The following is a 132210-nucleotide window of genomic DNA, read 5'->3' on the forward strand; positions in this document are numbered from 1 at the left end:
AGAGTCGGCCGGCCCGAATTCCAGGCACGATTCATTGACCGAAAATGCTTGCAGGTCCCCTACCTTCTTGATAGAGGCAAGCAAGCAGGAGAACTGTTTCTTTAAAAACAGGATTTTTACCTCAGCTGCATGCAGTGACTCAAGGGGAGGACTCTGAGTGCAGTAGCACCAGAGATAGGTCCCAAGAAGGTATAGAGGGGGCGCAAGGATTCAGTCTCCTTGCTCCCCTCAGGAACCTGACGATCAATTCGTACTTCCTTATTAGATGTACTGCATCAAGATGTGCGTTAATATAAAGGCAACATACATTTTGATTGTGGAGGGAGACAGCCCATGCTCCAACCCATCTTGCAGGAAAGAAAGCACAGAAGTGATCGAACACTTTCGGGGGTCTTCCTGTGAGAAGAACACCAACAACGAACAGGTTCCACTTCAGGTCGTAAGCAAGCCTCATCTTTTTAGAGGGAGCTCTCGCAGAAGTGATGGTATCTACGTTCTTTTGAGGTAGATAACTGAACCTCCGCAACGAGACCTGGGTTTCACAGGGTCTGGTGCAGGTGCCAACGGTGTCCCTTCCCTGAGATGTCTCAGAGGAATGGGTCAGGAAGGGATGTCGAGAGGAACATAAGTTCGAGGTCCAGTTGGGCCATTAAGGGGCAACTAAGAAAACCTGCTCCTTCTCCTTCCTGACTTAGCACAGTGTTGTGCAAGAAGGCTCACTGGGTATTTTTTACGCATTTTGCGTAGGCCCCGGGGTCAGCTGTATGCCAATGTCTCCGTGTTTCAGGGAGTAAACAACTGGCAAGGGGACCAGTTCGGAGAGGCAACAGATGTAACTGTGCAGATGTAAGTCTCCACCTTCCTCGGCTACAGGCTGTTGTAAGGCCTTGTGGGCGGCACGATTGAGCAGGCCGGATTACTTAAAGTGGAAGAAGCGACCTCAGAAGCTTCTAACTCCAAAGGAAGAGGTGGTGGGCGAGTTGTGACATGCGAGGGAAGCGTATGAGTAACGGTCGCTGTACTGAGCAGTGCAGGGCTTGCTGAGCAGCGGCATCAAGCAAGGGAACTGCTAACAACTCGGGGCAATGGATGCCAATGCAGGTTCGCCCAGACCCCTGTTACTGCATGCCTGTTATACGTGGCCCCTCAGCTGGTGTTTAGCAGACACTTGTTCTAGGAGCATTTGGCCAGGAGAAACAAAAGGTCTGAACGCGGCTGAGAGTTTGGCGGCAGGCCAAATGTTGTTAACACACGGAGCGTGCCGCTCTGCCACGGCCACCTCGGGACTCGGCCATGAAGCCAGTGCTGAAGCAGTCTTCTTAGGGAGAAAGCCGGTTACATGCGGCTACGTCTGCCATATGCCCCAAGAGCCTCTGAAAGTTTCAGTGGGACCCTTTCTCACTTCTGTGTAGCACCGACCGGACACGTTGAGGAACGTGGAGGAACGTGTAGACAGAGTCCACCTCTAAACCATAAAAGAGATTCTTAGTCTGTGGACGAGTTTACTCTTCCCAGTTGACCTAAAGACCCAACTGGCTATGTAGTACTCGAAGGGAGGGACTTGTACTGAGACAACCCCTCAAATGCAAGAGCACAGGCATGGCCTGCGTTGCGGAAGGTTAGAGATCTGAAGTACGCGTCCTTCAGGTCGAACACTGACCAATCTTGGGGATGAAGCTTGAAAAAGTGCCCGAATCAAGAGACACAGATCCAAGATGGTCGTAACTCACCATTGCTTTAGTACAATGAAGTACGGGCAACTTTCAGAAGCCGGTCTTCATATCCGCTGGAGGGACAGCTCAATCGCATCCAGCAGTAGGAATGCGATGACCGCACGCACGACAGATGCACATTCGGAAACACTGAAGTGTAACAAATAGCGCTGAGCATGGGCAGGTGCCTGACGAACTGAATCGTCTAGCCGAGTCTGCTGGCACGGAGGAACCGGCTGGATCGGTCGGGAGCACCAACTAGAGCTTCAATGGACCAATGCAGGGGGGACCAAGGGTACCACAGTTGTACTCAGAGTGAGGCAGCGAGGTAGAGAACAGGGACCCAGCTCGGAAGGCCAGAAGGCGGCCAGAAGCGGGGTCTGAGTGTGTATTGCAACTCTTACCTGTCTCTACATGGAAGCAGAGAGTTCGTGAGAAGGCGTGACCGGGTCCTCTAATCGCACCCAACTGCTGGCTGGCGAAACAAGAGGTAGCTGAGGGGTGCTAAGCTTTACAGGGTCACACACCGCCACTCTGGCCCTCTTGAGACCCAGGAACAGAGGAAATTGCTCTTTCTTTGAAGTGTGGGTACCGCCGGCTCCGCTGTTTTGGGAGCCAGCGGCGGAACAGACACACACACACAAACAAAGACTCCATCTGGCCTTCATCGGGGGGAGGGAGTGGATCGGTGACCAACTCCAAGAGCATCCTCCTCCATCCCTGAGTGGCCCACTCTGGAACGCTTTCGCTGTCGCTTGCCACCTGGCTTGGCAGCGCCTGGAGCAGGCTGGGCGCCCCTACTGCGGCCAGCTCCACGTTAAGGCCTGGCTAGAAGCTGCTGCGGAGGCCCGGCGGGAGTGGGAACGGCTGTAGGGGGACGCCGTCGGCGACGAGCAGGCGGAGGAACTGCCACAGGCGAAGCTCACCTATGAGCGCACGGTCTGGGCTACCCTCGTGCACGGCCATGAGTGCCATGGCCTGACAGACCTGTAGCAGCGCCATGGCACGCAAGAGGAGGCAGCTTGCCCACAGGCTTTGTAAGCTCTGCCCGTCAGAATGGACGAGAACTCACAGGCCTTAGGGGGAGACGAGAATACCCCGTCCAAAAGGCAGCGGTCGCCGGACACAGGTGCACCTGTGTCACGACAGACCACTCCACTGGAGGGATAGCCTCAAAACCCTACACCATTCCTCCATCAAGGGTAGTGAGGGGGGAAAGCTATTCGGGCAGTTTCTGGCAGAGGAAGGTGCCGTCCACGACCTGGTAATCTCTCCATGCACTTCGGGAAAGAAAGGCACTGGGGCGGTGAGCTGAGAACCAGCAATCATCCAACCGAGAACAGCTATGCCGTTTCAGCATAGCTGATGTTTCTGGATCTGGCGGGCAACGTTACACTCCCAGAGAGAGATAACACAGCCGAGTCATCATTTCCAGAGGTCAGCTCATCCTCCGATGCTGCAATCGGCATCCTGTCCTCTGGAGGGTTAGGTTAGGTTAGGTTAGGTCAACTTTATTATCCCCAAGGGGCAATTTGTTTCACAGTCAGCAGTAATCCATACAATCAATAAGAAAAAAAATAATATATATATTTAAAAAAAAACACACAACAACAAACACACACACACACACACACACACACACACACAAAAATACTTCCTTAATGAATTACTCTAAATAATTAAAAAAACCAATGGCAGCTGGTACAAAAGAATTTTTAAATCTATTAGTCCTACAAAGTGGTAAAGAATATCTGAGAGTAGAAGGTAACAACTTAAAGGGATACTTCACCTCTGGGAAGATGAATGTGTATTTAAAATAGGTCATTTAAGTAGAAGAAATGTGAAGAAATTTTTGAATTTGGAGCTTTCTAGACTGAGAAAAGCCAGAAAATGTATTTTTGGCTTATGTGGATGAAAGACAACAACTCCCAGAATGCACTTGCTTCGCTGCCTTAGGAGGCCACGCCTACCGGTAAGAGAGCGCAGTTGAAAACAACAAGGCTAGCCTACGTGATGAGTTTGCCAGGGATTTACAGATCGCCCAAAATGTCCGGAATTCGGCTTTTGCGTTCTACAGTCGCCATTCATTCATCATGTTTACTGTGGCGAGCAGGACGAGGCTGACGGCCGCGGGAGAACGGCGCGAGGCCGGTGGCGTCATCACTGAGACGCGCCGGGTCTCGCATCGCTCACGGAGGAGCAGGAATTTTCTTAGCAATGGTAAAACGCACATCAACCGATCACTTGTTTAGCGTTCATGTAAACACTACATTCAGATTCACCAATCGGAATGAATTCAGTTAGATTGTAACAAAAGGTGTGCATGTAAACAATGAATGGCGACCGCAGAAAGCAAAAGCTGAATCTCGTACATTTTGAACGATCTCCCCCGCCGGACAAGTCCGGGAAAAGGAGGATGGTAATTGGTAACCCCTACTTACTCAGCTTTCTCCTACTATTCAGCTTTCTCCACAGAACAAGAGCCTGCTAGCTTAGCTTCCAAAGAAAGACGGCTGACACTGTGTACATTCTGTGAGTGAGATCCAACCCTCTATGGGCGGGCTGAAAACATGCGGAACTACGCCATCTACTGGCTGTAGTCTTTAGCCTCTGGCCAGAAAATCCTCCGATGACGCAAAATGACGTTTTTTGCGTCATCGGAGGATTTTTTCCAGACAAAAAATACATAAATCTCTTGTCTCAGGGGGATATGAGGGTGGAAAGCATGGTAATTCGAAAATACTACAGGTTTTCTACTAATACAAAGCTTAATGCTAAATCCTGAAGTATCCCTTTAAAAAGATTCTGCAAAGGATGGCTGGAATCTCTCATAATTAACTCGGCCTGGCTTTGTACAAACTATTCAAATCATTCAGGGTGGTGCCAACAATCTTATCACACACTTTAACAGTACCCTGTAATCTATTTCTGTTTTAAGATTTTAAGCTGAATCAACCATAAGGGGCCCCGAATGAAACGGCTGGTCGGTTCATTACAGAGGGACCAGCACGCTCAACGGGGGGCTCCACTGGCTGCGATGTGATAGAGGAGTGAGGGGCCCACAGGGATTGGTTACCGGGCGGGGAAGCCTCACTATGATCCTCTGATCACCCATCCCACACGGCGCTGTAGTGGGGCGTGGTAATGGGGACTCCACCTTCACACATGAAGGCAAGTCTCGTTTTTAACACCGTGAGATCTGTCATATTCTCGCAATGAGAACATGAACGATCCACAAAAGCTGCTTCAAAGTACACAAATATATACACCTATATATATGGCTATATATTTATTTATTTCATTTTTAAATATTTATAATACTTTTCCGCCCTCTAACCAGCCATCAACAAACACAGAAATTTGATGCTGTTAAAACAGCAGTTGAGAGCTCAAAGCTCACAATCACCGCTGCCCTCGCACTGGGAGAGTCTTCCTAGAAGAACACAGACACACTCGCTCGTTGTAAACAACAGCACTATTCAGAGACATCGACACCGATCGGCTCCGAAGTGAAAGACAAGTGGTGTGCATGCATCCACTTCTGTGTTTATGAGTATTAGACTGTAAAAAAAATATTAGACTGTAAAAAAAATATAGACGACGCCCCTTCGCTCTCTTCCATTGGTGAGAAGTGAAGCCACTAGTGGCGCTGACATCTTGGGGCTTGAGTCTGTGCAGTAGCGATTTCGAGACCAGACCTGCGCAGTAGTGAGCAGGAAGTAAAGCTGCGAAATCAAGGCCCCGCCCTCACTCTCAGTGTGAAATAATTAATTATAGAAATTTAGATATTAAATTTAAAGCTCCAATCTCCTCAGTCCTCCGAAGATCCCGAAAAAAAGTCTGTTGGTGCTTCAGTGACTACTTCGCTCAGAGAACCTATGAATCACAGCTGTCAATCATGACGTCACCCCACCGTTTTTATAGCATCAAATAACTAACTAAAAACAAACTTATTTTAAAAATAAACACTTGAATTTACATCAGCGTTATAAAAACTACAGTAAATAACAGAAACCACCTTTGGAAAAAAGATATTTGAAGTGTAATTAAATTGTTTAGTTGGTCCCAAGTCCCATTGAATAACACGGGGGGGGTTTATGACTTATACTAGGACCAGTCACCGGGGGGCGATCGAGACGTTTTGGCTTCACTTTTTAGGGCTTGTTTTATACCATAGACTATAAAAAAACATGGACGTAGTGTCCGTGACGTCACCCGTAGGTTTCTGAAGACCTTTTTTGAAGCCTAAAGTGGGCGTGGCCGACCGTCGCCATCTTGGTAGCGCGTCACTCCCGAATTTATTTATTTTTACAGTCAGACAATTTAGCTGAGGTAACGTGATGGCTAACAAACAGCAGACAAACGGCTAATGATGACTAATGACCACAGCAGCGGGAATCCACCTGTCACTCAAAAGTGGACACCCTTAATTATGCAGAACTTTAAGGCTTAATATAATGTAAACGGATGAGTTATAAAAAAATTCACCCCCCTCACAGTTGTCATGAAGGGAAAAATTAGCTGTATAGACCAAAGCCACTTTTTGCTCCAGGCTGTAAACGTGTTTTTTTTCTGCTGTAAAGTTGGGTATTTTAACATGAGATACAGATTTGACTCACTTCTGCACCCAGCCTCAAGCGGCCAGTCGATGAGTTGCCGTTCACTTCCGTGTTGGTTTCAAGAGAGAGACAGGGAGGTTGCCGCTTGGTTTATGCCCGTGCTGCGGGGTGGAGTGCAAGATGCAATTCACGCACGCCAATGTGCATTGGCTTGTTTTAACAATACTTGAAGATGACAGGCTCCCTAAGCGTGATCTCAATCAGTCGTAACGTAGGACTACGTCGAACATGAGCGACTGAAAGGGAACTGCTTTCTATGTGAATATATTACAAAATGTAATTTATTCCTGTGATCAAAGCTGAATTTTCAGCATCATTACTCCAGTCTTCAGAGTCACATGATCCTTCAGAAATCATTCTAATGATGATTTGCTGCTCAAGAAACATTTCTGATTATTAGCAATAATGAAAACAGTGCTTAATATACAGGTATATATATATATATATATATATATATATATATATATATATATATATATATATACAGTGCTATGCATAAGTTTAGACACCCATGCTAAAGTTGACTAAAAAGAGGAATAAAAAATAATCTTTTGGAAATTGAACTTAATGCCTTAATTTAAAAAATGAGGAAAAATCCAACCTTTAAGGACTGGCCTTTAAAAATAAAAATCTGCCTGCCTCTATGAGAATTTAACATGGGGTGTCCAAACTTATGCACCCTGTATTTTAAGGAAGAACATTTATTTATTTACGATACATTATTAATTCACAAAGAAAATTGGTGTCCTTAAAGGTTGGATTTTTCTTAATTTTTTAAATTAAGGCATTAAGTTCAATTTCCAAAAGATGATTTTTTATTCCTCTTTTTAGTCAACTTTAGCATGGGTGTCTAAACTTATGCATAGCACTGTATATATATATATATATATATATATATATATATATATATATATTTTTTTTTTTTTTTTTTTTTTTTTTTTTTTTTTTGTGGGACTGTAATTTTTCCCCATGATGTTTTGATGAATAGAAAGTTAAAGAGAACGACATTTATTTAAAATAGAAATCTTTTGTAACATTATACACTACCGTTTGGGGTCAGTAAGATTTTTTTTTTTTTTAAAGAAATGTATACTTTTATTCAGCAAGGATGCATTAAAATTATCAAAAGTGAAAGCAAAGGCATTTATAATGTTACATAAGATTATATTTCAAATAAATGCTGTTCACTTTCTATTCATTAAAGAATCCCGAAAAAAATGTACACAACTGTTTTCCTCATTGGTAATAATCAGAAATGTTTCTCGAGCATCAAATCATCATATAAGAATGATTTCTGAAGGATCATGTGACACTGAAAACTGGAGTAATGATGATGCTGAAAATTCAGCTTTGATCACAGGAATAAATTACTTTTTACAATATTCAAATATTTATATATACTCAAATACTCTGTTTTGTATTTTTAATCAAATAAATGCAGCCTTGGTAAGCATAAGAGACTTTGGCTTTTAACAACATTAAAAAAAACTTTTGAACGGCAGTGTATGACACTATAAAATTTTATTTTTAATAATTCTCTCTCTCTCTCTCTCTCTCTATATATATATATACACACACACACACACACACACACACACACATCACCCTTTACAAAAGGTCCAAACAGTTTTGGCCATACATTTAACATACTAACCTTACCACCACACATAGATAAAAAAAGACCATAGTTAGTACAGCTATTGTTACAGAAAAACGTATTTGGTATAAGCCACGGGTGTCCTCAAAAATAAGCTGTGGTGTTTACAATTATGAATGACCACATAAGGAAGTGTATTTATCCACTTATTTACTGAGGCTTATAAAACCATACAGTTATTCTGAAGTAAAACGCTAAAAATTAACTGTGGAAACTTACCGAGGTCGAACACTATTAATTTCGGTTTAGACATCTTTGATTCGCGACTGACACAGAGAAAGAACTCAAAGCACATGAACAGAACAGAACAGAACAGAACAGAACAGAACACTTTCGGTTACCGGTAATGCGGAAGTGGCGTTGTGACGTCATCGACGCGTAGGAGGTGAAGACAAACAGCCAATAAAGACAAAGTCAAATATGCTAAAATAATACATATTTGACAAAGAGAAACACATAGCTTCAGTTTTTGTGAAGCTCGGAAACATTTTGACAAACTCACATAGAAATATAGAAGGGCTTACATTTTTTCCACATTTACAATATGGATATGGTATTTACCCATCAATAAAACAAAATTTTCTACACCAGAGAAGGGTGAATTTAAATCACACTTAAAAAAAATTATAGGAGGAATTTTTACTGAAAACCTGATAACCTGAAGTGATAATACGTTTAAGTTCTCTGTATACAAGTTATAACACTTACTATTAGCCTACATATTACACATACTGGTCTACATTAAAGGATCAGAAAAATTGCTTTGAATTATTCTTAACAATCCAGTGGGTAGGGCATTGCATACCGTATCATATTATTTATTGTAATTCTAACTCTATATTTGTTATTAAAATCATTATGAGATAAATACCCATCTAATAGATCATGAATAAAAACAGATTTTAAACAGAGATTTCCTATTAATAACTTCAGCCCTATTATTCCAAAGAGTTGTGAGGGGGGAAGTTATGGGTAAATACTGTATAATTTTCCCAAAAAAAGCAGTACTTGTTTTTGAAGATTAGATAACTTTAATTTTACAGATATCAAGACCACATCTCAACACAAATTCAAGGCCGCCAATTTTTTTATTGGGAATATGGTACCATATCGAGTGTGATTTTATTAAAGACTCTTTCAACCATTTTATTCTGAATGTACCAACAAGAGATTCAAAATCAATGACTCTCAAGCCTCCATGTTAGGGGCGTAACAGACAGTGCAGCCGCACTGGGGCCCGTGCTCGCGGACCCTGCCCACATCGCAAGCGGGCCCCTGGCGACGAAGTGATTTCGCAGGATACTTGCGATACTCACATTTCAAAGGAAATGCGCTGATTTGAGATTCGAAATCGCACGTCATTCACGCTGCTAATAGACCAATTTCAAGCCGACGTCACAGTTACGTCACGGCGCTAGCTGGTGGCAAAACAAACGGAAAACTGGAGGCGGCCAATACAAACCAGCACAGATTCGGCTACATAATAAGGAGCTTAAATTATTATTATTGTTATTAAAGGGATAGTTCACCCAAAAATTCTGTCATCATTTACTCACCCTCAAGTTGTTCCAAACCTGTATGAGTTTCTTTGTTCTGCTGAACACAAAGGAAGATATTTGGAAGAATGTTTGTAATCAAACAGATCTCGTCCCCATTGACTTCCATAGTAGGAAAAAATATATACTATGGTAGTCAATGGGGACCGAGATCTGTTTGGTTACAAACATTCTTCCAAATATCTTCCTTTGTGTTCAGCAGAACAAAGAAACTCATACAGGTTTGGAACAACTTGAGGGTGAGTAAACGATGATAGAATTTTAATTTTTGGGTGAACTATCCCTTTAAATGTCATCTTGTTGTGTTGTTGGGTGCAAGAATCGACGGAGTACGAGTAATCCGAGGGCCGGGTCGGTTCGTTGACAATAATGGAACGCACCATTAGTCTCATTCAGCTAAAAGTGTTTCATCGAATTCATCTGACCAAAGCTAGACTTCATAAATTGTTCCCAGAAACAGACTTCTGTACCAGATGCTCCTTCTCTCCCGCTGATCACACCCATACATTCTTTAGCTGCCCAAAACTGGCCTCATATTGGGCTTCTTGTTTTGACTTCGTGTCTAGGGCTCTGCACGTTTCTTTATCTCCATGTCCTCTAGTTGCCATCTTTGGTGTGTCTCACTCGTCATCTATCACGAGACAGAAAGCAGAGGCTATCGCCTTCGCTTCTCTTATTGCTAGAAGGTGCATCTTGTGCATCTATATATATAATGAAAAATATATTTTTTCCAAAATAAGTGTTGTAGTATAACCAACTGGACAGCAGTGATGTGTGAACTGAATTTGGCAACAATACAGTGTATTAGAGTGAAGTTATTGAATATGTTTATATATCATGGGTGTGCAAGCCATGAGCATATATGCATATATATTAGTGCTGGGAAAAAATAAATCGCGATTAATCGCATCCAAAATAAAAGTTTGTGTTTGCATAATATATATGTGTGTACTGTGTATAATTATTTTGTATATATAAATACACACATATGCATGTATATATTTAAGATTTTTATTTATTTATATATAAATTATTTATATTTATATATAATATAAATTATCATATATATATATTAGGGCTGTCAAACGATTAATCGCGATTAATCGCATCCAAAATAAAGGTTTGTGTTTACATAATATATGTGTGTGTATGGAGTATAATTATTTTCTATATATAAATACACACACATGCATATATATTTAAGAAAAATGTGTTATTTATATATAAAATATTTATATATAATATAAATTATATATAATATAAATATATATACACAGTATATACATGCAAATATTTCTTAAATATATACATGCATGTGTGTGTATTTATATATAGAAAATAATTATACACCGTACACACACATATATTATGTAAAAACAAACTTTTATTTTGGATGCGATTAATCGCGATTAATCGTTTGACAGCCCTAATATATATATATATCATATATATATCATGGGTGTGTAAGCATGCTTTTTTTCTTCATGTTTACTGTGGCGAGCAGGACGAGGCTGACGGCCGCGGGAGAACGGCGCGAGGCCGGTGGCGTGATTACTGATGACGCGCCGGTCTCGTATCTCTCACGGAGGTGCGGGAATTTTCTTAGCAATGTTAAAACGCACATCAACCGATCACTTGTTTAGCGTTCATGTAAACACTACATTCAGATTCACCGATCGGAATGAATTCAGCTAGATTGAAACAAGAGTTGTGCATGTAAACAATGAATGGCGACCGCAGAAAGCAAACGCTGAATCCCGGACTTTTTGAACGATCTCGCCCGCCGGACAAGTCCAGGAAAAGGAGGATGGTAAACCCCTACTATTCAGCTTTCTTCACAGAACAAGAGCCTGCAAGCTTAGCTTCCAAAGAAATACGGCTGACTGTGTGTACATTCTGTGAGTGAGATCCCACCCTCTATGGGCGGGCTGAAAACATGCAGAACAGCTCCTACTACTGGCTGTAGTCTTTAGCCTCTGGCCAGAAAATCCTCCGATGACGCAAAATGACGATTTTTGCGTCATCAGAGGATTTTTTTCCAGACAAAAAATACATAAATCTCTCCTTTTAGGGGGATATGAGGGTGGAATGCACGGTAATTCGAAAATACTACAGGTTTTCTACTAATACAAAGCTTAATGCTAAATCCTGAAGTATCCCTTTAACCTCGTTTTTCACTGAAATGCCCTCTTCTAAATCACAATTATGGATAGCCATTAATTCACACTTTTGAAACTTCAGGGTTAGACCTGATGCCTTTGAAAAGATAGACATTTTATCAATAACTAATGGAAGCACATCTTTATTTTTAAGAAATATGAGAGTGTCGTCTGCAAATTGGCTTATAGTAAAGGTCCTTTGAATGTCTATCACTACATTGTCCTCAATTCTTTATGAATAGAGACATTAATTCGACTGCAAGATACCTAAGTTATGGGAAACACTTCTAAAAATCGCATTATAGAACATGGAAATTACTCTACAAAGCATTGGACCAAAGCCAAAAAAAATACTAAAGACTTAAACAGATAAGTTTGTTAGAACGAATCAAACGCCTCGAAAAAGTCTGGAAATAGAAATAAGCTTCTATGAGGAATTAAATAAGTATAATACTTCTCCCTTTGATAAAAGCTGATTGTGTTTCACCAATGCCTTTTTAAAGTCTATTTGCAAAAACACGAGAAAGTGATTTGAAATCATTATATAAAAGAGTTGTTATCTAAATATGATTTATCCTTGTTCTACTTTGGAACTAGAATAATTAAACCATGCTTCATTGATGGCGATAATTCAGCTTTATCTATACGCTCTTTTAGTGCTTCAAGATTCTAATTTCAGGCCAAATATTTTTTATGTAGTTCTACTGTGATGCCATCAATACCCGGAGACTTTCCATTAGGCATTTGTTTAAAAGCAATGTCTAATTCTGAAATCTCAATGTCAGCTTCCATCATATTTCTATAAGCCTATGAGTCTATAATAGGAACTTTATCTTTTAAGAAGGAAAAGAAAAAATCACAGTCTCTCTCTGTATATTTTGATTTATATAAATCATTATAGAAGGAATGAATGTCTATCTCTCTCTCTCTCTCTCTCTCTCTCTCTCTCTCTCTCTCTCTCTCTCTCTCTCTCTCTCTCTCTCTCAAAGGATGTCTTGATTACCAAAATAATTTTAATTGTTATCTGCCTTAATTTTCTAGCATTTACAATTCGTTTAGCTTCTTTAATTGCCAATCTTTTAATGCTAAATTTAACTCATTCCCATTTGCCAATTGAAGTTAATTCAGACAAACGTTAATTTTAACATTGTTAATCATTAACAACACATAATTACAAAAGGATTCACATTTTAACATATTATTGTTAAACTTCCCATGAGTTCTGGTAGAAGGTGAGCTGCCATTGCTCATAAGAGAGAGTGATATCACTGTGATCAGTCAAGTCAAGTCATCTTTATTTATATAGCGCTTTTTACAATACAGATTGTATCAAAGCAGCTTCACAGTGATAACATGAAAATAATACAAAAAATTTGTTTCTAGAAGAAAATTGCGTCATCGTCCACCCTAAGTAAGGCAGATCAATTATGTTGTTGAATATTAAATGTCCCCAACTAAGCAAGCCAAAAGCCAAGGCAACAGTGGCAAGGAACCAAAACTCCATCAGTGACAGAATGGAGAAAAAAAAACCTTGGGAGAACCCAGGCTCAGTCGGGGCCAGTTCTCCTCTGGCCAATGAGTGAACAGTGTATGATTATGATCCAGGCAGCATTACAGGTCAGAAGTCAGATTGGTCGTGTCGATGAGGCCTTCACAGGGCTGATGAGGCTGGGACTTCAGGGATGCATCATGGATGGGTCCAGGTGCAGGTCCACCATCTGATCTGGATACGGCCTGGATCCGGTGGACTGCGGTAAACCTCGGATAAACAGAGAGACTAATATTAGCGTAGACGCCATCCTTCTTATGTAACAAGTACATCAGGATTTATGGGGAGTGTTCCCGGTTCCAGCTGACCTAAACTATGCAGCCTAACATTGAATTATAAAAGTCTGTAATGTGCTATGTGTATGCTAGGTCAAAGAGATGTGTTTTTAGTCTAGATTTGAACTGGCTAGCAGACGGTCGGTTTAGCCAGTCTGGACACCACTTAGGCCACACTACTGTGTTTTCGTTTAAAAACGGAGACCTTTTGCTACGTTTGCACCTCCCATCCACACTAAAACGGCAAAAACGGAGACCCAACGCTGCCGACCCGTTTTTCATTTTGAATCTCCGGAGGGCGTTTTAGTGTGGACGGGTCAAAACGGAGGACTTTAGAAACGATGACGCAGAGGCTCACGCTCGGCTCTATGATTGGGTGTCATCAGTCATGGAGTATACAGGTAATATTCAGTACCAGTAAACTTCCCCCAGCTGGAACAGTTTCTTACAGTACTCAGGCGCGGTAAACGCGTGTGTGGCGAGCAGGACGAGGTCGAGGGCCGTGGGAGGACGGCGCGAGGCCGGTGGCGTGATTATGATGAGCCACACCTGTGAGACGCACCGGTCTCGCATCTCTCACGGAGGAGCGGAGGCATAAAGGAGGAGCGACGACAGTGAAGAGAGAGAGAGGACAGGCCTGATTTTTAGTTCATGTTTTGTTTCTGTTTGTGTCGCCCTCACGGACGACTGCTGGCTTTTACTTTCATTTTGTATTTGTTTTATTTTTATTATTAAAATCTTTGAATGTCCGCCGGTTCCCGCCTCCTTCTTCCCATAACATCTGAACCCCGTTACATGCTAGAAATAGAACCGGCGCCTATTTTTCATGCGACACGCAAGTGTGTTGGAAGCATTTCCAGGCAAAATAGAATAGGAAAAGATGTTTATATGTCATTTTGACACAAATACATATTAATAAATGACATTTTGATGTTTGAAAGCATTTTTTTACAGTCTATCTTTGAAAGTCTCTAGGTTTACACCGGCACGCGCATGCAGTGTTGGTGAATGGTCACGTGATCCGCGTTTTCAGTCGTTTTAATGTGGACGGAGATCAATTCTAATACGCAGCTAAAACGCTGGTGTGGACGGAGATCGTATTCGTTTTAATTCTCCGTTTCTAAACGAAAACGCAGTAGTGTGGACGGGGCCTTAGACAACCAGCCATTGAGTGAGGACAATCTACTAAGTATCTCATCACTCCTGCGAACAGAAAGGGGGCCAGAGCAAATTACAGTGCCTGACATTGTACTTGCGAGTTCACACACCTCTTTAACGTTAATTTTAGTGATCTCCGACTGGCGGAGTCGAACATCATTAGTGCCGACGTGAATAATAATCTTAGAGAATTTACGATTAGCATTAGCCAGCACTTTTAAATTTGGATGGCATGCTAACAGGCTAGCGAATTACTAGCGTGTTGAGCTGGCAATAACGATTTAGATTGAAGCTAGCGATGTCAGGTTAATGTCTGATGTTGAGTAAGCTATATTTAGCAGTAAAACAACAAGGAATGATAGTTAATAATGATTCAAAACAGAAAGATATACGAAGCTTACAGATGCAAACCAACGCAGCAGCAGGAGCAACGAGGCAGACAAGGGCAATCGACCACTACAGTGCACTCCTAGAAATCACAGATCAGTTCAAACTAAAGGAGAAATATTACAGTCAAATGAGGAAGAAAGAAGATTACTAGTTATCAACCAAAAATCCAATCTCGAATGTTGAATGCGCCCTGAAAAGGACCCCATGTAAAATGTTTTTTATGTGGGTTCTTTACACGCCAAATATCAATCAGATCAAGAAACTGGGATGTATTATTAATCAGGGGGTTATAGAGCTGGTAAGTCCCGCCCCTTCCGCTAACCCCACTGGACCTCTAGGTTGAAAAATCGTCAATGCAAGTGAATGGGAGAAAATAATTATTTTCTGGTCCCGTTTGAATTGTGCCATGAATGTGAACATATGTTGTCTGTGAATTTTTTTATATAACTTTTCGTGTAAAGAATGCTACAATTTAGCGTGTAGAAGTTTGATACGGTTAGACTTTGTGTGAGAGCACTTTGTGGACTACAACTCTTCGCTGCTTTCGACGCGTTTGAAACGTCACCACCACTCGCACACGGACACTTGCTCACGGATCCCGCTAAACATGGCTGTGTCTTTGGTGCACTTCACCTCCTCCTTTCAGGGAGAGGACAAAATCGTTGAGGTTGGCGAAAACCACGGGTAAGTCAACTTTCTGGGGTGACGTCACATAGGCGACATGTAGTCTTTCTCGTTATGTCTTTTCCACAACTGCTAGCCGAAGAATCATACCATATACTGTCAAACTCTTAACATGAAAAATTATATCAAAAATTCACAGACAACATATGTTCACATTCATGGCACAATTCAAACGGGACCAGAAAATAATTATTTTCTCCCATTCACTTGCATTGATGATTTTTCAACCTAGAGGTCCACTTGGGGTTTTACGGAAGGGCGGGACTTACCAGCTCTATAGGAAAAAGTGTTGAAAGGAATGGGGTATCTATCCTGCCATTCATCTGGAACATAGTTAAAATCCCCTCCCATAATAATTTTGTCTGTAAAATATGTGTTCTTCCAGTCTTCAATTTGGGTAGCCATATTCTGAAAAAACAACTTATTAGCGGCCTTGTTAGTGAAACCATAAACATAAATCAAGTTGTAATTACATTCATTTGATTCAAGAACCACCATAATCCAGTGACCCTCCTTATCAACTGATAGTTCAGGGTATTATGTTACGGTAAGTTAACCTTGCTTTCTGGAAACCCCCCAGGAAACTGCTGCCATTAAAACCAGATGTCTCCAACCAACAAATTTTCTCACCTTTCCTCTTCATTTGCCTATGTCGTGATTTTTTTAAACTATATACTGTATTTATAGTTTATATTTTATTTTAACACTGAGAGTTAGCAAACTACTTTTGAAAAACTTTGGTGAATAGCACTTATTTTCTAAAAAGTTTGGTATTTGTTCTTAGAAAAAGACATGTGTCATATCAAACACACACCACAAGCAGATTGAGGAATGATTTAAGGAATGATGAAATAAGGAATAGTGACAACACACAACATCTCCAATTGTAATATTTATATTGAAAATATTTTCTTAAAATTGATGTGCAAAGGTTTAAGGTTAATTTTTTTTTTTTTTTTTATTGAATGATTGTTCTTATTTTGCTCATGATTGTTCTTTTATCTGTGCTGTTTTTTATGGGGTTCCATTTGTGCCAAAAAATGAGTCGACTACTTTGTGCTTTGTACAGTACATTTGTCCTTGACAACAGTCATTGCCTAGTTGTTCAGAAAGATTAGTATATGTTGATATGCATGTTCTCCGTTAATGTCATCTTGCTCTGTCGTCTAGTTCCGTCATCTATCTAGATGTCGTCTTGTTCTGTCATCTTAACTGTCGTCTCTTTCTGTCATTTGGTTCTGTCGTCTTAACTGAACTGTCGTCTTGTTCTATCATTTGGTTCTGTCGTCTTAACTGAACTGTCGTATTGTTCTGTCATCTTAACTGTCGTCTTGTTCTCTCATCTCTTTCTGTCGTCTTTACTTAAACTTCGTCAGTTGAGTAAAGTTGGCAATAAATTCATAGATTCGAACAAATTCAGTTCACACATCACTGCTGTCCTGATGGTTAGGCTATACTAAAACGCTTATTTTGGAAAAAAAAATTATTTTATTTGTATATACAATTTTAAATGTATAATTTTGAAGATTTTTATTATGGAAAATATTCAATAACTTCACTGTAATTCACTGTACTGTTGCCAGATTCAGTTCACACATCACTGCTGTCCTGATGGTTATACTACAACACTTATTTTGGAAAAAATATATTTTTAATTCTATATACAATTTTAAATGTATAATATTGATGATATACAACAACACTTATTTTGAATAAATATCTTTTTGCATAATTTTTATGATTTTTATTTATGAAAAATATTCAATAACTTCACTGTAATACACTGTATTGTTGCCAAATTCAGTTCACACATCACTGCTGTCCTGATGGTTATACTACAACACTTATTGTGGAAAAAATATATTTTTAATTATATATACAATTTTACATTTATAATATTGATGATATACAACAACACTTATTTTGGATAAATATCTTTTTGCATAATTTTTATGATTTTTATTTATGAAAAATATTCAATAACTTCACTGCAATACACTGTATTGTTGCCAAATACAGTTCACATGTCACTGCTGTCCTGATGGTTATACTACAACACTTATTTTGGATAAATATCTTTTTGCCTAATTTTGATTATTTTTATTATGAAAGATATTACTCCGCGCATAGAGATCAATGCATTTTGTCCGCTGCGAAGGAAAGCTTGTTTCAAGGAAAATTAGGTTATAGCTGCTTGTCTACGTTACTATGATTAAAAAGAGGTGTTATTTGTGTAGTAACAACGTTTAGCTCACGAGTTATTAATCCGGGAAGTTTGAATCTGTGAATTAATTGCCAACTTTACTCAACTGACGAAGTTTAAGTAAAGACGACAGAAAGAGATGAGAGAAAAAGACGACAGTTAAGATGACAGAACAATACGACAGTTCAGTTAAGACGACAGAACCAAATGACAGAAAGAGACGACAGTTCAGTTAAGACGACAGAACCAAATGACAGAAAGAGACGACAGAACCAAATGACAGAAAGAGACGACAGAACCAAATGACAGAAAGAGACAACAGAACCAAACGACAGAAAGAGACGACAGAACCAAATGACAGAAAGAGACAACAGAACCAAACGACAGAACAAGACGACAGAACCAAATGACAGAAAGAGACAACAGAACCAAACGACAGAACAAGACGACAGAACCAAATGACAGAAAGAGACGACAGAACAAGACGACAGAACCAAATGACAGAAAGAGACGACAGAACCAAATGACAGAACAAGACGACAGAACCAAACGACAGAACAAGACGACAGAACCAAATGACAGAAAGAGACGACAGAACCAAATGACAGAAAGAGACGACAGAACCAGATGACAGAAAGAGACGACAGAACCAAATGACAGAAAGAGACGACAGAAAGAGATGACAGAAAAAAATGACAGAAAGAGACGACAGAAAGAGATGACAGAACCAAATGACAGAAAGAGACGACAGAACCAAATGACAGAAAGAGACGACAGAACCAAATGACAGAAAGAGACGACAGAAAGAGACGACAGAACCAAATGACAGAAAGAGACGACAGAAAGAGACGACAGAACCAAATGACAGAAAGAGACGACAGAAAGAGACGACAGAACCAAATGACAGAAAGAGACGACAGAAAGAGACGACAGAACCAAATGACAGAAAGAGACGACAGAAAGAGACGACAGAACCAAATGACAGAAAGAGACGACAGAAAGAGACGACAGAACCAAATGACAGAAAGAGACGACAAAATAAGACGACAGTTCAGTTAAGACGACAGAAAGAGACGACAGAACCAAATGACAGAAAGAGACGACAGAACCAAATGACAGAAAGAGACGACAGAACCAAATGACAGAAAGAGACGACAGAACCAGATGACAGAAAGAGACGACAGAACCAAATGACAGAAAGAGACGACAGAAAGAGATGACAGAAAAAAATGACAGAAAGAGACGACAGAAAGAGATGACAGAACCAAATGACAGAAAGAGACGACAGAACCAAATGACAGAAAGAGACGACAGAACCAAATGACAGAAAGAGACGACAGAAAGAGACGACAGAACCAAATGACAGAAAGAGACGACAGAAAGAGACGACAGTTAAGACGACAGAACCAAATGACAGAAAGAGACGACAGTTAAGACGACAGAACCAAATGACAGAAAGAGACGACAGAACAAGACGACAGAAAGAGACGACAAAACAAGACGACAGTTCAGTTAAGACGACAGAAAGAGACGACAGAAAGAGACGACAGAACCAAATGACAGAAAGAGACGACAGAAAGAGACGACAGAACCAAATGACAGAAAGAGATGACAGAACCAAATGACAGAAAGAGACGACAGAAAGAGACGACAGAACCAAATGACAGAAAGAGACGACAGAACAAGACGACAGAAAGAGACGACAGAACCAAATGACAGAAAGAGACGACAGAAAGAGACGACAGAACCAAATGACAGAAAGAGACGACAGTTAAGACGACAGAACCAAATGACAGAAAGAGACGACAGAAAGAGACGACAGAACAAGACGACAGAAAGAGACGACAAAACAAGACGACAGTTCAGTTAAGACGACAGAAAGAGACGACAGAACCAAATGACAGAAAGAGACGACAGAACCAAATGACAGAAAGAGACGACAGAACCAAATGACAGAAAGAGACGACAGAACCAGATGACAGAAAGAGACGACAGAACCAAATGACAGAAAGAGACGACAGAACCAGATGACAGAAAGAGACGACAGAACCAGATGACAGAAAGAGACGACAGAACCAAATGACAGAAAGAGACGACAGAACCAAATGACAGAAAGAGACGACAGAACCAAATGACAGAAAGAGACGACAGAACCAGATGACAGAAAGAGACGACAGAACCAGATGACAGAAAGAGACGACAGAACCAAATGACAGAAAGAGACGACAGAAAGAGATGACAGAAAAAAATGACAGAAAGAGACGACAGAAAGAGATGACAGAACCAAATGACAGAAAGAGACGACAGAACCAAATGACAGAAAGAGACGACAGAACCAGATGACAGAAAGAGACGACAGAACCAAATGACAGAAAGAGACGACAGAAAGAGATGACAGAAAAAAATGACAGAAAGAGACGACAGAAAGAGATGACAGAACCAAATGACAGAAAGAGACGACAGAACCAAATGACAGAAAGAGACGACAGAACCAAATGACAGAAAGAGACGACAGAAAGAGACGACAGAACCAAATGACAGAAAGAGACGACAGAACCAAATGACAGAAAGAGACGACAGAACCAGATGACAGAAAGAGACGACAGAACCAGATGACAGAAAGAGACGACAGAACCAAATGACAGAAAGAGACGACAGAAAGAGATGACAGAAAAAAATGACAGAAAGAGACGACAGAAAGAGATGACAGAACCAAATGACAGAAAGAGACGACAGAAAGAGATGACAGAACAAGACGACAGAAAGAGACGACAGAACCAAATGACAGAAAGAGACGACAGAACCAGATGACAGAAAGAGACGACAGAACCAAATGACAGAAAGAGACGACAGAAAGAGATGACAGAAAAAAATGACAGAAAGAGACGACAGAAAGAGATGACAGAACCAAATGACAGAAAGAGACGACAGAAAGAGATGACAGAACAAGACGACAGAAAGAGACGACAGAACCAAATGACAGAAAGAGACGACAGAACCAAATGACAGAAAGAGACGACAGAAAGAGACGACAGAACCAAATGACAGAAAGAGACGACAGAACCAGATGACAGAAAGAGACGACAGAACCAAATGACAGAAAGAGACGACAGAAAGAGACGACAGAACCAAATGACAAAAAGAGACGACAGAAAGAGACGACAGAACCAAATGACAGAAAGAGACGACAGAACCAAATGACAGAACAAGACGACAGTTCAGTTAAGACGACAGAAAGAGACGACAGAACCAAATGACAGAAAGAGACGACAAAACAAGACGACAGAACCAAACGACAGAAAGAGACGACAGAACCAAATGACAGAACAAGACGACAGTTCAGTTAAGACGACAGAACAAAACGACAGAACAAGACGACAGAACAAAACGACAGTAAAGACGACAGAACCAAATGACAGAACAAGACGACAGAACCAAATGACAGAGAGACAACAGAACCAAATGATAGACGACAGAACCAGATGACAGAACAAGACAACAGAACAAGACGACAGAACCAAACGACAGAACCAGATGACAGAAAGAGACGACAGAACCAAATGACAGAAAGAGACGACAGTTAAGACGACAGAACCAAATGACAGAAAGAGACGACAGTTAAGACGACAGAACCAAATGACAGAAAGAGACGACAGAACCAGATGACAGAAAGAGACGACAGAACCAAATGACAGAAAGAGACGACAGAAAGAGATGACAGAACAAGACGACAGAAAGAGACGACAGAACCAAATGACAGAAAGAGACGACAGAACCAAATGACAGAAAGAGACGACAGAAAGAGACGACAGAACCAAATGACAGAAAGAGACGACAGTTAAGACGACAGAACCAAATGACAGAAAGAGACGACAGAAAGAGACGACAAAACAAGACGACAGTTCAGTTAAGACGACAGAAAGAGACGACAGAACCAAATGACAGAAAGAGACGACAGAACCAAATGACAGAAAGAGACGACAGAAAGAGACGACAGAACCAAATGACAGAAAGAGACGACAGAACCAAATGACAGAAAGAGACGACAGAACCAAATGACAGAAAGAGACGACAGAACCAAATGACAGAAAGAGACGACAGAAAGAGACGACAGAACCAAATGACAGAAAGAGACGACAGAACCAAATGACAGAAAGAGACGACAGTTAAGACGACAGAACCAAATGACAGAAAGAGACGACAGAACAAGACGACAGAAAGAGACGACAAAACAAGACGACAGTTCAGTTAAGACGACAGAAAGAGACGACAGAACCAAATGACAGAAAGAGACGACAGAAAGAGACGACAGAACAAAATGACAGAAAGAGACGACAGAAAGAGACGACAGAACCAAATGACAGAAAGAGACGACAGAACCAAATGACAGAAAGAGACGACAGAAAGAGACGACAGAAAGAGACGACAGAACCAAATGACAGAAAGAGACGACAGAACCAAATGACAGAAAGAGACGACAGAAAGAGACGACAGAACCAAATGACAGAAAGAGACGACAGAACCAAATGACAGAAAGAGACGACAGAACCAAATGACAGAAAGAGACGACAGAACAAGACGACAGAACCAAACGACAGAAAGAGACGACAGAACCAAATGACAGAAAGAGACGACAGAACCAAATGACAGAAAGAGACAACAGAACCAAACGACAGAAAGAGACGACAGAACCAAATGACAGAAAGAGACAACAGAACCAAACGACAGAACAAGACGACAGAACCAAATGACAGAAAGAGACGACAGAACAAGACGACAGAACCAAATGACAGAAAGAGACGACAGAACCAAATGACAGAACAAGACGACAGAACCAAACGACAGAACAAGACGACAGAAACAAATGACAGAAAGAGACGACAGAACCAAATGACAGAAAGAGACGACAGAACCAGATGACAGAAAGAGACGACAGAACCAAATGACAGAAAGAGACGACAGAAAGAGATGACAGAAAAAAATGACAGAAAGAGACGACAGAAAGAGATGACAGAACCAAATGACAGAAAGAGACGACAGAACCAAATGACAGAAAGAGACGACAGAACCAAATGACAGAAAGAGACGACAGAAAGAGACGACAGAACCAAATGACAGAAAGAGACGACAGAAAGAGACGACAGAACCAAATGACAGAAAGAGACGACAAAATAAGACGACAGTTCAGTTAAGACGACAGAAAGAGACGACAGAACCAAATGACAGAAAGAGACGACAGAACCAAATGACAGAAAGAGACGACAGAACCAAATGACAGAAAGAGACGACAGAACCAGATGACAGAAAGAGACGACAGAACCAAATGACAGAAAGAGACGACAGAAAGAGATGACAGAAAAAAATGACAGAAAGAGACGACAGAAAGAGATGACAGAACCAAATGACAGAAAGAGACGACAGAACCAAATGACAGAAAGAGACGACAGAACCAAATGACAGAAAGAGACGACAGAAAGAGACGACAGAACCAAATGACAGAAAGAGACGACAGAAAGAGATGACAGAACCAAATGACAGAAAGAGACGACAGAACAAGACGACAGAAAGAGACGACAAAACAAGACGACAGTTCAGTTAAGACGACAGAAAGAGACGACAGAACCAAATGACAGAAAGAGACGACAGAAAGAGACGACAGAACCAAATGACAGAAAGAGACGACAGAAAGAGATGACAGAACCAAATGACAGAAAGAGATGACAGAACCAAATGACAGAAAGAGACGACAGAAAGAGACGACAGAACCAAATGACAGAAAGAGACGACAGAACAAGACGACAGAAAGAGACGACAGAACCAAATGACAGAAAGAGACGACAGAAAGAGACGACAGAACCAAATGACAGAAAGAGACGACAGTTAAGACGACAGAACCAAATGACAGAAAGAGACGACAGAAAGAGACGACAGAACAAGACGACAGAAAGAGACGACAAAACAAGACGACAGTTCAGTTAAGACGACAGAAAGAGACGACAGAACCAAATGACAGAAAGAGACGACAGAACCAAATGACAGAAAGAGACGACAGAACCAGATGACAGAAAGAGACGACAGAACCAGATGACAGAAAGAGACGACAGAACCAAATGACAGAAAGAGACGACAGAAAGAGATGACAGAAAAAAATGACAGAAAGAGACGACAGAAAGAGATGACAGAACCAAATGACAGAAAGAGACGACAGAACCAAATGACAGAAAGAGACGACAGAACCAGATGACAGAAAGAGACGACAGAACCAAATGACAGAAAGAGACGACAGAAAGAGATGACAGAAAAAATGACAGAAAGAGACGACAGAAAGAGATGACAGAACCAAATGACAGAAAGAGACGACAGAACCAAATGACAGAAAGAGACGACAGAACCAAATGACAGAAAGAGACGACAGAAAGAGACGACAGAACCAAATGACAGAAAGAGACGACAGAACCAGATGACAGAAAGAGACGACAGAACCAAATGACAGAAAGAGACGACAGAAAGAGACGACAGAACCAAATGACAAAAAGAGACGACAGAAAGAGACGACAGAACCAAATGACAGAAAGAGACGACAGAACCAAATGACAGAACAAGACGACAGTTCAGTTAAGACGACAGAAAGAGACGACAGAACCAAATGACAGAAAGATACGACAAAACAAGACGACAGAACCAAACGACAGAAAGAGACGACAGAACCAAATGACAGAACAAGACGACAGTTCAGTTAAGACGACAGAACAAAACGACAGAACAAGACGACAGAACAAAACGACAGTAAAGACGACAGAACCAAATGACAGAACAAGACGACAGAACCAAATGACAGAGAGACAACAGAACCAAATGATAGACGACAGAACCAGATGACAGAACAAGACAACAGAACAAGACGACAGAACCAAACGACAGAACCAGATGACAGAAAGAGACGACAGAACCAAATGACAGAAAGAGACGACAGTTAAGACGACAGAACCAAATGACAGAAAGAGACGACAGTTAAGACGACAGAACCAAATGACAGAAAGAGACGACAGAACCAGATGACAGAAAGAGACGACAGAACCAAATGACAGAAAGAGACGACAGAAAGAGACGACAGAACAAGACGACAGAAAGAGACGACAGAACCAAATGACAGAAAGAGACGACAGAACCAAATGACAGAAAGAGACGACAGAAAGAGACGACAGAACCAAATGACAGAAAGAGACGACAGTTAAGACGACAGAACCAAATGACAGAAAGAGACGACAGAACAAGACGACAGAAAGAGACGACAGAACCAAATGACAGAAAGAGACGACAGAACCAAATGACAGAAAGAGACGACAGAAAGTGACGACAGAACCAAATGACAGAAAGAGACGACAGTTAAGACGACAGAACCAAATGACAGAAAGAGACGACAGTTAAGACGACAGAACCAAATGACAGAAAGAGACGACAGAACCAGATGACAGAAAGAGACGACAGAACCAAATGACAGAAAGAGACGACAGAAAGAGACGACAGAACAAGACGACAGAAAGAGACGACAGAACCAAATGACAGAAAGAGACGACAGAACCAAATGACAGAAAGAGACGACAGAAAGAGACGACAGAACCAAATGACAGAAAGAGACGACAGTTAAGACGACAGAACCAAATGACAGAAAGAGACGACAGAACAAGACGACAGAAAGAGACGACAAAACAAGACGACAGTTCAGTTAAGACGACAGAAAGAGACGACAGAACCAAATGACAGAAAGAGACGACAGAACCAAATGACAGAAAGAGACGACAGAAAGAGACGACAGAACCAAATGACAGAAAGAGACGACAGAACCAAATGACAGAAAGAGACGACAGAACCAGATGACAGAAAGAGACGACAGAACCAAATGACAGAAAGAGACGACAGAAAGAGACGACAGAACAAGACGACAGAAAGAGACGACAGAACCAAATGACAGAAAGAGACGACAGAACCAAATGACAGAAAGAGACGACAGAAAGAGACGACAGAACCAAATGACAGAAAGAGACGACAGTTAAGACGACAGAACCAAATGACAGAAAGAGACGACAGAACAAGACGACAGAAAGAGACGACAAAACAAGACGACAGTTCAGTTAAGACGACAGAAAGAGACGACAGAACCAAATGACAGAAAGAGACGACAGAACCAAATGACAGAAAGAGACGACAGAAAGAGACGACAGAACCAAATGACAGAAAGAGACGACAGAACCAAATGACAGAAAGAGACGACAGAACCAAATGACAGAAAGAGACGACAGAACCAAATGACAGAAAGAGACGACAGAACCAAATGACAGAAAGAGACGACAGAACCAAATGACAGAAAGAGACGACAGAACCAAATGACAGAAAGAGACGACAGTTAAGACGACAGAACCAAATGACAGAAAGAGACGACAGAACAAGACGACAGAAAGAGACGACAGAACCAGATGACAGAAAGAGACGACAGAAAGAGACGACAGAACCAAATGACAGAAAGAGACGACAGAAAGAGACGACAGAACCAAATGACAGAAAGAGACGACAGAACCAAATGACAGAAAGAGACGACAGTTAAGACGACAGAACCAAATGACAGAAAGAGACGACAGAACAAGACGACAGAAAGAGACGACAAAACAAGACGACAGTTCAGTTAAGACGACAGAAAGAGACGACAGAACCAAATGACAGAAAGAGACGACAGAAAGAGACGACAGAACAAAATGACAGAAAGAGACGACAGAAAGAGACGACAGAACCAAATGACAGAAAGAGACGACAGAACCAAATGACAGAAAGAGACGACAGAAAGAGACGACAGAACCAAATGACAGAAAGAGACGACAGAACCAAATGACAGAAAGAGACGACAGAAAGAGACGACAGAACCAAATGACAGAAAGAGACGACAGAACCAAATGACAGAAAGAGACGACAGAACCAAATGACAGAAAGAGACGACAGAACAAGACGACAGAACCAAACGACAGAAAGAGACGACAGAACCAAATGACAGAACAAGACGACAGTTCAGTTAAGACGACAGAAAGAGACGACAGAACAAGACGACAGAACAAAACGACAGTAAAGACGACAGAACCAAATGACAGAACAAGACGACAGAACCAAATGACAGAGAGACAACAGAACCAAATGATAGACGACAGAACCAGATGACAGAACAAGACAACAGAACAAGACGACAGAACCAAACGACAGAACCAGATGACAGAAAGAGACGACAGAACCAAATGACAGAAAGAGACGACAGTTAAGACGACAGAACCAAATGACAGAAAGAGACGACAGAACCAGATGACAGAAAGAGACGACAGAACCAAATGACAGAAAGAGACGACAGAAAGAGACGACAGAACAAGACGACAGAAAGAGACGACAGAACCAAATGACAGAAAGAGACGACAGAACCAAATGACAGAAAGAGACGACAGAAAGAGACGACAGAACCAAATGACAGAAAGAGACGACAGTTAAGACGACAGAACCAAATGACAGAAAGAGACGACAGAAAGAGACGACAGAACCAAATGACAGAAAGAGACGACAGTTAAGACGACAGAACCAAATGACAGAAAGAGACGACAGAACCAGATGACAGAAAGAGACGACAGAACCAAATGACAGAAAGAGACGACAGAAAGAGACGACAGAACAAGACGACAGAAAGAGACGACAGAACCAAATGACAGAAAGAGACGACAGAACCAAATGACAGAAAGAGACGACAGAAAGAGACGACAGAACCAAATGACAGAAAGAGACGACAGTTAAGACGACAGAACCAAATGACAGAAAGAGACGACAGAACAAGACGACAGAAAGAGACGACAAAACAAGACGACAGTTCAGTTAAGACGACAGAAAGAGACGACAGAACCAAATGACAGAAAGAGACGACAGAACCAAATGACAGAAAGAGACGACAGAAAGAGACGACAGAACCAAATGACAGAAAGAGACGACAGAACCAAATGACAGAAAGAGACGACAGAACCAAATGACAGAACCAAATGACAGAAAGAGACGACAGAAAGAGACGACAGAACCAAATGACAAAAAGAGACGACAGAAAGAGACGACAGAACCAAATGACAGAAAGAGACGACAGAACCAAATGACAGAACAAGACGACAGTTCAGTTAAGACGACAGAAAGAGACGACAGAACCAAATGACAGAAAGATACGACAAAACAAGACGACAGAACCAAACGACAGAAAGAGACGACAGAACCAAATGACAGAACAAGACGACAGTTCAGTTAAGACGACAGAACAAAACGACAGAACAAGACGACAGAACAAAACGACAGTAAAGACGACAGAACCAAATGACAGAACAAGACGACAGAACCAAATGACAGAGAGACAACAGAACCAAATGATAGACGACAGAACCAGATGACAGAACAAGACAACAGAACAAGACGACAGAACCAAACGACAGAACCAGATGACAGAAAGAGACGACAGAACCAAATGACAGAAAGAGACGACAGTTAAGACGACAGAACCAAATGACAGAAAGAGACGACAGTTAAGACGACAGAACCAAATGACAGAAAGAGACGACAGAACCAGATGACAGAAAGAGACGACAGAACCAAATGACAGAAAGAGACGACAGAAAGAGACGACAGAACAAGACGACAGAAAGAGACGACAGAACCAAATGACAGAAAGAGACGACAGAACCAAATGACAGAAAGAGACGACAGAAAGAGACGACAGAACCAAATGACAGAAAGAGACGACAGTTAAGACGACAGAACCAAATGACAGAAAGAGACGACAGAACAAGACGACAGAAAGAGACGACAGAACCAAATGACAGAAAGAGACGACAGAACCAAATGACAGAAAGAGACGACAGAAAGTGACGACAGAACCAAATGACAGAAAGAGACGACAGTTAAGACGACAGAACCAAATGACAGAAAGAGACGACAGTTAAGACGACAGAACCAAATGACAGAAAGAGACGACAGAACCAGATGACAGAAAGAGACGACAGAACCAAATGACAGAAAGAGACGACAGAAAGAGACGACAGAACAAGACGACAGAAAGAGACGACAGAACCAAATGACAGAAAGAGACGACAGAACCAAATGACAGAAAGAGACGACAGAAAGAGACGACAGAACCAAATGACAGAAAGAGACGACAGTTAAGACGACAGAACCAAATGACAGAAAGAGACGACAGAACAAGACGACAGAAAGAGACGACAAAACAAGACGACAGTTCAGTTAAGACGACAGAAAGAGACGACAGAACCAAATGACAGAAAGAGACGACAGAACCAAATGACAGAAAGAGACGACAGAAAGAGACGACAGAACCAAATGACAGAAAGAGACGACAGAACCAAATGACAGAAAGAGACGACAGAACCAGATGACAGAAAGAGACGACAGAACCAAATGACAGAAAGAGACGACAGAAAGAGACGACAGAACAAGACGACAGAAAGAGACGACAGAACCAAATGACAGAAAGAGACGACAGAACCAAATGACAGAAAGAGACGACAGAAAGAGACGACAGAACCAAATGACAGAAAGAGACGACAGTTAAGACGACAGAACCAAATGACAGAAAGAGACGACAGAACAAGACGACAGAAAGAGACGACAAAACAAGACGACAGTTCAGTTAAGACGACAGAAAGAGACGACAGAACCAAATGACAGAAAGAGACGACAGAACCAAATGACAGAAAGAGACGACAGAAAGAGACGACAGAACCAAATGACAGAAAGAGACGACAGAACCAAATGACAGAAAGAGACGACAGAACCAAATGACAGAAAGAGACGACAGAACCAAATGACAGAAAGAGACGACAGAAAGAGACGACAGAACCAAATGACAGAAAGAGACGACAGAACCAAATGACAGAAAGAGACGACAGAACCAAATGACAGAAAGAGACGACAGTTAAGACGACAGAACCAAATGACAGAAAGAGACGACAGAACAAGACGACAGAAAGAGACGACAGAACCAGATGACAGAAAGAGACGACAGAAAGAGACGACAGAACCAAATGACAGAAAGAGACGACAGAAAGAGACGACAGAACCAAATGACAGAAAGAGACGACAGAACCAAATGACAGAAAGAGACGACAGTTAAGACGACAGAACCAAATGACAGAAAGAGACGACAGAACAAGACGACAGAAAGAGACGACAAAACAAGACGACAGTTCAGTTAAGACGACAGAAAGAGACGACAGAACCAAATGACAGAAAGAGACGACAGAAAGAGACGACAGAACAAGACGACAGAAAGAGACGACAGAACCAAATGACAGAAAGAGACGACAGAACCAAATGACAGAAAGAGACGACAGAAAGAGACGACAGAACCAAATGACAGAAAGAGACGACAGAACCAAATGACAGAAAGAGACGACAGAAAGAGACGACAGAACCAAATGACAGAAAGAGACGACAGAACCAAATGACAGAAAGAGACGACAGAACCAAATGACAGAAAGAGACGACAGAACAAGACGACAGAACCAAACGACAGAAAGAGACGACAGAACCAAATGACAGAACAAGACGACAGTTCAGTTAAGACGACAGAAAGAGACGACAGAACAAGACGACAGAACAAAACGACAGTAAAGACGACAGAACCAAATGACAGAACAAGACGACAGAACCAAATGACAGAGAGACAACAGAACCAAATGATAGACGACAGAACCAGATGACAGAACAAGACAACAGAACAAGACGACAGAACCAAACGACAGAACCAGATGACAGAAAGAGACGACAGAACCAAATGACAGAAAGAGACGACAGTTAAGACGACAGAACCAAATGACAGAAAGAGACGACAGAACCAGATGACAGAAAGAGACGACAGAACCAAATGACAGAAAGAGACGACAGAAAGAGACGACAGAACAAGACGACAGAAAGAGACGACAGAACCAAATGACAGAAAGAGACGACAGAACCAAATGACAGAAAGAGACGACAGAAAGAGACGACAGAACCAAATGACAGAAAGAGACGACAGTTAAGACGACAGAACCAAATGACAGAAAGAGACGACAGAAAGAGACGACAGAACCAAATGACAGAAAGAGACGACAGTTAAGACGACAGAACCAAATGACAGAAAGAGACGACAGAACCAGATGACAGAAAGAGACGACAGAACCAAATGACAGAAAGAGACGACAGAAAGAGACGACAGAACAAGACGACAGAAAGAGACGACAGAACCAAATGACAGAAAGAGACGACAGAACCAAATGACAGAAAGAGACGACAGAAAGAGACGACAGAACCAAATGACAGAAAGAGACGACAGTTAAGACGACAGAACCAAATGACAGAAAGAGACGACAGAACAAGACGACAGAAAGAGACGACAAAACAAGACGACAGTTCAGTTAAGACGACAGAAAGAGACGACAGAACCAAATGACAGAAAGAGACGACAGAACCAAATGACAGAAAGAGACGACAGAACCAAATGACAGAAAGAGACGACAGAACCAGATGACAGAAAGAGACGACAGAACCAAATGACAGAAAGAGACGACAGAACCAAATGACAGAAAGAGACGACAGAAAGAGACGACAGAACCAAATGACAGAAAGAGACGACAGAACCAAATGACAGAAAGAGACGACAGAAAGAGACGACAGAACCAAATGACAGAAAGAGACGACAGAACCAAATGACAGAAAGAGACGACAGTTAAGACGACAGAACCAAATGACAGAAAGAGACGACAGAACAAGACGACAGAAAGAGACGACAGAAAGAGACGACAGAACCAAATGACAGAAAGAGACGACAGAAAGAGACGACAGAACCAAATGACAGAAAGAGACGACAGAACCAAATGACAGAAAGAGACGACAGTTAAGACGACAGAACCAAATGACAGAAAGAGACGACAGAACAAGACGACAGAAAGAGACGACAAAACAAGACGACAGTTCAGTTAAGACGACAGAAAGAGACGACAGAACCAAATGACAGAAAGAGACGACAGAACAAAATGACAGAAAGAGACGACAGAAAGAGACGACAGAACCAAATGACAGAAAGAGACGACAGAACCAAATGACAGAAAGAGACGACAGAACCAAATGACAGAAAGAGACGACAGAACCAAATGACAGAAAGAGACGACAGAAAGAGATGACAGAACCAAATGACAGAAAGAGACGACAGAACCAAATGACAGAAAGAGACGACAGAACCAAATGACAGAAAGAGACGACAAAATAAGACGACAGTTCAGTTAAGACGACAGAAAGAGACGACAGAACCAAATGACAGAAAGAGACGACAGAAAGAGACGACAGAAAGAGACGACAGAACCAAATGACAGAAAGAGACGACAGAAAGAGACGACAGAACCAAATGACAGAAAGAGACGACAGAAAGAGACGACAGAACCAAATGACAGAAAGAGACGACAGAAAGAGACGACAGAACCAAATGACAGAAAGAGACGACAGAAAGAGACGACAGTTCAGTTAAGACGACAGAAAGAGACGACAGAACCAAATGACAGAAAGAGACGACAGAAAGAGACGACAGAACCAAATGACAGAAAGAGACGACAGAACCAAATGACAGAAAGAGACGACAGTTAAGATGACAGAACAATACGACATCTAGATAGATGACGAAACCAGATGACAGAGCAAGATGACATAAACAGAGAACATACATATCAACATATACTAATTTATCTGAACAACTAGGCAATGACTGTTGTCAAGGACAAATGTATTGTACAAAGCAGTCGACTCATTTTTGGCACAAATGGAACCCCCTTTTTTTTTTTTTTTTTAAAGTGCACAGATAAAAAATCGAGCAGAGATACAAATCTTTTTATTTTATTTTTTAAATCTAATCTATTTTTTTTTTAATTTGTGCACTTTAATCTGTGCTCTGGTTATAAAAAGTAAAGAGATACAAATAGAGCAGATATAAAAACCTGTGATCATTGTGGCAAGCAGAGCGGAGACGGTGGCGCAAGTGCGAATGAGCATCACATGCGCACCACACCGTCTCGCGTCTCACAAGGACCAGGCCTGTTAAAAAACTATTTACATTTTACATTTTTACATTATTACTGAAGTATTTTTAGGCCCCGAGCCCTGATGGTGTGAGGACCCTCTTGGAATTGCTCCGTTTATGTAAACTTGTTACTCTGCAGCACTTTTTTTCCAGCTGTTGTTTTTGTGCTCAAGTTCCTCATTGAGGATTTCCAGCTGCTTCAGGAAGTCTATGTCGGGCTTGATACATCTTACCTCGAGATGTTCAATGGCATCCTCCAATGTCATGTAATGGTAGATCATGAGGTATGCCAGAAAAAGAGTAGGGGCGTAGTTGACACCCTCAGTGCAGTGAATGAACACCTTATCTGTGGAAATAAAAAGAGAGAGACTAAGAAAAAGTCTCAAACAGTTTGTCACTGCAGAACACTTGATAAAGGATCTTACTTTTTGGGTTTTTCTTGGCCTTGTGGATGAATTTGGCAGCTGACACAAAGTATTTGCTGATTTTGCAACTGTGCGTTGTAGGCAAGCCACAATAAGTGATGTTCATGCCTCTGTAGTATCTCGTCCCTGTATTAACGGTTTCACTCGGGTCTTTCTCCCATGGGAACCTCAGCTTCTTCACAGCAGCAGCGTTGAGGATGTGAGTAATACCCAGCTCCTTCATTTTCATTCGGTCCCTTGCTATCTCTCTGCACAATAACACAACAGCCAAGATTAGTCTTTCACTGCATAGGATTTGCAATGTAGAAATATAATTGTGCTTGATTTCTGTTCCTACTCCTGCATGACATTTTTAATCACATGGTTTATATTAGTCTATATTAGGTTTATATTAATGTGTTGTTGACTTACTCATTTCCAATGAAGATGTTGTCCCAGACCGCAGTGACAGGTTTCCGATGCTGTATACAGCCCTTCACACGCTCCTCCAATGGGTAACAGGTTTCTTCTTGAACTAGCTCCTGCTCGGAAGTGCATGCATAAGGAACGCTTGGACCTGGAACACATGATTCATCTAAATCAACCAAATCCAATTCCGGTTCCAGCTCAGGAACTGTTGGACCTGGAACACATGATTCCTTGGGATCGACCAGATCCAATTCAGGTTCATCGATCCCACTGCTGCTCCCTGCCACTTCTGTTGGTGATACCAACACTGAGATGACACTTTTGACTTCATTCTCCAGCTGCTCATCTCTCTCTACACACGCTGAGGTTGAGTCGATCATATCCAAGTCAGCCTGCACAGCGTCCCCCTCTAACAAGCTGTAACTGACTGACATGTCCTCAGGTAAATCAACCTCCAGCTGGGCGCTGATCACTGCCGAGCTACCGAAATGGTCGTATATGGCATCGGTGACGGTAAACTCCAACTGCGCATCTTCCTCTTCTGGTACCCAGCAACTTTCACCGCTGTAGAACTCGCCGTTGACGTATACCTCCAGACACACCTCTCTTAAGTTGGTAGACATTGCGAGATTTGTGTCTAATGCTGTCAAATCAAAGATGAACAGTTGTTAAAAACCACAGATTAAAAATGAATAATTAGTCTGTTTGGAACTCATTTGTTCTGTACACACAGTTCAGTAATTTACGGGAGTGACAACTGCATTTACAAAAATTTGTGTACGGAACCGAACCGGACAACTAGTTGTTAATGACGTACGACGAGAGATATGAGAGATGACAGACGTGTATCTCATCTTTATGTGCGGTGCAAGAAATCATAGGGGAAAGTGGGATGAGCCTTGACTCAATCTTGTTGCCAGATCTTGCAAGAAAATTGGTGAACAAGCCCATAAAAAAGCGAAATAAATGAAATATTGCGACCTGCACCTGCTCAGTTTAATAACGCCATAAATTCAATCGCTGTATGAGCCAAGCTTGAACAAAAACGCTTATAATAAGTGGATCTGGCAACACTGCAAGAGTGAGTCGTGTTCAAAACACACATGGAATGATAATTTAGAGGACTCGCTCCTGCATTTAAATGTGGTTGTCACTCCTGAAACTTTACAGAGTGTACATTGTAATGTTGCATCTCAAATGCTCTGTTGACATTCACCTTTTGAGCTGATCTTCTCAGGAGTTTCAGGAGAAGCATCCATGCCACCCTGATCGATCCCACTGCTGCTCCCTGAAGGCCCTGCTGAGTCGCTCAGATCGTCACACACCAATGTAGGGCTCTTCAGATCTGAGATGGCATCCCGGACTTCAACTGCCTGACCTTCAGAGGACACTGGTTCTGGCTCAGAACGGGTTAGACCACCTGGGACACTGGACTCCTCTGGATCAACCAGATCCACTTGAGGATCCTGCTCAGAAACTGGGACACTTGATTGCTCGGTATCGACCAGATCCGTTTCAGATGTTGGCTGAGGAATGACTGGGACACACAGTGGCTCTGGAACACCAAAAAGCCATTGAAAGAATCCACTAAATTTCTTCATCATCCACACTTTGGTACTTTCTGAAAAACAAAAGAAAAACATAAGTTATTAGAAACATCTCAAACCATTAGACATGAAAAATTAGTCTGACTTGAAAGACATTTCTGTTTGCATCTCATGGTTAATGTTACATTTATACTCGACGCGCTCGCTGTTGTACTATTCTTTGAAACGACAGGGAGTAATTACTCAGAGTAATTTTTCTTGAAACCATCAGGAATCAGCACGAGAGAAATAAGGTGCACAGATGATGATGTTTAGAGCAACCACACTACAAATGAATAGTGTAAAACCCAGTAAACCTTAAGATTATTACTTGACATTAGAACACAATAAATGGATATGAGAATATATGCATACAACTAAATGAACGATCTCTTAAATATTTTCTAATTTCACTGAACATTTAGCTTCGTGAACATTTTTAATGAACTTGGACCTTTATGTTCATTAAAAAAGGCTTATTATTCTATTGTAGGCTCATATTGTAAATGTGACCAACTAATTTCGACATTCGCAAATTGGATGCTGGTGTGATGAGACACGCTCGGCCAGATTCGCCTCGAAGTCATGCATCTTCGGAAAACATTTTTTATAGCCCACTTAAAGTGTTTATTACAAATAAATTAATAAATGCTAAAAATGTTCCCCGTTGCGTTTACAATCCTGTGAAAAGCTCCCCTATAGTTCCCGCGCCCCTGCCCTGAATATATAGAAAATGGCATGGTTGGTGCATGTTGACCTGTTGTGCATGTTTAACATTCACCTGTTGGGCTGTTCTCAGGGGTTTCAGGAGAAGCATCGATCCCACTGCTGCTCCCTGCCACTTCTGTTGGTGATACCAACACTGAGATGACACTTTTAACTTCATTCTCCAGCTGCTCATCTCTCTCTACACACGCTGAGGTTGAGTCGATCATATCCAAGTCAGCCTGCACAGCGTCCCCCTCTAACAAGCTGTAACTGACTGACATGTCCTCAGGTAAATCAACCTCCAGCTGGGCGCTGATCACTGCCGAGCTACCGAAATGGTCGTATATGGCATCGGTGACGGTAAACTCCAACTGCGCATCTTCCTCTTCTGGTACCCAGCAACTTTCACCGCTGTAGAACTCGCCGTTGACGTATACCTCCAGACACACCTCTCTTAAGTTGGTAGACATTGCGAGATTTGTGTCTAATGCTGTCAAATCAAAGATGAACAGTTGTTAAAAACCACAGATTAAAAATGAATAATTAGTCTGTTTGGAACTCATTTGTTCTGTACACACAGTTCAGTAATTTACGGGAGTGACAACTGCATTTACAAAAATTCTACACAGTGCGTACGGAACCGAACCGGACAACTAGTTGTTAATGACGTACGACGAGAGATATGAGAGATGACAGACGTGTATCTCATCTTTATGTGCGGTGCAAGGAATCATAGGGGAAAGTGGGACGAGCCTTGACTCATTCTTGTTGCCAGATCTTGCAAGAAAATTGGTGAACAAGCCCATAAAAAAGCGAAATAAATGAAATATTGCGACCTGCACCTGCTCAGTTTAATAACGCCATAAATTCAATCGCTGTATGAGCCAAGCTTAAACAAAAACGCTTATAATAAGTGGATCTGGCAACACTGCAAGAGTGAGTCGTGTTCAAAACACACATGGAATGATAATTTAGAGGACTCGCTCCTGCATTTAAATGCGGTTGTCACTCCTGAAACTTTACAGAGTGTACATTGTAATGTTGCATCTCAAATGCTCTGTTGACATTCACCTTTTGAGCTGATCTTCTCAGGGGTTTCAGGAGAAGCATCCATGCCACCCTGATCGATCCCACTGCTGCTCCCTGAAGGCCCTGCTGAGTCGCTCAGATCGTCACACACCAATGTAGGGCTCTTCAGATCTGAGATGGCATCCCGGACTTCAACTGCCTGACCTTCAGAGGACACTGGTTCTGGCTCAGAACGGGTTAGACCACCTGGGACACTGGACTCCTCTGGATCAACCAGATCCACTTGAGGATCCTGCTCAGAAACTGGGACACTTGATTGCTCGGTATCGACCAGATCCGTTTCAGATGTTGGCTGAGGAATGACTGGGACACACAGTGGCTCTGGAACACCAAAAAGCCATTGAAAGAATCCACTAAATTTCTTCATCATCCACACTTTGGTACTTTCTGAAAAACAAAAGAAAAACATAAGTTATTAGAAACATCTCAAACCATTAGACATGAAAAATTAGTCTGACTTGAAAGACATTTCTGTTTGCATCTCATGGTTAATGTTACATTTATACTCGACGCGCTCGCTGTTGTACTATTCTTTGAAACGACAGGGAGTAATTACTCAGAGTAATTTTTCTTGAAACCATCAGGAATCAGCACGAGAGAAATAAGGTGCACAGATGATGATGTTTAGAGCAACCACACTACAAATGAATAGTGTAAAACCCAGTAAACCTTAAGATTATTACTTGACATTAGAACACAATAAATGGATATGAGAATATATGCATACAACTAAATGAACGATCTCTTAAATATTTTCTAATTTCACTGAACATTTAGCTTCGTGAACATTTTTAATGAACTTGGACCTTTATGTTCATTAAAAAAGGCTTATTATTCTATTGTAGGCTCATTTTGTAAATGTGACCAACTAATTTCGACATTCGCAAACTGGGTGCTGGTGTGATGAGACACGCTCGGCCAGATTCGCCTCGAAGTCGTGCATCTTCGGAAAACATTTTTTATAGCCCACTTAAAGTGTTTATTACAAATAAATTAATAAATGCTAAAAATGTTCCCCGTTGCATTTACAATCCTGTGAAAAGCCCCCCTATAGTTCCCGCGCCCCTGCCCTGAATATATAGAAAATGGCATGGTTGGTGCATGTTGACCTGTTGTGCATGTTTAACATTCACCTGTTGGGCTGTTCTCAGGGGTTTCAGGAGAAGCATCGATCCCACTGCTGCTCCCTCCCACTTCTGTTGGTGATACCAACACTGAGATGACACTTTTAACTTCATTCTCCAGCTGCTCATCTCTCTCTACACACGCTGAGGTTGAGTTGATCATATCCAAGTCAGCCTGCACAGCGTCCCCCTCTAACAAGCTGTAACTGACTGACATGTCCTCAGGTAAATCAACCTCCAGCTGGGCGCTGATCACTGCCGAGCTACCGAAATGGTCGTATATGGCATCGGTGATGGCAAACTCCAACTGCACATCTTCCTCTTCTGGTACCCAGCAACTTTCACCGCTGTAGAACTCACCGTTGACGTATACCTCCAGACACACCTCTCTTAAGTTGGTAGACATTGCGAGATTTGTGTCTAATGCTGTCAAATCAAAGATGAACAGTTGTTAAAAACCACAGATTAAAAATGAATAATTAGTCTGTTTGGAACTCATTTGTTCTGTACACACACAGTTCAGTAATTTACGGGAGTGACAACTGCATTTACAAAAATTCTACACAGTGCGTACGGAACCGAACCGGACAACTAGTTGTTAATGATGTACTGTATGACGAGAGATATGAGAGATGACAGACGTGTATCTCATCTTTATGTGCGGTGCAAGGAATCATAGGGGAAAGTGGGATGAGCCTTGACTCATTCTTGTTGCCAGATCTTGCAAGCAAATTGGTGAACAAGCCCATAAAAAAGCGAAATAAATGAAATATTGCGACCTGCACCTGCTCAGTTTAATAATGCCATAAATTCAATCGCTGAATGAGCCAAGCTTAAACAAAAACGCTTATAATAAGTGGATCTGGCAACAGTCGTGTTCAAAACACACATGGAATGATAATTTAGAGGACTCGCTCCTGCATTTAAATGTGGTTGTCACTCCTGAAACTTTACAGAGTGTACATTGTAATGTTGCATCTCAAATGCTCTGTTGACATTCACCTTTTGAGCTGATCTTCTCAGGGGTTTCAGGAGAAGCATCCATGCCACCCTGATCGATCCCACTGCTGCTCCCTGAAGGCCCTGCTGAGTCGCTCAGATCGTCACACACCAATGTAGGGCTCTTCAGATCTGAGATGGCATCCCGGACTTCAACTGCCTGACCTTCAGAGGACACTGGTTCTGGCTCAGAACGGGTTAGACCACCCGGGACACTGGACTCCTCTGGATCAACCAGATCCACTTGAGGATCCTGCTCAGAAACTCTTGGAACTGGGACACTTGATTGCTCGGTATCGACCAGATCTGTTTCAGATGTTGGCTGAGGAATGACTGGGACACACAGTGGCTCTGGAACACCAAAAAGCCATTGAAAGAATCCACTAAATTTCTTCATCATCCACACTTTGGTACTTTCTGAAAAACAAAAGAAAAACATAAGTTATTAGAAACATCTCAAACCATTAGACATGAAAAATTAGTCTGACTTGAAAGACATTTCTGTTTGCATCTCATGGTTAATGTTACATTTATACTCGACGCGCTCGCTGTTGTACTATTCTTTGAAACGACAGGGAGTAATTACTCAGAGTAATTTTTCTTGAAACCATCAGGAATCAGCACGAGAGAAATAAGGTGCACAGATGATGATGTTTAGAGCAACCACACTACAAATGAATAGTGTAAAACCCAGTAAACCTTAAGATTATTACTTGACATTAGAACACAATAAATGGATATGAGAATATATGCATACAACTAAATGAACGATCTCTTAAATATTTTCTAATTTCACTGAACATTTAGCTTCGTGAACATTTTTAATGAACTTGGACCTTTATGTTCATTAAAAAAGGCTTATTATTCTATTGTAGGCTCATTTTGTAAATGTGACCAACTAATTTCGACATTCGCAAACTGGGTGCTGGTGTGATGAGACACGCTCGGCCAGATTCGCCTCGAAGTCGTGCATCTTCGGAAAACATTTTTTATAGCCCACTTAAAGTGTTTATTACAAATAAATTAATAAATGCTAAAAATGTTCCCCGTTGCATTTACAATCCTGTGAAAAGCCCCCCTATAGTTCCCGCGCCCCTGCCCTGAATATATAGAAAATGGCATGGTTGGTGCATGTTGACCTGTTGTGCATGTTTAACATTCACCTGTTGGGCTGTTCTCAGGGGTTTCAGGAGAAGCATCGATCCCACTGCTGCTCCCTCCCACTTCTGTTGGTGATACCAACACTGAGATGACACTTTTAACTTCATTCTCCAGCTGCTCATCTCTCTCTACACACGCTGAGGTTGAGTTGATCATATCCAAGTCAGCCTGCACAGCGTCCCCCTCTAACAAGCTGTAACTGACTGACATGTCCTCAGGTAAATCAACCTCCAGCTGGGCGCTGATCACTGCCGAGCTACCGAAATGGTCGTATATGGCATCGGTGATGGCAAACTCCAACTGCGCATCTTCCTCTTCTGGTACCCAGCAACTTTCACCGCTGTAGAACTCGCCGTTGACGTATACCTCCAGACACACCTCTCTTAAGTTGGTAGACATTGCGAGATTTGTGTCTAATGCTGTCAAATCAAAGATGAACAGTTGTTAAAAACCACAGATTAAAAATGAATAATTAGTCTGTTTGGAACTCATTTGTTCTGTACACACACAGTTCAGTAATTTACGGGAGTGACAACTGCATTTACAAAAATTCTACACAGTGCGTACGGAACCGAACCGGACAACTAGTTGTTAATGATGTACGACGAGAGATATGAGAGATGACAGACGTGTATCTCATCTTTATGTGTGGTGCAAGAAATCATAGGGGAAAGTGGGATGAGCCTTGACTCATTCTTGTTGCCAGATCTTGCAAGCAAATTGGTGAACAAGCCCATAGAAAAGCGAAATAAATGAAATACTGCGACCTGCACCTGCTCAGTTTAATAACGCCATAAATTCAATCGCTGAATGAGCCAAGCTTAAACAAAAACGCTTATAATAAGTGGATCTGGCAACACTGCAAGAGTGAGTCATGTTCAAAACACTCGCTCCTGCAATTAAATGTGGTTGTCACTCCTGAAACTTTACAGAGTGTACATTGTAATGTTGCATCTCAAATGCTCTGTTGACATTCACCTTTTGAGCTGATCTTCTCAGGGGTTTCAGGAGAAGCATCCATGCCACCCTGATCGATCCCACTGCTGCTCCCTGAAGGCCCTGCTGAGTCGCTCAGATCGTCACACACCAATGTAGGGCTCTTCAGATCTGAGATGGCATCCCGGACTTCAACTGCCTGACCTTCAGAGGACACTGGTTCTGGCTCAGAACGGGTTAGACCACCTGGGACACTGGACTCCTCTGGATCAACCAGATCCACTTGAGGATCCTGCTCAGAAACTGGGACACTTGATTGCTCGGTATCGACCAGATCCGTTTCAGATGTTGGCTGAGGAATGACTGGGACACACAGTGGCTCTGGAACACCAAAAAGCCATTGAAAGAATCCACTAAATTTCTTCATCATCCACACTTTGGTACTTTCTGAAAAACAAAAGAAAAACATAAGTTATTAGAAACATCTCAAACCATTAGACATGAAAAATTAGTCTGACTTGAAAGACATTTCTGTTTGCATCTCATGGTTAATGTTACATTTATACTCGACGCGCTCGCTGTTGTACTATTCTTTGAAACGACAGGGAGTAATTACTCAGAGTAATTTTTCTTGAAACCATCAGGAATCAGCACGAGAGAAATAAGGTGCACAGATGATGATGTTTAGAGCAACCACACTACAAATGAATAGTGTAAAACCCAGTAAACCTTAAGATTATTACTTGACATTAGAACACAATAAATGGATATGAGAATATATGCATACAACTAAATGAACGATCTCTTAAATATTTTCTAATTTCACTGAACATTTAGCTTCGTGAACATTTTTAATGAACTTGGACCTTTATGTTCATTAAAAAAGGCTTATTATTCTATTGTAGGCTCATTTTGTAAATGTGACCAACTAATTTCGACATTCGCAAACTGGGTGCTGGTGTGATGAGACACGCTCGGCCAGATTCGCCTCGAAGTCGTGTTGACCTGTTGTGCTTGTTTAACATTCACCTGTTGGGCTGTTCTCAGGGGTTTCAGGAGAAGCATCGATCCCACTGCTGCTCCCTGTCATAGGTATATATTTCGCTAAAAATATAAATATATTTTTCACAATATATATTTTTGACTTCTGTTTGGAATATCGCTCTCAACTGCAGTGACTGCAAACCATAGACAGTAAGCTACAAACAAGTCTGGCTGTCTGTGACGTAACCAAACACTGTGACATAACCAAACACAATGACGCGCCTCGGTTGCCATAGAAACAGATAGTCTGGCAAAAGTATACAGCGGCTCAGTGGTTTATGTTTTCGCTTATTCTCGAATTATATATATATATATATATATATATATATATATATATATATATATATATATATATATATATATATATATAAATAAATTAAATAATTTAACACAAATTCCTGTAGATTACCTTTATTAAATCGATTTCAATCACCTCAGAGGTGGGCGAAGTGTTTCAGTGTTTGCGATGCAAATTCTCCAGTGCCACACAATAAACTTTTTTTTTTTTAAATAAATGAATCATATTTACCAGATTTTAAATGTAGTTTTGAAGGCTGTATTGAATGTGGTAATAAAAACACAATTCCTCCTCTCCTCGCGAGCTGAATGTCAAAAACAAGCAACGCTAGTGTAGTCCGATTCTTGAACAAATGACTCATTTGAGCAGCTTCTTTTCATGATTCATTTTAGTTTCACTCACGTTAAGTTAACTTACTGGTTTGTGGTTTGAACCAGTCAAACGAATACGACTCATTCACCGAATGAACTTAGTTTAACATACTTTAGTACTGAACCAGCACTTACTGAAACACAAGTTAGTTCTTTCACCTGTCTTTCAAACCCAGAACCGAGTGATGTGAGTGAATCAACTGTTACCTCATGATATATGGATTAATATTTGGATTAAGCATGCATTTGCGTCGAGTAGCAGTTGCTGAAAGGTTTTCGGTTAAGTTACAATAACGGGGCTTAGCGCGCTTTGGGGTATTTTTTAAAGGAACATATTTGAATGTCATAGTTTATTTACTGAATAAAAGTACATTATTTATCAAAATAATCAGAATATGGTTGCTGAATTGACTGTTCTGAAAAAGTAAGTATTAAACAAAACATGAAAATGCAGAAAACAGAAAATGTTCATAATGCTCAACTAGGATGATTAAACTTCACTGTTTAAATGGGAAAATATGACAATAATAAGACAGTTTTTTGTGTTAGAATAGAAATAGATAAAACAGTATTTATTTATTAAGCTATTTCATTGCAGTGTTCATGACTAACAAAATCAAAATGCATCACATTTTTGAAAGGTCTACCATTACATTGGAAATAATCACAAGGAATGACTATTATTTTTCAGTACTTCCATCAAAATGTGTATGTGATAAACACTCGAGCTGGTAAACACTGTGCGTGACAAAGTTATCACAACCACACTTTCCTGTTTTAATATTAAAAAGCAAGCACAAACTACTCAAAAGCGACGCAATCCATGCCTGAATTCGCACTACAGTATGCCTCTGCCATCTTTCATTTCCTGCTCGAATGAAATGACATGTAATATCATGGATGTTACAGATGATATCCCTCTCTTGCTCTTTCCCTCTCTTCAGGCGTGTTTGATTACACTCTCTTCTGAGCCTGAAGGCCACGGTGTGAGGACAATGCCCATCAGAAGCGTCCGCCACAGGAGGCTGAGAGGAACTGGGTTGCTAGGAGACATTCAAATTCCACACTCATCTTTGAAGAAGCTGCTATTGATGCATTCCTGGGAAAACTGAAGTAAACAGACATGAAAGTGAAGCACTAATGATTTACAACCACCCTGAAGTGTTGTGAGTAATTATTCACTCATTCTCAACCAATCATTCATAGATAATGTCACTGGTGAAAATATGTTAAGCTGTCAGATTTGTGAAAGTTGATGATTATAGTCACTCATTACTCAAGGCTTTAAGAGTCTTGATTAACCCTATAAAGTGTCATATTTGATACTCGCATTTTTAAGACCTCTAAATAATCAAAAAACCTGTTGCACACAATAACTTGCCTTCTGTCGTCTGATTGATATCTATAAATTTTTATCAAGTAAAAGGTCATTTAGTATAATTCTGTAACTTTTAGGTTAAGACTGAGTTTTATAAAGTAAATGTAAGAATAAATTTGATATAAGCAGGAGGTTGAATAACTTGCTGTCTGTTAGTAATGGAAAATTCAATTCTTTTCCACGAACTTGAACTGGTTAAAAAACAATTCTCCAGTTCATTTACATAATCACACAATGATGACACATATACGCAATTCTATTATTAAAGCACCCAATAATGATGTGAAACGCGGATGTTTTACATGTCTAAAGCATCTAGTGAATAAGGAAGGAATAATTGAAGGGAACTACTTTAGCCATGCGTTTTCCTGAAAATAATAGAGGATATGCGAGTGACGTCACCGTCGGCCGGAGTGACTGCGGTTACGCACGCTGAGTGGCAAAAAGACTGAGTGGCAGCATTGGTGAATGCCGCAAAAAACACACAAAACATCTAAAACGAGAAAGAGCTTTGAGATTGACTGTATAAACAGATTTGACAAGAAATCTGAAGTATAATATTTTTTTACAGACTTCCTAAAGCTACAGAAAAGAGGCTTAATGGACCGCTGCAATTCACAGAAACAACTGGACTCCAAGCAGCGAAAGGTGGATTTACATTTAGCATTTTGTCTCAATATGCTGAATTTTGGGGTAAAATCATACCCTATATATATTGTATTGTTATATATTGTATCGACAACTCATCAATTCAATATTTACCATCGTATATTTTGCCTAATTTGATGGTTTTTTAAATAAACACTGACTAAAACTATAGGCTACAAGTTTAATGACTGGACGATATTTATAGCCTATAAAGTGATCACCCGGATTTGACCTACCTATATTGTTTTTATATAAAGCGATCACAGGCTAATTTGTTTTATGCATTTCCCTAGTGTCGAAATCAGGCACAGAAATGTCAGGAAACACGTTTCTTGACTGCATGTCAATATCCATGGATCACTGGATCTGTGAAAGTCAATGAAAACAAACTAACTGAACATAAATGTGAGAGTCGTGTTATTGTATGTTGAAATTATAATGAAACAAGGCTTATTTATTGCCGGTAATTTACAGTAGTACTTCCCAGTCTGCTCCACAGCTTCCTGAATCTACATTACATTTTGTTTTCCCCCTTTGGCCTGCAGTGTGTTAAAAATGACAATAAACCTCCATTTGACATTAAGTAAGAGCTTAAGGGTAAGAATTTTGTAGAAACACCTTTGAAGAGATACCTTCAGGGATACCCTTCGGTCCAACTTCTTCAGGCATTTCATGATGAACATTAAGCTCAATGAAAAGACCAGTTTTAACCAGCCTAGGTGGTTTGCTGGTCTAACTAGTTTGAGTCTTCAGCCTATAAAGTGCCCAAAAATCCTCAAAAATATATTTTCATTTATTTTATTTTAATTTTTTTTACCACAGACAGGAAAAAACCCTGCCAACATAATTTCAAAAACACCTATGACGTTATACTTGACCTCCAGACCATCACAGATGCTGGCCATAATTACTGCCTTCATCTGATTGGTGCAGAGGGAGGGATGAGGCTGTAATTGAGGGTCATCAGAGCTGCGGCTGATGAACTGAATTTAATGACCAACTTGATAATGTTCAGTTGTGAGGATCAAATAGGCTACATTCATTCCTGCTGATAATGTTGTGATTTTAAAATTATTTTGGACAACCAACAGAAAACTTTCTTGAACTGCAATAAATACCCATTATGCTTCACACATCCTTAAACGCACCAGTGAGATTCAAAGAGAGTCATTTTTTAATTATTAAAACAGGTTTTAACATTTTTGGTGTGCGAAGGTCATATTGAAATGGTCTTGTGAACCATTTTATCCTATCTTCATTTATTTTTTATTTTGCTTTTTAAAAATGCATTTTATGTATATATTTTATTGTTTTTTGCCTTAGATTTTTATTTTCTATCATACAAATATGAATAATTGTATAGTAAAAAATATATACATTGTTGTTTAAATGTGAAATAATTATAAGCAACTTCAAAATGTATTGTTTGAATACATTCCCGAATACATGTTTTGGTGACACTACCACTATTCTAGAACAAACAATTTTGCCCCTAATAAAGTTTTTTCTTTTTTTCCCTCAGTGTACTTGATTATCAAGGAGACAACAGTGTCAGTAAGAGCCTGAGATGGAATATCACACAACAAAGAAAATGCAAGGTAAATCTCACAGCTTTTTTATTGTGTAATTTCCTAGCACTCAACCTGTACGTTTGTCGAACTATGCAAAAAGTTTTAAAATATGGTTTCATTGTAGGCCTACATTTAGAATACATAATGTGCTAGCCATTTCATTCCAAACAGTGTTTAAATGGTCATTTCAGTGATGTTATTGTAAATCACACTGCATCATTTCAGATGTGGTGGAAATGTTCGTTACTTTCAGGGGGGGGGGGGGGGGGAATTGTTTTAAGATATCATTTCTTTGAACGACAGGCTGCAAAATGGACATTACAATGTTCCTTTTGTCTTTTGAACATTCAGAACCGACGGCTCATTTCAGGACCCTTGAACAGATGCAGATTGAGCTGAGATTGAAGAACAGGATGTTCACCCACTGCTCGTCATAATGAAATTCTGGCACAATTGCAGGTTTAAACAAGTACACTTCATTCTCACTTCACGGATCTTTGCTAAGTGAATCTCTCTTTTCATTTCCATCTTTTTGTCATTCATTTCTCCTAAGTTCACTCTGCCTTTTTCCATTTGATCTGTCAGACAGAGTGTTGCTGCATTTCACTGTTTCTACATCACGTCCTCTTTCTCTGTGCTTTCACAGCAATTCCCAATTCTTACAGTCATTTTCCTCAGATGGATTCACCTGCTCCCGCTGAGATTTGATTGACATGCTCTTAAGTTCAGATGTTGCCGACTAAACAGCCCGTCCCTCTGCGAGCTTCCCTTTGAAGACATCCGAATCTGTAGAGTATAGAAAGTACACGGAAATATAAAAGAACTCATTGCAAAGTTTTCCGGCACGGCGCAGGTTTATGTAACCGATTTGGGTACAAATCTAATTCACTCCCCCAACAGCACACACGAAAAAACATTATCTGTTAATCTTCCTGCAGAGAAAAACTTTAAAAGTGATTCTGAGGGCAAGCGGGCATTTATTTGAGAATTACATTTTTATTTTTATAGCCTCAAACAATGCAGCTGTGCGTCAATCTAATCAACACTCGGATCTCATTCATAATTCCCCTCTTATAACGAGACATCTGTAACAATGGTTATTGTAATACTTACGGGACTAGTGTATCATCATCTCAAGCCTTTATGGTCCCCCAGCAGGAATTTGTTTTACCTAACCGTGTATATTCATATTCAAACAATAATCAACGAATCCCCACAGGGAAGAGTAATCACAAATGAGACCTTTTTAATACCGCTATCATCTCTTCAACACAGCAATTCCACAGTTCAGTCTTCAATTTTGCAATGAGAAAAAGATCCCAGGATTCTTACACGTCCGCTAGACTTTCAGAAAATGTCTCAAACTTTGTTTAGAGATGCCAATATAAGTCAGCAATAAAAAAAAAACTCAAACATTTCTCATCAAATTTGTCCAAGTATAAAAGTATAAAGTATAAAATATACATTTTATCAATGTTAATTAGCGCTGCATGATTCGGGATGAATTGAGAATCACAATTTGTTACAAACACAATTTGTTATAGTTATTTTTGTTACAGTAGAGTTCGCGATTCTTGAATATTCTGAAGAACAAAATGTTTCAGTGATTTACAAAACCTGCACTGAACATAGTTGTAGCTCTTTTAATAATACAATAAACAATGTGAATCAAAAATATAAATGAAAGTTTAAATAAACTGTTTAGCTGTTAAAATTAGCTGTCCAAAATGCTGCCGCTAGAGTTCTAACTAGATCAAGAAAATATGATCATATAACACCGATTTTATCATCACTACATTGGTTACCTATAAAGTCCCGTATTAATTACAAGGTATTGCTACTGACTTATAAAGCCCTAAACGGCTTAGCTCCAGTCTATTTAACCGATCTTCTATCGCCCTATAATCCATCGCGCTCTTTAAGGTCACTAAATTCGAGGCTTTTGGTCATACCTAGGATATCCAGATCCACCAAAGGAGGGAGAGCATTTTCACATTTAGCTCCAAAACTCTGGAATAGTCTTCCGGATACTCTTCGTTGCTCAGACTCGCTCTCCCAGTTTAAAACTAGATTAAAGACGCATCTCTTCAGCCAGGCATTCATATAATACTTTTAATCTTACAGTTAAATCCGGTCTCTAGTTCATAAACGCCAGAGGAGAACTGGCCCCCGACTGAGCCCGGGTTCTCCCAAGGTTTTTTTTTTTTCTCCATTAGGTCACCTGATGGAGTTTTTTCGGTTCCTTGCCACTGTTGCCTTTGGCTTGCTCAGTTGGGGATATTTGGATATTTAATTTAACTAATCAATCAACGATACTATTGATCAGCATTACCAAACATGGACGTTCCATTAGAAACAAACATTGATGTATTGTTTTATTACTGTGAAGCTGCTTTGATACAACCTATGTTGTGAAAAGCGCTATATAAATAAACTTGACTTGACTTGACTTGACTTAAACCATTTTAAACCAAACGCCAGACTCACTTTGAAGAGATGAGTAGACATTGAAAAGACTTTTAACGTTTTTACACAAATATTGATTCATTTTGAAGTAATTAATTCTCAAAAAAATCAGCTGTATGAATGTTTCAGTGACTCATTTACTAAAGCCCTATAGTCAATCATTTTATCCCATAAACTTATCTTTGATCACCAAAATGACATATTAAAAAAAATTTCCTTGAAAAAAAATTCTTCATGCCTTAAAATATCTTGAATGTAACTCGACACCCTTGCATCACTTAGTATACGCGGTCCTATGAATATGCAAATGAGCCCCGCCTCCACTCACTCACAGCAGCTCAGAGATCCACACATTGATCTGATTGGTTACAAGGTAGTTTGTGACGTCAGAAACACCAGCGATTTCAATGTGTCGTAGCGCTCTCGTGAACTCACTCAGAGGCCCACACAGAAGAAAATTAATAGTTGAATAGTCGTTATTTTTGTTGTTTTTTGCGCACAAAAAGTATTCTCGTTGCTTGATAAACTTAAGGTTGAGCCACTGTAGTCACTTGGACTATTTTAACGATGTCTTTACTAACTTTTCTGGGCCGGCAGAATGAAATTACATAGAAGCCTATGGAGGAGTGAGACAGCTCTCAGATTTCATCAAAAATATCTTAATTTGTGTTCTGAAGATGAACGAAAGTCTTACGGGGTTGGAACAACTTGAGGGTGAGTGATTACTGACAGAATTTTCATTTTTGGGTGAACTAACCCTTTAATGTCTTACTCATCTTTATTTTAAGGGTCAAATTGCTTTACTATATTTTCATCGCTATCATGTTTAGATCCAAACTATGACATTTTATCCCAGCACTTCTCTGTTTATTTGAATGTTTGTAACACAGAAAAGGTTCTGCGTTTGTGTGTTTGAAAAGTAGCCTACTCTCTCTTTGTGTCCTCTGCAGGTCGAAGGCAGATTTGAATGTTGAGGTGAGATCGGACGTGTCAGCGAGATCTCTTCTCTTGAGATGTCTTTCTCTGACGAGGGCGGGACAACCTGTCACTCACATGAGATTCACCAATAGCAAACCACAACCAATCCAACCATCCAATCAATTCCCATGGACAATAGGGAATATAGGGAATCACAATAGGGAAGAAAAGGCTATCGCAACTTCTGTTTCATACCGACTTATACAAAGTTTCTAGTATCTAAAAAGTTTACAAAATCATAAAGTGAAGTTCATCATTTTAGAGTAGCTGTACTCTTAGATTTGTGTTTCCCTGGGGAAATACACAACATTTGCTTAATTATTTCTAAAGATGCCAAAACAACAGACAGACTGTTAAATCGCCAATTACGCTGGTTGCTTCATTTATTTATTTAGTGTTTATCCATTTATCCTTTCAAAACAAGGAAACCGCTGTCTTCATGGTTGCGAAGTGAAAAAAACAAAACAAATAAGAATCTGGATAATTGCAATTGACCTCAAAAGTCACTCATCACAACTCTTAGTATTCAGATAATTGTTAATCTAGCACAGCTTTCCTCAGGGATGCTTCTTTCAGAAGATGTGCTTCTCCATCACTGATCTAAAATCCATCCATCTGAATGTTTAAATTATGACAAAAAGTTTAGGATAGGTGCTATGATTGAATATGACTAGAAGTTTTAACAACAGTCTAGTAAGATAAATGATCATCTGTTAATGATTTAAATAGTTATCTTGTGTCAGCTGGCAGCAAGGGTTCGGCAAGCCTGCAACTAATTTTCATGATGGATGGTGGAATTCAATTACCCTTAATCTGTAATTAAAGTGAGAAGAGGCAGCAAGGGCCTGTGATTTATCACATCAGAAATGTTCGAGACACAATCAGGATAGCAATCTATAATTGTATATGTGAGATGGGTCGCTCGCCTTATCCGAGTGTCTTTTTTGAGTACTGATCTACACTCTTAAAAATAAAGGTTCTTACTGGCCTTTAACATTGATGGAACCTTTCAAAGCTCAAAGATGCTTAGATTATTAAAGTTGCGATAGTCTTTTCTTCTCTGTTGTGACACATATCAGAGTGAAACTCCCCTTTGAACAAGAAAAATTGTAGGGCGGGACTTGATTTGTCCATGGGGAATTGATTGGAATGATTGTGGTTTGCTATTGGTGGATCTCATGTGAGTGACAGGTTGCCCCGCCCTCAACATCAGAGAAGAGATGTCGCTGAAAGAGGGAGAGGAAGTTATATTGATTGAAGATTACGAGGCACATGAATTAAAAATAATAATAATGATGTGCACGGATAAAACATTTATAAGAGATATTCCATAATTGTCAACGTAATTGGTTCTTTTAAGAACTTTTCACTGAAACTCAAAATGGATCTTCCCTTTTGGAAACGTAATTTTTAATAGTTGAGAAAACATCTAGTACCAGTGCTTTAAAGAACCCGTGAACTAATATACTGATCGGAAGAAGTCACATCAAGAACTTTTTTAGCTCTACAGAACGTCATGAACTCTATTCAGTGAAAAATTAGTCCTTATATAAGAGTGTGAAGAACGTTCCATGATGCCTTTGCAATTCTCTAACGAAATGTTCACCACATGGAAGTTGAAGAATAAAGAATGAGACGTTTTTTTCAGTATCGTGGCCAATTTTGGAACATTTCTAAGTGCATAAATACGATGTCTTGCCAGGTCTGGGATATCTAGCTCTGAGCAGGCACTGAAGATTTGCAGTGATGTCAAATGATGTCAAGCCACTGGCTTATTTCACCAAGGTGTTTCACCAAGTGCTGCTGGGATTTTTTTCTGCCTGCTGTCATCCGACTGTACAACGCCTCCTCATCTTCCGGTCCTCGCAGGAGTCTGGGCTGCCTCCCCAGTCACGATTAATGACGCTGTCTCTGCTCCTGGTGCTTGTGCAGTTGAGGACTTATGCTGCTGTTTATGCATCAAACATCCTTTTCAGTAACGTCCGATTCAGTCTAGTGAATCACTTTGTGTGGACATGCACTGATTCAGTGAGTCTTATGTTTTTTGTCTTCTTTTTGTACTATATTTCAGTGCTGTTGGATGGATGAAAGCATGGAACGACTGACCGACGTCCAAATGAACGAACAATCTCAACCAAAAAACCTCAGTTACGGTGACAGAATTAAACCTGCACATACACTACTGTTCAAAAGTCTGGGGTCTTTTTCATGCATTAAAATTGAGCAAACATGACAGGAAAGATGTGACAATATTACAAAAGATTTCTATTTCAAGTAAATGCTGTTCTTTCTGTTCATCAAATAATCTAGATTTTTTTACACAAAAATATGAAGCAGCACAACAGTTTTCAACATTGATAATAATAAGAAATATACCAAATCATCATATTAGAATGATTTCTGAAGGATCATGTGACACTGAAGACTGGAGTAATGATGCTGAAAATTCAGCTTTGATCACAGGAATAAATTACATTTGAAAATATATTCAAATAGAAAACATTTCTTTTATTATTTCACAATAATATTTTACTGTATTTTTGATGCAACCTTGGTGAAAATAAGAAAAAAATATGATTTTTTCCAAACTTTTGACTGGTATATAGAAAATGGAAATAATAATAATAATAAAATGATGCATCCCATTCTTTGAGAATGGTGTGTAATCATATGCTAACTAAATATATATTGAGAGATTTAATATTTGGAGCCATTTGAGATCATATCTGGTTCTCAAAGAATGGTGTGTGATCATATGCCAGCTGACTAAATATATATTTAGAGATTTAATATTTGGAGCCATTTGAGATCATATCTGGTTCTCAAAGGCCAGACATAATAGCAGGTAAATCCTTTTAATGGTCACATAACGCCGGGCAGGTATATGACATTATATCTGTTTCAGCTCAGTCCGTTTAATGTCATGGTTTATGAACACAGCAACATATCTCCTCATTTTATGTTTATTTGATGACTCATAATAGTTAAAGATCTTCCCAAACTCATTTGCGTTATAATGGCTACAGAACTTTGTCCCCTGCTGATCTCGGGGTAAAACGATAGTGTACACGCGCTGTGCCTGGCATGCACTTATTATAGCCATATTTTCAAATATCATCTTTTTCACTGTGATTAATTCTAGAACTGACAGTTTCCATGGTGATATTCAAATGACTTGACATCAATTTTCATAACTTTTCTTTGATGCTACGTCGTTAAAATCCCATAGTAACCTCCGATACCTTTGAGATCTTACTGCGTGTTAACTGTTGTTTCATAGCAAAATGATTTAACATCAGGTTAATGCGTAACCAAGTTTAGTTCTCATCCCCGTGGAACTAACGTGTGCGTGCCATCTAAACTCAGTCGAATCTTTAAAAAAAGGTTGTGACATTCTTGAAATTGATTCGAAAAACTCTCTTATTGCTTTAATAAAAGCACGATCAACTTGTGTTTTGATTCTTTTTCTCATTTTAATATGCCGTTTGATGCTGTAAATTACACTGTACGTGAGTTTAGCCAACATCACATGCTTTTAAAATAGAAAGGTGAATGGCAATTTTACAGGTTATTGTTCTTATTGCAAAAGCAGAGGTGGAAATGTCAAACACATGCTGCTTTAGGCTGAGATACGCTTCTTAAAGAAGATTAGGCGACTAGATTAGACACGGTCAATTAAATGCACTTTAAATGCTATTATTAATGCAAATGCACAAGCAAAATCCTTCTGGCAGACGTACAGTGGGAAGAATACATTATGTATGGATGTAAAAGAAAAACAATCAAAGGGTGTTATTCATTAGGATGCAAGAATATTCTGTTTTCAGTGTTTATAGCTTCATCAAAGAGAGCAAAAACAGAATGTGAGATTGCATAAGCCTTGACAAGTCATTTCAACTATGTATTGGAAAAAAAACAACAGCAACAACAAACAAATTGGGATACGAATACAAGGAAGGTGAATCACGTAAAATAAAACCCATAAATTCCAGCTATGCATCTTTAGAAATGACAGATGTGGTGCTTGCCAGTCATCAGCTCCGATGGGAGTTTAATGTTTTTCTGTGCAATCGGTTTTATCTCCTTCGCACTCGTTAGATTCTGAACATTACCTGTGCATTTTTCTTAACTCTGGAAAAGTACAACATCAAAGCATTGACACACTCAATTTATATATTAACAATGCTGGGTAGATTACTTACAAATTGTAGTCCCTTAATGATTACAAACTACATGATGAAAACTGTGGTTAGTAACATAATCTATTACATTACACATTTTAGGTAACATAATCAGACTACTTTCTGATTACTTTTAGACTACTTTTGACCTAGCGTGCTTATCACATAGATTTAAATCTATGTGAAAATCTTGTACCATTTTGATATAAAATACAAAAAATAATAAGAAAAAATGATGTTAAAAATGTGTTATCAACAATAGGAAGTGCATTAAACATTACATTGCATCAGGGTTTTGGTGAGGTAAATAAAAGTTGATAAAAAGGTAATAATTAAGTAAGAAAATAATTATTTATTAATAATAACTAAAGTAATTATTAAAAACATAAAAATGTGCAATTAAAATACATAAAAAAGTGTATTTAACTATTAAAAAGATTAAATATTTCTGCAATAGGCTGTTTTAAAATGGAAAGTATGAATAATTTACTACCATTTTGTGAGTATTAAGTAATCATGTAATCAATAAAAATGTAACTTTAGTCTGATTATGAGTATTTTTAAAACATCTAATTACATTTTGGAATCTGATTATGTAATCCAGATTACATGTAATCAGTTGCTACCCAGCACTGTATATGAACAACCTTAGAGACGTACAAGTGCAACACTAGAGCAAGCGATAGCAACGCCGAGGTTCGATTCCCAGCTGATAACAAAATCTGTGTAAATCACTTTGGATAAAAGCATCTGCCAAATGCATAAAAACAGAAATGTAAGACATGATGGAAAACTTCAATATGGATGGAGAAGCATAGTGGGATTCTCATACATGATGGAAAGACTTAGTCAGAGAAAGATCTTTTTCATGGTAAATTTATTCGTAAATGAAATCAATCCAGATGGGATGTGTAATTGAATTAAAGTCATTTGCACTCTTTATATGGTGGAAGTTGTTCATCATTAAAGCTCTACAAGTATAAAATGTAAGCGAAACACACTGATTGTTATGATAAAATCAAACTATTGTGACCAGTCTAACCATTAAAAAAAAAATCATAGTACATAAAATAAAGCTGTTTTACAAAATGAGATGTTAAATAAATTTACTAGCATCAAAAATACTTTGATTTATTATAAATACAGTAAAATGAGTCTATGAATATTGCATGAACCCCACTAAATATTTCATCGTTTTTCTAAAGTTATATATTTACATTTTAATTGCTGTCAAAACAAAGATTTTGTATGCTTCAGTGTGTATCCTAACGTAGAAATTACAACATTAAACAAGTTTAGCTATTACAAATTCGGGGTTTGAACCTTCGCCCTTTTAGTTAGCAGCCGAGTTCATTAACCACTACCTGAAGAACTTATTCAATTCGGCAGTAGGACTCTAGTGATAATCTATTGTATTGGTCTATGTATTCTTACAGGGTATCAATACAGTAATGAGCTTTCTTGTGATATCGGTCCAATATCTCCCTGTGACTGTAGCCCTGCGTGCGGCTCCTGAAGATAGAGGATCCAATTAGTGGAAGAGCGCGCCGTAAATCTCAAGATAGAAACGTTCTCAGAAGTTCATCATCTAATATTCCTTGGGGAGATCTTCTCTTAATATTCTTCAATCTTCTTTCTCACTCAGTGGAGGATCAAATCAATTAAAGTAGTTCAAGTGTGATGGATGCACAAACCCACATATCATAAGGGTAAAAAAAAACACGCTTGTTTTTGACACTAGAAAATTGCCTAATCTGTTACTGTGTGGAAGCGTATCATATTTTCATAAATTATTGATTCTCTCTAATAATTCATTAAACAATGTTGCTGAATAAACAGGCAGATGAGAGCATAATTCAGACGTCAGCATTTGCTATGGATTACCCTGTAGCATTGTCAGCTAAATTAAAAACCTCATGAAATGCTTTGATGAGCACAGAGTTTTTTTTTTCTTTTTTTTCTGGGTTCAATTATTTGAACTGGACGTTGAGGGCAAGACATATTGCACAAAAAAATGTATTTTAAAAATGTTTGTCAGCTTTTAGTAGTACACTAGTATGATCTATCAGCCTTGAAACTAACACCCAGCTAACAGGGAACGTTCTGGAACTTTGAACTCAGAACTCGGAACGCTCAGAATCCTGCCAGAGATTCAAAGTTCCAGAACGTTCCGGCAAGGTTCTCTCAAAGTTAAGAGCAAACATTCGCTCAGTAACGTTAATAGAATGTTCGTTCAAAGTTATCTGGTCTTTAATGACGTTTGCAAAACATTACCACGAAAACATCATTTATACATTGTTCATGGAACGTTTTTGTCTGAAACGTTTTGTTAAACTCATTTCAAAACGTTCAGAGAACATTCAAAAGTAACATTCCCATAATGTTTGCTCAATTATAAACTGGACTGTTTAACATTCACACAACCAAGAAAAAACATTAAAAAAAAGAAAATAAAAAAAGACGTTTTGAACGTTCATCAGAAATAATGTTTTCATATATTAATGGGAACATTAGCAAAACGTTCTGTTAGCTGGGCAGTAACGCAATATTAAAATACTCAAATAATTGTATTTCTGTGCAGGATAGTCTTGAGTATCCACCTTTTTCCTAACAAACCCACTGTGTTTTAGATTATGGGAAGCACTTCCGGTTTGGGGAAGTTCCACTCAAAAAGACTGAAACAAATCATTTCAAATCATAAGGTTGCGCTACAAATAATCCTTATCCGTCAGTTTGACTGAATGAGCTGTACAATTTCCTTCATGTTCTATTTTCAGACTTCATGTCTTCAGACTTTATTGTGACACACGGTATAACAAGAATATCTGTCAAGAACTCTTTTACAATCGCTGGATTTTTCCCTCCTGATTATTTTCTTTTTTCCTTTATATTCCGCTGTAACAGTATGAAAAAGTATAACATATACTGTGCATTTATGATCTGCTCTCCCAGTTTAATTTACGATATATCTCGGTATTATTAATAATTCACTGAAATGCACTGAGAATTTCTTCTCCTCAAATCCTCACGTCTCTTTCCAGGTTTGTTTTCACATGGATGCTTTCAAATGTAATTGTCTCCCCTTTTCCCCTTCTAATCTTATATTATTATTAACAATGTTTACTTGAATGTTTCTAGAGCAGGTCAATATAATTTTTATTGTCTGTCGCATTTGAATTATCACTCAATGTTCCAGTTAATGAACATTTTTGATTAAGGCAACGTATGTTAGATAATACAGACATATATTACTATAGTGATATTTATTCATGGTCTGTGGTAGTCATTTGTTAATGCTTTTACACTTTTAAATGTCCTTTTATTGTTCAATGGTTGTAGGGTGTGTAGAATAACGTCATCTCATTTGACCCAGTTTTTGAAAATGCTTATTACATTCATAGAGCGAATATTTCGCTGATTGTTTACAGTTTAACAGAATTTACTCCCAGAATTTGTGCAAAGCATCATGGGGAGTAGGAAAAAGGTGAATAAATGAATATCATTCTTTGGGATATCTGAGGCATTTTAGAGGTTATGTGATACTGAATGGCTTTACTTTTTCTCTGTCTACAGCTCGGTGAAGCGGTCGTCGTTTGAGAACGCTTGATTATAGACACCACCAAGGCTTGAAAGTGTGGTTCCGTTCTCTTTGACTATTCCGGCATCCTCTTCTGCAAAACCAGCAGCTTTGTCTTTGGCTCTGTGGTGGGTAAAGCATCATAAACAGATCAGATCAGAATACAGGGAAGGTAACATCAAGGTATGTTGGTATCTAAGGCCATGTTAACACCTGGTTAAGATGTTTTGGTCGATTGGATCACAAGTGGATGACGCTAAATACAGGTGTAAACGGGGTCTAAAACATTTTGAGCTTGTCCACTTTCAGCCACTTCCAGAGGTAGTCGAAACCGGATTGCTTTCGTAGTGTAAACCTTGTGTGGTCGAATGTGTTCAAACAGAGGGAGGCGCACTAGCCAGACGGGATTTAAAGTATTTTGGCTGGAGACCCAAGTTTGATTTGAAGACGAAAACGTACCAAGCACAATGTTCTCACACCATTCCTGATTTCTAACACACACTCACAGCGTCCGGCGTGAGAGAAGAAACTAAAGCTGATGCTCTCTGAATGTTTTTCCGTCGTCTCCGGTCGTGTTTCGTCCATCAGATTGAAAGATCTGAAAAAGCCCAAACATTTACCCGCCCATAGACCCTCCCCTCGAAGAAATCAGGACAGAAGTGATTGAAAGTGGACAAAAGAGACGGATTAAAACACCAGGTGTAAAAGGGTTTGTGTCTCCCTCGTCTACTTGTGATCCGATCGACCAAAACACACCTTAATACTGGGTGTAAACAGGGCCTTGAAGACATCCAACAGTTTTACACAAGGATCATCGACTTTACATATTCACACCCCTAAACATGACACATTAAAACATTTTACCAACCCCACATTTTTAATGGTAGAGTTGAAATAGAAATGAACAACTGCAACCAAATATTTTGGTATATTTCCTGCAAGGAAGTTTCTAGTAATCCTGAAGACCTTGATTAGCTGGATCAGGTGTGTTTGATTAGGGTTGGAGCAAAACTGTGCAGAGCTGTGGCCCTCCAGGAATTGAGTTTGAGATCACTGGTATAGACCTTATTCGTCAGAAACAATTCTTTAGAAATTTGTCTTTAAACTTGTTTTTGCGGTAGCTCTGTATATTTCTATGGCATTGCTGTCGAAGAGTAATTTGCTAGTGAAGTGGATTTACTTATTGTAGAGTTAATGAAATTTATCATGAGCATTGTAATGTTTGAAACGGATCATAACAAATGTCAGTCGACCGGGAAGATTTTAAAGCGAGCGCTTCATTCATAACTCCGTAAGATCTTACCTTCATGCTGTGAAAATACAAACCGGAAGACTGAACACAACGAGCGCGGCGCTGAAAAGGGGCGGATCTACGTAAGGTCTATACAGTGCATATGAGAAAGGACAGTTTAAAGGGGTCATGACATGAGAAACCAAATTTGCCGACTATTCTGGGCCCAACAACGACGCCGCAAACTGTAAATAATGTATTTCATCTTAAAACTACTTTTAGCCAATGGCGTTTGCCAATCAAAACAGTGGGAACTCTTAAAGGGGAAACACCTGTTTGAGTATTTGAGTATTTTGAGTATTTATTTTGTCCAAAAAACTATAGTAATACTATAATTGCACCTAAGGGAACATCATAAAACAAAAACAAAAACCATGTCATGACCACTTTAACATTTATTTTAGTTTGCTCTGCTGTAATGTGATCACACATATACGAAAGCTTAGACAAAATCTGATCACTTGTGGGCATAGGAGATTAAATGTGTGGTTGAATCTCAGTCTGTCTTGTGATCAGATCACCTGAGATGGATGTTAATAATTTAAATGAAATGGTCTGCCAAAAGAACATTACTGACCGTCTACTTTTGCTAACTGTAGACATCAGTAAAGCCATGATCCCCACAGCCACAGCACCTATGACCACACCAAACACGATGAGCCATGGCGGAGTGTCGTATACGATCGGGGTCGCCAGCGTCGGCGGGATTCCCACGAACTCCAGGGTCATGTCCGATAACAGGAACGCATTGTTTATGCGATGCTTACTCAACCTGGAATTATGAATCATGTGTTAGGGAATCTGGCAAGCTAAAGGATAATCATCACAGATCTATGACCTATCCACCTTACTTTGCAAGACGGAAGTGAATGTGCGAGACTACCGATTCATTAGCCGCTATACACTCTTAGGAAAAAAAGGATCAATGAGGTTCTAATTAAAACCCTAGGGTTCATGACTCAATTTTAAAGAACGCTTTATGCCAAAAAGGTTGAGAAAAGTCTTAAATTACTATTTTTTTCTGGTGATAAAGTATGTCACGAGCTGTTTAATTCATAAACAAACAAAAAAACAGCCATCATTTTTGCAATAGCATGTCACGTTGATGCCCATGTGCAGTCTACCAGTTAGTGAGCTATCTGCACATAAAGTCTAGACCTATAACCTGCAGCACAGCATTGACTCACTTCACTGCTTGCTCCACTTGTTCTCTGGGGATCAGTTGGGTTGGATCATCTGGCGACGTCACCACGAACACGAACGACACTCTTTGTGTATCATTGCACACCAGTATGTTTGCAGAACTGGAAAAGATTATTTAAATGAGAAAAATAGATGTAATCATTATTTTTGTGAGGCTAATGGTGTGGCTGGTGTTTGTTATGTGGTGATTTTGGTTGCAGTACAGGAAAAAAATATTTTTTTTTTTTTGTAATAGAGGGCATAGAAAATGCACTGGAAATGATAAAACAGCCTCACACAAACACATATACACGTACACAGCGAAAAACAACAACATTTTTGTCATTGATATGAGAAGCAAAATTGTGTGAGATAATAAGCCTTTTTTCTTTTTTTTAATAAATTTTGAATTTTGTGTTTATTAACTACGTTTCTTAACTAAATGTTTTTTCATGTTTTAAATCTAATTCGTCTAATTTAAATCATCCAGTGTAAAATTGTGTGAGATTATAAGGCTTTTTTTTTGGGAATATGTTTTTAAATCTTTTGTTTCGTAATTGTTTGTGTTTTTTAACTAATTGTTTTAATTGTTAACTAATGTTTTAAATCATGTTTTAAATCTAATTAGTGTACTCATCTAGTATACGTCTAAAAGTTGACAAAGTTAACTTTTAGCAGTCACAAACATTTAAAATGTACAGAAAAAATTGATGACTTTGATTTGATCAAATGCTCTTAATAATAAGATTTTCCTTCTACTAATATCACCTGTGTGACTGTGATGCTAAATCCTATTATATATATATATATATATATATATATATATATTTTATTTATTTTTTTTTTTTTTTTTTTAAAGAATGAGCCCTTTAACATATCCCAAATTTCCTACTTAAAAAGGAAATATGTCAATAAATACTTTAAAAATATTTATTTGCCATAATTGCCATAATTTACATAATTGACATAATATGATATGATGATAATCAGAAATGTTTTTTGAGCATCAAATCATCATATTAGAATGATTTCTGAAGGATCATGTGACACTGAAGACTGGAGTAATGATGCTGAAAATTCAGCTTTGCATCACAGGAATAAATTACATTTTAAAATATGTTTAAAAAAAAAACAGTTAATATATTACATTATTTTTGTTAAAAAAAAAGCTGCTCTTACCCCAAAATTTTGAACGTTAGTGTATATGTTCTCTGAAGTCTGAAGTCTTATTATTTGATGCAGTTTTGCTTCTCAAGTAAAAAAAAAAAAAAGTATCTTGTTTTAAGGATGCTTATAGTTATTAATAAAATAATTGCCAATAAATCAGTAAATCACATAATGTCAGTAAACTTAATTTCCCGGTTGTATACTGGATACAGCCAGTGAGAATCAAGCAGACGCAGACGTCTCATCAATGTAACATGATGCTGCAAAAGAACCACACGCTCCCTATCCAGCGTCCCGGCATCAATCAATACTGCAGTTCTCTCACAAATAAGCCTCAAGCATCTCTGCAAAACTTCAGCTGTGAGATTTCACAATCGTTAGGGGCCAATCTCTGGCTGGGAAAGGTTAACCGCAATCGATTTCCCCTGACCCATTAGCATCTCGGCCCGTAATTACACCCGTAAAATTAATCAGTCTTGCTTTCCCTACAACTGAGAGCGGCTCAATTGCATGAATATAATTAAGGGGAAAAACATTTAATCCACTAAAACAGGACAGTCCTAAAATTACATCATGCATTTTTCGGTTCACCTGTAGATGATCACTGTTATTATTAAAAGTGTAAAATTACTGCTAGATCATAGGGCTTTGGAAATAATCCGTCATTACACAAAATTATATATATACTCATTGCACATCATACCTCATTCTGAGAAAAAGCGTGTAGATTCAGCGGACAGCAACGTTACCTGATTTTGTCAGATTTCATTTTAAAGCACATGATTTATCTCATCTTAATATAATCTTAACGAATGTCATTTGAAATGTCATTTCACTTTTCTAACTTTAGTTCGTGTGTAATGTTGCTGTTTGAGCATAAACAACATCTGCAAAGTTACGAAGCTCAAAGTTCAAAGCAAAGGGAGATATTTGCTTTTAAAGAATCACTTTTTAAGGACTACAACAAACGGCTGGAAGGGACTACACGACATTCCTCACGGGTTAGTGACATCACCAACCCTAGAATTTACATAAACCCCGCCCCCTGAGCATGATTTATAGATTATCAAGACAGAATATGCCAATCAATGACTAGAAGATAACTCCATATCAGCTACATAAATTCATCAACTAACCATTTAGAAATGTTGTCTACATGTTGTCACTTCTTTTTGAGTCTCTCCATCTTTCTGACTCCGGTTTGAACATAAAAGGCTAAACGTTTTTGAAATTTCCAGTGCATTTCTGTGTGAGGTAAAAGGACACGAGTTGTTGTAGCTCCGCCCCCTGTGCTGAGAGCAGCAGCTCATTTGCATTTAAAGGAACAGACACAAAAACTGTGTGTTTTTGCTCACCCTCAAAAAGTGACAACTTTAACATGCCATATAAAAATATCTGTGGGGTATTTTGAGCTAAAACTTCACATACACACTCTGGGGACATCAAAGACTTATTTTACATCTTGTGAAAAGGGCATTATACCGTCCCTTTAAACCCGCTAAGCGAAAATCATAGGTCTGAGCACAAATCATTGACATATTATCCTAGGGCAAACAGAGTGGGATGAGAAACATGGCAAAGTTTGCAACTTTGGGTTAGGAGTTTGTACAAATTCCTAACTCTTAGAGAGAAAAAGAAAAGTAACTGGAAAAAAAAATGCTACAACAAAGGCAAGAAGATAAGGCAGGCTGCTGAAATGCTGGTCTGGCCTGGAAGCTGATATAGATTTGCGTGTCAGCAGCGTAGCAAAGGAATCTGAGACCGTGCCGTCAAATTATTTGCCAAAGGGGAGGCATATAAATTGGAAAGAGGAGAGGGCCGTGATTGGAGCCTTGGGGGACACACTGCGTTAGACTGGAACAGTACATGATCTATGTTCCTCAATAGATACAAATTACTGGCTTGTGCTAAGAAATGATGTTAGCCAGAGGAAAACTCTGCCAGTGATGCCAATGGCTGATAAGCTGTGAGTAGAATATAACGTCAGACAAGCTCCAAAAATGCCGGATATTAAGATTTCATGCTTGAAATGGAAAACACCTCTGTCATTTTTACACAAAAATACACGTTACACAATTTTTACATTTTACACAAAACAATGCAAAGCAATATAACATTATATAATCTTGGTTAATCTGAAATTGTTAACCCCTCTGTCATTGTGTAAATGCAATGTAAATGTAATGCAAAGCAAAGTTACAACATAAAACATTGCAAAGCAATGGAGCGCAACGAAAGCAAAGCAATGCAATGCAAAGCAAAGCAATATAAGGTAATATAAACTCGCTTTATCTGAAAGAATGTTCTCATTTGAATATTTATGAGATTAATAGCATTGATAGGACAAGTACAGCATGTATCAATCAGGCCAGTTTTAATAACTGCTTTTCCATCTAGAAATGTTGCCAAATAATTCACTTTAGTTGTCTCAAGTCCTCTGAAACATACTACCAGTTTCCCTCAGGTACTAAAAGTGCACACAGCATTTGAAGTGTCTGCAGCTGTGCAAAGCACATGCATATTTAATGAAGCAAGCATCGAGGAAGCTTATGATTGGCTGTCTGTGTCTAAACAACCCATGTTGCATTTTAGCACCTCAATGTTTCACACTGTTGCAACCGTTGACTGGTTTATAGCCTTGTCGGGACATTTGTTCCTGACAGTCATGACAAAATCTGACCCACTCCCCCACATGCATGCATGACTAACAAAGAGATATGACTTTACTAAACGCCTGTGGTCAAACCATTCCACTCACGTTTTCAATCACAATCAGAGTGGTTATTACACACACAGCCACGGATTGACCAGTTTTGGTGTTGATTATCTTTGGTTAAGTGTGTCATCATGTCGTGTGTGGGAGAGTGGCGGTCTACTCACTCGTAGTTTGTATCCTGATTAGATTGATTAGCGCGTCTCATCGCGAACGCCAGAGTAGATTTGAAGAGAAACATCTCACTCGTATTCCACTCGTACTGAGAGAGAGAGAGAAAGAGAATGAAAATTTTTTTAATTATTTAACATACTGCACAGGAGATCAATATGCCTGAATAAAATTATGAAACTAAATGAAAAGAGGTGAAACAAAAGCAAACCCTACTGCTTTATCTCCGAGGGCCGTCTTAATGCTGAGTCTGACTTTAAATCCATCTTTGCTCTCTACAGAGAGAGAGAGAGATAGAGAGTTTATTCACAAAGTATCTTGTGTTGTTGTTGTGAAGATCCGTGTACTTCCTGTTCTTTCTGGGCTGATAAGGTTTCTGCAGTGTGTGTCCTCCTAAAAGATCCTCGTTTGGGAATTCATTCGTCACTTTATTTCTCAGTGGTTTCTCACGATACTGTTGAGGACTCTGAGATAAGCTTAGATGCCAAACAAGAAACCGAGTCTGTATTTTTGGTCTGACAACAAAGTGGCATAATCAAGTTTAGGATGTTTAGACGCTTCAGAGAGGATTTTTTTATCCTTATTTAAACTCTCTTGAAGTTTCATTTCACTGCAATTTCACACTCCCTCTGAACTGTTTCACTTTCTTCTTTCCATAAAATGCATCCTGATTCGAGTTCCCTTTTTCCAGGCGAATATCTCAAAAACATCACAAAATAATAGTAAAAAAAAGTTTTGTATAAAGACAGTGAAGCCTATTTTAGGAGCATTATGATTTTTGAATTAAAGGCAGGATTATTATTGTTAACTTGATCTGAAACCATAAACAACATTTTTGTTGAAACATAATAAATGTTAAGTAAAACAAAATAAAATATAAAAAATATTTTATATTTATAAAATATAAAAAAAAAAAAAAAAAAAAAAAATATCAATAATGATATTAAACATTAAATATCTAATTTAATGTAACTTGAAGTACTAAAATAACTAATAAATACATTTAATTAATTAATATTATATAGACATTTTAAAAACCTAATAAAATAAAGTTAAACACAACAAAACTAAAAGCAAAGTGAAAACAGAAAATATAAAAAAATTTATTCTAATCAAAAAATGATTAAAAACTATAATAAAATAACATTGATTAAATGACATTTAAGCACATTTCCTGTAAAATTCTCATTATAATGCATACCGATATTTTACTTTTGATATTTTTTGTAAATACGTTTTTTAAAGTGTTTTATTACATAAAATTTAAATACATTACATTTAAAAAGGCAGTACAAAATACTTGCAATTTAAATCATATATAATTGTTATTTTTTGCATAACAGTAACTAAAATGAGATGCTTTCCCAAAAAGTATTATAATGAGATTTTTAAAATGAGAATTTTTAAAATTTTGCTTAATTAGGGCTGCACGATATTGAAGAAAAGTGCGATAACTCGTTAAAAAATGCAATATGCTTTACAATAATGTACAAAACAGAAATTGAATAATCAAATGTAAAAATAAAACTGCTTTGTCTTCCCTGTATGAATTAAATAAACACAGATTCTTATTAATGCTATAAAAGTTATTCAGTCAAAAGCAGCCGGAATCTGTTCTTGGCATGTTTTTTTTCTTTCTTTTTTTTTTTTGTGAGATCCTTCAGTTTATTAATTAAACTGAAAAAGAAAGACATTATTATCTATAAATTCTCAATTGTAACTGATTGAACACACTTTCGATTATATTCATCTTTACCGCTACTATTCCGCCTCTGAAACGGCTCAAAGAGCGCTCCAGGTTTTCTTTCCACTGTGAAAAAGACTGTGAGATTAAAAATGGCTGTTTAGTCTGAACTGAGAACAGACGACCAAAGATCGCACAAAGCACAAAGATCGCAGGACAACAGTTCAGTTTCTCACACAATTTTACCTTTACAAAGATCTTGGGCTACCATGGGCGGCAGGAGTATCAGAAGAAGAACTGCGGTTCGCATCTCTCTATCCGGATGAACTTTAACACATATGACACAGAATGCAGCGCTCAGAGATTATAAACCGTTCAGAACATGAGATACAAAGGGCTGGACGGAGCCACTTAATGGTTAAGCAATGACTAGACCTTCCTCCAGAGAGAGAGAGAGAGAGAGAGAGAGAGAGTGCCAGACAAACACCATGTATTCACATATAGTAAAAACTCAGCCGAGAACATAAATGTACATTTAAAAGGAGAGCTGTTTGTTCGGCTGGCTTGGATTGTTTCTGCTGTGAAATTATAATGGGAGTGTGTAAACAGCTCTACTGTTTGCTCTCAGGTCTGTGAGTGCATATGAACGTGAATGCGTATGATTTCTCCTCATCATAACAACAGATGTGTGTGCGCTGACCTGCGTTGTTTTCATCCCCTTGCTGTTTTTTTTCTTCTGTTATACCCGTCTTCTCGTCTCAGTATGTAAACACAGGCTATTTACAGCGGTACCACGTGTGATATCTGAATGTCATTTTGACTTATGACTTTCTTCTGTTGTTTAAAGTTGCGTTGTTTTGTTTTTATGATGCGTTTCCGAGTATGCCGTCGGTAACAGCACTTCAAAGTGACGGCGTACTCTCGAACGTGGGTCAGACTTGGGTTGTTTCTGACAAATACAAGGGAAATCAGTTCTTAGATGAAGGCTGTTCTTTCTGTGAACCCCTGATGATTGAAACAAACCGCTTCTCCTGCATCTTTCCTTTGCTTGTTGAGATGAAAGCTTTTCCTACAAGACCAGAAAAAGACACTTTAGACAAGAAAGAAGTTTGATGGTTAACCAATCTTCTGACACTGCAAGATGAGGGAACGTTCAGTGCAGTTAATTTGTCACCTAATAAAGAGACTGGGTTTACTCATTTATTGTCACACCTCAAGTGTCATATATATATATAAATGAAGAGTTCAGAGAAGCCTCTAAGTGCCATCTGAAATTTTCTTCTAGAATGATCATTTTTATCAAGCTTGTATATTTAAGTTCAGTAATTTCACTTTAATGGCAATGAGAATTACCTATTAATTGTCATTTAAGTGAAATTACTGAACTTAAATATACAAGCTTGATAAAAATGATCATTCTAGAAGAAAATTTCTGATGGCTCTTAGAGGCTTTTGCATCTGAACTCTTCATATATATATATATATTAGGGTCAGTATTTTAAAGAAAAAAGAGAAAGAAATTAATACTTTTATTCGGATGATCAAAAGTAACAGTAAGGACAATTACAGGCTTAAATTATACAAAGGATTTCTGTCAAATAAATGCTGTTCTTTTGAACTTTTTATTCACCAAAGAATGCTTTAAAAAAATATCATATTTTAAGCAGCTGTTTTCGATCGATAAATAGTATATTGCTTATTAGAATGATTTCTGAAGGATCATGTGACACTGAAGACTGGAGTAATGATGCTGAAAATTCAGCTTTGATCACAGGAATAAATTACATTTGATCTGTTTTCTATTCGAAAATATTTTATTTTGAATTGAAATACTTTTTTCTCCACAATATTATACTGTATTTAACTGTATTTTGGTCAAGTAAGTTCAGCCTTGGTGAGCAGAAGAGACTTGCTTAAAAGTCTCGTTCTAAAACTCTAACACTATTCAAACACCATTTAAAAGTCTGAGGTTGGTGTATATATATACTCTTTGAATATTAGATAAAAGCAAATATTGTAACTTGCTGTGAGAACACTGAAATAAATAATTCGCTTAATCTGTATTTTGTCATGGAAAAATAAACAACCTTACCACAAGATTAATGTATTTGATAAGCAAAATAGCATGTTTTCAGAGAATATATCTTGAATCTTTTTTTTTTCTTATAGCCCTTGGCAATTTTCTAAGCATAAACTCACTAAATGTTGTTACATTTCTGCTTAAAACAAGAAACAACACTGCCAACAGGGTAATACAACAACAACAAGACACAATATCTAACTCATGGAAATATATCTTATTTGCCAGAGGTTTAATTCGATTTTTTTTTTTAATGGCTTTGCAGGGATTCTGCTTTGTGCTATATAGGATTTTGGTGCCGTTTCAATTACTTTTTCCACATCAGCAAATTCCAAACAGGATATAAAGTCATAGGAGACTCTCTTTAGAAGAATGAAGATGTTAGATAAGTGTCTGTCACATGTAAATGTCATAAAATGTCACGCTTTGCTAACTGAGAGAACTGAACACATGAGAGTTTCAGTCAACACTCAAGAGCTAGGCCTCATCCTTTATAGTGGGACTGATCAATCTTCCGGAAAGTGCCTTTTTTTTTATAGTAACATGAAGTACTCAAAATGCATTAACTTGAGCTAAATCCAAGATGACCCGAGGTGGAGAGAAATAGGCCTATATGGCAGAATACGGTTCGATATTGAAGAAAAGTGCGATAACTCGTTAAAGAATGCAATATGCAATGTTACAATAATGTACAAAACAGAAATTTGAATAAAGAAATGTAAAAAAAAAACCCTGTATGAATTAAATAAAAACTGATTATTGATTCTTATTAAAGCTATAAAAGTTATTCAGTCAAAAGTAGCGAGTGATTTTCTCTTTGATTTTTTTCATAACCGACGCGAGTATTCATGTCGCGATATGCACATTTATGATATTTCGATATATTGTGCAGCCCTACATGAAATTTAAAAAATATATATATTTTCTGTAAAAATAAATGTATTTTATTTTGCATTGAAATACACAATATTATACTGTATAATATTATTTGTTAATAATAATATATAATATAATATGTCAGTTCTGTATTTGAGTCCTCTGTACGGTTTCAGACAGTATTGAGTATTCGTATCGAGGCGCTACTGTAAGTTGCTGTGTGAAACGAGACTCACACCTGTAAGTAAATGCGGTTGTCAATCCCAAAAACTGACAGTGTGAACTGTGAAGGTAGCCAGTTGTGAGTTACCAGAAATAAAATGTGGCTAATTTGCAAGTTATGACATTCATTATCATTTATCACCCCATAGTCTGAGTGCACTTACCGACACAAGATGGCAGTAAAGATCTAATGGAGTCTGTCATTAATACAGACCAACAAAGTTGATTCATCCAAAATATTCAAAATATCTGTGATGTTTGATTCATGTCAAATACATAGATTAATACAGTTTACCATTTGAAATTGCAGCTCTCTTTTAAGTTGAAATACATAAAAATGAAATAAATAAACAGTAGATAAGGACATAAACAAATGCCTCTAGCAATTTTAAAATGTATGTTTCATAATATTAAATATTTTAAAGTAAATGCAAATGTACATATACATATTTGATGTAAACTTAAAATGTTAAATAATGTCAATGTTAAGTCTTTAAACATTGAATATAAATTGTAAATATGAATATTTAATATAAATGTAACTTTTTTATCAATTAAATATTAAATAATGTGAAAATAAATATTACATCTAATAGTCTAAATAAATCTCAGTCTTCAAAAGAAATGTAAATATTAAATCTACATCATTTTAAATCTTAGTTTTGAAGCAATTGCATTGAAATGATTTTTTTTTCATCTAAATTGTGTTGACACAATTTAAACATTTACGTATATATATATATATATATATATATATATATATATATATATATATATATATATATATATATATATAGATGTACACAGTATGAAATCTATTGTAGTGTGCATCAATGTAATTACTCAATAAATTGTAGATATTACCAGTAAATATTTAACCTGGTGTGTAGTGAGGGCTTTGTGTGGTTGTGTGGCGCCTCCGTGCGGTCAGATGTGGAACTGAGAGAGATTTAGCTAATCTTCATCTGAGTTCACAGTGTGTGTGTGTGTGTGTGTTAATATGTGCCTGTGCTAGAGCACCGCAGAGCGGACGCGACGCGCCTCCCTCCGCCACAGGGCCACGGAGAGGCCGTTCGTCTGCGGCTCGCGCTCGGGCATGGATCCGGGATCTGCCGCTGGCACCGGAGGGACCTTCCTTTCCCTGAGCGACAGTGAGCAGAGATGTTACTCCGGGCTGTACGCGCTCTGTCAGCCCGACAGCCTCGGCAAACCGGCGGCGGGGAAAGTGGCCGATCTGTTCCGGGCGTCGCAGCTGCCGGCCGAGACGCTGCACCAGGTGAGGGGGTTCACGCGGATCTCAGCGACGCGACGCCCCTGAACGCGCGCTCGGATATCAGATATCTGCGGTGGTGTGTGTCTGGATGTACAGTACAGTACAGTATCAGTGTGTTCAGAAAAGAGTGAAGTTCAGGAACCAGCTTCTGCTTCGAGCTCTTGGTATCAGATGGTAATACTATTGTACTCTAATATAGGCTACTATGGATGAATGATTACCATATTCATTCATGACATAGTTATCCAAGATACTTAAGTTAATTTCATAGTATTGCCATGGTAGGCCATGTCCAAAAACATATGGTACTACCATGGTGCTTTTTGGCACTTGAAACTAGTATACTAGATGGTTTATACTGTACTGTAGTATACATAGGCTACTAGAGTATAAGATGCTATAGTGTTGATATTAAAGTATACTAGATCAAATGCAATATCTTCATAGTATACTACATAGTTTATTATACTCATTTGATATCTTGTTTGTTCTTTGACAGCATTCTTTGTACAGTTGATGGAATAATATGGTAACACAATGGTCTAGTGATATATTTTGACTATGATATTGAATGATTGCCATATTTAAATACTGTGTTGTTGCTTTGGTACCACGTTAAAACGTGTAGTGTTTATACTAGATGCTAGTAAGTATACACTTATTTAGTGGGTGCATTACTCTTATAGGTGCTTATATGCTTGATAGTGTTTGAGGAATACTATGATGTATCTTGTTGTAATTCAGTGTAATTGCAGTTACATGATTGTAAAAGGCTGAGTTTATGGTCATGTGCTGGTTTTGAAGGCGTTTCGCTGGTTTAATCAGTTTAGAAACTCTTCTATATGTCAGTTTTGAGGAGCATTTGAAGCATCGTTCTTTGCAAACATCAGTGTCAGTAGTGAAGATGTTCTGCTGATGTGTGTATTACTAGGCATTTTTGTAGAGTACTAGTAAACATTGCGACGTGTTGTGTGTCACTTGACACGTCATGTGAGTCAGGTGAAAGGTGTTTACCATGTTCAGCCAGTCTAAGTCTGTGTGTGTGTGTGTGTGTGTGTGTGTGTGTGTGTGTGTGTGTGTGTGTGTGTGTTCAAATACTGCTTCTCCGTCCAAATGTGTCTGTTGTCACTGAGGGTGCTGAATAGCTGTGTGTTTGTAAGTGTGTGAAATGTGTGTGAGATGACAGGAAGGGTGCTGTCTCGTTCACACACAGATAACACTGGGCTGGACTGCCCCACCATCCACAATAATTCCTAGTTCCACTTCAGTATCCTTGAAAAGTTTAGCATGTTTCTCTGGTTTACAGAATCGGTAAAAGGGTTTAACAACATTGTCCATATTTAGAAACTTATTTTACTGTAGTCTGTCAGAATGGGTCTGCTGTATGTTCACACTAAATGTTACCAAATGTGTGTGTGTGTGTGTGTGTGTGTGTGTGTGTGTGTGATGTAGATCTGTTTTTTGGATGGCAGTATGAACCTAAATTTTCAGATCCAATTTCTGCCACATTAATATTTGGAACAGTGTTATTTTATGATCATTGATTATAGTTTTTATTAATATTTTTTTTTTCAGTTTTAATTTTAAGTTAAGTTCATTTAGTTTTCTTGTCATCTTAGTTTATTTTTAAAATGTCTATAGTTTTTATCATTTTTTTATTTCAGTTTTAATTTTTTTTAGGTATTTTTTTTTAAAATTTCTGTTCATATTTAACCTTTTCTTTTAAATAACTTTTTTTTTTTTAATGGTTTTAGTTTTAGTTAACTATAAAAACCCTGATTTGGAAGTAAATAAATATGATACACATGTTTTGGTTTTTATTTGTATTTGCGCTATGTGACTTCAAGATCACTATTTCAAATAAATACTGTTCTTTTGAACTCTCTATTCATCAAAGAATCCTGAAAGAAATGCATCATGTGACTGTTTCCACAAAAATGAAGCAGCACAACTGTTTTCAACATTGATAATAATCAGAAATACTGTATTTCTTGAGCATCAAATCATCATATTAGAATGATTTCTGAAGGATCATGTGACACTGAAGACTGGAGTAATAATGCTGAAAATTCAGCTTTGATCACAGGAATAAATTACATTTTACAATATATTCACACAGAAAACAGTTATTTTAAATTTAAATAATATTTCACAATAAAACTGTATTTTTGATAAAATAAAATAAAAAGCAGCCTCGGAGAGCAGAAGAGACTTCTTTCATTCTTACAGACCCCAAACCTTTGTATGATCTCTTATCATGTAGAAGAATGATTTCTAAGATCTGTGTGTTCTGGCTCATGTTACAGGACCAGATTTCCTTCAGTTTCAGACACAAATAATTGAGTGTAAACAAAAACAAACACAGGCTGTAATATGAGCTGTGTGTCAGCAGGCTTTGGCATGGCGTACGGTTGCAGTGTGTCATCTCGCGGTGTTCCTGCACAGACAGGAAGTCCAGCTCGTCCTTCTGCTCTGTTTCCTGTCCGTTTGCCCCGGTGTGGCGACCCATACTGACTTCACCCCTCGACAGACATGCGAACAGCAACACACACACACATGCGCAAAGATTTGAAGGAAGTTTCACACACATAGACATGACACAGTCATCATCAGAGTGATTTTTAGATGTAATGTTTCTCTTGAACTGTTTGTTGTTGCTCTGCTGTTTTGTCAAATGCATATTTTCCCATAAAGACAGTCACAGAATGAAATCAGTTTGGACCCTTTCATCCTGAAGAAACTGGAGAGAAACAGGAGAGTCGAGGTGTGTGTTTGATTCTGCAGTGAGTTGGGCAGATGTGGTTTTATGTTTCAGATTTAGTACCTGGACATCCCTTTCAGACATCTTCCTCGTGCGTCGACACTTACTCCTGTTGGATTTGGTTTGTCCGACATTACCCTGGATTAGGGGTGTAACAATATATCGTGCCACAATATATCGCAATACAAAAATGCAACAATATCTATCGTGGATATGACAATATGTATTGTGTGTAGTTAAAAAAAATTCAAGTTTTCAGAGTTTTAGTTTACATTACACTGCTATATACACTCACCTAAAGGATTATTAGGAACACCTGTTCAATTTCTCATTAATGCAATTATCTAATCAACCAATCACATGGCAGTTGCTTCAATGCATTTAGGGGTGTGGTCCTGGTCAAGACAATCTCCTGAACTCCAAACTGAATGTCAGAATGGGAAAGAAAGGTGATTGTGATTTAAGCAATGTTGAGCATGGCATGGTTGTTGGTGCCAGACGGGCTGGTCTGAGTATTTCACAATCTGCTCAGTTACTGGGATTTTCACGCACAACCATTTCTAGGGTTTACAAAGAATGGTGTGAAAAGGGAAAAACATCCAGTATGCGGCAGTCCTGTGGGCGAAAATGCCTTGTTGATGCTAGAGGTCAGAGGAGAATGGGCCGACTGATTCAAGCTGATAGAAGAGCAACTTTGACTGAAATAACCACTCATTACAACTGAGGTATGCAGCAAAGCATTTGTGAAGCCACAACACGCACAACCTTGAGGCGGATGGGCTACAACAGCAGAAGACCCCACCGGGTACCACTCATCTCCACTACAAATAGGAAAAAGAGGCTACAATTTGCACGAGCTCACCAAAATTGGACAGTTGAAGACTGGAAAAATGTTGCGTGGTCTGATGAGTCTCGATTTCTGTTGAGACATTCAGATGGTAGAGTCAGAATTTGGCGTAAACAGAATGAGAACATGGATCCATCATGCCTTGTTACCACTGTGCAGGCTGGTGGTGGTGGTGTAATGGTGTGGGGGATGTTTTCTTGGCACACTTTAGGCCTCTTAGTGCCAATTGGGCATCGTTTAAATGCCACGGCCTACCTGAGCATTGTTTCTGACCATGTCCATCCCTTTATGACCACCATGTACCCATCCTCTGATGGCTACTTCCAGCAGGATAATGCACCATGTCACAAAGCTCGAATCATTTCAAATTGGTTTCTTGAACATGACAATGAGTTCACTGTACTAAAATGGCCCCCACAGTCACCAGATCTCAACCCAATAGAGCATCTTTGGGATGTGGTGGAACAGGAGCTTCGTGCCCTGGATGTGCATCCCACAAATCTCCATCAACTGCAAGATGCTATCCTATCAATATGGGCCAACATTTCTAAAGAATGCTTTCAGCACCTTGTTGAATCAATGCCACGTAGAATTAAGGCAGTTCTGAAGGCGAAAGGGGGTCAAACACAGAATTAGTATGGTGTTCCTAATAATCCTTTAGGTGAGTGTATAATGTTGAATATAATGTATAATAATGCAAGGGGGAATATTTGTGGGTCCTGATAATGCCAAATATCTTATGTTACCAGTAAAAAGTGGCCGTTACATTATTTTAAATATGTCTTGTCAGTGAAAGTGTGCAAGCATATTCAGCTTCAGAATCATGAATATTGTTATTCTAGTGTCACTATTGTCCTTTGCATTGGGTTACCAGCACCAAGTCCAAGTCTATTCATTTACACCCCCAATATAATACCAAAATTTACAATTTTTTGTTAATCTTTTACCATATGTTTTGGAGTATCGCAATAATATCATATTGTGAGTTCAGTATCGTGATATGTATCGAATCATGACACGAGGATATCGTTACACCCCTACGGTCTAGATACCAACATGGCTCTCGATACACCTCAAAGACTTACTGTCCTGGTCACAGATGAGCCAGTGAGACACACACCAACAATGTGTCCTCTTTTGAACTCTGATATGCCTCACGTTGTAGTGTGGATTGCTCTGCTAATTCAACCTTCACACTCTGCTCTCACTGAGGGAATGTAAAATCAGTGAAGATTGGCCACAAGGCGCGTGCGTTTATTAAGTAATGAAGTGATTAACTTTCTTTCTTTTTTTTTTTGTGATTTTAGTTGTTTTAGTTAGTTTAATAACCCTGGCCCTCGGTGACTTGATAATCTCCAGTGTCTCCTCAGACTCTCAAAGTCAGTCAAGTGAAGTGAGATGATGTGAGATAATTAAAGCGATACACAGCTGAGAGAGAAGCGTGTGTGTAACGGGGAATAGAGGAGTCATTGTGTGTCTGTCAGTAAGCTGTTATGAGTCTGCGGGATTCATATCAGCTCTCAGACGCTCAGATCCTGGTGTGAGTGCATGCTGATCTCAGCTCTGTGATGGATGAGTGTTTCTCTGCTGAATGAATATGAACAGGAAGTGGTTGATGTGTTGATTTCCATGAGTGACAAGCAAAACATTTTCACTGCTTTAATTACATGACACAGTTTCCCCACATTTGTTGTTGCAATCCACAACGCCCAGCTCAACCACAACTAGATATTTGTTTTCTGAAGAACGCAAGTTAGTTGCTTGTTCTGTGATTACGAGGGCATTGCTTTTTTGTTATTCTTTTGTGTTGCTGAAGTTATTTAGCATGATCTGTAGTGAAAGCCCACATGTTTTTTTCCTGCAACATGAGCAATAATAGCTGGTGCTGATATGATAGTTGAGCTGATTTTATGCAAATGATCAGCAACACAATACACAGACTATCATTGGTGGTTCTCACGTGATCTTCTGTGTGTCGGACCCCAGGAACAGATCCAATCAAATCAGCATCTTTAAGTTCGTCTTAGTCTTTCATAGAGAGCAGTAATGTGTGAGAGTTATTTTATGAGACTCAGTACTAATATAGTTTCTATTATTATTCTAGTTTTGTTTTTGTTGTGTGTTTTTTGTAATTCTTTTTGTCTATATAATGTTTATATTTTTTTATGTTAGTTATTTTAGCACATCAAGTTAAACATGAAAATGATAAATGTTGTCTTGCCAACTAGCTTTTTTTTCTTTTCATATTTTATTTTATTTCAAGGTTTTAAGTCAAGGTTTGTGTTTGTAAAACCGTTACTTTGCGATTTTAATCCCATCCGAATCGGCCATGTCTGTGTTTTTCTGACGCTTATCCTCATGTTTTTTACGCAGGCTTTCATTTAATTTCAAAATGGATGGTATCCGACGAAAAAATAAAATGATAAAATTAATAAAATTATAAAATTAATAAATAGATCCAAATTGCGGAAACCGCGAAGACTGACCATTTTAATGTCTGCGTCAGGTAAGAAACTAGTTCCGTCCAAACAGGGCTTTAGTTTCAAGTAACTATAATAGCCCTGGTTTTAAAAAACATCACATCAGTAAGGTCCATCTCTACATCTGTCCTTGAGGATAAATGTTAAAGCACTGACTGCACAGGTGTTGTGTAGATTTACTGTCTGTTGTGGGATTTACACTAGCTTTAAGTCTCCATCTGTCTCTTGGACAAAAGCGTTGGCATGTTAACTGCTTGACTAAGGATGTGTTCACACTTGTAGTTCGATTTTTTTTTTTTTTTTTTGGTTGGACCAAAAAGAAAATGATACATTTAGTACTGTTTTGCTTAGCGAAAAGAACATAAAGGACCTGTTTACATGAACTGATTTGTTTCATTTACACTTGTCTACATAAATGAGTCTCTGCGCAACTAATATAAATCCTTTCTTCAATTCCATGCTATATGCAAATTTAGCATATTCACTACCGATATGAGCTGCATTTTATTTATCATCAGCTAATTTCAAGATAAAAGATTCCAATAGGAGAGAGAATCTCCATCAGCACTGGTAAGATCATTTAGTCTCACTACTTTTAATGAAGATTATTGTGTGTCTGCGCCTCCATTTTGGGAGGAGTAAAATTAGGGATGCACGATGTAACGGCCACCATATTGGTTATCGGGCCAAAAAGAAAATTTAATGGATTATTTCCTTCAGATGCGCACTGTTCGCCATGATGGTTTTGAATTGCTTGAAATATGATTGGAATCACTTCAAAAAAGGAAAATACAGTAAAGTGCAACATGTGCAGCGCAAGTCTGTCATATAGGCTACATAAAATTATAATAAAAACATCATAATTGTGTGCTTGGGACATGGCTTTTAATGGCGAGACTAAAAATTTGGATTTAGATTTATCGGCCAATATATCAGTTATCGGCTTTCAATTATATATAATTATTGGAATCGGCCAAAATTTTCATATCATTGCATCCTTGCATGTGTGGCTTCAACAACCAGATACATTTACACCTGTCCAGTTTCGTGTGGTGCATCTGGTGCGTACATATGGTGGTATTTTTACCAGCGAACTCACAAAGAGCTTATAAAATGTGTAAAGCAATCAGGATTTTCTCCTTTATTGACGAATGAAATCTCCTGCTAGGGGATGGCGGCTCCAGTGCCTTTACCGAACTATAATGGGCAACGTAGCTCCTATGATGAGAAGAACCAGGTGTGCTTGAGCATTTTGTCCTTTTTTAAGATCGCATCTTGCGACATCACATCCTGTTTTTGGTCTGTATTGTGTTCGTGTTTCAGTCAAACCGCATCAGAGTTAGTTTGGAAGTGGAACTGAGACCCCCTGAAACAGTGAGTTTGTTTGGTGTGAATGGCTGCGTTCACACTTCAAATGAACCACAGCGAATTGATCCCGGGAAATTGCCGTAAAATTGCTAGAGTGCCTTCTGTGTGAACGCAAACACATCCCAGGATTGATGTCGGGATTGATGTCGGGATCGATGCCGGGATGGGGACCTAGTAACATTGCCGGGATCAGTCCCGGAACGCGCCCTGTGTGAACAAAAGCCAGGACCAATGCCGTAAGGGGTGTCGTAGTGACTCTGTTGCTCTTAGAAGGATGTTTGTGTTTGTCATCAACAAAGAAAGAACGAAAAAATGTCTGCAAACTGGAATGAACCGGAGACCAGGGAGCTCCTTACTATCCGCACTGAAGCAGAGATCGTTTGCCAGCTTTGTGGAACGGTACGCCATGCATTAGTGCACATGTTTTCGACATGTACGTTACACGTCACATCCTGACGTCACGTGTCTATACGGGATCTTTACGGGATGTGTGTGAACGCACTCACAGATTCTGGAAAATCACTGGCAGTGTGAATGAACCAAAATCAAATCCCAGGACAGATTATGCGTGTATTTTCCGGAATCTCTGTGTGAAAGGTGCTTAACAGAGTTCCTTTTAATCCAACCAAACCTGCCAAGTGTGAACACACCCTAAGAGACTTTATATAGCACCACTAAGGCTTATAGAATGCATTTGTCACTCACCAGGAAACTTTTTGGGACAGTGTAAGGTGTAAATGTTGCAATGGTTGGATATTTTTTAATGTCTGTAAACATTTGCAGTGTGCTTTCCTCCTGAGGTATACTTCATTTCACCACAGCTTCTGGAATTCCCAAAACACAAACACAGTTCCTTCCTTAAAAGCAGAGATCCGTCTCCGGACCAGACCAACCTGTTCGACAGCTGCTGTCAGGGCAGAAAACAAAGTCAGATTTCTTGTGAACGTCCTTGTCTGTAAGTTGCTTTGGACAAAAGAGTCTGCTGAATGAATGAATGAATGAATATCAACATATTTAAACAGATCATGTATTCAAATTTAATTGCAACTTTGAATTCAAATGTAGGGATTGAATGGGAATTCTGAATGGTTCATAACCCTGGCTTTTGTAAGCCCTGTTGCAGCAATTTCACACTGAGGCTTTGTTTAACAAGCTTACATAGTAAACATCATTTTCCAGCAGAAATAATAATTTAACGGGCGTGTCATGTGAAGTGATGTCTGTTGCCATGGGGTTGTCTGTTGCACAAACTGTTTTGGCATGCGCACGTTTGTTTTCTGAAGCTGTGAAATCTCTTCCCATCCCCAGATGAAGGAAACAGACGGTACATGATCTGAAGTTTGATCCGGTTGTACAGAAGTGGATTTAATGCAGTTTACTATCCGCACGGATTTATTTAATCAATGATTGGTCTATAGACGAGATCTGTAAAGTTCTGGTTATACTATAGAGGAATTTATTTGTTTATAAGTGCTTTCATAGACTAGATGATTGATTTTGATTTGTATATCACTCATACTACAGTTGTCTTTCGGATTCGATCAAGTCCTGTCAGATCAAAGGTGATTGGACTCTCGGGCGCGATCCCAATGTGTCGGGACGTCGATCGTAACGCCGAACGTGACGAAGTGAGAAATGCAGGATGAATGTTTTAAAAAAGCAGACATAATCTTTTGTGTCCCTGACCTGAGAGGAACCGCAGTCGACTGACCTCCTGTATCCACACATCCCATAAGCCGCCATAAGGAGGGATGGGTGGGGAGGTTTCTAACCTATTTTATTATCCTTCCCCCATTATGTACATGTATAGAGTAAGATTATATGTGCTCTGTGTGGATCATGAGAATGCAGGTCAGGCTTAAGTAATACTGATGGTCAGATGATTAAACTGAGTTTAAGTCACCACAGACACACACTGTCTCTTGATTTCAAGAAGAGGAGTTGGGTCACGCTCAGAGCGCGTGAGGCTCTCGTCAAAAGCCATTGTAATTTCCATCAGTCACAGTAACAGCTGACTTTAGTGGCTAGAAGCTCAGAGCTGCTTTTCATGAGCCAAAAGTATTAAACCGTTTGTTCTACAGACATGCTAACTTAAATTATGCAGATTATTGAATAAAATTAACTTGGGCGGATGATAAAACTTAAACCTAGATTGAAGGAGGGACCTGATCCATATATCAAGTATGCCAACTTTCTCCACCAGAATATGCCCTAAAATATGATTCATTGTGTTTTTCAAAATTAATCCATGTAATCCCTTAGTTCAGTAACTTCAGTATGAAAGCAGGCATGTAAGCATATCCCAGAATTCCTTGCATTTAGTCCACAAACAATATACAATAGGATAAGATTTAATGTTTGTTATGTGTGTGTTACCATCTGTTTGTTTTGACTGTAGGACCCAGGTTCAAATTTGTCTTTGTGTCAATGTCACCGGATGTGTTTTCTTGCACTATAGTACATTTAATGACTCTGTGTCTCATAATTATTCATGAAACTGGGTGTCCTTATCCTAGGAGAAGACTTACGCTGCATCCAAAATCGAATACTTCCCTACTATATACTGTAGGCTAGTATGCAAAAAACAGTATGCCAAAAGAGCAGTATATCCGAACACTTAGGCCGTGTGTCCACCAAAGCTTTCAGCTGGCTAAAAACGCTAGGCGCTCTTCTGAAAACGCCTAGTAATGGGCACTTGAGAGCGTTTTGGCAGCGCAGCATTTTTTTCGGTTGAGACACATTGCTTGTTATAATACAGAATATCCGCGAAAGTGTTACTAGTATCTCATTTCACACATATTTTGTTTCTCAGTTGATTCTATATTAAAATGTCGATACAATGTAACATATTTTCTCTGGCTCTTGTTTTAAATTATTTTGTTCCGTTATTATGCTTCTTGTTGTCATCTGTTGACGTTGTACAAGCAGAATGTGGCGGTTAGTCGGTGTGGTATTAGTCCCGCCCCTCCTCCACTGTGATTAGACGTTTGGGTAAAAAGTGACAGTGATGAGCGCTGCGTTTTACCCAAAGTTGAACATTCTTCAACTCTCGGCGACCGGTAAAAAACGCCGGGCGCTCATCGCTTCAGCGTGAAAAAAACGCTCCCATTGAAATCAATTGGAAAAATATGCCAACCGCGTGAAAAAAAAACGTTTTGGTGGACACACACAGCCTTAGGGTCAATTTTACTAACAGCTTGCTCCAGCACAAACCCTCTTTCAGCGTTAAAAAACTACTGTCAGGATTTACTAAAGACACACTAAAGACACAAAAGTCGTGGACATTGTTATTTTTGCAGTTGACTTTATTGTATATGCATTTAAAGTAGTTTTCCTCTATGGGAGGAGAGTATTTAAATGAATCATGTAAGGTGATTTACTAAGGTTTACACTAGTCAATTTATGGGTATTTGCACCATTATTTAACGGCCAATAAAAGCACGTCTGTGTTCTTAAATTTGAGCATCGTCAGTAGATCACGCGCTGAACTTTTATGGGATTGCGCTCTCACGCTAATTTGCCCTGTTTAGTAACTCTGGCCCATAGTATCTGAAAAACAGTAGATGAAAAGTCCCTGATGACCCACTACTTCCACTGAGATTCTGAAGTGTGCGTTCGATGGACACTTTACTATCCCATGAGGCCACGGGAGAGGATTTATGAATGGCAGTGAAGCGACGCAACTGACGCTGGTAGGTCACGTGTGTTTGTTTTTGCTTTGTACGAGTTTTTGTGTATCATAAGTTCTCTTCAATAGATCCTGAGTCTTCGACACAAGTGTGATTCATCCACACTGCGAGTTTCCGGTCTTTACGGCCCTAAAACGGATCCAGCGGCTTATAAAAATACCGCTAAATACACCTCAAAAGTTATTAAAGATGCAACAGCGACAGCAGAGTACAAATGGCTGAATGTAGATGTCAGTTCAAATTCATTCAAATTCAGATGTTATTTCGTAATTTGGTCAGTGTCCCGGCTTTCTTTAGGAATGAGTAAAAATGTGTTTTCGAGACAAATGTCCATCTAGTCACGGGACTCCTGCGATTGATTAGATAGGAGTATTGCAGAAAACATCTTGTTGTTTCAGTCATATTGGGCTAAAGTTCACAGCTTTGATTCATGAGGCATCAGCACTGCAGGGATGGAAGGAGAACACGATCAATAATCCTCATCACACCTGGTCGAACAGGAACGCTGAGTCAATGTTTGAGAAGTTCCTCAGATAATGTTTGGAAAGGTGGAGGAAGGCCATAGGTGAGATTATAGTTTAGAGAACAAGGACGACCTTACTTGCATTGACACATATTTTTTTTATTAGGTTCAGTTGTGCTATTTCTACAATCTGAAGAGAATCTATTATTTGAAGAGAAGTTTGGCTTGAGCACAGGCTGTTTTTCTCCACACGGGCGACGGTGGCTTTTGTTATATTTAACCGCACACTCAACACAATGTGCTGCTATTTAAAGCACAGATCTTTTCCTGTGAGTGTGAAGACGTTTACAATGAATCCCACAGTTCAACTCTATTGATTATTTTGTTACGGAAGGATGGATTTCAGCAGCGTGGAGTGATAAAACAATGACTCTAATGCTACTGTGTGCTCTTTTCTCAGGAGGAAACACTAGTTTATGTCTCATTGTACTGAAGGATAGTGATTCAGCGATGATTTGGACTTGGGTTGAGAGTTTGTATTTAGGCATTCAAAATCACAGGAATTAAAATGGAGCCTATTTACTTTCTTAATGCACGATTGTGGTGTTATTGTGAGTTAATTGTATGTCATTTTTATTTGTTTGTCTTTGTAATGGACTAACTTGTTCCTTTTCTGCTGGCATCATCAAGTCCTTTTACTTGCAACCCCTCCCATCCACAACCAGTATGAAACACCCAGTTTTCACCATCCAATCAGGATTCTGAATGCATAAACTCAAGTCCTGCCTTCAATTTTAATATTGTGTTATACACTGCAAAGGTTTGGGGTCGGAAAGATTTTTAAATGTTTTTGAAAGAAACACTTCTGCTCCCCAAGGCTGCATTTGATTGATAGAAAATACAGTAAAAACAGTAATATTGCGAAATATTTTTACAATTTAAAATAACAGTTGTCTATTATGATATATTTTAAAACACAATTTATTCCTGTGATCAAAGCTGAATTTTCAGCATCATTACTCCAGTCTTCAGTGTCACATGAGCCTTCAGAAATCATCCTAATATGATGATTTGCTGCTCAAGAAACATTTCTGGCTATTATAAATGTTGAATCAGTTGTTCTACTTTATATTTTTGTGAAAACATAAATTTTTTCAAGATTTTTTGATGAATAGAAAGTTCAAAAGAACATCATTTATTTTAAATATAAGATTTTTTTTTAACATTGTTAATGTCTTTACTGTCAGTTTTGATCAATTTAATGCATTCTTGAATAAAAGTATTTCTTAAAAAAAAATTAACTGTAATGTATCTTGGATTATGGAAATAAAATAGGTTGTAAATGGCATTTCATGTTGTTTTGCAGTGTTTAAGTTCTCATCTCCTCAATGATGTCATCAATCTTGAAAAGACATCTGAAACCAGCCTAGTAGTTCACTAGTCTTAACTGGTCTGAGCCTGTTTTAGCTTCTTGTTAAGTGGTTTTAAAGTGGTTTTGGCCATTTTGCAGCTAAGCCGGCTAAGACCAGCAGACCAGGTTTAAGCGAGTGTTTTCAGCAGGGATAGATGCTTTCAACATCTATGTCTGTCCAAAGTGAATTATGTTATTAATCTGTTAAGATCTGTATTTGTAGTTACACACTTCCTATCTCTTATCTCCGCTTGTGGCTGTCATTACAATGCGAGTTTTCAATTACAGAAGCACAGATGATAGTGAAGTTCAGCCTGTTCAAAGTGCAGTTTATCTTCAGCTGGCTATTCTTTCCACTGTAGAGCCGATAATGAGGATTTAGCTATTATCTTTTCATTTTCCCATGTTAGCAATTTCCCCCATTAAGATAGAAGCCATGAATTCCACTTCACATAATGAACACTTTTTAAAAATTGAAGCTTAATTCACTGAACTAAATGTTTTGTATACGGTAATGTGGTTTTAAAGTCTCCATATGGCCCTTTATTAATCTCTCTCTCTCTCTCTCTCTCTCTCTCTCTCTCTCTCTCTCTCTCTCTCTCTCTCTCTCTCTCTCTCTCTCTCTTCTCTCTCTCTCTCTCTCTCTCTCTCTCTCTTCTCTCTCTCTCTCTCTCTCTCTCTCTCTCTCTCTCTCTGTCTCACTCTCTCTCTCTCCAGGTAACAGAGGTGTGTGGTGCTAAGCGGCTGGGTTTCTTCGGCTGTGGGCAGTTGTACGTGGCTCTAAAGCTGATGGCCGCGGCACAGGCCGGTTTGCCAGTACGCCTGGAGAGCATCGCAGGCGGTAAGTCAAACTGAGGGAGAAGCAAACGCGATCAGGGATTTGGCCTTGCATGCTTGGATTTACACTAAAGAGGGATAACACACAGAGGTCGTGCTGCGCTGAGAGGGCGCCACACGCTGAGCCAAACTCACTGAGATAAGCCTGTGTGTGTAAACTGAACCACAGGACGGTTTCCTTAAACGCTTGAGACGCCCTCCTCTTATTGTCTAGACTTTTTAATCTGTGTATACAGTAAATATAAGTTCACTTTTTTTTGTGTGGCGTGACAGTTACTGCCGAATTATGAATTGATCCTGACAACCAAAGTACCATTTAAAAGCTTTAACACACAGGATTCTGAGATGTATAAGATTCTGAGATAATAATGTATGTTATTTTTATTCAATTATTCAATTAATTATTGTTATGGTAAAATATCTTATTTTTTACTATTTATTATAGTAATTATTTATAAAAATATTGTTGCATTTGTATAACCAAATTATTAGTTATTATTCTAAAATACATAATATGCATTATTTTATTATTATTAATTTATATAATTGTTATTGCTTTTTTTTTAATAAAATTGTTTGATTTTTTTTATAGTTTATAATGTATGTATATTTTTTACTATTTTTTATTTTTACTTTTATTTTTACTATTATTTTTTAAATGATTTGTTGCATATGCATAACGATAATCTATCTATAAATTACAAAAACGTCTGTCTGTCTGTCTGTCTGTCTGTCTGTGTGTGTGTCTGTGTGTGTGTGTGTGTGTGTGTGTGTGTGTGTGTTAACCACATATCTCTCGAACCGTTAGTCCGATGGATTTCAAACTCGACAGGTGTCTCGTTACGGGCACGAGTGCAGTGCCAAGTTTGACGTTGTTTGGATGAGAAATGCTAAAGATATCGTTAAATTTTTTTTTTTTTTAAATCGTCATTTTTAAAAGGTTGTGGTTTAAAAATAAACATTCTGACATTAGAGGGTTGTATCGGTCAAAGAAGCCCCAAGAAGGTTGTGGTTTAAAAATAAACATTCTGACATAAACACTCTGTCAGCTACACTGTTTACTTCTGAATATTATAGTTTGGTTCCAAAAGGTGATAAATCCATTTTGATTAATTTGAGTAAAAATGTGTTTACTTTACCAAGAAAGTGGCAAGATGAAAACCACTATTTTCTGTTTCAAACTTTCACATAGCATCTTTAGGTTATAATAACATAAAAAATTCAAATCCAGATTTTGATTTTCAAAGATTTATTATAAAAACGGATTATTTTTTCCCAAAAATGCAATAAATTCATGACACTTTTTTTTTTTCAAAATGCAATTAATCCATTGAATCAATATAAAAGTTATTTTTTTATCATATTGGAACTGTTGAAATCAGCCATCACTAAGAAATATCTCCTGAATTTTTTTGACTGCAATCAGCTCACAAAAACTGATTTTGCACGGGCACTTTGCACTGTTCCATGAATCGACGCGCTTATTCATTTGTGGATGTAAACTGAATCTATAAGTCAGCTATGCTGTTTACTTCTGAATATTATATTGCTTAATACCGTGTGCTTTCTACCATGCACAAATAAAAATGTCACTGAACTTTTGCTGTGCAATTGTAACAATGTGCACTCAAACACACCAAACCAACAATTACTAAAAACACACTTAAAAACTTATTTTGCACAGGCATTTGCACTAGTTAATTATAAATCCTATAAAATACAAAATTATTATACATTATTATTATTATTATTATTATTATTATACATGTATTAATATATTATTATTTATATTATTTATTAAATTATTTTTATGGTTAATAATGTATAGTTAATAATAAACATTATATATATATATATTTTTTTTTATTTGTAAAATCAATTATTTATTAAATTATTTATTGCTTTATAATCTACAGTGTTGGTTGGGAAAGCACCACAAGTTTCTAGTTTCAATAATATCCAAAATGCTGCTATGTAACTTTTGGGCTTGAGCTCATAAAGTAACTCAAATGGAAACACAGCACAGACAAAACAGTCATTTCCTAAATTTAAATAAACTTAAAGTACAGTAATATTGAGCACTAGGCTGATTCCGAGCTCAGCACAGCTCCAGGCCACCCTGCCAGGCTGAAGTGTGGCGAACGGAGCCTGGATTAGTGTTTAATCCTGGTACAGACTGTTCCTGAAGGACCCGAGGGCCTGCGAGACCCTCACATTGGAGAGAGGAGCTCAGATGACCTCACACAGCAGGTTCAGCACCTCTGATCAGTGAAGATCACGTCTGTTTACTCCACAAATCGCCTGGAAAGGGAAGGATAAAGACCCAGTTTGTGGACAGGAAAGACAGATTTATCAAGATGACCTCGGAGGGACCTTTTGAGAGATGACTGGCTTTACTTTGTAAAGAAGATCATCTTAGATCAGAGGTTTTCAGTTCTAGCTCAAATTTAACATTTAACACAGCTGCATGATCAAGTTCTGGAGGTTCACGAAGGCCTTGTTTGAAAAGGAACATAAGTCACATGGCCTCAACATGCTTCATGTTTCATTGAGCCAGTGTAATCCAGTTAGAAGTCAAAAATAAAGCTTGAAAGTTATTTTTCTGTTTTAATCCACTGTGCACAGAAAATAGTATGAGGAGCAGGGCACCAAAATGAACAGAAATGCACCAAAAATGAACAGAAATGCCCCACAAATTGCGCGATTAAAGTGAAATGTGAAAATGAATGAAAAGTGTCAATTTTGTGGCATTACATTTAGATCTGCTTATATCGCATTGGATTTCTTTTTACATGTTTTTTATTTTTTATTTTTACAGTGTTGAGCATTATACCCAATCAGAAATGTTTCTGTTGAGCTTATGAATGCAATGGCCAATCAGAGGCGTTTAGTCTCTGCTGAAAGAACCGGATTTTTGTCGGCTCACCGACTGAATTTTACACTCTTGCAAATTCCCTGATCATAAACAATAAAGTGCAGATACAATGTAAGTAGAGCTGCACAATTCTGAAAAAAATATGAATCGCTGCAAAAAAATTGGTTTCAACGAATAATTCACTGACTCACTCATACTCTCTAAATACTTCACTTGTTTCATTACTGGATGAATCAGCGTTTTTTAACAAGTCTCTTGAATAAATGATTCAATGACTCACTCATAAATACTTCACTTGTTGTTTCATTACTGGATGAATCAGCGTTTTTAAACAAATCTCTTGAATAAATGATTCAATGACTCACTCATAAATACTTCACTTGTTGTTTCATTACTGGATGAATCAGCGTTTTTTAACAAGTCTCTTGAATAAATGATTCAATGACTCACTCATAAATACTTCACTTGTTGTTTCATTACTGGATGAATCAGCGTTTTTTTAACAAGTCTCTTGAATAAATGATTCAATGACTCACTCATAAATACTTCACTTGTTTCATTACTGGATGAATCAGCGTTTTTAAACAAATCTCTTGAATAAATGATTCAATGACTCACTCATAAATAGTTCACTTGCTGTTTCATTACTGGATGAATCAGCGTTTTTAAACAAATCTCTTGAATAAATGATTCAATGACTCATAAATAGTTCACTTGCTGCTTCATTACTGGATGAATCAGCGTTTTTAAACAAATCTCTTGAATAAATGATTCAATGACTCACTCATAGATACTTCACTTGTTGTTTCATTACTGGATGAATCAGCGTTTTGGAACAAATCTCTTGAATGAATGATTTAATGACTCACTCATAAATAGTTCACTTGTTGTTTCATTACTGGATGAATCAGCGTTTTTTAACAAATCTCTTGAATAAATGATTCAATGACTCACTCATAAATAGTTCACTTGTTTCATTACTGGATGAATCAGCGTTTTTAAACAAATCTCTTGAATGAATGATTTAATGACTCACTCATAAATACTTCACTTGTTGTTTCATTACTGGATGAATCAGCGTTTTTTAACAAATCTCTTGAATAAATGATTCAATGACTCACTCATAAATAGTTCACTTGTTTCATTACTGGATGAATCAGCGTTTTTAAACAAATCTCTTGAATGAATGATTTAATGACTCACTCATAATTACTTCACTTGTTGTTTCATTACTAGATGAATCAACATTTTTCAAAGAATCTCTTGAACTAATTATTAATTAATTCACATATAAATACTTTTCACTTGTTTCATTACTAGTTGAATCAGCGTTTTTGAATAAATCTTTTGAATGAGTGATTCAATGACTCACTCATAAATACTTCACTTGTTTCATTACTGGATGAATCAGCGTTTTTAAACAAATCTCTTGAATGAATGATTTAATGACTCACTCATAATTACTTCACTTGTTGTTTCATTACTAGATGAATCAACATTTTTCAAAGAATCTCTTGAACGAATTATTCATTAATTGACATATAAATACTTTTCACTTGTTTCATTACTAGTTGAATCAGCGTTTTTGAATAAATCTTTTGAATGAGTGATTCAATGACAAATAAAACATTTTAACAGCCACTTGTCGCCACCTACAGGATCTGTTCAATTTTCATCGCTACCGTAGACATCAGTGTTTATCCGAACTATAAACGCTTATCCCAGTATTTCTGTGATAATTTGAATTATTTTAAGACAGAAATAATGATACTGTGTGGTTGTAAAAACTGCTCTCTCTGGCTCAGCTGCAGCGCGAACACAGATTTGAATGTTCCGGTATGATTTTGTCAAAGGGCAATAATCAAAAAATTGTCATAATATTACAGCCTTAATAATGCTTTTTTACATTTTTACATAATTTACATTCTGCAACTGTTGTGTAAATGCATGTATGCCACCTCTGAGCAGCATTAAACAGCTGAATCTTATTTTAATCCTCTGTGAAAATAGCACCAGAATGCCGTTCTGAACATAGTGTCATTTATCTTTCCCCACAGAACTTCCTCTTCCTGTGTTTGTTGGGATAACGAATGAGCTTGAGATGCGTTACGCCAATCACCCCTCAACCAATGAGAGCCAGCCACACATCCTGGGCTCAGTTGCAGGCTCCGCCCCTCGTCCCCCTGCAGACAGACCTGTACTGAGACACCCTGACACCAGCATGGACAAACAGGTCAGACATCAGACATACTTTAAAAGTACTTTTGAGGTTTAAAAGACACGTAATATTATAGATTTGACAGCACTGACACTATCATTTGAGAACAAAACTTGAACCTGAATTGATCTGGATGATGATGTGATTGTCTTCTGTAGAGCTGAATGAAAGCTGAATCGAATTTGTTTCATAATTGATGAATTTTGAATCTCTGACACTGTTATTGAACTGAATTGAATCAACATTAAACTGAATTATCAAACTCGGCTCGTAATTTAATGAACTTTACATTGTTATTATTATTGAACTGAACTGAAATGAGCTGAATAATGACACTATTGTCTTCTGAAGAGCTGCTTTATAGTTTGATTTGAGTGCACTTCTTAACTAATGAACATTGCAACATTAAGCACTTTTACACGCACACACATGCACTGATAATTACTAAAAATGTGTCTGTTGAAATAACCTGATTTACTGGTTTACATGCAAATCCATAACCTGGCAATGCAAGTAAATCAAGTTTACAAGACTGTATTAAAAAACCTGATTATTCACCTTACCAATATTGTGTATTGTGTATCTGACAGGAGGCGTGGTCTCCACCGCGGTCACCCGCCATCTCCCCGCCCCGCTCACCGTCAGCCTATCGCAACTATCCATACGCTGCACAGAGAAACGGAACAGACACGCTATTGGGTGAGAGTCACTGTCAGTCATTCCGCATCCAGACCGGCCCATGAACATAGACATGACAGGAAATTGATGCTTTTTATTTTAAAATGTTCACTGTTCAAGTATTTTTTTTAAAGACATTAATACTTTTTTTTTTTTTTTTTAGCAAGGATGCATTAAATTGATCAAAAGTAACAGTAATATATATATATATATATATATATATATATATATATATATATATATATATATATATATATATATCACGGTTTCCACAAAATATGAAGCTGCAGAACTTCTCAACATTGATGATAATAATAATAATAATAATAATAATAAATGTTTCTCGAGCATCAAATCATCATATTAGAATGATTTCTGAAGGATCATGTGACACTGAAGACTGGAGTAATGATGCTGAAAATTCAGCTTTGATCACAGGAATAAATTACTTGAAAAAAAATATTCAAATAGAAAACTATTATTTTAAATTGTAATCATTTTTCACAATATTACTGTTTTTATAAATATTTGATCAAATAAATGCAGCCTTGGTAAGCAGAAGAGACTTGCTGTATAGGTATTTATGTGCATATACATTTGCTCCTACATTTTAAAGCTATTTAACCAGAAAATGTAGTTGAAAACACTACATTAGAAAATGTAGAAAATTAATTTTTATCATTATTATTATTATTATTATTATTATTTTATTTATTTTTTTACCTGTAGAGAGTTTTTTTTTTTTAAATTAATCATTATTATTTTCTCTGAAAATTTGTACTTTATAGATTATTGACATTTTGCATCAGTAAATACTGAAATCATTAAAACAGGACGAATGCTCATCTTAAATGCTGTATCAGGGAATTTTTTCAGCAAGATCCTGATAATGTTCTTTTCACAACAATCCCAGTGGAAAAGTGAGAGCAGATATTTCCACACTCACACACACATACCGTGATGCTGTTATTAGATAACACAAGCACACATCACACAGCCGGCTTGTTTCACACACTGTGACCGTAGTTGTGGTTGTCAGACAGCTGTGTGTGTGTTTGTGAGCGTTCAGCCTTGAGCCCTCAGAAAGCAGTTGTCTAATTGTTGCTCTCCTGTGGCGTATTGATATCTCACTCGTTTAATCACACACCTGTTGAGTCAGTCCTTCAACCCGTCGACAGTCAGCACAACACACTCGCCAGTTCTGATGAAACAGACACGCACTCTCATGCTTTCCTGAGAAAATGCCTTGAGCCTGCATATATAACCACAGTGGTATGCTTAATTTAATAACATGTGCTCAGTGTGCTTCGTTTAGTGATAGGTGTCCCTCTTGGATATTTACACTCTAAATAATAATAAAAAAAAAAAATTAGTGAAGCAATTTTGCTCTGTAACTTTCTTATCCATTTGTTAGAAAGCAAAAAAAGAAAGAAAGAAAAAAAAACAGTTTAGCATGTTACCAAAAATAATGTGACGGTCTGTTATAATCGATTATAATTTAAGCCAAAATTGCAAATTATGCAATAGATGCAAAATTATTAATTTATATACAAAATTAGGACAGATTGCCATAATCACATATACAATAGCGCCCCCACCAGCACAGTAGAAGGTAGTGCATCCATCTATCTATCTATCTATCTATCTATCTATCTATCTATCTATCTATCTATCTATCTATCTATCTATCTATCTATCTATCTATCTATCTATCTATCTATCTATCTATCTATCTGTCTGTCTGTCTGTCTGTCTATCATTATATGTATCTATCTATCTATCTATCTAGCTATCTAGCTATCTATCTATGTCAATCATTCTATCTATCTATCTATCTATCTATCTATCTATCTATCTATCTATCTATCTATCTATCTATCTATCTATCTATCTATCTATCTATCTGTCTGTCTGTCTGTCTGTCTATCATTATATTTATCTATCTATCTATCTATCTATCTATCTATCTATCTATCTATCTATCTATCTATCTATCTATCTGTCTGTCTGTCTGTCTGTCTGTCATTATGTCTGTCTGTCTGTCTGTCTGTCTGTCTATCATTATATTTATCTGTCTGTTTGTCTGTCTGTCTGTCTGTCTGTCTGTCTATCTATCTATCTGTCAATCATTCTATCTATCTATCTATATATCTATCTATCTATCTATCTATCTATCTATCTATCTGTCAATCATTCTATCTATCTATCTATCTATCTATCTATCTGTCAATCATTCTATCTATCTATCTATCTGTCTATCTATCTGTCGTTCTGTCTGTCTACTCTCATTATAACATTCTATCTGTCTATCTTTCTATTATTATATCATTGTTTATCATCTGATTGTGTTTATTAAGCATGTAGTTTTTTGTGTTCAAATAAACAGATATTCAGTAATCTCAACAAAAGCAAATAATAGTGAATATTAACTGTAGATGCTCTCAGCGAGGGGTAAACGCAGTGAATGGACACCGCTGCGATAGGAAAGTGTTTCTATCTCATTGTTAACTCCGGCCATGAACAGAGAAACATCAGCGTTATTGAATGTGGATCAGCTTTCTTCATTATTCAGCAGAGGCCATTAATACTTTATTTAAAATCTACACATAAAAGACACGATGATCTGGAAGGGCTTCAGATGTAAAGAACATTCACCAGATCAAAGTGCAGTCAGGCCTCTACAGTCATATCAAAGATCATGGCAATCAATGACCTCGTTCTGAATAATTCATGCTTGTTCTGTATTTAATCACTTTTTTTCTTTCATTTGTTCCCATTCATTATTCCATTAAGTCTTCTTTAAAGGTCCCATGGCGTGGATTATTTTATTATTTTCTATTGTTTCCTGGGGTGCCCTTATAATGTTAGTATGTTTTTTAGATAAAATTGAGCCTGATTTTAGCCTCACTAAACACCCACTGCTGTGATTGGCTGACATGCTTGCATATGAAATAACTAGCATTACATGAGGAACTCTCTCGAAAACTTTTACTATTACAGCTATTATACGTTTTTACTATTACAGCTATCGAGGTTAACGAATCGTGAGAAGTTTTTAAAGTATTTAGATCTATTCCCATCACATAAAAGTTTGCAGTGATGAGCATTGAGCAGATGACAGCCTGTTGATCGCGTGAATGAAGATCTTATCACTGCAACGCAGTTTCTGCACTCTCACTAATGCTTTCACCAATGCAAAATAAGTACAGTAAGAGCTTCGTTGTGCAGTGTAACAGCGTCATTGATTTCATAACGAGTTTTGGCAAGTGTCGAGATAAACTCGCGCCGTGTGATTGACAGCTTGGGCGATTGGAAAGGGATTGTTCTTTGATCGCTTTCTGTATATATATTAATCACAGTTTAAATAAGATTATTTTCATCCTACTAAGAGAAACGACGTGAAGTTGATCGTTTAGTCACTGGCTTGATTTACTGATGTATAAACAGTATTGAACGACTTTGAGAGAAAGATTATCTGTCTGAACTTGAACAATTACACATCAGAAATCCACATAACCCACTGGTTCTCCAGAGGCTCGGATGAAGGAACTAAAAAAATACTTTTGTGTTCATTTGTACATCCAAACACTGAGCAACTGCCATGCTTCGCTTGTTTGCAAGCCATGATGTCTCTCGAGGAAAAACCATTATCGCGCTTGTTCAGCTCATTTTCTCATGGGCCGGCCAAATTCTCTTTACGGGCAAAGCAAGGAAAGGGGAGGTAACCTTTCCCCGTATGACGACATCTAGGGAATATTCCAGATTCGCCTGTCTGAGCTTTCATTTTCTCAAAGGCGGAGCAGGAGACCCAAGGCTTGGTTTACACCTATCACAATTTCTAGCCACTGGGGGACCATAGGCAGGCTTGGGGAACTCATATTAATGTTAAAAAAACTCATAAAGTGAAATTTTCATGCCATGGGACCTTTAAAACTTTCACTCTTGTTCGGTGTCAGTCGAGTCTGAAACGTCTTTATCTCACTAGCATCTGCTGATAGTGTTTAATGCCATTTCTCTCCGTCATCTGAATCAGTGCATCATTTACAGTGCTGTCAAATGTTTAGATGCCAAAAACATTGATCACAGGAACGGAAAAGCTATCAACTGTAAAGTCTTTTTGTCTGTCTTGACCTTGAAACATTCACTCTTTCATCTTTTGGTTTTCGTTCACAGCGTATGACGGGAAAGTGCCGTCTCGTCCCAGTGTTCCTCAGGAAAACTCCTCTCCCAGACATTATTCTCTCAAGCCTCAGCCGGAGCAGCCTGTCATTACACGCGTGAGCATTTCCTCACAACTCCTCATTCTCGCATCCGATTGGACAACCGTACAGAACTCTGGGTGTCAGTGTTCTATAAGGACACGTCTTTTTAAAATTTTATATTTTTTGCTTGAATATCAATAATAGCACGCCAGAGCACATGCATTACCCAACAGGTCATGCTTTGGATAGACATGCTTACAAACAATAGATAAATAATCATCACATCCCCAATGATTACATGCATAAGTGTAAGATGTTCAAAAATATATACAGTAAAGGTTAATATGTTAACACATAATGTTAATAAATGTTTTCAAGCTACAGTAGTGTGCTGTGGGCTTTTCTTCTTTTCTGTCATTAAACATGGATTTAAAAAGCATTTTTACTTTAAGTAACCAACTAATTTATCTAAATTTATCTACCCATCTATCTATCTATCCATCCATCAATCCATCATTCTGTCTGTATGTCACTCTATTTATCTGTCTATCTACCTATCTATCTATCTATCTATCTATCTATCTATCTATCTATCTATCTATCTATCTATCTATCTATCTATCTATCTATCCATCTATGATAAAAGATAAATATTAAGATTATATATTTTTTTATATATTTATTTATTTCAAGGTGACATCAAACTATAAATATCTTATAGGTGTGCATTAAGTTAGTAATAGTAAGATATGCTAAAAAAAATTAAACACTTCATCTCTAAGAAATAATAGAAAGATGTTAGCATTAATATTAGTACCATTGATGGTGTGTTTCCTAGATGATATTAAAAAACTGTTGAGCTTTTATTATAATTAATTACATTCTACCATACAAGGATTGCAAATGACTTTTAAAAAGTAGTTACATTTTTATTCATTTTTATATCAAATAAAAGATTCAGAAGTAATGAAAGGCATATGTAATATGTAATTGTGAAATCTTGAGGTTTTTCTGTGGTTCAGGTTGGGTCTGTGGAGCGGCTGGTGGAGAGAGCAGAGGCGGATTACTCCGACGACCCCTGGAGGATCACAGAGGAGCAGCGGGAATATTACACCATCCAGTTCAGGAGTCTCCAGCCTGACCTCAGCGCTCTCATCGTGGGTAAGACAGCTCCACAAACACTTCTCATACTGGTACATTCATGATCTTATCTGGACAGTTTGAACTTTGCATTGATTTTCCTTTCAGGAACTGTTGCAAAAAACTTCTTCACCAAGTCGAAGCTTCCGATTCCAGAGCTGTCGCATATATGGTGACGATAAACCCTCAGTTCTACTGAAACATGGAATGAACGGTCTCTTTACATATGCTGAAAAAACAATCGTTCAATGTCCTTCAGGGAGCTGAGCGATGTTGACAAGGACGGCGCTCTCACTTTCCCAGAGTTCTGCACTGCCTTCCATCTGATCGTAGCCCGGAAAAATGGTTTCCTTCTTCCTGAAACTCTCCCCGCCACGCTGAGACCGGGATTTGTGGAACCAGGTGTGGTTTCAGCGCCACCATCTGAGGTACGCAAATCTAAAACTCTCAGCATGCCTACTGTATTTGCACCTGAAGTGTTTGACGATGTTTAGTTTAAACTGTTTAGGGTTTCTCATCCAGTATTATGTTTTATGATGCAACCCTGTCATGTGAGCAAGTTCAGATTGACAAGTTTGAACTGAGCTCTAAACTTGGTTCTTTAACAGGCGACTCAACCTCTCATTGTCTTTGATGACAATATGAGGCCTGGAGCCAATCAACCGGTAAGAAGAACTTCATTTAACATTTATGCCAAGATCACAATGTTCTGCACATTTTGTTCTATCCTTTCCTCTGTCTTTCTCCTTGTCTTTCTCCTTCTGTCTCAATTTTGTGTTTTTTAGTATCAAAACTGGCATGATGTTCGGCACACAATATCTCCAACGCATCAAAACAAATAACAAGAACAGTCACAAAAGAGATGCCATTGATGTTTGGATAAATAAATACGCTTTTTTTTAGTTTATTGTTAAAAAACATTTTATTATATACTATGATAGTATTTATTAATATTTTTAATTAGCTACTTTTTTATTTTCAGCTTTTATTTACGTTTTTGCTGTTGTTTTTTTCTTCAAAATTTCTTGTTTGGTGTTCATTTATTTCTATTTTACTTTTAATAATTTTAGTACTTTAACTTTATTTTAAAACCGTTAGTTGCCACATTTGCTTAACATTTCATAACATTCGTTTTTTAAGTGTTTATGTAATATTTGTATTTTATTTCTGCTGTATTTCAATAAATGAAAACAATGTTTATAGTTTAGCTAACAATATCATCGCTGGTTTATTGTGATGAGAATATTTAGTTAGTTAGTTGCATTTATAGCTTCCATATAGAACAATAATAGTATACAAGAATAATATAATACAGCATGCATTTAATAATAATAATAATAATAAAAGAAGATATAAGTAGTTATATAACTCTCTCTCTCTAGGCATGTCTGTTTGGCTGAAGGTAGAGGGTGCTAATGAGTCTTATAAGACAAAAATCCAACGGGTCCACCCCTTATAAATGAGTAAACCTCTACATGTGCTCATATCAGTCATTCTGTGCTGGCTTTTCATTCTCCCAAACAGGAAATGTGTTCTGCTGGCCTTCAGATGACCTCTAGACCAGGTGTGACCGCTAAACAGGACACGAGAGATGAAAGCAGGAAACCGGGTAATGACTTCAGAGACAGACCTCAATAATCATGAACAGGATTAAAGGGGGAAAAAAGAAATGGGTTTTAAACAGTGGCCCAAAAACTATTTGGACATTTAAGCCACTGCGTGACTGTGCGGATGAATATGTTTATCCTGCTGCTTATAAAACATTCACTACTAGGCTTAAGAGATATGACCAGTTTAGATGGAAAGGATCTCGAGATGACTAGCTGAAGACGTTTAGACACAAAATATATTCCAGCACAGCACTACAACAACCACAATGAAATGACCCTTCAAAATAGATAATGCTTTACAATTCACTTTAGTCAGAGAGCCACATATGGCAATTTATCTGTTCAATAAAACACCTTACTCGCATGTTGAGTAATAAAAACACCATCATCTCTGCGTCGCTTTTACAACGTTTCAAATCCCTCAGTTCTCGTCATCATCGGAAAGCCGAGCCGATGTTGATTCTTGTTTTATTACGAGCTCTCTTTCTGCCAGCAGACTCTCCTCTGTTCGGCGTTTGGTTGGAGATTTAGCAGCTTCATGGCAACCTTTCTCGCTCGTTGTGACAAATAACCCCTACGAAACACACACGGCAAAGCAGCCTGAGCAACTTTTCTCTGTTTACGGATCTGACGAGACACACACATGTGAGTGACGCATGTACACAATTTAAAATTGGAAACCATCTCGACAGGACTAAAATCAACACTTAGAATACGTTTACCATAGTGAATCAGGGTAAGGCAAAAACACCATTTGGAAGAATGATTGATGATGTAGTGACTCATTTAAATTTAGTTAATTTTAAATAAAAAAGTTGCATAGTGTACCTTTAAGTGTCAAACTTAACTCTTTCCCCGCCAGCGTTTTTTTAAAAAAGTTGCTTTTGATCATTTTCCACAAAAACTTCATGACCCCCAGAATATTTTGTTGTATTAATATATGAACATGCAATACATCAAAAGAAGGAACAGAACCTTTTATCAAAAAGAAAACCTGTTTTATTCTAGCTTCATTTTATCAGCACTTGAATATGGGTAAGTTTCATTAAAAAAAGCAACATTTTGAGCAAAAATCACGTTTTTTTCAAAAGCTACTTGATCAGATTCAGAAAGATGATCTAAACACAGATGGAGTAGATCGAGTCCATCAACACCCCTAATGCTTGCACAGTCTTGCAACTCATCCTGGGTCGACATTTCATTCAGTAGCATTAGGCAGTTTTGATTTATATGCTTTTTAATGTTGATGATCGTGTTATTTTACATATGCATATGATTACATATGAGATTGCTTGTTTATGCATCTTCTTAGCATGTGTTTTTATCAGGAGATTCAGTGCTCTTTCAGAAGATGTGTAATAGCGCCCCCTAGCGTATAACAGTAAAACACAGAAAAATCTGTGTTTGTCGGGGAAAGAGTTAAATTAAGTGAAAGGGTTTTTTTTTTTGGTTTTTTTTTAAGTGTGTTTGTGCTTTAAAGTAAATGCCACTTGCTTTGAGATTTGATTATCTAATGTAATGCCATTTCTTCAGTTTCTTCAGTGTCTTCAGTGTGCAAATATTTTTGGGACCACTCTTCCACACTTAAGAGGACAAATGCCATGTAAACTCATTAATATTCTCATGCAGATGTTCCTATTTCACTGCTCTTATTGTGCTTTTTTTATTGCTGTGTCAGCAGACTTCAGCCCAAAGAGAATTCCAGACCTGCATGAAAAGCCAATAGAGCGTGTCAGCACTTTAAAACCAGGTGACTCACTGTCCTGAGGCGCAGCACACACCCCTGACCCACACCAGACCAACCAAAGCCTCTAATTTACCTGAGCTTTACTGTCTGTGTACATTAGAAGAAAAAGTTCAGGCAAAAGATTACAATTCTGTCATCATTTACTCATCCTCATTTTGTTCAACCTGTATGACTTTTCATGTGTGACCCTGGATCACAAAACCAGTCACAAGTCGCATGGGTATATTTGTGGCAACAGCCGACAATACATTGTATGGGTCAAAATTATCCATTTTTCTTTTCTGCCAAAAATCATTAGGATATTAAGTAAAGATCATGTTCCATGAAGATATATTGTAAATTTCCTACCGTAAATATATAAAACATTTATTTTTGTGAGTGATTGCAGCACAATCGCGAACATAAATGAACAACTTTAAAGGAGGTTTTCTCAGTGTTTCGATTTTTTTGCATCCTCAGATTCCAGATTTCCAATAGTTGTATCTCGGCCAAATATTATCCTATTCTGACAAACCACACATCAATGGAAAGCTTATTTATTCAGCTTTCAGATGATGTAGGAGATTCACCCGTTGTAAAATGCAAAAGACTCGGGACTTCGGAGTGGCTACAGAAAAAAAGAGACTGCAACCGGCCCGTGCGAAAACAAGGATAATTTCGGAAGGGCATTAAATGTAGTCACGCAATGCTGATGTTGTTAACATTAAAGGAGAACTCCGGTCAATTTTAACATTGAGCTCATTTTTTTGTACATTTGGAGTGCTGTCAATACAGAGAACAACGACAAAAATCGGTGTTGCCTACACCGTGTTATCCTCTTTTTAAAATTTGCACCCTGTTGCACCCTGACTTCAATGGGGCAATATTTAAACCTGCTTTTAGCCTCTTAACATCCTTGATGTGTCATTACAAGTGCACAGCCAATGTGAGTGATTCCTTCAGAGTGAACGCGGGTCAATCTGACTGCAGTAGATGTGAAAGATATTAATAAAAATGATGTTATTTCAGCCAGCGCACATACCTGTATTTACTTCCTGTTTTCGGTTGAAGTCCACAGTAATCGATTGTTGAGTTCACGCGCGTGATCATAGGTACTAAACCAATGCGCGTGAACTCGACAATCGATTACTGTGGACTTCAACCGAAAACAGGAAGTAAATACAGGTATGTGCGCTGGCTGAAATAACATCATTTTTATTAATATCTTTCACATCTACTGCAGTCAGATTCACCCGCGTTCACTCTAAAGGAATCACTCACATGGCTGTGCACTTGTAATGACACATCAAGGATGTTAAGAGGCTAAAAGCAGGTTTAAATATTGCCCCATTGAAGTCAGGGTGCAACAGGGTGCAAATTTTAAAAAGAGGATAAGACGGTGTAGGCAACACCGATTTTTGTCGTTGTTCTCTGTACTGACAGCACTCCAAATGTACAAAAAAATGAGCTCAATGTTAAAATTGACCAGAGTTCTCCTTTAACAATTTGAGAACAAAGTATAATTTGCACGGTTTGACGTGATATGATAAGCGATCGTTAGATTTAATCGCCGCGATTTACTGCAATGCTTTTTTTCCCTTAGTTGGTCAGAACAAAAGTGGATGTTACTTGTTCAGACGACATTTTCCGGTGAAAATTCTTATGTTGGTCATACTTCCAAAAAGTAGAATCTGTGATTCCGAATGACAGCATCCACACCAGCGCGGCGACCGACAGCCGCACATTCTCCTCAAAACATCGGATTCATCCGCGCTGGGCCGTGCCGAGGCACAACCCACGTAAAGTTGATAATTCCGCGAATAACTGTGCAATTGCAAATTTCGAACAGAGATGGACTGCAGCTTTAAACAAACCCTACACCTAAAAAGTATTTTTAGCTCAATAGTGCCCATTCATTTTCTTTGTATGGAAAAGAGCAGCATGAACATTCTGCAAAATATCTACTTTTTCGTTTTGAGTAATTTTGCAGCAACATGAATAAATAATACTGACAGAATTTTCTTTTCTGGGTGAATTCTTCCTCATGATAAGCATGATAAGATTTAAACTGCTCTCTATTGGTAAATCAGCTCTTATGGTCTTCAGATGAAGCTGTACAGCGGAGGCCTGTTTGTTATTTTCTCTGCTGATGGGTGTGATGTTATGGAGTATAACCCCTCAGCGCCTCTGGGCGTGGACACAAATCCTGTTATATCCACAGCGCTGACCTTTTGTTCTGATATTTCATGCAGTCTGCTCTGATCCCATAACAGCTTATATTTATTGAAGTGCCCAGATCCCTGAGCGCTCACAAATAATCCCGCACTCTCCCTGCTTTATTACTTCAGTTTGAATGCGATGTTGACCTGCACTTTGCTTCCAAGATGATTTTTATGAAATGCTTTTTTTCCCTAGTGTTGGTAGAAAAGAGAATCAAAGTTAATATTGAGTCTTCATCAATGCCGCAGTGCATGCTGGGATAGGAGACAGGCCTGTTTGAGGTGTTAACCGCAGCTGTAGGTGTTGTTTGGATAGTATCGATGCTATCGAGTGTGTTTGATGTTTTATTGTTACGGTTCAGTGTTTCTGTTGAGATGTGAGAGAGCAGTTCAGCTCAGGAACGTCTTACAACTTCAGGTTTTCTTGTAGATGACAGGTAAATAAAAGAATACTTTTCTTCAAGATTATGTTTCCGAACAGAATGAAGTCTGATGCTTTTGTTTGTTTTTTAAATGAAATAAATAGGCTTTTACGTTAGGGTTTTAATGCAGAAATAATACTTTTACTGTATCACTGTGTAATTAACATAAAAATGTTTTACAGATTCTCCACAAGAGCTTGACGCAAATATGAAGTCAAGAACACGACCCAGGTAAAAACTCTCACTATCGTTACACTACTGTTTTTTTTTTTTACAAAAAAAATGTTTAATAAACTCTTTTATTTAGTAAGGATGCATTAAATTGATCAAAATTGACTGCAAAGACATTTATAATGTTACAAAAGATTTATATTTGAAATAACTGCTGTTCTTTGGAACTTTCTGTTCATCACAGAATCCTGAAAATAAATGTATCACGTTTTTCACAAAAATATGCAGCAGCACAACTATTTTCAACATGTTTCTTAAGCATCAGATCATCATATTAGAATGATTTCTGAAGGATCATGTGACTCTGAAGACTGGAGTAATGATGCTGAAAGTTCAGCTTTGATCACAGGAATAAATTACATTTTAAAATATATTCACATAGAAAACTGTTATTTTAAATTGTAATAATATTTCACAATATTACTGATTGTACTGTACTTTTGATCAAATAAATACAGCCGCATTAGAGACTTATTTCAGAAACATAAAAAAAAAAATCATACTGACCTCAAACATTTGCTTAATGAATTATTAATTAGACTATACATTTGATTCTGTATATATAAAAACACAGGCTTCAGGGATTGTTTCAATTTATTAAGACTATTATTATTATTATTATTATTATTATTATTATTATTAATCTTCCAAAACCTCCTTTTGGGGACATTCTCATTTGTAAAAAACTAAAAGTTTTCTTCTAAGGTTAGTGTGTGGGTTAGAGGGTGGTTATGATATTTATAACATGCTCAAGCTCTGTGTGTGTGTGTGTTTGTGTGTGTGTGTGTGTCACCCCCAGGTCATATTCCAGCACCTCTATAGACGATGCCATGAAGAAGGTCGAGGAGCCGCCCACTCCTCCTCCTCGACCCCAGAAGACTCACTCCCGCGCCTCCTCTCTCGACCTCAACAAGCTCTTCCAACAGAGCAGTCAAGGTTCACACCCATGCCAACATTCCTCACGCTTTTCAACTGTAGACACATACAGACCTTCATATACTGAGAATATAAAGTACAGACGTTGAGATAAATTAAAATGAATGCAACAAAAGTAAATATTTGACTGTGTCGATGCGATATTGGCACGTTCTAGGGTTGTTTTGGCACATTAGACGTTGAAGCACCTTTCGTTTTGTGGATACTTTCACTGCTGTGTTTGCAGATGTAGTAATAGGATTGACTGAGAAAATATTGAAAGTTTATTCTTTAAATGTATGAAGCTGCAGGTTTACACAGTGAGAATAATGCACTGCCATACCAATGCTTGAGAAGAGCGTTGACAAGAAACGGATCTGCTTGAAAAGCAAGTCTTTGTGCTTGTAGTTTTTAGATAAAGTTCTGGCCCCAGTTGTGAAGAAAACTCTTAGTCTTAATCATTTTAAAGACAATGTTATAAAAAGTTGTGAGGTTTGTTACAAGCTCTGAATGACTTAAACGTGTTCACATGTGTACAGAGACACATGAACACACATCCTGAATCCAGTGCGATTAAACCGCTATCTGAACCAACTAAATGTTTCAGAGTATAAAATATTCATAAATCATTTTTGCACTAAATCTATAAACAAGAGTCCAATGCTGAATTCTCATCATTCTTTAAATGCTCAGTGAGTTTTCATGGCATGCAAACAATTACAAAAATGACCTTGTCTTGATTTTTAGTGCATTTAACTCACTTTAGCTTGCAAAATGCTTGCACACACACACACCCACACACATACTGTTCAAAAGTTTGGGGTCAATAAGAAGTAAAGACTTTTAGACAATAAAGTAAAGACAATAAGTAAAGACTTTTACACTCATCAAGGCTGCATTTATTTGCTCGAAAAATACAGTAAAATCAGTAATATTGTGAAAAATTATTACAATTTAAAATAACTGTTTTCATTTTGAATATATTGTAAAATGTAATTTATTCCTGTGATCAAAGCTAAATTTTCAGCATCATTACTCCAGTCTTCAGTGTCACATGATCCTTCAGAAATCATTCTAATATGATGATTTGATGCTCAAGAAACATTTCTGATTATTATCAATGTTGAAAACCATAATGCATTTTCTTCAGGATTCTTTGATGGATAGAAATAATAATAAAAAAACAGCCTTTATTTGAGATATTAATCTTTTAAAAACATTATAAATGTATTTACTGTCAGTTTTGATTAATTTAATGCATACTTGCACAATAAATCTTTTTAATTTCTTTAAAAAAAAAAAAATCTTACTGACACCAAAATGTTTTCTACAGCAGTGTGTGTGATACTAGTGATATTTTAATGCGAAAATTGGTGCGAAAGCAATAGATCATTGCAGTAGTCATTTATAGTGTTGAATTGTTTTATTTAAATCTTGTTGTGTGGAATATTTGTGAACAGTCTTGAAAGAGAACATCAGTAGAGTAGCAGCAGTTTGAGCTTGGCCCTGAAGTTTTTCTGAATATGTTTTTCCTCTGTCAGGTGGTAAAAGTGCGTGGTTGCCTCCTCCTCCAGCTCTTCCTCCACGACCACCAGCGACGCAGGTGAACTCCGCAGCATCTCCTCATTTAACGTATTTGCTGATTGCAAATCCAGTTTAAGATGTGATTAGGGTTGCAAAGGGGCGGAAAATTTCCGGTAAATTTCCATGGGAATTTAAGCTGGGGAATTTTGGAAATATTGTAAGAATACTAATGCAATGGCATGAACAGATATATAAATAGTAAGGCTAGCTAAACAACTGGAATGATCTTCAAAACATATTGCAGGAGGCAGAGAAAAACAGCCACATGAGGTAGCTAGCATCTGCCTTATGTGGTAAATAAAGTTATGCTAGCTTATTTAACATCTAACTTATCAGCTTGCTATCTACTAGATGAATACATTTGTATGTGATATTTGCAATTTAAACATTTAATAAATATATTTCCCCATAATATCATCAAAACTTACTTCACTTTGTTTAGTCCACAGGCTCAAATGTGTGCCTTCAATAGTCTTGTGCTTTGGGCTTCTGTACATGTGATGGAGGCATGCACAGTGCCAGTAGGGGGTGTGGTCTCAATAGCCATGCAGTAAGCAGTGTGCTATGTGCATGTGATTAAGGAACGGCATGGATATTCAAGTGTATTTGAATGGCATCTGTTTGTTTTAGGCCCCGTTTACACGATGGGAAAACGCAGATATTTCCCTGCGTTTTGGCCTGTCATTTACACGAAAACGCCGTTTTTATCCCAGAAAACGATTATTTCTAAAAACTCCGGCCAAAGTGGAGATTTCTGAAAACGCCGGTTATGTGTTGCCGTGTCAACTGGGAGAAACGGGGTTTTAGGTTCTCAAACGTCACATTATGCGCCAGAAAATGCTTACGTCATGTGAGCGCCCTATGTTTAGAGTTTGTTTGGCTACTATTTGATCATGGATGCTGTTAAAGTGGTACTCATTTTTACTTTTGTGCAAACGCTTTTGGCCTGTTTGCATTTGCTTCGCTGTCTGTCCACACGAACGAACCTCGCGCCATGTCTGTTGTTTTGAAAGGAACAGGAAGTCGCTCGTGCTATTCGTTGTTGTCGATTTTGAGGATTCTGATTGGCTTGCATGGCTTTATCCTTCTCCCTACACTGCCGCCCATTGTATTTATGCGGGTTGATGTAAACGACAACTTTTTTTGAAAACGATGTTGTGTGCACGATGTTATTTTTGAAAACGGAGGGGGAGAAATATTCGTTTCTCTAAATACCCGGCTATGTGTAAATGTGGCCTTAGTCAAGATTATGCTAAAATATACTTTCCTCAACTATATTTAAGTTCCCTATGAAGAGCCAACCTTCAACTTTGAAAATTCCCAGTTTATTCCAGTTTATTCCCATAAATTCCTGTTAATTCCCTTAAATTCCCATTAATTCCCATGGAAAGTTTCCATCTTTGAAAATTCCCAGAATTTTGCAACCCTAGATGTGATCTGTGCTCTAAAGGGGCTATAATGTAAGAATTTTCATGTATGCAATCTGTTTTTTATTGCCAACAGCTTTAAACGAAACTTAGAAAATAGACAACCTAGGATGTAGGGGTAGGTGTCGTTTTATAAGTTTTGTTAAAAGCTGTTGGCAATAAAAAACAAATTGCATACATGAAAATTCTTACATTATAGCCCCTTTAGAGCGCAGTTGTTTCTGCCTGCAGTTCACTTAACGGCCACCAGTATCACTAATATCAAGGCTTTCTGAATTCTACATAAAGCCCCTTTAAAACATGGGAACTGGTTTCTAGCTTGTCATTAGATGTTTGACCAGCTTCCATGTTCCATAAACCAACTTGACTGATTTTTTTCTGGTCAAAGATGGTCTGTTTTATAGCAACTTTGGTGTATTAATATAGAATTTAATTGACGTGCAGTTTATATGAGATGTTTTACAATGGTTTTTGAACATGGCTCATTTAATCAGATTGTATATCGGTTTTAATTAATGGATACATTTTAGTTTGCTTTAAAATATTTACTTGTCTTCTGTACTTTACTGTTCTGTGTCTGTGTTGTATAATAACTTGTGTCCTAATTCAATGTCTCAGATCTTCAGCTTCATGCCTGGCTCAGAGAAGAGTTCCCAGAAGGCCGTTCATCAGCCAAACTTTGCAGATTTCAGCAAGTTTAGTGAGGAGGTGAGTAGACGTTCACGTTGATCCTCTCTATTTAAAACACACAATTTATTAACCTCAGATGTGAGAATCACTGAACCGACATTTGAACAACGTAAACCAACATTTAACTTCTGATTTCTGACTGAAACAGAATATCCAGCAGGAAATAACGTAGGGTGGGACGGGACTTGAATCAAATTCATTTTATTTTTTAGGATATTCATTTTTGTATTCATACCATAGTAAATGAACTGTGTACGGTAAGTACACCATTTAATTTACCATTTTGGTGACACTTTACAGTAAGTTTCCATATGTTAACATTAGTTAAAGAGATAGTTCACCCAAAAATGAAAATTCTGTCATTAATTACTCGCCCTCATGTCGTTCCAAACCGGAACACAAATGAAGATTATAAAGAGATTGTAAAACTAATCCATATGAATTGAGTGGTTTAGTCAAAATCTTCTGAAGAGACTTGCTATAAAACAATACACTGTCTTCCTCATTCTATGATAAGACACATCAGCTCACAAAAGGCCATCTGAAACACTTGCCTGACGATATGAAGTATGAAGTGAGTAAAAACATGTTAGTAAATGTTTGTTTTGTTGGACAACAGGTTCATAAACGCTTCACATTGCAAGTTTGGGAAGATGTTTGACGCGTGTTGCTTTTTCAAATTTTATACGTTCAAACATTATAAGCGAATAAACATTTGAGCCTTTACAATTTCATAATCGCAATAAGCCAAAGCGTGATTTGATTTCGATGAATCGTGCAGCCCTAGTTACGCAGCACGTTTGAGCTTCAGCAAGAAACGTTGAGCTTCTGTTTATGTTCGCTGATCAATGTTTAAATTTGAATAAGAGCCCAAATTCAATCTCTTCAATCTTCAATCATATAAAGCGATTGAGTCTCTTCAGAAAATCTTGGGCTAAACCGCTTGTTACGACCCTTCTTTTGCTCACAACCGTCTAGGAATTTTTAGAAGGGGAACATTAAGCCAATTGATACTTTGCAGTCACGTGATATCTGGCAGGCAACAAACGCGGTTAGAGCATCCGATCGCACAACAACTATCTGACATGTCGTGTACACTTCAAAACACCAACTTTTGTATATTAAAACTGGCAACATCCTGGCAAGATCCTTGTTTAGTTTACTGGTTTTCGTTGCTAGAGAATGACGTTCTTGCCCGCCAGCCAGTACAACTGACGTCACATGCAAAGTATCAATTCAGACACCTGTCACCATTGTGCACTGAATAAAATGAGAAACAAGAGAGACACGAAAAAATCAAGTAAACTTAATTTAATAAAAGATAAAGTAACTCATATTTTACATATGAACAAAGCAAAACAGAAAACAGGATCGTGCCAAACAAACAAAATAACAATCAAAAAGGAACTAACTAAACCATTTATATCTAATCCTGAACTAAAAAAAAAGAAAGATCAAAGAAAAAGTCTTCAACGTCCGTGACGTCGTAACTAAACTAACAAAACAAAAATACAGAGGGTGGCACAAATCCCTAACCTAGTGTATATAGACAAAAATCAAACTGTGTAAATGTATGTCACGTGACGGCCTTACCTATCCCCTCTCCTCCTTCCCGCTTAACCCTGCTTTGAAGAGCTGTTTAAATCTTCCAGAGCTCACAAATAAGACGTTTTTGGGCAATCAAACACAAGGCACGATTAACATGACACACTAAACACTTAACAAAACAATTCATATGGATTAGTTTTACGATCTCTTTAGCATCAAAGTGTCAGTTGCGCAGCTGTATATGGAACTTTTTTTTTTTCTATTTGTTCGTTCTATGAACTCAAATCTGCCTTTTTAATCACATAAATTGGTTCATTGAAATGAATATATCCTCAGTGAAACTCTGCACACACAGTCTTCCTGCTGTCTGTCATCGTTTCTTTCTCGGTTATTAATTACGTGTCCTCTTCGAAAACTCTGCACTTCCTCTTTTCAGTGTGTGTGTGTGTGTGTGTGAACACGTCTGCACCTCTTCACCCGTTCTGTCCGCACACACACTCGCTGATGTGTGTCTTCTCATGTTTCTGTGGCTGCAGGCTGGGAAGAGACGGCAGTTTCCCACAGTTTAATAAGAGTATAAAGCCACAGGAGCCCAATGAAAACACACGCACTCATCAGCGTTACACAACCTCAGCTTACATTACACACACACACACACACACTGTTTTGACAGCACAGGCACCTGCAGATATCTGTGCTCAAGCCCTGTCTATGAAAGCTAATACTCGTATAAGATATGAAGATATGAGCGCAGACTCTATATGAAGGGATTCTGGCTTGATCAAATACTCATAACTCCTCTGAAACCTCCAAAGAGCTCTAACCATCTCAGACCGCAAGCGTTCCTTCATCTTTATGGCCTTTTTACCCCTTCATGCTTTTAACTTTTGGCTTCTGTAAAGCGGTGAGGGGGAATGTGATCACTGCGTGAAATTCAGTTGTCATAGTTGTGTGAGTTACGGCTTTCTGAGATCATTATTGGACAGAGAAACACAGTGTCTTAATCTGACAAGTACGGTTTCAGGACCTAGGAAGTCGCTTTTCTGCATTTTTGAGGCATCATAGTAATATTATTAGTGTTTTAAAAGGTTAACTTCATGATGGCAATTTGGAATTGTTTTACCTTAAAAAAATTGTATGCTTTTTATACTCGTTAAAATAAAAAAATGTGAGAATAATGGTTATAAATAGGAAATATTTATTTTATTTTATTTTCAATAAAGTTGTATTAAATAAAAGCATTGAATAAAAATGTATTAAATAAAAATAAATCTAAATAATATTGGAATTGTTTTACCTTTAATTTCTTTGTATGCTTTTTACACCCAATGAAGTAAATAAAAAAAAAATAGAAATGTAAGAATAATTGTAATAAATAGGAAATATTTTTTATTTATTTTCAATCAAGTTGTATTGAATAAAAAAAGAATTGAATAAAAAAAATCTAAATAATATTGGACTTCTTCTTAGAATTGTTTTACCTTTATTTTTTGGATGTTTTTTTATATTCGTTAAAATATATTTAAAACAATTGTGAGAGAATAATAGCATTATTATATATTTTTTTAATATATTATTATAGTATTTTATTTTTTATTTTATTTCCAATCAAGTAGTATTGAATAAAAGCATTGACTAAAAAATACAGAATAAAAATAAATATAAACAACAATGGACTTTTTTTTGGAATTGTTTTACTTTCATTTATTTTATGCCTTTTTTGCTCCTTAAAATAATCAGAAATTATGACAAAATATATATATTTTTTTTTTCAATACATTAGTATTAAAAAAATCTATATAATAATGGACTTGTTTTTAAAAATGTTTTACCTTCAATTTTTTGTATGCTTTTGTATTTGTATTTTATGCTTTAATGAGTATTGTATCATTAGCTTGGCAAACTCTTATCAATTATGAATCATGTCTCTTGTGCATTTGGCTTGTTGAGTGCTATTTCTGTGCCGTTGTTTATGGTGCTTTGTCACGTATGCCGTAAATCTAGCATCAAGTTCTGGCAAAGATGATTGTTTTGCCCACATGACCTGATGCATGACCTGAACTACTGTCAAATTTTGACTTCTCCTGTCCTTTATAACATTGACACAGGATCTCGTTTAGGGACTAGACCTGACAGCTTCGGATTAATTGTATCTGGGTTCAGTCTCATATTGCATTTGATTTGTTCTGTTTTGCAACTTTTTATGTCCATTATTATCTAAAGACAACACAGCATCCCTGAGGTGTTCGTTATTGACTTGAGCTTCATCCAGAGCTCAGGGCACATGTCATGGAAACGCAGTCTCAGAAAACATCCTCCAACACTTACTTTCCACTCGTTTACGTCTCAGATCTCTCGGTTTCCTTCAGGGGGAAGCGCTCATTCTTAATTAAACTCTGAGCAGGAACCAAGAGATTCATGTTTGACCTTGAATCACACCATGTTATTATCAGCATCTCTCCTGAGTGCTGACGAATCAGAGACAGAGTATATTTATGCAGTATTCAGTATTATGATGTGATATTATGGAAACGGCCATGGTTTGTTTCATTCCCTGTTACAGAAACACTTTATAATCATTTATTCACTTATTAAGTTTATATAGTTATATGCAGGGCTCGGTTTGAGGGGCTGGATTTATTTCTCCAATTACAATGAGGATAAATAATATTTTTTCATTATTATTATAATTTCACTCTAATAGTAAAACAAAACTTTTAAATATTAGACAGAAACCTTGTGTATCCATGTTTTTTCTTTATTTTCATAAATCATTACGATTGGTCAACCTTTACGCTTGTCTGTGGGTTTTGCAAATATTTAACCAATGAAACGTCTTAAAAAGAGCTTGTGACTGAACCTCGCATCTCCATTGGATCGTCAAACTGTCAATCAAACCTCATAACTCCACCCACCTCTATCGTGAATCAAGTGCCGCACACAGTTCGGGCCGTCTCTGCTTGTTTGCAATGCAAGAGTAAATAAAGAACTGTGTTTTCTTTGAATAAATGCAGGGGTTTCTTTACTCAAGAAACACTTTAAAGATTGAGAGGAGAAGAGTGTCTTAGTCTAGCATTCGTCGTCGAGTCACCCGAAACTGTCTTAACTCTTTCCATTGACGTAAATTTCCGGCTCTCTGTCTTTTCAGAAAAATAAAATTAAGATTTGGAGAGAACAATAGCAATATTATTATTTTATTTTGTTATATTATATTATATAATAATATAAATATTATTATTTTATTATATTATTAAAGGTGCCGTAGAATGGATTATTTTATTATTTTATAATGTTTCCTGGGGTGCCCTTATAATGTTAGTATGTTTTTTAGATCAAAATTTGTTATAATTTAGAAATAAAAGGCATATTTCCTAGCCTGATTTCATTCCCTGGATTGAACACTGTTTGAAGGGGCGTGTCTGCTGTGAGACTTCAGTGTTGTTGCCCTCTGCTGTGATTGGCTGACATGCTTGCATATGAAATATCTGGCATTACATGTAGAGCTATCTGGAAAACTTTTACTATTACAGCTTTTATACGTTTTTACCATTACAGCTATCGGGATTAACGAATCATGAGAAGTTTTTTAAGTATTTAGATCTATTCCAGCATTGAGCAGATGACAGCCTGTTGATCGCGTGAATGAAGATCTTATCACTTCAACGCGATTTACTGATGCATAAACAGTGTTGAACGACTTTGAGAGAAAGATTATCTGTCTGAACTTGAACAATTACACATCAGAAATTCACATAACCCACTGGTTCTCCAGAGGCTCGGATGAAGGAACTAAAAAAATATTTTTGTGTTCATTTGTACATCCAAACACTGAGCAACTGCCATCGTTCGCTCGTTTGCAAGCCACGATGTCTCTCGAGGAAAAAACAATATCGCGCTGGATCTAGATAACACAGTGTAAATTATTGTTAATAAAATCACTACTTACCGCTTGCGGGAATATAACGTTAGTTGAAATTGCCCCCTTCGTCCGTTTGAGACGCCGAGAGAAGCCTGGCTGCTTGATATTGTTCCAGGTTAGAAAAACAGTCCGTGGTGAAATGGACAGAGCAACTAACAACTTCGAATTAAACTGTAGCGGTATCAGATTATAGATAGATTATAGATAGATCTGCCATTTTCCCTATGATCCTCCTCCTGCTTGTTTCTTCACCTGCAGAACTTCTGATGATTCGGCTGCGCAGTTCCGCCTGGCATTGAGCATGGGCTGGCATATGCAAATTTGTAGAGGCGTACATATTAATGATCCCAACTGTTGCGTCACAGTCGGTGTTATGTGGAGATTCGCCTGTTTTTCAGGGGTGTTTTTCAAAAACGAGATTTAAATAAGAAAGGGAAAACTATGGTGTTTGAGACTCACTGTATGTCATGTCCATGTACTGAACTCTTGTTATTTAACTATGCCAAGATAAATTCAATTTCACATTCTAGGGCACCTTTAATTATATTAGTATTTTAATTTAATTTTAAATAAAGTATTTTTTGAAACTAGTTGTTTTTGAAATTGGTTTTAATTTGTCTGTGCTTTTGTATTTTTATGCTTTTTGGAGTATTGCGTCATTAGCTTAGCAAACTCTATCCAAATCAATTATGAATCATGTCTCCTAAAAGTTATATATTTATTTCAATATTTTATAAAAAAACAATTGATTAATTATAAAAAAACATAAAAACAGTGCAAAATAAAGCTGCATGTATAAAAGAAGCTTTTTTCTCTCTCTCTCTCTCTCTCTCTCTCTTTATTTCTTTGAACTTTGCTATCCTCTGGTAAATATAATTCATTCTGTGTGCTTATTCCTTTATATTTTGTGTAATATTACTATGTGGCATGAATTCACAGCTCATTACCTCATACAAACAACAGGTGGCGCTGTTGTTAATGCAGATGACTGTTTCCATGTGCTAAACAGCTTTAACTGACCGGTTTAGATTATTTGACCCTATCCAACTAACCCATGTTCCTCTCACACAGCAGGTTATACTGGGCAGGTGTTCGGCTCGGTCACCTTTTTCCAAGTCTTTGTACTATTTGTAGGAACACTTGTTTTTATTTAACACTCCTGTGCCCATGTAATGGTCATTCTGAGGTTTATAGGTGGCGATGGGCACCGTTACCTTCACGTGGCTGTATTGCGGTCATAACTCTTGTGTTTTGTCCCGAGGGTAGCTGGGTGAAATAACTCCTGTCGCAGCAAATCACATCATTTATGACTTTTCAGACAAATTTACAGCCTTGCAATTGGCCTGTTTCTGCTATTACTTTTCATTGTGCCATAAAGAACAGATTCCCCGTGCCACAACGACCACAGTCCTGTGCGGCGGGGGCTTTTTAGCCAACGTATTGCATTTTTTACGAAGTGATTGAATGTTTACACTACACTGACAGAGTACGATAGCGTGGAAATATGGACGTTCCAGTCACGCATGATTAAATAAACAGTAGTCATATTTGTGTGAAATACAGCAGTGTAAGTGTTGTAAGCCAGAGAGTCTTTACTGAGAATGTCGGGATTGATGTTACGCCCTCAGTGATCCATGAACGCACACGATGTCGTATCCTGAGCCAGCGTTGAGGGAGAGTTGTGTAATTCACTTTAAAGAGCGAGGGAAGAATTTAATGCGGCCTTCGCTTCTACGCCTCGACTTTTTCTTTGCCCACATCCTCTGTGTGAGAGACTCGGAAATTGCAGCTTTTGGAAAGAGGACTAAAGGAAAATGCAGACTAGTATGCCACTGTTATATTTTAAAGGTTCCTAATTTTGTTTTGGAGTCTCCTACAATAGGTTTACATGCATCCAAGGTCAAATCATGCATCCAAGGTCAAATCGGTTTGATCAAGGATTCAGTCTTTCTAAACCCCTCCTTTCTGAGAGCAACTCTGCTCTGATTGGTCAGACGGCCCAGGCTGTTGTGTTTGGTCTACTCTGCTCTGATTGGTCAGACGGCCCAGGCTGTTGTGATTGGTCTACTCTGCTCTGATTGGTCAGACGGCCCAGGCTGTTGTGATTGGTCTACTCTGCTCTGATTGGTCAGACGGCCCAGGCTGTTGTGTTTGGTCTACTCTGCTCTGATTGGTCAGACGGCCCAGGCTGTTGTGATTGGTCTACTCTGCTCTGATTGGTCAGACGGCCCAGGCTGTCGTGTTTGGTCTACTCTGTTCTGATTGGTCAGACGGCCCAGGCTGTTGTGATTGGTCTACTCTGCTCTGATTGGTCAGACGGCCCAGGCTGTCGTGATTGGTCTACTCTGCTCTGATTGGTCAGACGGCCCAGGCTGTCGTGATTGGTCTACTCTGCTCTGATTGGTCAGACGGCCCAGGCTGTTGTGTTTGGTCTACTCTGCTCTGATTGGTCAGACGGCCCAGGCTTTAGTGATTGGTCTACTCTGCTCTGATTGGTCAGACGGCCCAGGCTGTTGTGTTTGGTCTACTCTGCTCTGATTGGTCAGACGGCTCAGGCTGTTGTGTTTGGTCTACTCTGCTCTGATTGGTCAGACGGCTCAGGATGTTGTGATTGGTCTACTCTGCTCTGATTGGTCAGACGGCTCAGGCTGTTGTGATTGGTCTACTCTGCTCTGATTGTTCAGACGGCCCAGGCTGTTGTGTTTGGTCTACTCTGCTCTGATTGGTCAGACGGCTCAGGATGTTGTGTTTGGTCTACTCTGTTCTGATTGGTCAGACGGCCCAGGCTGTTGTGATTGGTCTACTCTGCTCTGATTGGTCAGACGGCCCAGGCTGTCGTGATTGGTCTACTCTGCTCTGATTGGTCAGACGGCCCAGGCTGTCGTGATTGGTCTACTCTGCTCTGATTGGTCAGACGGCCCAGGCTGTTGTGTTTGGTCTACTCTGCTCTGATTGGTCAGACGGCCCAGGCTTTTGTGATTGGTCTACTCTGCTCTGATTGGTCAGACGGCCCAGGCTGTTGTGTTTGGTCTACTCTGCTCTGATTGGTCAGACGGCTCAGGCTGTTGTGTTTGGTCTACTCTGCTCTGATTGGTCAGACGGCTCAGGATGTTGTGATTGGTCTACTCTGCTCTGATTGGTCAGACGGCTCAGGCTGTTGTGATTGGTCTACTCTGCTCTGATTGTTCAGACGGCCCAGGCTGTTGTGTTTGGTCTACTCTGCTCTGATTGGTCAGACGGCCCAGGCTGTCGTGTTTGGTCTACTCTGCTCTGATTGGTCAGACGGCCCAGGCTGTCGTGTTAGGTCAACTCTGCTCTGATTGGTCAGACGGCCCAGGCTGTTGTGTTTGGTCTACTCTGCTCTGATTGGTCAGACGGCCCAGGCTGTTGTGATTGGTCTACTCTGCTCTGATTGGTCAGACGGCCCAGGCTGTTGTGATTGGTCTACTCTGCTCTGATTGGTCAGACGGCCCAGGCTGTTGTGATTGGTCTACTCTGCTCTGATTGTTCAGTTGGTCGGAAACCAAACGCCCACTACCAAATTTTCCTCCGCACTTGATACACAGTGATACGAACAGTAATGATGGCGTCGGTTTTACCGTATCAATTCCAGCACGAGTCCTCATGCTTTGGAAGTGCAGCAAAGAGGATTTGCTTTCGCAGAAAACAGCGTCTTCTCAACATTTCGACACACGAACCAAACTCTTCCAGTCTCCGCTACAACTACAATGTTTGAGGGTCAAAGTAGATGAAGACCATAGACTGGCATTATGCAAATTTGTTACATTGTTACTTGGGTATGAAACAGGAATTAAGAGCATGTAATTACTGACAACTCGTTTCAGCAGTTCAGAATCGGTTCTCTCTTTTAGGAGACACTTACTCCATTTATATGCACTTTGATCTTTGAAACTTTGCAGACCTTTTACATTCACAAACAGCTGTAATACACTCTGCATGAATAGTAATATTCGAAAAAGTATCATGGGGGCACTTTAAGGAAGTCTTTTGTATATGTGGATAAATTAACTTTCATCTATCTTACTCTTCTCTTCATTTAAGCTTAAAATTTCAAATTTAATTGCATGCATGTGTAAAATAAACATGCATAAATGCATAGAAGACCTGAAAGAATCTCGCCGATCCTTTTGAACAGTAGTATGAATGAAAAATAAGGAATTAATGAAGCCCAGCATGATAACAGATCCTCATAAATGTCCTGTTGTCTTGGTTAATGTTACAAATTGCTTTGGGAATTCAGCCTCCTGATCTCAAACTCATCTCTGACAGCAGGAGACCATCGTGACAGGAGCTCTCAGCACAGAAGACCTGGCACCCAAATCGGTAAGAACTGACCCCTTTCCAACGCCTCATCTGAGACCCTTAAATAGTGCTCCATCTCTCACAGATGCTCAGACCATGAACATAATGCATCTTTACTGCTCTTCAGTGTACTGATGTTTTGGGCTTGTTTGATGATAGTTTACCGATATGGGAAGTTTCTCTCAAAGTCTACCTGAAACATTTAAACCACTTCCCAGGATTCCACAGTGGTGCAACAAGGCCACGCCCCTCAGAAGCCAGTCCGAAGAAAGCTCCACCCAGAAAGCCTGAGTGCCACGCCCCCCTTGACCACGCCCTACTCTGCTGCCACACTGACCAAATCTACACAGAGGTCCGTATATCTTTATTTTATTCATTTTCATTTATCTAAACAATGGCAATGTTTACAACAGCATATCATACCTCAAAGATTACATATTTAAAAAAAATAGAAAAATGTGATAATAATAATATCAAATATATTAAATAGTAAATATACAAGAATGGCAATGTTTACAATAACATAGATGAAAGATTACTTATAGAAATAAATAAAAAAATTAAGCGAATATGTAAATTAGAAGAAATATAATAATAATAATAATAATAATAATATATTACATTTTACATTTACATTTATCAGACGCTTTTATCCAAAGCAACTTACATTGCATTTCAAGGTAAACATTTACATTCTTATCAGTTCTTCATATTCATATTCATATATTCATTAAATAATATAATATAATGTATTAAATGTACAGTAATGGCAGAGTTTACAATAACAATAATAACATTTTAGCTTAAAGATTACTTTTAAAAAGAAAATTGCAAGTATATAAATGTGAAAAAGAAGACAAAAATTTGTTAAATGTAAAAAAAATTATTAAATACAGAATATACAATATTAAATATAACACAATGGCAATGTTTACAATAACTATTGACAATAATATATTATAGCTTAAAGGTTACTTATAAAATGTAAATGAGACTAAATAAAAATACAATAATAACAAAATATATTAAATATATAATAGAAAATATTTAATGTGAATGGCAGTGTTTACAATAACTATATGATATTATTATTATTATTGTATTTTTTTCTAATGTACTTATTTTTTATCTTTAAGCTATATGTTATTGTAATAATATGTATACAAAATGTACATTAGAAACTACAATAATAATAATAGTAATATAAATTATGTAATAATTTATATACGTATACAATATTAAATATAAATCCTAAAATTAATCTATCAATAAAAACCCCTCTTACAGAACACATCAGGGAACAAACAGCATGTATCAGTGATTTATAAACGCTAAACAAGTGGGATCCTGAATGGCACATCATTAAAAGCTCATCCACACGTGCAGACAGCGCTCATGATTATTGTGTTGTGTTCCAGGCCTCCACCCAAGCAGAAGAGAGAGATCCAGATGGCCATCAGGAAGAACCGAGAAACCAACGCAGTCCTGACACGTCTCAACAGTGAACTACAGCAACAGCTAAAGGTGTGTCCGCCATATCCACACACATACTGTACAGGAATAGTTCTTACACATGCTTATTCCAAGAAGCATTAATAAAGAAACGCCGGCCAGTGATGCTGAAGACGTTAGCAGTCTCATATGATAGGATCTGAAGATTGAAGCTGTCTGCTTTTAGGTTAGTTTTCCGGTTGGGCGGCACGTACTATTTCCGACACCCCTACCCAGACCGATCACATATCTCTAGTCTCGTATCGAGCGCATGTCGCTTTTATATATACACACATTGACGGCTTGTGTTACCTTCAAGAGTTATTGAGTGACTGAAGATGGTTTAGAGTTGCAGTCCTCAATTTATTCAGTGATCCGCTCAATGAACACACACACACAGTCTGGCTTTCTGAAAATGCAAGCTTAGACTCGGCCTCAAGCAGTTGTCTTCTTTAAAATAGTTCATCCTGCAGCAGCTGTGTGTGTGTGTGTGTGTGTGTGTGTGTGCTTGGAAATGCATTTTACCACTGACTGAGAGCAGAAAGAGAGAGTGAAAGAAAGTGAGGGAAATGAAAAGTGAAAGACGCTCATAAATGCTCATGTGCAGATCAGGTTGCACTGCATTCTGGGTTAACCTGAAGACCACCGCACGCTATGCTATGAATCTCACATTAGAAAGTGTTTGCTTTTGTTTCCAATTTTATTTATTTGATTTATTTAATTTGTATAATATAAATTGAAAACAAATTTTTTAAAGTAGATTTTAAATTTAATTCAAATAATTTCAAAGGGGTCATGAACTGCATTGTTTTATAATGTTTCCTGTGGTGCACTTATAATGTTAGTATAATTTTTGCATCAAAATGATCATAATTTAGAAATAAAAGGCATTTTTCCTACTCTGACCTTGACCTCTGATTTGAACGCTCTGTTTAAGGGTCGTGTCTGTGTGAGACTTCAGTGTAATTGCCCACTGCTGTGATTAATAATCGAGAAAAGTGTTGATTATAGCATTACATTTAGATCTATAGCATTAAATGCAGATCGTGGCATAAAATGTTGCAGTGATGAGCATTGTAGCTGATCATAGACATGTTGAGCATCATTGCAACTCGATTTCTGCACACTAACGAATGATTTCATCATAACTAACAGTGCAAACACAATGTAAATAAGAGATTCATTGATTATAACGGGAGTTTTGGCTAGAGTCACAGATAAACTTGTGCTGTTTGATTGACAGCTCCAGCGACTGCAAAGGGAGCGTTCTTTGATCGCTTTCTATATATAATTAATCACAGTTTAAATAACAGATTATTTTCATCCTACTAGGAGAAGCAATGTGAAGTTGACCGTTTAGTCACTGGTTTAATTTACTGACACCTCTGACTGTACATGAATCATTACATATCAGAAATCACTGATCACAGATCAGGCATTAGAATTAACACAGTTACTTACATGTTGTGGCATTACTACGGTGACCGGGAGGGGACATGTTCGGTTCACTTAGTTTTATCGTGGCCACAACATATAAACTCGTGGGAACGTGAGTTACTCATAACCACGAGTTATGTTGAGAGTACCACACACCGGTCAATACTTCATACCCAAGTAACAATGTAACAAATTTGCTTAATGCCAGTCTATGGTCTTCATTGGCTGCCGGCGAACGACATCTACTTTGACCCTCAAACACAGTAGTTGTAGCTGAGACTGGAAGAGTTTGGTTCGTTTTCTGCGAAAGCAAATCCTCTTTGCTGCACTTCCAAAGCATGAGGACTCACGCTGGAATTGATACATGTAACAATGTTATTAAATTATAAGTGTTTTAAAGATTAAGTTTAAGTGAGCAGTAGATGATGGCAAAGGTACTATAAATGTAAAAAGAGGAGAAATGAGCATGCACAGGGAAATATCCAGAAGTGCCTATACATTTCATGGTGGAAATGCATGAAGTCTGGGACAATATATGGGGGATCAGATACACTGAATCAAAAGCAGTCAGACCTGTGCAGATATTTGAGAAGATGTTCCTGATGGGTGTCAGATGACATGAATTGAAGGCTGTTTGACAGTGTGTGTCTGTATTGTTCTTGAAGATATGTGATATTCGTGACTTTAATGACAAATGAAGACAGGTCGAAATAAACGTGTCTGTGAGTGTCAGACCAGTTGCTTTCATCCTTTCAGTTTGATGTCATCTGAAGGTCATGACCTCGGGTCACTTTGTCTAGCAGTGGCATTCCTGATGTGACAAATGCCTGTGTGCTCCCCAACATTTGTCAATTGAGGATCAGCTTGTTAGTGCTTAGTCAAGCATCACTGGTACTATTGCTCATATAAGGTTAGCAACCACTCAAATTATGTAAATTCAAGTTATTTTTTCCATACAAGCTTTAGGGAATTTGGATTTGATAAATCTATATCAGATCACTTACTTTAGGCTTCAGGTCACAATAGTGCTTTTTATTTATTTATTTTATTTTATATCATACACTGTAAAAAAAATTCTAATCTACCCAAGGTTCAAAATTTGACCTCTAGTGAATTTTATAGTTCAAAATTTTCTAGTGACTGGTCACATCTAAATTTTTCAATTGGTTCAACGTATTATTTCTCATTGAGCCAATGTTAAAGCTACACTGTGTAGGATTTTCTCCCATCTAGCGGTGAAATTGTTTATGACTACCAACTGAATATTACTTTCTAGCCCCTCCCATTCCGAGGGCGTTTTAACTCCTACGGTGGCCGTATTATTTCAAATCTGCCGGCAGTCGCGAGTAATCTCCTCCTCGCATTCGTCACGGTGCCACTGAGTGTAAAAACGCGAAAGGCGAAGCTTGAATTTCCAGGTATGTCCCTCTTTGGCTAATGTATTTTCAAGATGGAGGCGCAACATGGACTCGCTCGTATGTATTCTAAATGGCAGATTCTACGCTTACGAGAATACTTGATTAGTTGGTAGAAGTAATTACACATTAATGAGCACATATCATTTTGAAAGAACAAAGTGTTTTTTGTGAAGAATCAACTTAAAAATGTACACAGTGTAGCTTTAACAGACTATTGCAACAATTGATTAAATTAATTTTACAGAATTTCACTTGGGCCAATTGAAAAATGTCGTTGTGACCAGTCACTAGAAAATTTTGAGTTGGGGAGGTTAGAATTTTTTTACAGTGTACAGGCCTGAAGGAAATGTTGAAATGAAATTGAGTTTAATTTGATCGAGCCGGCTTAGCTTATCTCAAATAATCAGAGCACTTTTAGTTCACCTCTGTGTTCCCTTTCTCTCCTCTCTCTCTCCGTAAGGTTGTGCATCGGGAGCGAGTCACTCTGGAATCCCAGCTGGATTTGCTGCGGCCCGTGGCGTCAACCTGACCCGACACACACTCGCTTTCTCTCGCTCTCTGTCCTTCTCGTGCGTGCGCTGGACTCTGGGTTCTGTCTGACACTCTGAGCTATAATTCAGTCACGTGACAGGATACTTACTTTAAGTGACCAAACACTTTTAAGACGCCACAAACACTGTGTCAGAACCACAGGAAGAGGATTTTACCTCCACAGGAGAGCGCCAAGAATTCTAGGAAGTTCGTTCTGTCAAAAAACGATCTATGTTTTTTTTGGTTTTGGGTTTGTGTTTGTATGTTCCTGCCTGTTTTTACTCAGCAGAATCATGCCAACACGACTAACTGTTAGTTATGCAGACCAATGAAAAGCTTCAGGATTCAACTTCATTCCAGGAAATTGGTAATCAATTTATGGTTTATGCAATGGATCTGATTTTCTAATGTTTTATCCAATTACTGCACCATTATGTCGGATTATGATTTAAATCACTTTTTTTTTTTTTTTTGTATTTTCTGTTACCATAATTTCAATAAACGTGAATATGTTTGAAGCGGATCCTGTTCCACCAAGAATAAGCTTATAAGGGTGAATCTCATGAAAACAAGTCACATTTCACTCCAAGAGCAGAAGAATAAAATAACTAATAATATAATAATGATTAGTTAATTATTACAACTAATATTATAATTTATATGGACTTATGGATAAAGTATAGCCTGTAAAGATTTTTTTTCATGACAAAAAGTACATTTTAATCATTAAAGTAAGCACAACAAATAATGACCTGATCATCTAGAATCTAGATGACTAGTTAGACTAATCACATCTAACATAAAAGTTTATGCTTACATTATATATATATATATATATATATATATATATATATATATATATATACAGTACACACACACACACACACACACACACACACATATATATATATATATATATATATATATATATATATATATATATATATACATACATACATACATACATACATACATACACACACACACACACACACACACACACACACACACACACACACACACACACACACAATATTATGTAAACGCAAACTTTTATGTTAGATGTGATTAGTAGCAATTAATCGATCTGACAGCACTATATATATTACATTACAGGAATTATGAATAATAATTTGGGGATGGAAATCTGTTTAATTATTGTGAAAAGTACATCAGAATACAAAAAAAAATAAAAAAAATAAATCAAGCTTGATTTTCTTTAAGAAACATATTCTTTCACAATTTCTGTCATTTTTCTTTATTTTTGCTTTTGGTTTTGGGGTTTAATATGACCCTTGACAGATGTTGTGTGATTTTCCTATGCAGAACATTGATGATAATGTAGATGAATGTAGAATAATCATTAATTTGTGCGCTGGGACAAAGAGTTTGCAAAGATGGATGTGTCCTAAAGACTGTATGTGTTCATGCATGAAGATGAACATTTATTTTTACACGACTAGTTCTGCCGGCATGTTGTATGTGAGTAGTTTGACAGTACAGGACAGGAATGTTAGAATATGTAGACGTACGTGTTGAATGCCACGTTAACCTCAGATCAGTGAGGACGATCCAGTGATTGTGCTTGTAATGTATTACAAAAAAACATTCATCAAAATGTCCATTTTTCTTTTTCTTTTACATTTCCTTTTATGGCTTGCCATATCCTTAACTATTATTTCCAATTTTTAGTCATTTCTTAAGTATTTCTTACTAGCATACAATTATTTTGGGGGGTAATAACAGTAATTATGAAAAAAAAAAAAAGAAAAAAAAAAAGTTGATTGTTTAAAAAACTGCATCAAATAAAAACCAGTGACTGCAAAAAAAAAAAAAAAATTACATGTTTTTGTTCAAAAGTGTGCTAAATACTTTTCTATGCAAAAAAAAAAGAAAAGAAATACTGACTTTGCAAGCTTGTTGTTTGCCACGTTGTGTGTTTTTGATACCGAACAAATCTCTAATACACTGTGTTCTGGTGCAGGAGTGGGAATGTTCTGTCTATGAGTGTGTCAATAAACCTGTGGAATTATGTGAGAATATGACAGATGTGGTGTGTTTTGCCTTGCACATTTGTAGAATCTGTTTTAATTTGTTCATGGTGAATATATAACAGAGTGGGTCTTAAAAAGGTCTTAAAGTCCCCATGAAATCAAAATTGAAGTTTTTTTGTCTTTTAGTATGAATATGTTAGCCTTACTGTTATCTATAAGCTAGTGTGCTCCAAAACAATGACAAAATTCGCATTTAGAAGATATAAGCGTTCAAAACTTACAGTCTCTCTTCCACCAATATGGATCAGTGATTTTGATGACATCACTCTGCACTTTCTGTCCAATCAAATGCTTTCTAGAATCTGAAGCTCCGCCCCCTATATTATAATTAGACACTGAAGCTGCGGCTGAAATTAGTCACTCACTTGTTCACACATTTACTATTTTCTTCATGGTGAAAGGCACATAGTGCACTATCTAGGGGATAGAGAACAATTCAGACAATGTAAATATACTTAAAATATCCATTGGGGCGAATGAAGTCACATGATCAGCCGCAGATCCGGTCCAGAGACACGACAGCACAGAGCGGATCAGATGATCGAGTCTCGCAGACCAGAAAATGTATCAGACCCATTTGAACTCTACACAGAATTCTTTAAAGCGATATGGATGAGATTAGGAGGAGAAACGGTTAGAGATCAGGAGAAAACTGTGGCTTTGCTGAGCTGATATAAACACGGCGCTATTAGCAATTTGAAAAAGGGGGAGGAGCTGTTCGATATGTCCCGCCCTGTCTTCCTGTTTCAGTGGAATTACTTCAACACATTAAATAATGCTGCATGTTTCAAGGCACTTCACTGGGACTTTTAAAAGTCTTAATTCACCCTTTCACAAATTAAGGCCTTAAAAAGGTCTTAAATCGGAGCAGAAATTCTTAAGTTCATAAAGTGTCATTAAATGTTGAATGCACTGCAAAAGATTAATATCTGCACCAGTATTTTTGTTTTGTTTTCCCATACAAAGATCTAAACTTTTTTAAATCAAAATACATTTACTTGAGATGCAAAATTCTCAAAATTAAGCGAGTTTACGCTTAATACAATAGCACGTATGTCAATGGGTTCTGAGAACTTGATTTTTCTCGGCCTATTGCCACATATTTGTTCTCGTTTTGAACTCACACTTTATTTTGATCAAATTCTCAGAAAACAGGACTACTTATGTCGTTTTGCTTCTCAAGTAAACGTATCTTGATTTAAGAATCTTAAGAAATTTTCACTGGAAAACAAGACAAAAATACTGAGCATTGCATGGTGATCAGAAGGTAAACACTAAAAGTTGTTTTCTATATTTCCAAAGAGTTAACTTGTATGGAACCATTAACGCTTTTGCTGTGTGTTCATCTCTCTGGTTTCCTCATATCTGACTGGAGCGTGAAGACCGTAGAGAATCAATGGTGCAGGTATGGCGAGTGGAGCAACAGGTCGTGACCTCTGAAGACCCTCTTCTGTTTGTCTCGAGAGCTTGTTTCACTGCCTAATCTCATGTGTTTCAGATTGTTTGTGTTGGAAATTGATAGGTTCCCCCAACATGGACAAGAGAACACCATTTGTGGCACGGAAAACAAGAACTGAAGTAGTAGTCATGAAGAGTCTTCAGGTATTCAACCGTATGAATGAATGAATGAGGTATTTCATATGTACTATAGAGTTGTGGACTACTGGTCAGGTTAGTTTCTGTTTGTGATGTTATTATCAATACTCAAATATTACTAGGCCCACAATCTACACACCTTAAAATAATTGATTTTAAATCTTCCAGAGCCCCTAACAGGAATCATGTTATTAGCCTGTGGAAATTGTGAAGATCTTTAAGTATATTGTAACTATTATTAATTGTAAACTGAATTTCACTTGTGGACCTTATTTGCAAGGAAGCAAATCAGAGGTTATTCTTCTTAAGGAAACTGCAATTTTTTTAGACAGTGTATTTTGCAAAAACATTACGTCAGTATAGTTCTGTCATGATAACTCTCTGAGTTTTTGCCGTGGTAATGGATATGACAATATTTCTATGTTTAATCTTGGCAGAATAGATCTGCCACACTGCTTCTGTTGAGTAAGACAGACACGCTGCTGCTGTACAATATACATGAATTACCCGTATCAGATCTGTACAGGTGGAGCTGGGGAAGGTGGAGGGTTTCTGAAAGCGCACTGCAACTGCTACAGCAAATGCTGATCAGTTGAGCAGCGAGTTCATTGGCTACTGATACAGCAGGAACCAATCAGCTGTGCCCTATAGACCTTATGTAGCCCCGCCCCTTTTCAGCGCCGCGCTCGTTGTCTTTTGACTTCAGGTCTGTATTTTCACAGCGATCTTGCGTATTTATGAATGAACGGCTCGTTTTAAAATCTTCCCGGTCGACTGACATTTGTTAAGACATCTGCTTTAAACATTACAGTCCTCAAGATAACTTTCATTAACTTTACATTAAGTAAATCCACTTCAAAAGTGAATTACAAAATATACAGAGCGACCGCAAAAACGGAAGTTCAAAGACAATATTCTAAAGATGGCGGCGCCCTTGTTTCTCTGGCGCATAAGGTCTATAGAGAATGATGTGATTATAAGCAGATTGAGTTAAAGACCAATCAGCCTGCGCCATCTAGAGTTTCATGACAGAACTTCGTATTTGAAAGTGTTTTAGGCTATAATGTCTTGATTCTGACTAAAAACATCTGCAAATAAGTTAAACTAAGTGTGTGTATTGTATGTATAGCGAGGCCAAAGACCAATTTTCAGCTAAAGCTGGACAATAAAGTTTTAACTAACTAAAACATTTTCATGTGCACATGTAATTTTTGTGGTAATTATCGTGGAAAATATTATAATAAAAAAAGTTAAGATTAATAATATAGAATGGACATTAATACAGTAAAAAGTGTTAAATAGAGCGAACATCCTATCTTTAACAGAAAAAGTCATCAAAATTGCCAAAAATACTTAATAAACAAGCGTTTAGTGCCGTGAGGGATTCGCCCCTTGTCAAAAGATCCTAAAGGAATGCTAGTCGAAATCCTATCGTTTGGAACCAATCCTAAAAGGATCAATTAAGATCCTACTGGATAAACAGCAATTCCCAGTTGATTCCGTCAGAATGTCTGTTTATCCAGTAGGAACTTGGTGGATTCTTATTTGATCTCTTTAGATTTGATTCCGAATTCCAATTAGTTTGTAACTTTGTAAACGACAGGAATTCCATCGGCGAAGATTCCAAACGGGAATCAGCAATCACGCATCAGTCCAGATAAATAACAGAATTCCAGCTATTGATCCAAACACTTTTCTCCAAATATTTCTTTTAGCGTTTTAAATGTAAAATACTGAGTGAAAAGATAAGTGGTAAATGTTTGTATTGAGTGTGTGATGGATGTGAGTGTGACCACAGTGTCTGATATCGGCATCATTGTTCTGTCCGTCACGCGCGCAGCAGATCGACTGTGGAATGAAGCCAAACAACAGGACAATAGAGACTGACATGCTTATGAAAACATATGACATATACCACGTCCGGGCCTCACGTCCACAGAGTCCACACGTATTTGGACACTTAGATCACACCTAATGTGTGAAAGTCATAGCATTAGATAAGAAAACGTTTAAAGAAAGCTCACTTTTCAGGCAAAACTATTCAGAAAAGAAGTTTAAAATGCTAAAACAAGTGTTGAAAATGAAGCACTAAACACTAAGACATTGAGCATAAATGATGCGAAAGCAGTTGCTTTGATATTCTGCTATTAAAATGCAGCGACATGTTGACATTTTGAAGTGTGAATCAAGCATCTAAATGCTTTTTAGGGTCATTAAGTTGTCTTTTTTTTTTTCCTGAATTACTCATTCATATTTAATATCTCCGCCCAACCCCCAAAGCAAACAATCGCATCAACACAGACGGATTTAGGTCACGTGAGGGTTTTTTACTCCATTCTGCCAGATTACAGATTCAAATCCAGTTCAACAACAGCTCTCAGTTTCTATAGCTCGTTCCTCTCTGCTTTGCTCACAGAAATAATGAATTAAAAATGTCAAACGCTGCCTTCTGCAAGCTTCTGAATCACTGTTCTCGCGGGTTTAGTGTCTCGAGCAGTTGGAGTCACAGATGAGACGGTCGTTTTAGCATCGCATGCGCACGTAAATAGACGTATATATAGAAACACACTCACTTGTGGCAGCTGTGCTGGTCTCACATAGACACTAGCATTGTAGAGGTCAGAGGTCAAACGACTGAGGCTCCCACTCTCTCCATGAACCCAAAATTAGCTCGTCTTCCTCTCTCACGTGGATGTATAAAGTCAGTTCTCCTCAAGTTCACACAGGTGTCGTTCATGTTTGACTGATAAGTGTTATTATCTGATTGCAGTTGATCAGAGGTTCTCAGCCTGTCTGGCGTCACTGTCCAAGAAAACATTCATTATCATGAACTAATAATGAACAAAAATGTGTAACATTTATTATTCTTATAAATATATTTGTACTGTATAGTTTTATGAATTTAAGTAAATATGTATTCATTTACTAATTTGTTTTTAATTATGTATACATTTATTTAGATTTATTTTATTTATTTTTTATTTTGTTTTATTTATTATTTTTTATTAGAATAATTTCACAATTGTGTTACTAGTTTATTTTATTAATTAATGAATTAATTTAAATTATAAAATATTTATTTTGTTTTATTTTTTAGTTACTAATCTAATAGGGTAATGTTCATTTATAAATATATTCATAATTTATTAATATATTGTTAATAAATATTTTGTGCTATATTTTTTTATTAATCTATGATCATGTTTTTATAAATATACTTTTAATTATACTGTTCAATTAATTTATAATTCACATTTATTTATTCTTCTTACATTTTATTAATATAAGATGTATTTATTTTCATAATACAATATTATATTTTATTGTTGATTATTAAATTAATTAATCCATTATATCATGAACTAATAATTTGTTACAACATTTATTATCTAGGTTGTTAATTTATAAATATACCTATATATATATATATATAGTTGTACTGTATGTATGTATGTATTTTATTATGTATTATTTATATATTTGTTATGTTTTATTTATAATGGTTTATTTATTGTGTTGTATTTATATTTTATTAATTAATCTAGGTTAATGTACATTTATGAATATACTTATAATTTATTAATATATTTTATTTTAGTAATAAAATATTGTATTATGTTTTATTTATTAATCTAGGGTAATGTTTTTTTAATTATAGTACATGTAAATATACAGTTCAATTATTTTGAACTGATCTTAACTGTTACTAATATAAGATGTATTTAGTTTATTAATGTAGGGTCATATTTATTTTATATATATATATATAACATTTATATATATATATATAACATAAAAAATATGGTTTGACAGTGCACAATAGGACCAACAAGAATGTTTTTGTAGCTTATATTCCAGACGACAGCTTTCAGTTCTCGCTCGTAGTGAAGAAAATTTAGCATTTTAATTAAGTTAAGATAACTTGAATATCATTTATTTGTAAGCTTGTTGGCCCCGGCACCCTGATTGTGAACCATGAGCTACTGTGTGTCCAGATCCAGCAGAACGTGTCTTCTGTCAGATCTTCTGCCACTAGAGGGTGAAGAGTGTGTGAAGAGTGTGTGAAGAGTGTGTGAAGAAGCCGAGCTCATCCAGCGGCTCCTCAACTCATGATGTTTACTGGGAAAACCATATAATCCATCTAATACATCAGTCTGATTTCACTGATTTTCACCCACGACCCTGCATGTGTGTGTGTGTGTGTGTGTGTGTGTGTGTGTGTGTGTGTTTGCAGCGATGGCAGTTCTGTGTGAGTACTCGAGTGTTAGTGGCGCTGTAGGAAGGGCTTTAGGGACGTGAGCTCTTCTGTTCACATCAGGCTTTAGTGAAATCCTCACTCAGCAAATGTGAATGAGACACTCTCAGTGACGCGTCCCCACAGGAATCTCACACACACACACACACACACACACACACACACACACACACACACACACACACACACACACACACACACACACACACACACACCTGCTTGGAATTGAAGTGTGGAAACGCATTATTACTGATGTTTCACACCAACAATGCTAAGAAGAATGTTTGTCCACTAAAAGGTCAGTTATTGTTTTGCGGGTTATTAAACAAGCTAATATTTACAATGAGCATCAAGTTCTATTCTGTTCTATTCTATTCCATTCGATTCTATATAGGAGAAACCAGGGCAAGCTGTCAAATGGGGAAGGGATATAACAGTCTAAAGTCTAGGTAAGTTTCATACGTCAGGTCAGGTTTCCGTGTGTTTTGGTTTGATATTTTTGATACCTTTTCTATTTTTGCAGTCTTTTGCATCATATTATTGGTTCATTAGTTTATATCATGTTTAAATTTAGCTGAAAGCATATAATGTACCCAGACTTTAAAGCAGTGGATCCAGCAATTACTGTCTGATCTAAATGAAAACATGCAATGAAGAAGAGTACAATATTAAGTTTAAAAACTATTTTTTTTACATCATATTAAAGTGTTTTAAGTCAAATTAAAATGTAATAAATGCAGATGACTTCATACCAGTGTTGTTCTTTTTAACTGAAACTATTAAATTTTTTTATTTATTTGTAAAATTTCGTTAATTGAAAGAAAACTGGATTACACTTTATTTTAAGGTGACGTAGTTACATTGTACTTAAATAAGTTCTGAGTAATATTAATTAAACACATGTACTTATAGAATTAGGGTTTGGTTTAAGGTAAGTTACTTGTAATTATGCATAATTTATATATGTAGTAACGTGAAACTATGCCACTTTAAAATAAAGGGTTACCTAAGACTTAAATAAAATAAAATAGATTAAAAGCTTAAATATATATATATATATATATATATATATATATATATATATATATATATATATATATATATATATATATATATATAAATGGTGCTTTGGCAACCAAGTTGGATTACTAAAATTACTAAAACTGAAATAAAAAAAAGTTAAAAGATATATATTTTACAAACAAATAATAACAATGACAAGCACAAACAAAATTACTAAAACTTTAAATGAACTAAAATGAACTTTAAATGAAAAAAACTGATCATCTTAATAAATACTATTATTTACTACATAGCCTACTATAGTAAAATGACACATTTATTATAACTTTTTTTTTTTTTTTTTTTTAACATTGATATTTTGTTTAAAACAATGCTCTGTTTCTCTATCCAGCAAGGGATGACAAAAGTCGCAGACCTCTTCTTTAAGCTCTTTCGCGATACATGAAGTGACTTTGAAAACATCTGTGTGCCTCATGAATGGAAGGCTGCTCCGGATCCAGTTGACGCTTCACTCCGCTCCAGGTTTTCTCTCCGACTTTCCTTAAAAGCATTCGGAGTTTAAAGCGCAGAAAACACGCCAGCGAGTGTAAGAGAGGGATCAGAGCGGCGGAGGCGGATCTCAGTGCGGTTCAGCGTGTGTGTGTGTGTGTGTGTCCGGAGAGAACGAGCGGAGGATGGAGGACGAGCCGCGAGAGACCCTGGACTAACGGAGGAAGAGGAGGAGGAGGAGGAGGAGGGGGTCTTGCTTTTTACATGGAACCTGTTTGTGTTTCCCTCCAAAGGTGGATTTTATACTGAAACACTACATGACAAAATGCCCTTCGCCAAGCGGATCGTGGAGCCCCAGTGGCTGTGCAGGCGCGCGGACGCGGACGAGGAGTGTGTTCTGCTCCAGGACCTGTGCGCCCTCAGTAACGTGTCTCTGTCCCGGACCCTGCGCCAGCTGTCGGATCTGGCCAAACACGCTTGCTCGCTCTTCCACGAGCTGGAGCACGAGCTGCTCGCCACGAGCCGGCGCGTCTGCGCGCTCCGGGACAAGATGAGCCGGATCCAGGAGACCACCGGTGCGCTCGACCCCAAGCAGGAGGCAGTGCGTGAGTACCACACACAGGAGACGCTTTTATTTCACTCCAAACTGTGCTGAAGAGTTGATTTTCTCGTTTAGTCCTAAACCCCGTGCGTAATGGTGATCGATTGCACTTGCGGTGTTTGTGTGACCAGCCCAAATGCTTGACCACTCGGGTAGCCGCATCATGAACCAGCCCTTTAGTAAGTCACTGGAAGTGTTATGTAATAATGCAAATATTTGTTTACTTTTGCGCGCTCTTGCCTCCTCGTTTGCGCGCATGGCTGGTGTTTTCCAGTGGTTAAAGATCTTGGCTGGTGACCCAAAACTTGTGGTTTCTTACCCAATATGAGGTGATTCATAGACGATTCACATTGAAGCCTTGATCAAAACTCCTAACCTCAGGGAACATGTTTTAGGTGTGCTCCCTGCTAGATATTCAGCATAACTGGGGTTTATCTGAACCATCTTGATCAAGCTGGATTGTGGAACATGATATTACTATCCTGGCCCGGCTATAAAGCAGCAAACATGTTTCTGAACACAGCTGGAGTGTTTGTGGAAGGAGTTGGTTAGTGCAGGACAGCAGAAGGGCTGGTGCTCCTCACACCAGATGTCATTGGGAAACAGGATTCTTGTTATACAGAGAACATCATTTCCGTGTTGCATAAGAACAGATTCTGTCATTCATGCCAAAGTGAAACAAGCCTTTCTCCTGTCTGTGTGTGTGTGTGTGTGTGTTTCTGGTGCAGGTTAAACTTAGTTTGTGTGGAAGGCTATTATTAGTTTAGTACGTTTAGGTTGTTTTGTGTGTTTGGTGATTTGCATCACATGTGTAATGCAGTTAAAATGCATGATTTTTTATTATTTTTTGTACATCATGATAGTTAAAAAAAGAAATAAAATAATAATATTATAATATAAAATAATAATATAATTTGTATTATGTTTTATGTATTTTTATTATTTTTAATTGTATTTATTTTTTGTTTAATATTTACAAATTACAAATAATAAATATTTTAAAATATTAAACATTTTAAAACAATAACTTTAATCAGATACA

The 132210-nt window shown here is 37.9% G+C and overlaps 4 protein-coding genes across 10 annotated transcripts in view; 2 read left to right on the top strand and 2 right to left on the bottom strand.

Annotated features, from left to right (window-relative positions):
• The window catches only part of mdp1 (magnesium dependent phosphatase 1), a 13796-nt gene extending 5449 nt beyond the window's left edge, over positions 1–8347 (bottom strand). Inside the window, exon 1 of the mRNA XM_079850248.1 lies at positions 8208–8347. Within this exon, the coding sequence (XP_079706374.1) occupies positions 8208–8283 (76 nt within the window). The 5' untranslated portion in view covers positions 8284–8347. The remainder of the gene's footprint in view (positions 1–8207) is intronic.
• Positions 8348–57321: 48974 nt separating this feature from the next.
• cltrn (collectrin, amino acid transport regulator) lies at positions 57322–66681 on the bottom strand. Its single transcript, XM_079849999.1, has 6 exons — positions 66486–66681; positions 64772–64830; positions 64552–64646; positions 60510–60626; positions 59900–60094; positions 57322–58154 (listed from the first exon to the last, which is right to left on the bottom strand). The coding sequence occupies exons 1-6, from the start codon at positions 66547–66549 to the stop codon at positions 58022–58024; spliced, it is 663 nt and encodes a 220-aa protein (XP_079706125.1). The 5' UTR covers positions 66550–66681; the 3' UTR covers positions 57322–58021.
• A 3697-nt stretch (positions 66682–70378) lies between these two features.
• reps2 (RALBP1 associated Eps domain containing 2) lies at positions 70379–121459 on the top strand. Of its 4 annotated transcripts, none has more exons than XM_079849965.1 (19): positions 70379–70693; positions 84427–84550; positions 89479–89654; positions 90230–90338; positions 94491–94594; positions 95542–95680; positions 95768–95831; positions 95919–96087; positions 96268–96324; positions 97184–97268; positions 98948–99019; positions 101819–101867; positions 102667–102803; positions 104324–104385; positions 106412–106501; positions 116241–116294; positions 116492–116625; positions 117692–117797; positions 121080–121459. In XM_079849965.1, exons 1-19 carry the CDS (start codon positions 70514–70516, stop codon positions 121146–121148), a joined length of 1980 nt encoding a protein of 659 aa, XP_079706091.1. In that variant the 5' UTR covers positions 70379–70513; the 3' UTR covers positions 121149–121459. The 4 variants fall into 4 exon arrangements, with proteins under 4 accessions (XP_079706091.1, XP_079706093.1, XP_079706092.1 ...); XM_079849967.1 differs by having other exon boundaries at positions 116244–116294; XM_079849966.1 differs by having other exon boundaries at positions 70380–70693; positions 98951–99019.
• A 9122-nt stretch (positions 121460–130581) lies between these two features.
• Positions 130582–132210, top strand: part of nhsa (Nance-Horan syndrome a (congenital cataracts and dental anomalies)) — a 101893-nt gene continuing 100264 nt past the window's right edge. For all 4 annotated transcript variants that reach the window (XM_079849944.1, XM_079849946.1, XM_079849947.1 and 1 more), the window contains exon 1: positions 130582–131172. In XM_079849944.1, the coding sequence (XP_079706070.1) occupies positions 130893–131172 (280 nt within the window). In that variant the 5' untranslated portion in view covers positions 130582–130892. The remainder of the gene's footprint in view (positions 131173–132210) is intronic.

This window comes from Squalius cephalus (assembly GCF_949319135.1).
Source record: "Squalius cephalus genome assembly, chromosome: 18".
NCBI classification, from domain to species: domain Eukaryota; kingdom Metazoa; phylum Chordata; class Actinopteri; order Cypriniformes; family Leuciscidae; genus Squalius; species Squalius cephalus.

What these genes read in the sequence shown, in the direction of transcription:
- cltrn (XM_079849999.1), bottom strand. Translation starts at nt 66,549, where the DNA reads ATGCGAACCGCAGTTCTTCTTCTGATACTCCTGCCGCCCATGGTAGCC. An exon ending in AGCCCAAGATCTTTGTAAAG is followed by an intron (nt 64,831 to 66,485) that starts GTAAAATTGTGT and finishes CTCTCTCTGTAG; the next exon opens with AGAGCAAAGATGGATTTAAA. An exon ending in CGGCCCTCGGAGATAAAGCA is followed by an intron (nt 64,647 to 64,771) that starts GTAGGGTTTGCT and finishes TCTCTCTCTCAG; the next exon opens with TACGAGTGGAATACGAGTGA.
- reps2 (XM_079849965.1), top strand. Translation starts at nt 70,514, where the DNA reads ATGGATCCGGGATCTGCCGCTGGCACCGGAGGGACCTTCCTTTCCCTG. An exon ending in TTTCAGCGCCACCATCTGAG is followed by an intron (nt 96,088 to 96,267) that starts GTACGCAAATCT and finishes GTTCTTTAACAG; the next exon opens with GCGACTCAACCTCTCATTGT. An exon ending in TCAGCAAGTTTAGTGAGGAG is followed by an intron (nt 106,502 to 116,240) that starts GTGAGTAGACGT and finishes CATCTCTGACAG; the next exon opens with CAGGAGACCATCGTGACAGG.